The sequence below is a fragment of the Marmota flaviventris genome, chromosome 7, assembly GCF_047511675.1.
Source record: "Marmota flaviventris isolate mMarFla1 chromosome 7, mMarFla1.hap1, whole genome shotgun sequence".
Classification (NCBI taxonomy): domain Eukaryota; kingdom Metazoa; phylum Chordata; class Mammalia; order Rodentia; family Sciuridae; genus Marmota; species Marmota flaviventris.
This window is the reverse complement of record NC_092504.1, coordinates 34,221,687-34,365,865: the sequence shown is the minus strand read 5'-3', so window position 1 is coordinate 34,365,865 and position 144,179 is coordinate 34,221,687.

The window sequence follows — 144,179 nt, the reverse complement described above, 5'->3', positions numbered from 1 at the left end:
ATACACTTTTAGACAGTGTGAACATCCTGAAGAATTTTCAAGTCTTTGAGATCAAATGGAAATACTTTCAGAAAGTACCCTGCAAAAATTTTTTCTCGGTCATTAATTTTAAATTGATGAAAATGAATGCCAAGGAAAACATGTAAAGCTCACTGAAAAATACAGAATAGAATAATCCCTAACCTCATACAGGCTTCTTATCTTATAGCTGTGGCTGAATGTTTTTATAAGATGACTGAAATTTTAACATACATTATGTTTTACCAGTAACTGCAATAAATTTAAAATGAGTAGTACTGTATCTTTAAAGTATTACAAATTACATTTCACAACCGTGTTGTTTTCTTTTCTCTGAAGAGCGTGATGCTAGAATGGCGCCCTGGGACATTCTAATTCTATTATCCTATCATCGTTGCCAGGGTAACAGGGGACTGTCGATTCTGCTGTCTGAGATGAAGGTTAAAACTGGCAAAGAAAAGGAAAATAGGGAACCAGTAAGCCAAGAAAACCTGTGTTCATTTAGAGATATGGAGATGTTTTACTTTTTCCAGTGGAACTGTAGTTTTGCACCCACAAATAAACTAGGAAGTTTTTTTTTAAGAGAACAGAGAAGAAGCCTCTAAGAGTCCCCAGAAGAGAGCAGTCTGAGAGGAAAGTTCCCTGGAAGAGAAAGGATGATGAAATATAAATAGTGAGCTTTTCTGGCAGGGAAAAGCACATCACCCCAGAAACCATGGAGTTTAGTCAATTTTCCCCAAAATGCCAATTACACATTGAAGGGGAGAACTTGCAGAACACTAATAGATATCTTTGTACCCTGTAGCATCTCTTGCAAAATGAGTTAACACCATTTCCAAAGATTTTGCATATGTAAATTTGAAACTCTAATACAATGAGTCTGGTTTGATTTTGATATTTTCTGTCTGCAAATAGAACCTTTTTCCCATTATGAATAGATAAGACATATTAGAAACTAAAAAAAAAAAAAAAAAAAAAAAAAACATTGATCATTTCCATTGACTACCCACCATTAGAAAATATTCAAAAAGAATGTTTGAGACAATGCTTGCACTTGAAGTGTTTATAATCTCAAATCTATTATGAAGAAGTGAATATTAAATGAAAGATCACTCTTGCTGGGCTAAAACTAGCATGATCGAATATGGATCATTATGCCTTGTATCCCTCTTTGTTTTGAATAAATTACCAAGTACAAGGATCACTCCTGGGTTGCAGCTTTAAAGAAGTTTCAGGGAGGGGAGGGCAGAAGCAGTAAATATTATTTGTTGTATTTTGTCAAGGTAAGGAAAGTCAAGAGAGTTTAGTGGTGGGGACACACAGGAATAGTGGAGGTGATATCTTAGCATCTGTCTCTATCTTGCAGCTCTGGAATTGTTTGAAGCCTTATAGTTGCAGGGGTGACAGCCAGAAAGTGGGAGTCTCTTGGAAAATTCCATGGATTCTAGGTATCGGTCTTCCTGCTTTGGAAATCAGAGAATGAAATGAGACAAGGAGTTGAAAAGAAAACCACTATCTTCACTTTTGCCTGCAAACTCCTACATGTCTGGCACCCCTGGGAATTAGCAGTCCCTGGGAACATGAGATAACAGAATCCTTGCCATGGACATCATGGTTTCACAAGGGGAGAGGCAACAATTGATGTCCATGGCCACGTGTCTAGGCAGCTTCGGGTGAGTATTAATAAGCACAAGTATAGGGGCATTATCATGCCATAAGAGACAGGCTCACAGATTTCCACGTGGTTTAACACATGAGGTTCACTATCCCTCTTTCTTGAAATAATTAGGGAGGCTTTGGAGCTGGAGAATCTAAGATCCTGCCATTCGTCAGTTGAAGGTTCAGAGTCATTGTCATTTAAGAATCCTTTGTTTCCCAAGATCATGAAAGTGTGGAACATGTTCTCCAGAGCATCAAAGTGAAAGGCTCAGCCTAGACTGTTCTCTAGGTAAAGGAGAAGCCTGAGACCTCAGGACTGCTGAGTATTTACTGCCATATTTTACTACATCTAAGGCACATATTATTTTTTTCATAATTAACATCTCTGAAATTGCTGTGCTTCTCACCTTGGGATCAACCTGTGACAATCATGACGTAGTTGCCATTGCCTGCACACATGCAACAAAACTCACACTCTGGCCAGGTGCAGTGGCTCACATCTGTAATCCCAGGGGCTTGGGAGGCTGAGGCAGAAGGATTGTGACTTCAAAGTCAACCTTCAGCAACTCAGCCAGATCCTGTCTCTAAATAAAATATAGAAAAGGGGTGAGGATGTTTCTCAGTGGTTAAACCCCACTGAGTTTAATCCCTGGTTAAAAACACACGCACATTAAAAAAAAAAAAAACTCACAGTCTGCATGTCACTGGCTTGGAAGAAAATCCCAGAGACAGTAGCAAAGCACAATTTTTAGAAATGAGGTATCATCCATGTCCTTGATTGCAGAAAGGACCAAATGTATTATGTAAGAAAGCACATACAGCAATGATGCTGAGCTGAAAGGCAGTTCAGAAAACTAAGTATGAGCACAAGTACATCATACAAATTCATTTAACATTTATTAGACTATACTTATGCTCAAGAGTGATATACAAGATAAGGTTATGTATAAATACATCCAGGAGTGTTTTTTTTTTCATTTATATATAAGACGAAAATTTCAAGTGATATATATTACCATGTTGTGGTTAAATTAGCAGGGTTTTTTTTAACTGAAGTTAAAGTGATTTATAAAATTAAAATGCATCTTTCAGCTGATGGAACTACTTGTAACCTTAGATTCAATGAAATATGGGCATATGCTACAATATTCTTACACATGCAAACTTTAATCTTGTGCAACACCCAAGGGAACAGGCAAGAAAGAACTTCAGTATCAGAAAAGACGTATACTTGCTATCAACCTCTCAGGAACACACTGCAATCCAGAGCATCAGCCATTTATTTCTTGCTGTCTCCCGGGGGTCACCTTTCTATCCAATAAAGTCAGCCTCAGAGAACATCCAGGAGTTTCTTCTTCCCACTTCGCTCTTCCGCACCCTCTACTTTGCCTACCACCCTGTCCTCCTTACAGGGTCCCAGCTCTGTGTAGTCAAAGCAGCTGAATTGAGTCCTCTCACTCCTCTATGAGAACAGGCACAGGTCTTTTGGTTACTTCAGAATGGAGCATCTCTGAAACCACCAAGACAATACGATTGCATCTCATAGCATAAAAGCAATGGGTTGTTGTAGAAGGAATTTTCCAGCAGGGGTGAGGATGGGAAGGAATGAATGGGTGCAACAGATAGAGAACACCTGTTACTTTATCTCATAACATTCTTGAAACAGGGAATTATGAAGTACCATTTTACAGATGGGAAAACTGGGACTAAATGAGTTATGCACTCACTAACAAGAACAGGTAGAATAATGAACTAGGGAGCACAGTGGCTGCAACTGACATTGGAGGAAAATTGTCATATTTTGTTTAAAAGTAGGAATAATCCGATTGAGTGTTAACAATGACTCTTCACATGTATTTACAAATGTTTATGAAGAGTTTATTAAGACTTATTTATAGAGAATTCAATTTGACTTAAAACAAAGATAGCTATTATTTTCTATTTTTATATTTATGCCATCCGATTCTTATTCTGATAGGATTAAGAGAAGACTACAAAAAATACATACACAGTAGTTAATATAGCAAATAAAATACATTTATGTTATAAAACAGATCAGAAGAAAGAGGCATAGAAAAAAATAAAGATTGGAGGTAAATATTAATATATTCATTTTTCAGGTTGAAGAAAGTGAGGGATAAAGAGAAAAAATATTCCTATTATTTAATACCACTATTATGTCTTAAATAAATGAAATATTTGAATCAAAGTTGAATGCAAATTACCTTTCAGAAAGTCAGAAATCAATCCCCATCTTTATTCTCTCACTTTCCCCATACAAATACAATTGCTTAGGTTCTCAACCAATTTATTTATTTTACAGACAATTTTCAAGCATATTTCATGGAACAAGTATTGCTCTTGACCCAGAACGTGCAAATATGAACAAGACCAGTCCTCACCCATGCAGAAAGTGGCTTTCTCTATTCCTTCTTCTTCAAGCTACATTTCAAGTACCAACACATGGCCATCTGAACATGAATATTTAATTTCCACCTGCAAAAGTTTCCAAGATACCTGCCATCATTTGTGTTTGAAATGGTAGTACTCCAAAACTGTGTTTCTTTGAGAAACATAATTCTTTGTTCCAAGTAAGTACACAGGAAAAGATGGAAGTATTTCTGAGTTTATAGTCCACTTTGAGCTCTCTTATTAAGAAATATATTTGTCTTTCATGAATAACTTAAATTATTTTATCCTGAAGCAACCCACAGTGCATTGCAAGTAATATCCCATTATTGAAAAAGAGTACTTTCATGGAAAGTTATTTTATCTATCTCAGAAGTTTCCCACATTTAAGACAAACGCAGTTTTATTTCAGAAAAACAACCTAGTCAGTGCTTTATCTTCCTCTTGCACTTGGGTTTCTATAATCATTTTTAGGTGCATAACTTTGTATTCTATACACATAGAAAATCTTTTTTTATGCTAAAGGTTAAGGGCTCAAAGAACTCTTAATCTAAGTCTATGTATCTATTTAATTTTTGTGTGATGAATGCTAATTGCCTTTCAAAAGGTCAGAAAATCAATCCCCATCTTTTTACTTTTTTCCTTCCATAGTTGCTTAATGTCTTAACCCATTCATTTATTCAGCAAAAGCATTTGTCTTCAGATCAGATGTCTTGCACAATAGATTAGTATTGAATCCTCTAAAGCTAATTTTTAGCAACTCACTGACATGAAAGTATCATCCTACCACTCAAAGAGTTTCAGCAAAGATGGAGTAAGGGAATAGATGAATAATTATATGCACACCAGACAGCTGAAAATCGTGAATAACTATCAAAGATCATATAAACATTGGCTTAATGTACTTAAACTGTATGAGAAAACTGTAAGGAGGTTTAACATGTGAAAAGTAGCATACTGATAAAGGAGAATTCTATATATCTTAATTACATTTTCTTCTGACATATTTCTGATCACTGAGCCTAGGTATTTATATTTGGTCTCCATCTACATAAGAGACATTATATTTTTATGGCTGTTTTCTATTTCCATTGACTAAATGTATGCACGACCACATAAGATTGTCAGAGTTTATAATAAAAAGAAATTCTCTGGAAGTCAAGTTTCCTTTTCTTTCCAGTTTATCTTTTTATTTATCAAATCACGTGTTTTAATGTGTTCAACATTTCATAGTCTCCCCTAACCAAATAGTGATACCTAGACATATACCCAAGATAAATGAGAAGTAGATCCTTAGCGACACACAGATATCATTAGGTGCCTTAACTTATTAATTTGATAATTATGCTACCTTAACTGTAGGCTTGTTTATATCCTAGTTTAAAAGGTATTCTACCTAAATGTCACATAAAGAATATTTTTAAAAATGATAGTCAAATAATTAATGTTTAGTCTTAAGTATAAAGATGAGAGTACTATTTTAAAGAAAATTATTGGTTACAGTATTGAAAATAAGTTATATAACAAGAGAATTTCTGTTCTTTAATACAGAAAGGTAATTAATACACAAATGTTGTAGGATGTATATAAAGTTGAGAGCCTCCCCAAATGACTGGTGGGTGTGCACATTCTTGCACACATTCTGGATCTCAGGACCCAGCACTTCCCCCAGAGAAGTTGTCTCAGATCCATCAGGGAACATTATGAGGATACTTATTTCAATATTGTGTGGAGCTATTGAGAATTGGAGAAAATGGCCCTGCCAGATGCTATGTAGAAAATGAAATCAATACATGAATAAATAAATTGACATAAATAAATACATGAGATACATTTACAAATAACCCAATTATATCTTTAATGCAGAATATCAGTACTGGATAAAATGATGTATAAATAGAATAGACTGTACAGGTGATAACATTTATGTGGAATAAAAGCTAATGCATGCACAAAGCAACTTTAAATATTTTACAAGTGCAACATAAAACAACATATATGCAGTAAGTACACGTTAAATAGAGGAGCAAAGCTGGGCATGGTGGTGCACGCCTCTAAACCCCAGCAGCTGAGGAGGCTGAGATAGGAGTATCATGAGTTTAAAGCCCTCAGCAATGGTAAGGCTCTTAGCAGCTCAGTGAGACCCTAAATAAAATACAAATTAGGGCTGGGAATGTGGCTCAGTGGTCGAGTGCCCCTAAGTTCAATCCCCAGTACCAAAAAATAAAATAAAATATAGGAGCAAAATAGGAATGGGAATAGGGAATGCAGAGGGGAAGGGAGGCTGTGGGCATAGACCAGTAATGACAGAGCTTCATGAACAAAAGAGTGAAATTATCTCCTTCCACTCTACACAGAAATATATATGTGACTATCTTGTGGTTGAAATATAATGGCTAGTTTTACTTTTGTGAATTGTTTTTTTTTATATTTTCAGATGAGCACATGCTACTTTCATAATTAATAGATAAAGCATAGTTATTCCTTAGATTTTTCAAATCAAATTCATAGAGGTAAAGTTACATACACTAAAATTTACCCTTTGAATGCTACAGATTAATAAGTTTTAATAAACATGTTCAGGATTCCTTAGATTTTTAAGTGACTTGCTTCAACAAGATATCTACAAAAATCCAGTGCTTCTTCCACTTTATCAAAATAATTTTAAAAGACTTCTGAAAGTTTTCCATTCATTTTTGCTTATATTTTATAACACTTTATCCCATTTTTTTGCCTTGAAAAATTAATTACTATAATAAAGGCCTCCATAGAATTATAAGTGGGACGACATCATTAGACATGTCCTTTGTTATGTGAAACAATGGCACTGAAGGCAAATTATTCTTGGCAGTCAAAGAGCAGAAGACCAGACAGGAAAACGGAGCACCACCCTCCTAAGAGTTTCTTTGGTGAATTTTAATGTCTAGGTTTTGGTTTTTTTTCAGGGTGATGTTTCAGCCATCTTAACAGCATAAGAAACAAAGATTTCCTGTGCTTATAATCAGGCCATTCTAGCCAGAGTAACATCTACCAATTCATTCATAGTTTCCATCTTTTCACCTGCCATGGATAGTTTTGAGGTTCCAGGAGAGTTTTTGGAGAAGCTGAGAGTAAAGACAAGCAACTAGACAGGAACGCACAATAAGAGAAATGTTGAAAGGCAAGAAAAATGAACTGCTGGTGTCTACCCAACACAACACAGTCTGGATGCAGGGAGATGGATAAGATATAAGGTCAGCCACCCAGGCAAGCGATGCATGATATTCCTGCAGCTGTTAGGACATTGTCCCTTACTACGCTGACAACAGCTTGTAGTCTAGCCTAGAAATCAGATCTCCCTCACCCAAAATAAATTAATTAACACCCACCCCTTTGAATTACACAGCCTTGTCTGCCTGCCCAGCTTCTGTCAGCGTTCTTTCTTCCCTAATGCTTTTCTGAGCTCCCCGGTGGAGCCGTGGAGCTGCCAAGCAGGCAGTTCCTGTTCTTTAATTCAGTTCTATCATGTCAGGAGATTGCAATCAAGCCTTAATAACATTCTGCAGGCTGTGAGGACATTAGCTGTGAACCGAGCTAACTTTTTGTTAGAAGCATCCACTCAAAATGGATCAAAGTCTGCCCAGCCGCCTGCACAGCACGCACACTCCAGAAGAGCCTCAGCTAGAAGTCTCTGAAAATGGACCGTTGCCTTACGTTTATTCATTTGTGGGTTTCCAATTCCTATTAGAAATCTGCAAAGATCATCAAGTGATGTTCTGCAATCTAAAAGATGACTGATGACAGCTCCAACTACAATCTAGAGAGGCACTTTCTGCTAAACTATTCAGGTAGCACTCATTCATTATGAAAACGTGATAGTAAGATTTCTGCAGTCCTTTCATGCTTGAGTTGCCAAGCAGCTCTCACATGCTGTGTCTTACACATCAGGTGATAAAAATAAGATACAATGAAGCTGGTTTTGCAAAACGATTATCCAAAAAGCTTCTAAGTGAGAGAAAATTTTAATTTTCAATCAGGTGATAATGTTGGCAGCAAAAAGATTGCATATTCCATCAGTAATTATTTGCAAACTCAGCCATCTGTTACCTGCAGCACAGCTGGTTCTGTATGTATAGCAAAGCAAATTTAAGCTGAATAAAAGTAAAACAATTGATTTGTTGGAAACAAGTTTAAATTTGATGCAGAGAAAGATACATTTGTATTGCAGGAAAACTTACAATGACTCCAGTCTCTCTTTTATTCTCACTACTTTGGGAAACTGTAAGCAAGACCCACCCATTCATTTTTCCAATCACCAATTGAGACCTCATTCTTATATGATTCTAGAAAGGCACACCTTAAAATGATACTCTAATTCAAGTTTTCACTGGTCAAGTATGGAGTTTCTAAGCAATGGATTGTATAATATAAAATCTTCCTAGTCACAGTGTGGTGTTCATAATGTAGCTTGAGAGGATGCTAGAAATGTAGACCCTCATATACCACCAAGATCTATTAAATCAGAGTCTGCCTTTATCATGCTCCCCAGAGGATTCCTAAGCACATGAAAGTGTGAGAAGAGCAAGTTTCACAATGACATATTTCTTCTACATAAGCACTCTGGAGTTAATTCATACCTGCCACTGTGGGATGCTTATTGAATCTCAGTTCAAAAAAAAAGTACAAAATATTTAGCATGTATAGATTTGCAGGGATAAACAATGTGGATTAACTGAATTACTTTATGAGAAGGAGAAGGAAAACAGGCTTCTTTACCCTCGATAACTAATCCAAAGAGCTAAACAAGGCATTCATTGGAAAATATTCAGGTGAACAATAGTCCTGATTTGCCCTAGACTGGGGATTTCTGGGGACTAGGTATTTTTAATACTACAACAGGCACATTTCTAGACAGTCAAGGATCGCTGACTCTATAATGACTCTTGCAAGTCTTAAAGGACTTATAAAATGTTTATGCCTATAGTCCTTTTGGAAATCTTACTGATTATAACCATTCCTACTCAGATTATATAAGATCAGAACAGGTTTTATTCCAGAACCACTATCCTCTGGGGTATCATGGAAACAGCGCCACAGCTTCCTGTGATATGGGAAAGCTTGGGAGGAGGGAAGATAGACCTTAATATAGTATTGCTAAGACTGTGAAGAATCCTGAGCAGTGTCATACCAGAAGAAAAGAGAAGCATGAAAATAAACATCTCTAGCTTTATGATTTGGCTTAGATGCCAAGTAAAGCAAACATGTCAACTTGTCCGCTTCCCCATGTCACTCCTCAGAGTGTGTGTATTTCATCTGAGATGTAGCTGCAGATAACAGGTTCTATCCTGGCCTTGGGAGACCTCTTCTTAACACTGACCAATTGGCTTCTCTCTCCAGGGAATTTATAACTGGGATGACAATCATGCCACCAGTCTTCATGGGCAACAGACTTTAAGGAAAATCTTGGAGTGATAATTTTCCACCATATACATGGGAAAACTGATAAATCTGTAAAGCGAAGAGAAAAGGAGATATCGATGTGCAGAGAAAACAGAAGCAGGGACAGGACAAAGAGGCAGAGAGATATTTCATGGTTCCTGGTCTTTTTCCTATTACTGGTTCCTGTTCCATTGCAGTAAAATTCAGCTTCCCAGCCTACGTGACTCCTGACATAAATGACTTGGGGTTTAAGAAAGCTCCATTGAAAATTGGTGCCCAGCTTCCAGCAAGGTCCTGTCTCACATCCAGACTACAGCAATGTCCTCACAGATCCCTTTATCCAGACTCATTGCTAACTGACTATTTGACTCATTTCCCTTTCAGATTTCAGACTCCACCGTGCCTTCTTGGTGTTCACAGCTGAGATATTAGGGTCTCTCTCATGCTTTGTTCCAGATATCTCAGCACTAGGTCAGTGTTTTACAGGATTATGGGATTTTGTAGACTCTACAAATCCCTCTGCATCTGTGCATTCTAGCCTGAAAGCTCTTCAAAGAAAGAACCAATGAATCTAATTTAAATGGCATAGTGGCAGCACCATGGCCTCTGGAGCCAAATGCCTTGCATTCAAATACTGGCTCTGAGTCAAGGTGTATGACCGTGCAAGTTTTCCCTTGAACTTCCCTTTCTTTTCCTACATGTTTTAATTCTAACTATATGAAATAGTTATTCCTGCAGGTCAAAATCATAAAGCATAAGTAACTTCACATAGACCCATCAAACAATATTATACCCATGTCACAGCGGGGTGAGAAACAAAGTAATGTTTTAAGGCTCTGTCAAAAGTAGACCCCAGTGAGCAATGACTTCAGCTTCTTGTGTCATTGCTATTGTTTTCCAGCATAATATCTTTGTGCTCGTAGGTACTTTGTGATGAGAAGGAAGAGGTAGAGTTACAGAAGTATAAATGGCCCAACCATTCTGCTAGGCTTCCAGCTGCCTAACCCTAGAGTAGGTTTCTTGACAGAATACCATCCAAGCTGAGTAGGACACACATAGAACATGTGGCAAAAGGACAGCTGCTGCAGAGTGATCCCTGATCTGAACCATGATGGCCATCCGTCTCAGGGTGAGCATTTCAAGCTCTCTGAGAACCCCTAGAAGCAGAAGCTCCTGTAGGAGAGAAAGGGCACACCCAGAAAAGAGGCACGGGCATTACCTCATAGGTTGCAGTCATCAGATTTTGGGGGACCCAAATCTCCAGCTAGAAAGTGCTTCTCAAAACGGAGCCACAATTGAAGCTTTTGCAGAATGGCCTCACTGGAACCATCCGTCTCTGTGCACACAGGTTGGAGAAAGCTGTCAAATGACCAGCAATGCTTCAGTATGGGGGACATGTAGTCCCCCATATCAGTGTCAGGCTCTGGCAGAGCAGGCTAAACAGTCCTCATAAGCTACTCCCTGAAGTGGCATTCCTTGGAAAATCAATACCATGGGGGTATTCTCTCCCTGTCTATAAAATACTAAAATTAAAAATGCCCAATACCCAGACCAATATCAATGCAGAATGATTCAAGATTTCCTTCTTCTTAGACCATAATAGATAATAGACTATCTGCTCCCCATTTTCTCCTAATCTCTGTTCCAAGGTCACGCTATCTATACGGTGGCCATACCTTCTCAGTTGCCTGGGACATTCCAAGTTTATGCCTGTTATCTTAGAAAAATAACTAAATAATGCATGTTTTCATATCAAAGTATCCCCATTTAGACAATCAATCATTCTACCTATCACTGCTGCCTTCCCTAACAACTTAGACAAAATCACATCCTTCTGCCACTATTTCCCTTAAACTGCTTTACTATTCTTCATGTTTATTTGTTTCTTATGGTCCATTTTCTCCTACTAGAAGGTGAGCGCAATAGAGCAAATACTTAAACAATTTTGGTAAATGTTACATCCCAGCAATCAAAACAATGACTGGCACTTTAAGAACTTAAAAAAAAAAGTTAGTTGAATGAATTTAAAACTGAAGAAATAAGACAAATTCCATATATTTCATATTCATTTAATTATACAGTGAAATAATAAATTTAATCAACTTAGCTCCTATCCAGTCTTTGCTTAAAATGCTTGAACATTCTAGCAAAGCAATATACGTTTGCAAATTTGTTATCTGGGTGTAATTACACCAACTTGCTCTAGACACACCTCCCACCAAATAATCAGTAAAGAACTGCACCAATGACATTAAGAAGATATATTTTCAAGTCTCTTGTCTTTCACTTTGCCTCTTCACAGTGCCAATTCTAACAGCTCTACATAGTGGGCAATGGGTCATATAATCCTATTCCTTAGATGCCCAAGATTAGATTACTCAGAATTAGGACACAGCAATTCTATGAGCTGCAAAAAGCAAATAAGATGGAGAAAGAAGCTCCCTTTATTCCTAGTGATTGCCAGTTCTTGACTTATCTCAAGACTAGCATTATTTCCTCCCCAGTATACCTCTAGTTAAACTCCTATAAGTTGACTTGAGTAGCCTTCTGTTGCTTACACCCAACAATCCCTGAAAAGTCACCAAAAGTGTTATTCCTTCCTGTTACCTCACTTCCCTGAAAACCAAAATTCCAAATGCAACTTTTACCTGTCTGGAGTTAATAAGTATAAGAGATTGGACTTTTAATGAAAATACATTGATAGTTCAAAGCTATTTCTACATACCTACTTAAGTAGTGTGATTCTGCCACCTAAATAAAATATCTAAAGTAGAACTTCATCCTTCTTTATTCTCCTCTTAATCATCTCCACTGCTGCCAATATCACTCCTCTTTTTTAGCAGATTTAGAATTTCCGTCTCCAACCCTTCCCTTTTTCTTGGTCTCTATATATGGTTCCAAAAAACACAAGCAATACCTGTGCTTCCCTGTAAACAATGTGTGTCTTTTCCCCACATTTTCAGGCTCCACTTGAGCCCAACCTCTTAGTGTGAGGTGTGGTTTTATTCCAAACTTCCTATTAACTGACTTTGAGTCCTATATTTTTAAATATAAGCTAAAGAATTTGAATGAATGGATCCCTAGCAGCAAGCCCAACTAAAATAATTAGGTGAATTAATGATCATTTCTTGTCTAATAAATTCACTCTATTGAATAAAATTCTATGTGCAATTTACCCCACCAAAGTGTTTCCATATGGCTGTTTTCCCTTTCCACCTTTCATTTACCTCTTTCCCTATTCCCATTTCCTCTGTTTGTGAAATATCTTGTTTCCATTTTCTCCACTTTTGATTTTTATGCCCTGGCACCTGGTGAGCACATGAATTGGTTCCAATTTTAGAAGGTGGCACAGCTGGGCTTTTACGGGAAATGGAAAAGGACAAAAACTCTTTTTGACAATCTGGAGAGCTCATCCAGCTTTTTTTATTCTTATTTTATGTTTCATTTTCTAAAAGCCTAAATAACATTCTCATATCAACAAAGCACTAGTGGCCCCAAGAGCAATCCCTTGTTGTAAAAGCAAGTGGAGATGAATAATCTGGCTTGTACATTTCAATATTTTATGAATGGACTCTAGCCTCAGAGAACCATTTCACATGGTAAGTCTGGGTTGTAATTCAGTCAGTGATTTCCTGAATATGGTTAATTAAAAATACTTAAAAATCTGAGTTTCTTCAACTCTATCAATGGACCTCAACTGTATCATGGCCAAAACTCCCTTCTGTGTAAAATATTTGAATACCCCTTTTACTGGTCTGAAATAAAATGTATAGATATAAACACTTTATTCCATCCACACAGAGATAATGCATTCATTCCATAGTTTATTCTCTAAAATTCTAAAACCCAACAAGTTCTGAAAACTTAAAATTTTTATCAAACTTGATGCCAAAACTCACATGAAAGCATCTCCTGACTTAAACTGATGCGTGCAACTTATTTCACTGATCCCACCTACTTGTGAATATTTGCTCTAGCAAAATCAATGCATTTGGATATAGGGGACACCTCATATTTTACTGGGAATGTTATGTTCTATCAGATATTTGCATTTAACTACCTTTTCAAAATCTGAAAAAGACTGAAAAGACTTCTAACTAAAAGATTCTGAAAAGGAATTTTGAACATACATACCTACCTTCACACAAATACACAATATAATACCTTAATTCTAGCATGAAGAAGGAAAAAAGGATACTAATTCATAAAAAATCATATGCTATGGGTGCATTATGTCCCCCAAAAGTACATATGTTGACGCTCTAACCTTCAGTAGCTCAGACTGTGACTGTACTTGGAAATAGGACCATTACAGGGGTGGTTAAGCTAGAATGGGGCTTTTAGGGTGGGTTCTAAACCAATATGCTTGATGTCCTTATAAGAGGAGATTAGGTCTCAGAGAGAAACAAGACACATTCACACCAAGAAAAAAACCACAGTGAGAAGGTGTCCATCTACAAGTCAAAGAGACAATCCTTCTGAGAAATGAACCCTACCTGTACCTTGATCATGAAATTCCAGGCTATAGAACTGTGAGAAAATTAATTCCTATTATTTAAGTCATGCAGTCAGTAGAATTTTGTCACAGCAGCCCTAGCAAACTACTATGCAAAACATGTTGCATTATGTAACACTTGGACCTGACCTACAGTAGATATATTGAAGTTATTGTGAACCAGTACATAGAAGCACCCCTCACCACATAGGACAGTCAAACTGTCTTGGTTTGCACATTATTACACATGCAAATGGACATGGATATGTCCCAGCAACTACTCATTTCCATGATTAACACTACAGTTAATGGTATGATTTTCTGAAATGACGAATTTGAAAATTTTCCAAACAAAATAAAATACTGCACTCTTCCTTCATTCAATAGGCATTTCATTTCCTAGAAAATAAACAGTACATTACAGCTTTATAAAAAGCCATTTGTGTTTCTATGATAGATAGAGTTCATGTTTTGGCTAAGGTAACATGGAAAATAGTGCAAGATATAAGATATCTATTTCCTCTGTTGGACTCTCCTATGCATGGCAAGATAGTGAAATCCCTGAATATGACTTTAGTAAATGATAGCAGAGACACACCCTTCCCAAAACTACCTACCCAATCATTTAACTGAAAAATATCCTCATGCTTCCTGAATGTCCCCCAGGGGGAATGTGCTTCCCTTATAGAAAACCACTGAACTAATTTAACTTCAATTTCTCCCTGAATCTTCATAGGACTTAAAAAAGGTTAACTTGGGCCTAAACCCTACCCCAAGCTATTTCTGATACTTTAGGATTCTCAGAGCATATATCATGCAGAACAGTAAGATTCAAAACTCCTGAAGCTCCTGCCCCCCAGGAAATTTGTAGCACAGTTTGACAACAGGGTGACAGAGATAAATTAAGTAGAGGGAATATGGAAGCAGGTGGGGGTGATTTCTAACACAGACACAGAAAGTATCTACAAGAAGTTAATAATAATCAGTGCTATTATCACTCCTAAGAACGTTGAAGAAAAGCCATTACCCAATAAAAGCAAATAGAAATCTCATTAGCACATTTAAAGGAAAACAAACAATTCCTTTGCTTAATATCATCAGCAATGGAAAGAAAACTGGATAGCAGTCTATTTATTCAAAACATAGTACTTAGCAATAAATACAGGTTATTGAACATCCATAAATACTTCTAAGACATCATATAATTTTAAGTCATTGCATTCACTTTTCTCCTCTCACCTCCCCAGACATGACTCTGAGTTAGAAAATCTGCCCAAGTATTTTGTTCTTGAGAATTCTTAATATGCTACATATATCACCTGGTTTTTCTCACTTTCTTTATAAAAATGATACACACTTTACAGCTACAGTTTACAACAGGCATAGCCCAAAGCTCTATTTGCCCTAAGACAAGTTTTTACCATTTCTATTAATTATCTACTCAGTTTACTAGTAAAACAAGGGGAGAAGACAAATAAAATGTTCAGTGGTACCTTGTTCAATACCTAGGATAAGTTCTTTGAAAAGAAATATTCCTGCAACTTGTTGGTGATATTTTACAAGTAATACCATAGCTGAGACATGGACTGAAAAGTTGTTTATTTAAATGGTTTATGTAGTTATTTAAATGGTTTGAATGTTGGCTGCTTTGGATGCTGAAATACTCTTGTTCTTTCTTCTCAATTATGAATTATATTTTCCCTAATTTTTTAGCTCAAATTTCATATTAAATTGAGATGTAATTAAAAACAAGATGTTGGATACTTTTGTAATTTGAAGTGAGAAATTCACTCTAGCCTATGTAGGGATTACTACTAGTTGAACAGTCTTCATTTTGTATGCTTTGTAAATAATAAATAATAAATATCAATGATAAAAGTGACAATTATAATTTCTTATGAACCAAAACTATGTTCCATATGCTACTTCTTTTACTCCTTAAAAAAGTCTTTATAGTATGTAATACTGTCCCCATTCTACATATGAGAAAAACCAAGATTCAGAGACATTAAATACTTTACACAAAATCATTAAAACGTGGAATTCAAACGCAACTCTGCTTGAATCTTGCATTCTAAAAGACACTGTGGTATCAGAACTGAAAGACCAAGTTCTTGATGCTCCTTTCTTTCTCCCACATTTCTGACTGAAACAAAGTTCCTACTTCTGTTTCTAGAAACATATAAAAGTCTTCTTATCCTTATTGTTACTTTATTCTATTAAGAAGGCTCCCCCACAGCCTCTGTACAGTAAAAAGTTTTCACTCAAATATCACTTAAGAATATTTTGGAAGCCCAACATGGTGGCACACATCTACAGAAGGATCACATTGGAGGCCAGCCTGAGCAACTTAGGGACCCTGTCTTAAAATAAAAACTAAAAAGGGGTGGGGATGTAGCTCAGTGGTGAAGTGCTCCTTGTTCAATCTCCAGTACCAAAGAGGGATAAAAAGGACCCTTTGGGAAGAATCATGCTGAAAAAAATTAAATTGCCCAAAGGAAAAAAAAAAGGCGGTAAAAATTCCTTGTAGTAGCAGATCTTTCATTAAGCCAAATATCCAAATGTTCTGATCTGTGTAAAATCAGTAATTAAATGCTGTAGAATAATAACTAGGGTTTCAGAATTATGAACTTGCTTTATAAACCATCCTCTCCCAACAACTATAATTTTTCTACCATTCCTGGGGATTGTATATCTCTAAAGAGCCTGAGAACAGCAGTTTGCTGAATTCATAATGTATGGGTCCAGTGGTGAAGGTGAGCCAGCAAAACACACACACACACACACACACACACACACACACACACATAACAGCCAAAACTAGAAAGGAACGTATAAATAAAATTCAGTTCCATCTATTTTCAAAGGTGAAAATCAGAGAGGTCACATGGATAGTTAAGGACATCTCCCAAACTAAGATTGGCTTCCAATGGAGACATTGTTCCATTATCACTGTTCCACACTACCAAGCTTCAAGAATACCTATGAGATCATATTTACAAAATTCTCTTTGTTTATTGCCATGCTCTGTATATTGTTGAATATATTTTTCTCCTGAGGCCATATTGTTGGGGATCCTCTTTCCTATCAGTTTCTTCTGATACATGCTGGTCACCTGCTTCTCTATTATGTCCCCCTTTTATTCCACACCTGCTGGGCTCCACAGCACCTGGCTTTACAAATTTACTTAGGTATTTATCTTTCTCCCCTCTCAAATTTCAATGCAAACCTTTTATGTGCTTTTATTTAGAAGGACAATAATAAAGGTAAAGGTATATAGAGACCAAGGAAAAGGTTAAGTCTGAAGAGTAACCTCATTCAGGCTGGCTTAAACAAGAGAGGAAGGGATGGGAGGAAAAGAAAAGAAAACTAGGAATGAACAGCATTGGGTGGGGAAAAGCAGACCAAAGAGGGTAATCAGTCTCCAGAGAGTGGCAAATTCAAATCTGACATTCAAAGGAACACCTACTGTAGCAGGTGGCCCATGGCCTCAGAAGAGCCAGTCAGGAGTCAATTCAATGCATGGCTGGACTGACGGGGAGGACAGATCATGATTTTGAGTTTTCACTCTTTAGGAACAAATTTGATTCTGTGCCTAGGTAAATGGGAAATAGATTTCAGCCATGTGTGGTGAGGAGGGAGCAAGTAAAAGCTAGGCCAGAACTAGGCAGGCTTTGAGACCACCAAAGTGTGTCAGGGTCCAGCATCAGGTCCAAGGTCAATCTCCAGTACCAGCAGGGACAGACTCAATGAACTCGATACAGGTAGAAACCCAGTAGCACAGACAAGGCCAACAATTTGGAAATTAGGATAATTCTTCAGTTCAGTGCTCAGTGAAGGCTGGCACTTCTTCTATGGTTTGGGGGAGCAAAACTGTCTAGTTTTCTGCAACCTAATGAACTAGAGTCTCCTACTGTACTCTCTACTATGTCATGTGACCCCAGGAAATAAGAGGGAACTCAGTACTCAAAGGCAAGCTAGGGAAGGCAAAGGCCACCCCATTCATGTGTAGCATGCAGACCAAAATCAGAGGGGACAAAGAAACTGATGAGCAAGGGAAACAAGAGACCTGAATGAATATCATGGCATAAACATAAAACAGTACCTAGCCCACACAGCATCAGGAATGAACTGAGGCAAAGCCTGTTTTGAGAAGCTTCTAATCCCTTTCTATGGAACAGCACCAAAATCTAGCTTCCTAGAATCCAACCATGCTGGGACCCAAGTACTCCAAGATTGTAAAATGTGACTCCCTGTGGTATCCAGCAAAGCTTGACATCCTGAAAGGAAGAGCCCATGCTGTTCACTTTGGAATTACTTCCTTCATGTACATAAATCTAAGACCTTAGTCTTAAGAACTCTACAATGAATACTTGATAGCTTTGAGGAGCAGCAGGCTTCTTACCGCATAAACTGCAGATCATAAACAAAGTCAAATTATTTTTTATTATTAGTTGTTCAAAACATTACATAGTTCTTGACATATCATATTTCATACATTTGATTCAAGTGGGTTATGAACTCCCATTTTTACCCTGTATACAGATTGCAGAATCACATCGGTTACACATCCACGTTTTTATATATTGCCATACTAGTGTCTGTTGTATTCTGTTGCCTTTCCTATCCTCTGCTATCCCCCCTCCCCTCCCCTCCCCTCCCATCTTCTCTCTCTACCCCATCTACTGTCAAATTTTAAGTAGTGAGAATCATTCTGTGCCAGGTTCATCTTCACTATATTTCCACATAGTGTGCATGCGTGTGCAGACACACACACACACACACACACACACACACACGTAACTTTCCTTAGGAAAAGCCATTAAAGTAGAAATAAAGTTAAAGTGTGTTTTTTAAATCTTCCCCCTTTGTGTAGATAAACACAGGAATGAAAGGCAGCTTGCTTTAGTAAAGAAAAAAAAGGATATTATCACTAAGGAATTCATTTAGTTTATAAGAACTTTAAACAATAAATGTTAAAATCCTTGTGTCTTATACCTATTCCAATGTAGCACAGTTTTCTACACTATCTGAAAAGACTGCATTTATAACTTCTAAGAGAATAGAAACATTTTACCATCCTGATTCTGAAAAACAAGTTGATGATAAATATCCTATTCCATTGTTGCTAAAAGATCTGAAGTTTTCAGGATTTTTTTTTTTCAATCTTTACTTCTTGTTGTGTGTGGATTCATTCATCCAGGGAGGGTTAGTAAAGTTCCAGTCAGAAAAATGGAAGTTACCCTAGGTATTTGTTATGGTTTGGATCGTAAATGTTCCTTAAAGTCCATGTGTTGAAGGCTTGACCCCCACAAGCTGATGGGAAGTGGTGGACTCTTCAGGAGGTGGGGGATAGTATAAAGAAGTTGGGCCTTTGTGGGCAAGTACTGGAGGGGACATTGGGACTTTGACCCCTTCCTTTCTTTCTTTCACTTCCTGAGCACCATGAGATGAACAGATGTCCTCGGCCATGCATTTCCACCATGATGTGCTTCCTCACCATGGAACCAAACCTATAGGGTCAAGCAACCACAGACTAAAGCTTCTGAAGCCATGAATCACAAAATAAGTTTTTCTTCTTTTTAACTTGGTTTTTCCAGATAGTTTTTCATAATGATAAAACTAAAACAGTATTTCAAAGAGGAAATGGTTAACCTGGGGTATTAGATAAACTAAGATAGAAAATCAAGGGTGCTGGAGTAACTCAGAAATTAGTAGCTGAATGTTTCATTTCTCTTATTTTTGTATAACAGATTATCTCAAAAGTTAGGGGCTCAAAGCAACATCATTAACTTGATCATTAACTTTCACAGTTCTGAGAATTTAGCAGTTAGGTGGCTCCCACTCTGGTGTTCCCAGGCTGCTGTAGTCAGATGGTGGTGGAGATTAGAGCCATCTCAAAAGTTTACTTCCTCCTATGTGAAATACTAGGTGCTAACTATTGATGATTGGGACCTTACTCAGGCATTTTGTCTAAATCTCCACACATGCTCCTCCACAGGGTTGGACTTCATTAAAACATGACAGTCTCAGACTTATCACATGAAGTACAGGCTTCAGAGACAAGTGACCCAAGTGAACAAGTCAGAAGATCTATTACCTTTTTTGACATAGCCTCAATTACTGCACACTGTTCAGTTTTCTGGTTAGTCAATGATAACAAACCAACTATGAAGGATATATTTTATCCAATTTTGGAAATTTAAATATGATCTCTGTATTATATGAGATAAACATTTACTGAACTGAAAGGTGTGGATCATTGACTAAGAAAAGAAGCTTACAAAGCAGGCCAGAGAAAATTAATATGTACTAAGGTATTAACAATGATGATCCCCAGGAGTGGGAATGAGATGCTTTTGAGGGGTTTTAATTTTACTTATTTTATATTCAGACTTTTCTAAATTATGTATGCATTGCTTATGTAACTACAAAAAAGGTATTTAATTTAAATTTTTTATTATGATAGACACACAATCATCTAGTATCTGTACATCAGATTTGCAATTTCAGAAATACAAATTTAGGATAAGGAACAAATCCAATTTTTAGTGAACTCTTAGTCCATGTAAAAGTCAGAGACAAAATTTATGACCTCCAGTAGGAAACAATATGCTTTCTCTTGGATTCAATAGATAATACTAATTCTGAACAAAGTGCTATTGCAAAGGAAATTGAAATCTTCCTCTAAACTAATTTCTTCTCTTTGCTCTTAGCCCATGAAAATATCCAAATCTTTCTATTCTAAATTAAACATAATGCTCCCCAGAGTTCTATTCTTGACTATATTCTTTTTTCTATTTTGCTTTATATATTTCTACAAAGTAGACCCTCATCTAAGGTGATGACTCTCAAATAGATACCTTCATTCCTGACAGATCCCTAGAACAGGGATCCAATTGTCTGCTACATCTACATTTGTTTTCTCGTGGGGACCTATAGAATTCAACATATTCAGCACGAAATTTAATCACATTTCTATTTGCAAAATATATTCTTAATTTTACACTTCTAAACTATAACACCACAATCAATTAAACAATCCGAATCAGAAGAATGTAAGAATAGTAGTCACTCAAAATTCCCCTCATCTCACCCATAGACATACCTTGCTATTTGCAGATGCCTAGACAATATATCTATGAAAATCTATGTGGCTACTAGATCCAAGTGAGTTTTTAAGATTGCAGAATAAATTACTAATACTCAAAACATCATCTAAATTTCTATAATCTAACAATTTTTAAAATACAATTTATCATAGCATAAAAATATAAACTATTTAGCGATGAATCTGTTAAAACATGTGCAAGACTTAACACTGAAAACTACCAGGTACTGAAAAAATAAAGAAGACCTAACCAAATGCAGAGACATGGCATACCTGAGGGTTGGAAGGCACAATTTAGTTAAGGTGACTTTCTTCCAAAATTGATGTATAGATTCAACATAATTGCAATCAAAATGTCAGACGCTCTTTTCTAAAAATTGTCAGGAAATTTAAAAATTCACTTAGAAATGCAAAGTACCCCCCAAACAACCAAAATAACTCTGAAGAAACAAAATTCTATCTCACTTCAAGATTTTTTATAAAAATCACAGTAAACAAGACAAAATTTTAATAAGAATTGCATTAAACCTGAATAGCACTTTTGATAGTGTGGCCATTTTTACGATATTAATTCTGCCTATGCAAGAACATGGGAGATCTCCCATCTTCTAAGATCTTCTTCAATTTCTTTCTTTAATATTATGTAGTTTTCATCATATAGGTCTTTCACCTCTTTTGTTAGATTGATTCTAAAATATTTATTTTTTCTGAGGGTAGTAGAAAGAAAACTCAAATTACTAAAATTTTGTGAATGGGGTAGTTTTCATAATTTTTCTTTCAGTTGATTCATCACTGATATATTGGAACACAATTGATTTATAGGTGTTAATTTTATATCCTGCCACTTTGCTGAATTCATTTATGAGTTCTAGAAGTTTTCTGGTGGAGTATTATGGGTCTTATAGATATAGAATCATGTCATCAGCAAATAGTGATAGTTTGAGTTCTTCTTTTCCTATTCGTATCCCTTTAATTTCTTTCTCCAGCCTAACTGCTCTGCCTAGACTTTGAAGGACTATGTTGAATAGGAGAGGTGAAAGAGGGCATCCCTGACTTGTTCCAGTTTTTAGAGGGAATGCTTTCAATTTTTCTTCACTTAGAATAATGTTGGCCTTGGGTTTAGTGTATAAGCTTTTACAATGTTGAGGTATGTTCCTACAATTCTTAATATTTCTAGTGTTTTGAACATGAATGGATGGTGAATTTTGTCAAATGATTTTTCTGCATCTATTGAGACAATCATGTGGTTCTTCTCTTTAAGTCTATTGATATTATGAGTCACATTTATTGATTTTAATATGTTGAAACAACCTTGTATCCCTGAGATAAACCCCACTTGCTCATGGAGCACTATCATTTTAATATGTTTTTGTATGAAATTTGCCAGAATTTTATTAAGAATATTTGCATCTGTGATCATCAGGGTTATTGGTCTGAAGTTTTCTTTCCTTGATGTGTCTCTGTCTGGTTTTGGTATCAAGATGATACTAGCTTCATAGAATGAGTTTGGAAGGTTTTTTTCCTTTTCTAATTCATGGAATAATTTGAGAAGGATTGGTGTTAATTCTTCTTTGAAGGCCTTAGAGAACTCATCTGAGAATCCATCTGGTCTTGTGCTTTTCTTTCTTGGTAGGCTTATGATGGCATCTTCAATTTCATTGTTAGAAATTGATCATCTTAAATTTTCTATATCCTCCTTATTCAATTTGGGTAGGTCATATGTCTCTAGACATTTGTCAATATCTTCAAAATTTTCTATATTATTAGAGTATAAGTTTTCAAAATAGCTTCTGATTATTATCTGTGTTTCAGTAGTGTCTGTCATGATATTTTCTTTTTATCATAAATTTTAGTAATTTGAGTTTTCTATTTCTCTTCATTAGTGTGGCTAAGTTTTTATCAATTTAATTTATTTTTTCAAAAAATCAATTTTGTTTCATTGATTTTTTTTCAATTGAGTTTTTTTGTTGTTGTTATTTTTTCAGTTTCATTGATTTTAGTTCTGATTTTAATTATCTCATGTCTTCTACTGCTTATGGTGTTAGTTTGTTCTTCTTTTTCTAGGGCTTTGAGTTGTAATATTAGGATATTTATTTGGTGACTTTCTATCCTTTTAATGAATCAGCTCAATGCTTAAGGGAATTATACATCAACATGAACTTTCCTCTTAGAACTGCCTTCATAGTGTCCCAGATATTTGATATGTTGTATCATTATTCTCATTTCTGAGTATGTTTTTATTTCATCTCTGATTTCTACTGCTATCCATTGGTCATTAAATAGCATATTATTTAGTCTCTAGGTGTTAAAATAGCTACTATTTTTTTTATTTTAGCATTGATTTCTAATTTCATTCCATTATGATCTGATAGTTTTTGATCAGATAATCTATCCAGTTGTGAGAGAGGTGTGTTAAAGTTATCCAGTATTATTGTGTTGTGGTCTATTTGATTCTTAAAATTGAGAAAGGTTTGCTTGATGTATATATATATATATATATATATATATATATATATATATATATATATATATATATATATATACATACTCCATTTGGGGGGCATAAATATTTGTGATTGTTATGTTTTATTGATGTATAATCCCCTTAAGCAGTAGGAAATATCCTTCTTCACCCCTTCTAACTTTGGTTTAAAGTCCACTTCATCTGATAAAGGATGGAAATCCTTACTTGTTTATGAGATCCATGTGAATGATGTTTTTCCATCATTTTACCTTCAGTCTGTGAATGTCTTTGCCTATGATGTGAGTCTCTTGGAGATAGCATAGTGTTGGTTCTTGTTTTTAATCCAGTCTTCCTGTCTTTGCCTTTTGGTTGATGAATTTAGATCATTTAAATTCAATATTATTTTGAGAAATGATTTTTATTCCCTGTCATTTTTACTTATTTCTGGTTTTTACTTTGAATTGGTTTCTCATTTGATTGACTATTCTTTAATGTTGTGCCTCCCTTTGCTGGTTTTAACTATTGTTTATCGTGGAAGGTTTTTAATTCATCATCAATTCTGAAGCTTAATTTTGCTGGGTATGGTGTTCTTGGCTAGCATCCACTTTCTTTCAGAGCTTGATATATATTATCTCAGAACCTCCTAGCTTTGAGGTCTGGGTTGAGGAATCAGCTGAGACCTGAATTGGTTTCACTCTAAATATGACCTGTCCTTTTTCTCTGGTAACCTTTAAAATTCTATTATTCTGTATATTAGGCATTTCCATAGCAATATGCCTTGGTGCAGGTTTGTTTTAATTTTGTATATTTGGAGTACTGTAAGCCTCCTGTATCTGATTTTCCATTTAATTCTTTATGTTTGGAAAATTTTCTGACATTATTTCATTGAAAATACCAAACATTCCTTTGATTTATATCTCTGAGCCTTCATCTATCCCAATAAATCTTAAATTTGATCTTTTCAGGTTATCCCATATTTCTTAGAAGTTCTGTTCATGGTCTCTTAATATCTCTTCTCCATAGTCAACTTTATTTTCAAGATTATAAATTTTGTCTTCATGGCCTGAAACTGTCTTCCAAGTGGTCTAGTATTTTGAAGATGGTTTCCATTAAATTTCTAATTTTGTTTATTGATTCATTCATTTTGAGGATTTCTGCTTGTTTTTTTTTTCAGAAACTCTGTCTCATTATTGAAAAAATTTTTCACTTTCTGTATTTTCTCTCTGATTTCACTCCTTTCATCATCCTTTACATCACAGATTAGTTTAAGAATGAATCTTCAAATTCCTTCTCTGACATTTTTCCACTGTGGTATTGATGAATTACACCATTGAAGTATCTTGTTTTGTTTGGGGTGATTTGTTCCCTTGTTTTCATGTTGTTTACATGCCTTCCCATCTAATAGTATGGATCTGACGCAGTAGAATTTCTATCCTGTAGATTTATTGTGTCTCTGAAGTTTTCTAGTATCTCACAATTTAGGGAGAGACAAATAAGAACAACCACCAATGCAAACAATATACACCATTAAAACAAATAGTTCTTGCTGTGACATCTACAATGTGTCAAAACAAGCAGAAATTATATGATTAGTTATTGCCTAAAATAAAAACAGTAATTTTGCAAAAGGTTTACAATTTTGAATGGTGGACAGCGAGAGAACAGAAGAGATGTATGGTGTGATGATTATGAGGGAGGAGGAGAGCATGTAGAAGAAAAAAAAATAAGGAAGAATGAAAGAGAGAAGAACAGAGATTGGCTGTTAGCAGAAGAAAAGATAGAGAATCAAGGGAAATGGGTAAGTGAGATAAATATATATGTGGTGTCTGTCTGTGTGTCTGTGTGTGTATAATAAAATTTTAAAAATAAAAAGAATACAAAACAAAATTGAACTACACTAATCAAACATCCTAGTTTTCAAAAAAAAAAAAAACTGATCCAAGAAAAATAAATGGTTTTAAAATGCTAGAAATGAGGAAAAAATATATGAATATGTATACATATCCATGTCACAATTAAACAGAGAACAGAAAAATATCATTGAAAATTAAAGAATTGTCTTCATTGGAGTTCAAAACATTCTCAGCTTCCTTACAGCAGTGTTAGGTGGGGTTGTCTAGAATATGAGGCTTGCTCCAACTTCCGCATGGTGTTGCTAGAGTGAGACAGGTAATTCCCATGGGTATAACTCCTGAAGGTAGGGTTGAAGCTTAGGTAGGCTCCAGACTCTTTGCTGAATGCCAGTTGGTCTGGAGATTTTAAATCAGTGCACCTCCAGAGCTCAGCAGCTGCTGGTCCATGCTAGAAGTCTGCCCCTCTTTAGTATTTTCTGAGTTCCACTCATATGGTAGAGAAGCTAATGCTTAGTCTACTAAATCATCTTCAGACCCCTTGTTTCCTGGTCTCATGTTCAGTTTCCAAACTCAATCTCTGCCACCACCACGCTTTCAAATTGTCTGCCAGGCACATCTCTCCCAGCTGGTCCTGCAAGCAGCCTATTAGAGAGAGCCAAGTGGGTTTCCACAATCAGTTCTCCCCTATGCAAACCTCTCTCCATGTTTGATTTTTTTCTCCTGGTTACATAGACACACTCTATGTTGTGCAGTGTGGGTTTGCCAGGCCCGTATTTCAGTCCAGACTCAGGTTTGCCAAGACTCAGCTCCCACAGCTGCTAGCCCCTGCTCCATGGCTGCAAAATGGTTCCTTCCTCTGACCTCTGCACACAGCCAGGAGAGAAGCAGCTTCTTTCCTGTACAAGGCTATTGTGCAATGCACCTTTCAATTTAGTGTAGCAGTGTCTTTGCTCCCTAAACTCTCAGTACTCAAACATGTTTCAGGCCTCCTAAAAATGTGGGTTCCTTTAATTCCCTTACACCTCCACTTTGCTCAGGGAGAGACAGCTCTGGCTAGTGGCTCCAGCTACAGCATCATCTGTGGCACTGGGAATTTCTTTCTTATTTTATTATATCCAACCTTCTGATCTTTGATCTTCTTTTAGTGTCTAGCATTAAATTCCAGTAAAGTCCCCTCTGTTTTTTCATTCACCCACCTTGCGGAGAAGCTGCCTATCTGCTTTCTGTTTCATGCCATGGAGCAGCCAGGAAAGCCACCTTCTCTATTCCATCATCTTGAAAAACTAGTTTGATAGTTTCTTAAATTAAACATATGCATACCATATAACTCAAATATTCTAATCCTAGGTACCTAACCAAAAAAAAAAGAGAATGTATGCATACAAATACTTGTATATGGATGCTTACAGAAACTTTTTTTTACAAGAGCAACAACCCAAATGTCCTTCAACAGGTGCATGACTCATTTGTTCTTCATGAAATCTCTGTATGTATGATAAAGGAATAAGATATTAATACAATGACTTACAGTAAATATTCCTCAATGATAGTTTGCTACTACTACCTATTTTTATACAAATACTTAATTCTAACCTCTGGGTGAGAGTTCCCCAATGGCCCTTATATTAAAGACTCAGTACGCAATCTATGGCACTGTTGAGAGATGGTGGCACCTTTAACAGACAGGGCCTTATGGAAAGAAGTTAGGTCATTGGGGGTGTGTCATTAAACGGCATAGTTGGAGTCTGTCCATTCTTCTCTCTTCCTTTTGCTTCCCAGCTAACAGGAGGTGAGCAGCTTCCTACACCATGTGCTCCTTAAGGCAGTGCCATGAGACACTGCCTTACTACCAGCCCAAAAGCAATGGGATCAATTGACTGTGAACTGAAATCTCCATAACTGTGAGCCCAAATAAACCTTTTATCTTTTTTTAATTGATATATTTCAAGTATCTTCTGACAGTAATGGAAAGGTAATGACTAACAAAAATTACAGCTCAAAAGTTATTTTTGAGATCCAGTTCAAATTAATTCCAGAATTCCTAGAAGCTTTCTTGGACTTACACCAAGATCATCTTCATATTGTTCTCTGTATACCAATTTCCTACTTAGACATAAGATAAGCCTTTACTGACTACACTAAAATGGTAATTTTGGGTAGCATATAAACTCCCAAGAGAGGCAAAAATATAGTTACGATTTTCTTGTGTGAAAAGAAGATTTAAAGTACTTTCTTATTTCTGAAATTGTCCTTTACTTATAAAACATGCACAGTAGTAAAAAAATGAAAAATATATTTCACACACACATACACACATACACATGCACATACATATACCAAAATTCTTCAGTAGAGTAGGTATAGCTGAAGAAAAAATTAAGTTTTTTTTAAACAACTATTCACACTATTTAGTTTAACTGTTGGAAGTTTATAAATTAATAAGCATGCTTTCTTTTATATTGAAAATTCAATGCCCTGGATTTATTACAAAATATTTTTATTTACAAGCAATGTTTTATTTCTACTTGGAAGCAGACCCACATTTTCACATGAAAATGTGTTGAATCCAAGTTCATTGTAGACACTACTCTCAAGTTGATCATATTTTTATTATGTTATCACAGGGGATAATTTAGGTCAGATATGAAGCAATATGCCCAATATACACTTTTTTGAAATGACTTGAACCTTCTACTTCTGCTTGTCTTCCTTTACTGCCTCATATTCTCCTGATGAAGTTTGCTTCCAAATGTTTCTTTTCTAATCAAAATGTTTCATGTCACTCCTAAGAGACTAAATATCTTTTTTATTATCATTAAAACTAGTTTATAACATTATAAAACTTTTACAGATGGTTTAGTCACATTGAGATTTGCAAAGTTTCCACCATCTGGAAAGTTGATATCTAACTGAGTGGTCCCTGACTATATGTATAGCATACATAATGGCATTGTATTCATTCTCTAAATTTTTACTTTATCAATTCAGTAATCTTTGCATGTTCTTTAAAAGTTTTATATTTAGTGTTAATCTGTGAAGTTTTTGTAGCAAAATATCACAAATGGGTGGCATGAACAATAGCACTGTGTTGTCTCACAGTTCTGAAGTTTGGGAGTCTGAGATCCAAGTGTCAGCAACATTAACTCCCTTGAAGACTATGAGAATCTGTCCCAGGCCTCTGCCCTAGTCTTTGCCAATTTGTAGATGCGGGACCCCAGTTTGTAGATGCGGGACCCCAGTTTCGACCTGATCATCACATGGAGTTCTCCCTGTGTGTATACCTGTGTCCAAATTTTGCCTTACCCTGAGGACACTAGCCATATTAGATTAGGGCTCACCCTAATGTTCTCAGCTTAGCTAATTATATCTGCAACAACTTTATTTCTGAATAAGTGCAGCCACTGAGGGTTAGGACTTCAATATGTAAATTTAGGGGAGAGAGAATTCAATCCATTGCATACATATTCTACATCATTGGTGAACTCACACTGGCTTTCTTCATTCCTTTTTTCAGGAGATGAATGTTTAAGCTTCTAAAGATTTTCAACACTGTAAAATGATAAGATAGTAGATAGAAGTACTAATGTTAAGATCAGTCAGTGGGACTAACAATTCAGCCAATTCTTGTTAAACCACTCTGCCTATTGAAGTAGACTGTCTAACCACTCTAATCACAGGCAGTTTATGTCCAGCATCCTCCCCTAGTATCTCTTGTTTGCTTTTTCTTTTCTAGCTATAACCATGTACAAATAGCCATTGCCTCCTAAAATGGAATAGCATTAACAGTCCACTGTTCTGTGTGCAGCCCACAGTTTCAGTCATCAAATTTTTTAAACAATAGCAGCTCTATGATACACAACAATGGCATTATTTAAGTTTGCTTCACAAGTATTGGCAAGCGGTGCAGCAAATAGGTTTTATTACTTTCTGAGTACCAACTCCTGTCAATTAGTGATGTGAATTTGGAAAGAGATTAACTAAAGATTCATAGGCCAAGGGAATTGACCTAAGAATTCTCAATATTCAACATTAATTGGGATAAATGAAGTGATTTAGTCATGTCATGTCCCATCATATTGGTCCTAAATCATCTAAAACACTTTAAAATAATTTTTAGGACATCCAAAGATAATTGCTACCTAGATTAGCATTATGATCATCTGCCCTCAGATCCTGTATTCCCTAATGTCTTCAGTCTATAAATGTATCCTCCTGTTCCACCTGAACCTTACTTCCCTTTCCCTATTTCCCATGTCAGTTCTCTGCTTCATTTGATTACCTCTCTCAACTTTTGCACCATTTATTTTTTAGGTGCCATAACCTGGAAGCCAAGTAGGTTAAAATGGAGACACAGTAAGCACTAGGTTCTTATGCCCCTTGACTCTTGATACTGTTGAGTAAGGTCATGCAAATACAAGATCTTCCTACTTCAACATTCCAGTGACCATTCATGGACTCCATGGGTTTAGAGGCAGGTCCTATTACAGTGGAGGCTTCTTGCTTCCAGCAAGGCTACAATGGAGGTTGCACCTGGTGGGATAACTATGCATTCTTCCTCAAGACATTCCTACAAGCCCAGGCAAGACCTCTTCCTTCATTCTCTCCAATTATTTTCTAAGCGCCCAAATTACAATCTCTCTTCAGGAGAAAGAGTTCAGATCTTCAGCCCAGGTCAACAGCAAGACCCAGAACTGAGAGTCTGCCCAAGCTTACAACATGGCAGAAAGACTCATCACACAAACCCTCCAGTCTGAGCACTTGTTCTCCAAGGAGATGTGGTTGGTGGCTGCATTAGAGGTGGGGAGGTTGTCATAGGAATAGGGAGGTATATTTAGGCTACCATCTCATCAGAATCCCAATAATGGTAGGGTAGGTGAAAGAGATGAAAACACAAGTGAAAGGCAAAATGAATTGAAACAGCTAGTATTATTTGTTTTACACCTTATCACTTTCCATGAAAGATTCAATATGATTTGCAACAGCACACATGCAATAAAACATCAAATTATAAACAGAGGTTAAAAATCAGAACCAAGCAAAATGTAATTTAGAAGAAGAGACCTAGGAAACAAGGAAACAGATGAAATAAGTAACTTTTATCTAGATAGGGATTCATGGACAGACAAGCCAGGTAGTTTTCAGGAACCCTTGATTTCCCATGGATAATAAAGCTTCACTGGAATCAATTCTCTCATTAAAGTAAACAGAGTCAAATCAAGATTCAAACTTTCCCTTACTGCCCTATTCTATCTTTTTATTATTTCGCTACCCTTATATAAGGGACTTACATGTCAACAAAGTCTGCTGAGGCTCTAAAATTAAACAAAACCAGACATAGTTCTATTTATAGGGAATAAATAATTTAGTTCACTAAACCTGAAAATTTACACTATGGCTTCTAAGAAGTTGTCTTGGAATTTTATAATTTCATAATGTCTATAAATCATAAAATATTAAAGAAAATAGAAAAATAAGAAATGGAGAAAATAGAACATTGACAAATGCTTTGGCTAGTATTAATGAATGAATATGTCATTCTTAGCTATAATTTCTTAGAAAAAAATTCTTCCAGCCCAACCACATTAGTTTGTAAATTATATCTGTATTTTTTAATTTCAATTTGAAATATCAACATTAACCTGCCTATGAAGTGCTATACTTCCAACTGGCCTCCCAGGTAGTACAGTCAGAAAGAAGCCTGTTAAAGCTACTCTTCTCCCTCAGACTGACCATTTCCAGAATATCGATCATAAAAATTAGATATGATTCCACCTATGAAAACTAGAAGTCGTTCTCAATTCGTATTATTTAAAGTTAAAAAAAAAAAAGGTTTGCTAGGGTATGACAAATAACATAGTCAGAAATGGAAAAAAAATACATACTACTATGCTAAAACATTCATTAACATACACAGCAAATAATCCTGCAATTTCATTCTGGCATGAACTACAAATTCCTTCTCAATAAGGAATTAATGTTCCTTACCCAGTTTGGCCAACAGTATAGACTTGGTTTTGGTCCAGTTTGGATTTGTCTTCTTCCAAATTCTTGTAGTAACATTCTATTTGAACTTCTAATATTTCTAATGTATTATTCTGAGACTCTGTACAACTTTTTGTATTTGAATCATAGGTCAGTAAAGTAGTAATAATTAAATTGATTGATTGATTTAGAGAAGGAAAAATGGTACTGTTAAATAAACAAAATGAGGTTGATTTAAATGACCAAAACTTTAATAACTTTTTCAATGAAGATGACTTCCTACAATATGCTCTATAGAAAATGTCATTTCTTTCTTCAAACTCAGCTCTAAACTAACTTGGTAACTTTTCACCAAAGAAACTATCATTCTGAACCTCTGTTCTTTGCTCTGGTGTGGAGCCCGGAAATGCTAAGGTTTTTTTTTTTTTTTTAAAGCCACATCCCTATTAGGACCCAAACAGGACACAACTAACCCCAATGGACTCAGAAAAGAATGCCATGTCATCACCATCTGTGAAAAGAATGAAATATAAGTATTTGCTGCAATATCTCAGAGCTATTAATGTTAAGTAATTCAATGCCCAAAATTGTGTGGACTGCATACAGGTTGCCAAAAACAAATGTTATTTTATATTTATAGAATAATATGTAAAGTTTTTATAAATAATATATAGATAATACATGGAATAATATGTAAATAAGTATATTTATAGAATAATATGTAAAGTATTTCAGATTTGTAGAATAATATTTGATATGGGCACAACCTTAGGAGGCAGGTAAAAAAGACATGTAATTATTCTCATTTTACAGTTGAGGAACCTTGGAGTCTCCCATCTGTATGTCATGGTAAAAATCATCATCATAAAGTTAGATGGATCTAGGTAGGTTCTAAGTCCAGGGCACTCACTTGGTGCTGAGAGCCATTATTTGTACCCGATGACGGGTAAGAACCATATGTTGAATTGGACAACCTACCAGGCACGGTCCTTAAGCCACATTAACCTCACTCCCCCACTGGCACCAAGGCCAAATTTGGGGGCCAACAGAGGTGAGGCAAAGAACCTCACCCCCCCCCACTGGTGCATAGACCTATCCACAAGTATGGCTGTATGCTGGACCGGTAGTCAGTGACGGGTATGATTCAATTGCAGTGGTATCAACCTAAGACAGGAGGCTGACGCCTAAAGGTCAGTTTTCCGATGACAGGTAAGAACCATATGTTGAATTGGACAACCTACCAGGCACTGTCCTTAAGCCACATTGCTTGTTGTTTAATTAATCAGAAGGGGGGAGATGCTGGGAGCCATTAGCCAAGTAGGTATGACAATTTCTTTGCCAGCGTACCCCATGTTGCAGTGACATTGAATGTAGGTGACCTTGCTCAAGGACCAGGGCGGATTAGGGTGTTCCCGGTTTAGGATAATCGGGTTTAGGGCGTTCCAGGTTTAAGATTATTCCTGCTGGGAATAGGGCGTATCCTGCTGCCTGAGTTCCCCTTGAGTTCTCACGGGATTCAGACAGTATTTTTTGGGAGATAGAAGCCCAGTGGAGGTGGATTTGGGCAGAGAATGTGGATTTCCCCAGAACGTGATTGTAGACGGCTGGTGTGAGTTCGGGAATAAAGAGTTGCTGTTTGAATCTACAAGCTGTGTGGTGGCTCGTGATTGTGTGCCCAGCCAGATTGCGGCATTTGTGCCCAGCCAGACTGCGGCAACTTGGTGTAGGTTCTTATCTCTATTCATCTTCACTTCCTCCAACCTCATAAACCTGTTGTGAGGATTACATAAGATAATGTAGACGAACACTGATGCTGGCATTTTACTACTGTTCATCCAATAAATAGTTTATGCTTCCCCCTTTCCATCCTTCAGGCTGCTGGGTCAAAAAATGGCAGCGTTTAGAAGAGAACCTGACTTTTCTGACTTCTAAGAGTCAGCCAAGGGGCTACAATTCCCTTGGTTCTTACACTCCATGCTTTCTCAGACCTTGTGAATATTTCTCCAGCAAAGATACAGAGACAAATCCAGAATTTTTACATTCTGATGCACAATTTGGAAGCTCCCTCTTTATGAAAAGAATACAAAACTAAAGCTGCAAGATGAATTACAAAAGTCCTGTATATTTAGAGTAAGAGAATAAATCACAACAAATGATTAATTTTAAAAGAACTAAAAACCACAGCATTGCAAAATCCATAAAAATAATATAGCGATTATTTATTGACTACCAGGAATACTTCTACAATACTTTTTCCCTACATCTTTGGCTTCATTCTCTTCATTTGAAAATTTTGAAACATTTCAAAATACAGAATTAGAATAGTTCTGTCTTTCCTCTAGTATAGTTGATTATTTCATTTTATTGAAGGCAGTGTGTGTGTGTGTGTATGTGTGTGTGTGTGTGTGTGTGTGTGTGTGTTTCTTGGTTTGGAGCTACAAAACTTTGCTAAGGTCTGATATGTCAGATACTTTGGTGTGCTATGTGATGGGTTAGAATGCATAAAATAAACAATTTTACCAGTTTGTCATGATGCTATAGATTTGTGTCTTATGAAACAGACATTCCAATAAATTCTATTTAATGTAATATTTAACCATAAAAAGATGGAATACCACTTATTAGAAAGAATTTCTACTTTACATTTCTTTACATATCAATACAAAATGGATCTTTCACATTCAATTTTACATGTCTGACAATTGGGAGAATTTTCTGTAGGGTAGTTTCTGTCTCCGTGCATGTCAAGCTTTGCTTAACCTCTCTTACCACCATACTTCTGGAGCTAGGTTTATGTCATCATACTGAAGCCTTAGGTCATGAGACTCTGTAGTGAAAATAGGTATTTTCCTTTAAGCTTTATTTTTTATATACTAGAATAACTAACAATCAATTAAGTGTACTCTTAAGTGACTGCAAACTATGCAAATTATTCCTAAATCCTTTAGACAGATCCCAGAATTGCATGCAGACCCTATAATACCATGCACCATGACAGGAAGTTACATCCAATGAAAATTTAGTGTGAAGAGAGAAGTCTTAACTGATTGCTGCTAAAGAATCTTTTTTGTTCATTCAATTTTACAAAAGGTATGACCAAGGTTAGCTCAAGTGAGCAGCCCTGAAACTTCAGCTCCACCAACTTCACAGAAAACCCATCCCAGTGAGATACCCAGGTCCCATCCATACCAAGGAGCCAATGTTATCAGAGGCCTCAACTTTTTCTTCTGCAGGAGAAATATTTTTGGAATTCTCAAGCAGTTTAAAAAGTTAACTCCTTACAAAAACAACCTTTACCTCCTTTCAGTTGCCTTCTTTGGCCAGTCTCTTATTGCTTTCAAAAACTGGAGAAGCATCTAGACAAAGAAAAACAAAGAATTGATAGCTGGGAGGAAAAAATGTCTACATATTAGTTGCTCGTTCCATGACATTTTCACTTAAAAAAATATTTTTAATATTTGAGATATAACTGCATTTTTGTTTTTCTCATGCTGTACTAATATTTCAGATTTCACTTTAATGCTGAAAATACAAAGCTAAACACTTCTGCCACACATTGTAACTATTCCGACTTGTTTTCATTCCACCACAGCTCTTTGAGCATTCACTGAGCTAATTCAATTTTCAGGCCCATTAATCTGGAACTTCAAATCAAAGGACAGACCATGCATCTCCCAGATGGGTGTGCAGAGCAGCAACAACTGTAGCAGAAGCACCTTAAAATGCGTTTCCAAGCCCACAGAACAGTGTGCAGCCATTTCCGAGGGCCCTAACCCATGTATTAATGGCTCCTTAAAGGCCGGAGGAATGGAGGGGAGGAAGGGGATGCTACAACTTGTAGTTTCCTCATCGTTTGTCATTAATACTAACAAGGTCCAGCCTTTCTACAATGTGAGCTAAATAAGGCTTGTTTCTAGAATCCCCTTGTCTCCTGCTCTGAATCCCTCCCACTGGTTTGATCACTCACTTACCTCTCACCCCTCTGTTCATCTGTTGTTCAGGGTGATATAAAATATAAAAGCAACAGAAACTAGATGCCCTTGTTCAGGTATTTCTGGTGCAAATGAATAGCTAAGCATATGCTATGGTTTGGACATGATTTGAGGGTGTCCCCCAAATGTTCATATGCTGGAAGTTTGGTCCCCAGTGTACAGTATGATAGGTAGTGGAGGGGCCTGGTGTGTGGGGTCTATGTCTTGACCACTGTGAAGGAATTGATGCTGGTCTCATGGAATGAGTTAAATCCTGCAGCAGTGGACTAGTTCCTATTAGCTGGCCTGGCCCCTCTTGCTTCCTTTTCTGCCATCCAAGCTCTTCTGCCTGGGCCACCCTTTTATGCATTCCTGCCATACTGTGATGGGCCAGAGGGCCATGGTGTTTGGACTTTCCAGCCGAATCATGAGCCAAATAAACCTCATATCTTTATATATTACCTAGTGTCAAGTATTCTGTTAAAGTAACATAAAATGGATTAAGGCAGTGTCCCATTAACATAATGTTCATCAACATTATCTGCATAATAAATTGTCTAGGAATTTTTTTTTAAATACTAATACTTGAGACTCATCCAGACTAACAGAGCAGATGCTTTGATGGTAGGGTTCCAGCATGGGGATTTTTCTAATAGCTTCCCAAGTAAATCTATTTTGTTATTTTATTTTTAAGGAGAAAGGAAGGGAAAAAAATCTAGAGCTCACATTTTAGAATTTCAAGCTCCAGAAAGCAAGAGAGATATATTAAGGGACCCAGTGGAAGATGGCTTTCCTAGCAGCATTAAAAATCCTGTAAAAAGTCAATTTACTTCTCCTATTCACAGATAGATTCTTCTCTGAAGACTCTTCCCCTATGCCACCAAATTAGAATTAAACAAACTGAAAGGCCAAAATTCTATAGCAATCCAGACCCATAACATCTGTAAAAATCCTTTTCATTTTCAGCTACCACATTCAACTACTGCATTCTGTGCATGTCACAAATAATGACAGCAGATGTCATTATAGGACTGAAATTTTTATTTCCCTGTCAATGTTGTTTATTAACCAGAACTACATGAGCACCCATCTTAGACAACATGTACTGGAAAACATTTGAATATTAAGAAGTGATTACAAAGATAACCCTTCCTAATCTATAAAAATCCTATGTTTCTGTGTAGATCTCCTCTCTAAATGATGAACACTTTACAGAGATGAGATCAGATGAGATGTTGGGTGCAATAAAAACCAGATAATTTCCCCAATTGTTCCTTTTTCTGATCTACCTGAAATTTTTATTTCCTCAAGATGAGTCAGTATGTTTCATGGTCTCAACTTGGAATAGGTGACACCTTGTCCTGTAGCAATTACTAAACTGCTTCTGTTCGTCTGGACTGAGTCCCCAGTATTGGTATTTAAAAAAAATCCTGGACAATTTATTATGCAGATAATGTAGATAAACACTATGTTAGTGGGACACTGCTTTAATCCATTTAATGTTGCTATAACAGAATACCTAACACTAGGTAATATAGAAAGAAATGGTGTTTATATTTGGCACATACTGGCCACCAGATCACCTAGAAAAAATTTTCCCAAGATTTAGGAACCTGGACAGAAAGTTCTATAGGAAAAGAAGAGACAAGGAAATCCAAGCCTCAGAGAGGCTGGGATAACTGCCAACCTGGAAAGGACACAGATGCCCCATAGAGAAGAGGAGACCTAAAAAAGGATGGTCTCAGAGAGGACAAGAGACAAAGGTCAAAAGGAATGGACATCATAGCCTCTGCCTGCTCCTCTTGTATGGCTTTAAGCAGGTTGGCCTCTGTTATTCTAGACAGGTTGTTGCTGGTTCGAACAAATTTGGCTTTATGACTCTTTACCTGGACCATTCTCCAGTGTTTACCTGGCCTCTGGCAACCTGCCCAAACTTATCTTTCACCAGCTGCTGCCACCACCACTGACTACCCCCATGTGTGAAGCAGTATGGTGTCCTTTTGAAAGAAAGTCTAAAAGATAACTGCAAGTCATTGTTAGCAAAGGAGAAGAAAAACATGAGGAGTGATGGTATTATTGAGAATTGCATGTTTGATAACAAACAGGCACTTTTGCATCATGCAACAATGTCCACACAGATCAGGAAGTACTCCATTCCTAGGAACACATTCCTCCCTGTCCTCCTTCCCCTTTGAGACATTCTTGTACTGTTTCTTTTCTAGAAGGTGAGTACCTGGAACACATGTGAGATACTCAGCTAACCTGTCCAGAGGGCAAAGATCTGAATGTGATCATCTTGCTACCTAAGTGAGTGACACTTAAGTCCAAAAGAATGTTATGATAGGACTTTGTTTAATGTATAAATTCTGAGGTTGATGTAATCTGCAGAATTACAGGACATCCATTTATAAGGTTATTTTTTATGACATTGTTTTTATATTCTACTTCCTTTAAGGAATTTTTGCATTTGATACATCAATGACCTTTATATATTAAGATATGTCTTAATCTGTTTGAGCTGCTATAACAAAAATGCCATGAACTGGATGGCTTATAAAGAACAGAAATCTATGTTTTACAGTTCCAGAGGCTGAGAAGTCCAAGATCAAGGTCTGTCAAGTACAATGTCCGATGAGGACACATCTTCTAGTTCATAGGTGGCACCTTTTCACTCTAACATCACATGATAGGAAAAAGCCAGCTAGTTCTCTATGACCTCTTGTATAAGAGAACTAGATCCATTCATGACTCTGCCCTCATGGCCTAATCCCTCCCCAAAGGCCCCACCCACATTCTAGTCCTATTACCAAGAGGAAATGTGGGGAGTGGGGAACAAGTATTCAGAACATAGCAGATATCATAATCAGACATTCAGAAAACCTACTTGTGTTCTAAAATGCTCTCTACCCCATACTGAAAACATTAAATCATGCTTGCTTTTAGTCACATGTAATGTGTACAAAATAAAGTTATTCTGAATGCATTACAATGTAGAACTGGATAGGTAAAAGGAGCTGACTTCAGAAATTCCTAATCAATGATAAATGATGTCGAGACAGGTTCTAAAATGAAAAATTGAACACATGCCCTAGATGTTAGGAAGGCATATATGAGTATATTCCAAATGAGTCAGACCCAAATTACTGGCTTTTAATTTTCAAATTAATTTGTAAATTCAAATGTGTTATGCACTCTAATAAAGATACATGCTCTAGCTTTAAAAAATTACACCATAAAAATGTTAGTTTTGTTTTCAGCAATAGCTCACTAAAAAAACAATAATTGTAATCACATAAGAAAGAGAAAGATTTGGGGGCTGGGGTTGTGGCTCAGTGGTAGAGCACTCATCTAGCATGTGCGAGGCCCTGGGTTCAATCCTCAGCACCACATAAAAAAATTAATTAATTAAATAAAGGTATTTAAAAAAAAAAAAGACAGAGAAAGATTTTAACGTTGTGGATTTTCTTTTTAAGTGGCTATCTGAATTACCCATATAAGATATTGACACAATAAGAATTTATTTGCAGGTATTTATTGTAAAATAATTCCTAGCATATCATCTGAATACATTTGGACTGTAGCACAGATATTTTAGTGGGCAGTCTACTCTTGGAGACTTTCTCTAAACTCATTTAGACCATTAATTAAGGCCAGGGGTGGTTCTATCATTTTGTTTAAATATGGGGCTCATCAATAAAAAGGTAAACCAACAGTAGAATTATGACAGGATCTGTCAAAAAAAAGAAAAAAGAAAAAAATTGGGATTAAGAGGAGTTAGTGAATGGAGCTTTTAATCAGACATCAGATTTGATCCAGGAAATTCAGCTGAAGTACAAGCAACATCAGCAATGGATCCATCTCATTCCTTCATTTAATGAAAGTTCTTTGAGGACTTATCTATGGGTCCAGAAGGTGTTGAGTTCAGAGGACTTGCTGGTGGCCACAACAGTCTTCACTGAGTTTACCTCTAGAGGGCAGTCTTCAGCCTAGCACATCATACCTCTGAACCGGCAGGATCACTTTTCAATGGGTACAAGAGTGGTCGGTTTGTCCTTAGACTATCAATTTCTTTCTTCCTTTTTCCCCCCATCTCTACTTCACAGTTGTCCTGAGAATATAACTGCGATCCATTCATCATTCAGGCTCTCTTTTCCCACACCTTGTTTCATAAATATCTATTTTAATCTTAGTCTGTTCTCTGTTGCTTCACAGAATAGCTGAGACTGGGTAATTTTTAAGAGAAAGAGGAGTACTTGGTTCATGGTACAAAAGCATGGTACCAGAATCTAATCAGCTTCTGCCAGGGCCTTATGGTAGATAATGGCAGGGCATGTGTGGGGAACTCACATGGCAAGAAGGAAGCAAGAGAGAGCCAAGAAGCCAAACTGCTAGTAACAACTCGTTCTCATAATGACTGACCCAGTTCCACAGCAGGGGAACTGTCATTCCCACTGGACAACATTCATGTGTTCACAAAAGCTCTGCCCCCATGATCTTTACATTCCCCATTAGGTCCCATCTCCCAACACTGCCACTTTGAGGAATTATGCCTCTGTGAGAGTTTTGGTGGGGACAACTCATATCTAAACCATAGCACATCTTCCTTCTCCCATATAAAAAGAAGCTCTGACTCTCTCCTACATCAAATTGTACTTTGAATGTCTGGAGTAAGACTGTTGAGAGAATTGTGGAATAGAATGTGAATGTGTGAGAATTCATTCACATCTTTAGTTTTTTTTTTAAATTTTTTATTGTTGGCTGTTCAAAACATTACATAGTTCTTGATATATCATATTTCACAATTTGATTCAAGTGGGTTATGAGCTCCCATTTTTACCCCATATACAGATTGCAGAATCACATCAGTTACACATCCATTGATTTACATATTGCCATACTAGTGTCTGTTGTATTCTGCTGCCTTTCCTATCCTCTACTATCACCCCTCCCCTCCCCTCCCCTCTCCTCTTCTCTCTCTGCCCCCTCTACAGACATTCGTTTGTCCCCCTTGTATTATTTTTCCCCTTCCCCTCACTTCCTCTTGTATGTACTTTTGTATAACTCTGAGGGTCTCCTTCCATTTCCATGCATTTTCCCTTCTCTCTCCCTTTCCCTCCCACCTCTCATCCCTGTTTAATGTTAATCTTCTTCTCATGCTCTTCGACCCTACTCTGTTCTTAGTTACTCTCCTTATATCAAAGAAGACATTTGGCATTTGTTTTTTAGGGATTGGCTAGCTTCACTTAGCATAATCTGCTCTAATGCCATCCATTTCCCTGTAAATTCTATGATTTTGTCATTTTTTAATGCAGAGTAATACTCCATTGTGTATAAATGCCACATTTTTTTATCCATTCATCCATTGAAGGGCATCTAGGTTGGTTCCACAGTCTAGCTATTGTGAATTGTGCTGCTATGAACATCGATGTAGCAGTGTCCCTGTAGCATGCTCTTTTTAGGTCTTTAGGGAATAGACCGAGAAGGGGAATAGCTGGGTCAAATGGTGGCTCCATTCCCAGCTTTCCAAGAAATCTCCATACTGCTTTCCAAATTGGCTGCACCAATTTGCAGTCCCACCAGCAATGTACAAGTGTACCCTTTTCCCCACATCCTCGCCAGCATTTGTTGTTGTTTGACTTCATAATGGCTGCCAATCTAACTGGAGTGAGATGGTATCTTAGGGTGGTTTTGATTTGCATTTCTCTGACTGCTAGAGATGGTGAGCATTTTTTCATGTACTTGTTGATTGATTGTATGTCCTCCTCTGAGAAGTGTCTGTTCAGGTCCTTGGCCCATTTGTTGATTGGGTTGTTTGTTCTCTTATTGTCTAATTTTTTGAGTTCTTTGTATACTCTGGATATTAGGGCTCTATCTGAAGTGTGAGGAGTAAAGATTTGTTCCCAGGATGTAGGCTCTCTATTTACCTCTCTTATTGTATCTTTTGCTGAGAAAAAACTTTTTAGTTTGAGTAAGTCCCATTTGTTGATTCTAGTTATTAACTTTTGTGCTATGGGTGTCCTATTGAGGAATTTGGAGCCCGACCCCACAGTATGTAGATCGTAGCCAACTTTTTCTTCTATCAGACGGCGCGTCTCTGATTTGATATCAAGCTCCTTGATCCATTTTGAATTAACTTTTGTGCATGGCGAGAGAAAGGGTTTCAGTTTCATTTTGTTGCATATGGATTTCCAGTTTTCCCAGCACCATTTATTGAAGATGCTATCCTTCCTCCATTGCATGCTTTTAGCCCCTTTATCAAATATAAGGTAGTTGTAGTTTTGTGGATTGGTTTCTGTGTCCTCTATTCTGTACCATTGGTCCACCCGCCTGTTTTGGTACCAGTACCATGCTGTTTTTGTTACTATTGCTCTGTAGTATAGTTTGAAGTCTGGTATCGCTATACCGCCTGATTCACACTTCCTGCTTAGCATTGTTTTTGCTATTCTGGGTCTTTTATTTTTCCATATGAATTTCATGATTGCTTTCTCTATTTCTACAAGAAATGCCGTTGGGATTTTGATTGGCATTGCATTAAACCTATAGAGAACTTTTGGTAATATCGCCATTTTGATGATGTTAGTTCTGCCTATCCATGAACAGGGTATATTTTTCCATCTTCTAAGATCTTCTTCTATTTCTCTCTTTAGGGTTCTGTAGTTTTCATTGTATAAGTCTTTCACCTCTTTTGTTAGGTTGATTCCCAAGTATTTTATTTTTTTTGAAGATATTGTGAATGGAGTGGTTGTCCTCATTTCCATTTCAGAGGATTTGTCGCTGATATACAGGAATGCCTTTGATTTATGCGTGTTGATTTTATATCCTGCCACTTTGCTGAATTCATTTATTAGCTCTAATAGTTTCTTTGTAGACCTTTTTGGGTCTGCTAGGTATAGAATCATGTCATCTGCAAATAGTGATAATTTAAGTTCTTCTTTTCCTATTTTGATGCCTTTAATTTCTTTCGTCTGTCTAATTGCTCTGGCCAGTGTTTCGAGAACTATGTTGAACAGAAGTGGTGAGAGAGGGCATCTCTGTCTTGTTCCAGATTTTAGAGGGAATGCCTTCAATTTTCTCCATTCAGAATGATGCTAGCCTGAGGCTTAGCATAGATTGCTTTTACAATATTGAGGTATGTTCCTGTTATCCCTAGTTTTTCTAGAGTTTTGAACATAAAGGGATGCTGTACTTCGTCGAATGCTTTTTCTGCATCTATCGAGATGATCATATGGTTCTTATTTTTAAGTCTATTGATGTGGTGAATAACATTTATTGATTTCCGTATATTGAACCAGCCTTGCATCCCAGGGATGAATCCTACTTGATCATGGTGTACAATTTTTTTGATATGTTTTTGTATCCGAGTGGCCAGAATTTTATTGAGGATTTTTGCATCTAGGTTCATTAGAGATATTGGTCTGTAGTTTTCTTTCTTTGAAGTGTCTTTGTCTGGTTTAGGTATCAGGGTGATGTTGGCCTCGTAGAATGAATTTGGAAGTTCTCCCTCTTTTTCTATTTCCCGAAGTAGCTTGAAAAGTATTGGTATTAGTTCCTCTTTAAAGGTTTTGTAAAACTCTGCTGTATACCCATCCGGTCCTGGGCTTTTCTTAGTTGGTAGTCTTTTGATGGTTTCTTCTATTTCCTCAATTGATATTGGTCTGTTTAGGTTGTCTATATCCTCCTGACTCAATCTGGGCAGATCATATGACTTAAGAAATTTATCTATGCCTTCACTATCTTCTAATTTATTGGAGTATAAGGATTCAAAATAATTTTTGATTATCTTCTGTATTTCTGAAGTGTCTGTTGTGATATTGCCTCTTTCATCCCGTATGTTAGTAATTTGAGTTCTCTCTCTTCTTCTCTTTGCTAGCATGGCTAAGGGTCTGTCAATTTTGTTTATTTTTTCAAAGAACCAACTTTTAGTTTTGTCAATTTTTTCAGTTATTTCTTTTGTTTCGATTTCATTAATTTCAGCTCTGATTTTAATTATTTCTTGCCTTCTACTTCTTTTGCTGTTGTTTTGTTCTTCTTTTTCTAGGATTTTGAGATGAAGTATGAGATCATTTATTTGTTGTTTTTTTCTTTTTTTAAGGAATGAACTCCAAGCAATGAATTTTCCTCTTAGAACTGCTTTCAATGTGTCCCATAGATTCCGATATGTTGTGTCTGTGTTTTCATTAATCTCTAAGAATTTTTTAATTTCCTCCTTGATGTCTTCTATAACCCATTGATCATTCAGTAACCTATTGTTCATTCTCCAAGTGATGTATTCTTTTTCCTTCCTTCTTTTATCGTTGATTTTCAGTTCCATTCCATTATGATCAGATAGGATGCATGGTATTATCTCTACTCCTTTATATTGTCTAAGAGTTGCCCTGTGACATAATATATGACCTATTTTTGAGAAGGATCCATGTGCTGCTGAGAAAAAAGTGTAACTGCTTGATGTTGGGTGGTATATTCTATATATGTCAATTAAGTCTAGGTTATTAATTGTGTTATTGAGTTCTATAGTTTCCTTATTCAACTTTTGTTTGGAAGATCTGTCCAGTGGTGATAGAGGTGTGTTGAAGTCTCCCATGATTATTGTATGGTGGTCTATTAGACTCTTGAACTTGAGAAGAGTTTGTTTGATGAACATAGCTGCACCATTGTTTGGGGCATATATATTTATGATTGTTATGTCTTGTTGGTGTATGGTTCCCTTGAGCAGTATGTAGTGTCCCTCTTTATCTCTTTTGATTAACTTTGGCTTGAAATCTATTTTATTTGATATGAGTATGGATACTCCTGCTTGTTTCCGAAGTCCATATGAGTGATATGATTTTTCCCAACCTTTCACCTTCAGCCTATGTATGTCTTTTCCTATCAAATGCGTCTCCTGTAGGCAGCATATTGTTGGGTCTTGTTTTGTGATCCATTCTACTAGCCTGTGTCTCTTGATTGGTGAGTTTAAGCCATTAACATTTAGGGTTATTATTGAGATATGGGTTGTTCTTCCAGCCATATTTGTTTATTTATGTTACTAAACATGGTTTGTTTTCCTCTTTGATTATTTTCCCCCCTTTAGTGTCCTACCTCCCACTGTTGGTTTTCATTGTTATTTTCCATTTCCTCTTCCTGTAATGTTTTGCCAAGGATGTTTTGAAGAGATGGTTTTCTAGCTGCAAATTCTTTTAACTTTTGTTTATCGTGGAAGGTTTTAATTTCATCTTCCATCCTGAAGCTTAATTTCGCTGGAAACACAATTCTTGGTTGGAACCCATTTTCTTTCAGTGTTTGAAATATGTTATTCCAGGATCTTCTAGCTTTCAGAGTCTGTGTTGAAAGATCAGCTGTTATCCTGATTGGCTTACCCCTAAATGTGATCTGCTTCCTTTCTCTTGTAGCTTTTAAAATTCTCTCCTTATTCTGTATGTTGGGCATCTTCATTATAATGTGTCTAGGTGTGGGTCTCTTATGATTTTGCACATTCGGCGTCCTGTAGGCTTCTAGGATTTGGGGTTCTGTCTCATTCTTCAAGTCTGGGAAGTTTTCTCGTATTATTACATTGAATAGATTGCTCATTCCTTTGGTTTGAAACTCTGTCCCTTCCTGTATCCCAATGACTCTTAAATTTGGTCTCTTGATGTTATCCCATATTTCTTGGATGTTCTGCTCATGGTTTCTTAACAGTCTTGCTGAGCTGTCTATGTTCTTTTCAAGTTGAAATACTTTATCTTCATTGTCTGATGTTCTGTCTTCTAAGTGTTCTACTCTGCTGGTAGTATTCTCAATTGAGTTTTTAAGTTGGCTTATTGCTTCCTGCATTTCTAGGATTTCTGTTTGTTTGTTTTTTATAACCTCTATTTCCCTGTATAGCTGATCTTTTGCTTCTTGGATTTGTTTATGTAATTCATTGTTGAAGTGATCTTTCATTGTCTGATTTTGCTGTCTGATGTCTTCCTTGAGACTCCAGATCATCTGAAGCATGTATATCCTGAATTCTTTATCTGACATTCCATCTGCTGCAGCTATTACCTCTTCTAACGTTGAGTTGACCTGCATTGCTTGTGGTCCTTTCTTTCCTTGTCTCTTCATACTGTTCGCGTTCCTTTCTACTTGGTGAAACTGTTGTGCTATTGAATTTTCCCCCTATATATTTATATTGGTCTTGTATAGTTGCAAAGTCTCCCTCGCAGGCGTGGGCGGCGGCTCTGCCCCTCCTCCAATTGGGGCAATGTGCCTACCACGCCGGCAGGCCGCTGGGCCTGTTCTGCCGGTCGGTAGCAGGTCCGCTGACCTTGCAGGCGTGGGCGGCAGCTCTGTCCCTCTGCGGGCCGCTAGGCTTGTTCTGTCGGTGGTCGCAGTTCTGCCTACTTTGCAGGCGCAGGCAGCAGCACTGCCCCTCTGCAGGCCTCTGGGGCTGTACTGCCAGTGGGTCGCAGGTCCGCCTACCTTGCAGGCGCGGGGGGGGGTGCGGCTCTACCCTTCCTCAGGCCACTGGGCCTGTTCTGTCTCTCGGTTGCAGGTCTGGCCTGTTCTGATGGTGGTCACAGTTCCGTCTACCTTGCAGGCGCGGGGGGGAGGGGGCGGCTCTGCCTCTCAGCAGGCCGCTGCTCCTCTTCTGCTGGTGGGTCGCAGGCCCGCCTACCTTGCAGGAGTGATTGGAAGCTCTGTCCCACCGCGGGCCACTGGGCCTTTTCTGTCGGTGGTCACAGTTCCCCTACCTACATCTTTAGTTTTTTCAGCAAGTGTTTAAAAAGTGTTTTTATCTTTCGAGCACTGTGACAGAACCCAGCAATGTTCAAATAATTAGACTATGTTCAGTTTCCTGGAATAAAAGGCAAATTGTTGGGAAAGACAAATCAGCTAAAGTTACTAAAATAAAATCGGACAAAAACTAGAGTAAGAAGACTATTTTAAACAATTTATAATGACACAGAAATAACTGCTGATTTCTTGTTGTGTCCCCCAGGGTTTAAATTATATCGATAATTGCATTGTTTATTTATGTCTATTAGTGGATTTCAATTTTTAAAAATAACAAAGACATTTGGACAATGGAATCTTCATTGACTTCTATAACTTCATTTATACAACTGAATTCCTTAAGTGGAAGTTACCCTGAAGTCAAGTGCTGTCTGTAATAAATTTATCTTAAAATAAATAAACCTCTTATTCAGTTCTACCTCACAGGTTGACAAACAAAAAGACTGCTCAGTGGCTAATAAAAATGAGAACCTTCTATAAAATTTTCTGGTTGGGGCTGACTTAACTTTCTGAATTTGAAAAAATTATAAGTGGAATAAAAATGTAAAACCAAGAAGATGAGAAAATGTCTGCTTCCCTTAATGTAATCATCTTTAAATGGTTGCCTAGTTTTCTGGAACCTACAAAGATAACCTTTTATTCATTCATTAAGAAATAAATATGAGATGCTTAATATATGCTAGGCATTATTCTAGATATAAAAGTAAAGAAAATGAATAAAACCCTAGGGAAAAGACAAATCAGTTAAAGTTATTAAAATAAATGTCTCCTACATCTTTGTGGGGAAAGAAAAAATTAAGGATGTTAAAAGTGATTAAATACATAGTGTAAAAGAGAGATGAGTGCTAAGGAGAAACATAAAAAAGCAAAAGACTATTATTTTGGTGAACAGAGAATTCAATGTTAACTAAGGTGGTTAGGGCAGACCTTCCTGAGAAGGTAATATTTGAACAAAGACATGAAGGAGGTGCAGGAGGAGAGTGAGCCATACAGGTAATTGAGAGAAAAGGAAACAGCAGTCCAAAGCCCCTGGCAAGTAAGTATGGCTAGTATGTTCAAGGAGATCAGTGATACTAGAGTGAGGTGACCTACAAAAACTTTAGAAGTGGAGAAGATCATATGATTTGAGGAAGGCCAGGGTGACCTATGCCTGCGAAGGCATTATAGCACTATTCCGCTTTTACTCAGCGTAAGATGGGAAGTAACTCAGGCTTTAAGCAGACGAGTGGGGTGATGGACCTATGTTTTAAAAGGAAGCACCTTAACTTTTCATTTAAGAATAAACTGTGGAACAAGAATGGAAGAAGATCAATTAGAAGGTATCTCAGCCTGGGTTTTCCCAAAAGCAGTGCTTGAGACAATGACTTGGCCACAAGTGGCTCATTTTGTAAAATGATCACCAGGATGAGAACTGGGAATCTAAAAATGAGAAAAAGGAAATGGAGTCCTATTGTGAAGCTAGCTGCTGTGACAGTTGGGACTCTACATAGGAAAGCCTCTGAGAGAGGACAGAGATTGCTCCCCAGAACTGTACACCCAAATAGATAAAAGGGAGACTTTTTTCCACCAACTCTCATCCCCCTTGGTTGTGTGTTGCCCCATGGAGTTAATTATCTTGAACTTCCAGTTTTGATAGATGGCTGAGCAGTTTCCCATAGGCATCAGCATCACACTCAGTAATGGCAAAGAAACCCTGGAGGGAAACAAGAGATAAATTGGGGGGAGGTGCTATCAAGGTGCACTTGCAAGCAGCCTGTTGCTGAAACAGGCTGGAATAAAAAGATAGGAAGAGATAACATGAGGTGGGCACAAGATAGTCACATACAGGCTGCCTCTGCGAAAATCCACAATGAAGCTGTGGGCAAGAGAGGTAATGCTGCAGTAAGGGCAGATTGTCAGAGTCGGATCAGTATTTGAACATAGGGCCAAAAAGACTTGGGACTGATTTACTGAAGAATGTAATAAAAGATTTTTAAGGTTAAAACCAAGTCATAAAACACTGAAATGATGTGTCTCTTACTCAAGTAGATGAAAACTGCAAGAAAATGAGGTTTGGGAGAAAGATCAAGATCTTTGGCTTTTTATATGTTAATGTTGATATTCCCATTAGGAAGGAAAATGTAGATCTTCTGGAGTTGTAGTTCAGCAGAGTGATCCAAGCCAGAGATCTATATTTTGGGGATCTTTGCATATGCTCACTGCCTCAAAGTTGCATAAGATCACCAAGGGAGTGAGTGCGGATAGAAAGGGAAGTGATTCAGAAACTGAGCTCTGCAGCACACCATCATTCAGATATAAAGTAGAAGAAGAAAAACTAGCAAACAAAATTGAGAAGAGAGCAACCACCCACGTAGGATTAAAATCAGAACCCCAGCGGCCAAGTTCAGACAATGTTTCAAGGAGGAATGGGTGGCTGAGCCTTTCCAATGCTGCTGAAAGTCCAAGAAGAGACTGTTGAATTTAGCAGTAAAGATGTTATTGATGACCCTGTTTGAGGGAAACAAAGCCCAACTGGTTAGTGTTCAAAAGACAGAGGAGTTGGAGTTTGTGAGTGCTACAGGGGGAGCAGGTATCCAGAAGACAGGTGAGGCAAAGAAAGCTCTTTTTTCAAATGGGAGAAATGATGGCAATATTTATACATTGATGGGAGGGATCTAGTAGAGGGGGAAACTGATGAACCAGAAGATAGCTGGGAAGAATTGCCCTAGCCTTGTCCTTGAATAAGAGGAGTGAGTTTAACATTCAAGTTCAACTTAGCATACAAACTTCCATCACTCCAAGGAGAGAGGAGGCAGAATCTGTAGGTACATGGGCTGGTCCTAGAATTTGTAGAATTTCTTTACTGGTTGCCTCTATTTGAACACTAAGTAGAGTGGGGTGGAGGGAGGATGAACAACACACAGGGCACAGGCACATTTTGGGGTAGTAAAACTACTTCATGCAGCGCTAGAATGGTGGGTGCATGTCATTATACATACATGTGTCCAAATCCATAAAATGTACATCATTACAAAGTAAGACCTAATGTAAACTGTGGACTCTGGATGATGACGATGTGTTAAAGTAGGTTTATCAGTTGTAATAAATGTATCACTGTGGTGGGGATATTAGTAATGGGGAAGCTATGTGTGTGTGGGGGAGTGGGGTATCACTGTGCCTTCCTCTTTATTTTCCTATAAACCCATAATTACTCTAAAAAAAGTCTATTAGGGGAAAAAGTGAAGATTGAAGATGGGAAAAGAGGTTTTGAGGAAAGAGGTCATGGTATATATCTGGGATCAGAAAAGTGGGAAAGAAGAAGTAAGTGCAGAATAATTGCCTAGTCTCATTAATGGACCATTAGAACGTCAGGATCGTGAGTCTGAAGCGACACCATTAATCTGGATGTGTGCTTTTCTCCAGCAAAATCCAGTTGTCCAGATGAAGACACGGGATTTATCTAGGGCTGTGGTTTAGACAATAAATACAAGGAAGTTGAAGAGAGACAAAGCCGGAAATGTGTTCAAGAGTGGGATTTAACAATTGCCCTGGAATTAGGCTTGATACGGGGACATGAGGCATGAGGTGAATATAAAACAGCGAAAATCTTTTGTGGAAATGGCAAGATCAGCCACACTCTGTTTGACTCTTTACAAATGCAGGCCACAGTTCAGAACTTTAGACAACAAGACCACCTATTTATTTTTCAATGCTATGAAGGGGCAATTTTTAAATTTTTTAAATTTTGAAACAGCTATTGACTCACAAGAAGTTACAAAAATAGCATAGAAAGGTCCCGTGTTACAATTCACCCAGCTTTCCCCAGTGGTGTCATCTTATATAAATGTATTATAATGCCCATGAGCACATTTAGGATGTCAGGTGCCTTAGGACAAGAGTAAATTCAATGAAGCAGAGAAGGATGACAAAGAAGCAGCACATACTCAGCAGTATTCACAAACTTGATCCTTTCCTTCATTTGCATTCAGGGCATGAAATTTGAGCCAGATGAACAGACTTTAGGCAGACATACTCAAGTACGAATCAAGCTCTGCTTCTCATTGTGTAGGTGCCTTGGGCAGGTAACACCCTGGTCTAAGGCCAGATATTAAAGACTTGCTATCATTTGCTGTTTCTATTTATATATTGGGTAAAATTGGGAGGGTCTTAAAAGGTCTCAACCGCATGTTCCCCTCCTTTGTCTGCCCCCTCCCCTTTGAGTATAAAATCTCCTAGCCAAACAACCCTCCTTGACATCCGGTTTCTGCTTGGCCCTGAATAGTAAGTTTCTGTTCCTGGCAAGTCTGAGAAATTATCCAAACAAATCAAGTCACATCCTCTCTTGAGAACTGCAGCACTTGACCTTCCTGATTTTGCAAAGCTTGCCTTTCACAGCCTCTAGTTGTTTCCTCTTTCCCTGAGGGGAAACCTGACTTCTGTGCCCTGCAGCATTCTCCTCCCCTGGATTTGGAGTGTATGTGACTAATAAGCAGCTCTGGATCACGTCTGTTCACTGTGAGATGCCATGTGCCCAGCCATCCTGTAACTCAAGGTCAGGAATAAGGTCTTCACCAATAGGAAGAATAAAAGATGACCAGAACCAAAATATATATCATCTCTGTTGTCTCAATGTATAAAATGGGAATTAAAAATATAACTCCCCCCCAAAAAAATCAGATAAACTATCTTGCACAGTCTCTCATCAATAAATCTTCCCACTCTCTCCATAAGCATGAGCCTCAAAGGCAACTCAAAAGCCACCCTCCCCACAGTGACTTACCTCAAAAGGGTATCTTATATCTCTTTTCTATTTCTTAAAACACTTTACACAGTTTGGGAGCCATAATAAAATGTTTGATAAATAAAAATAATAGCTAACATTTATTGAGAAATTACTAGAAGTGAGGCCCTGAGCTAAGTCTTCACAATAATCTTCATAGGTATGAAATAATGTTTTCATTATCTTTTGATGCATAGCAAATTATTCCCAACTGTGGTAGCTTTAAACAGCATTTTATTATATTCCTTGATATTTTTGGATCAGAACTGCAGGCAAGAATTAAATGGGTGAAACTTCCACTTGACATCAATGAAGGTCACTGAATTGTATTTGGCTAACAGATGGGCTTGTCCAGAGGGCCTTAGATGGTCTCACCTGCATCTCTAACACTTTGATGGAAATGCCTGGAAGGCTGGGCTAATCTGAGATTGTCAGAGTGCTTCAGGTATTAAGACTTCTTTCATGGATGTACAGGGTTCCAAGAAGTGTTCCAATTAACAAGCTAGTAGCTGCATGACCTTTATGATCTAGTCTTGGAAGTCCATAGTGGCACCTCACCACACTCTATTGGTTCAGCAGTCACAAGCCCATACCCTTAAAGAAAAGGGGATATAATATGACTTAGCTCAGGGCCTCACTTCTATTAATTTCTCAATAAATGTTAGCTATTATTTTTATTTATCAAACATTTTATTATGGCTCCCAAACTGTGTAAAGTGTTTTGAGAAAAAGAAAAGGGATATAAATATAAAAGGGGACCAAATCTCTTGATGGGATGTCTATCATAGATGCCACATTTTAAAGTCACTGTCAATATATCCTGACTTTAAGAATGTGTCAACTAAGGCTTACAGAGGAATTGTGTAATGGCTCAGTTTATTTGGGCTGCTATAAAAAAAAGACTACCGATTGGGTGGCTTAAACAAAACATTTATTTCTCATTGTTCTAGAATCTGGGAAATTCAGATCCAGTAACTGGTGAGGATCCATTTCCTGGCTTGTAGACAACCAACCTTCTTCTCTCTGAATCCTCACAGAGCCAATATAGAGAAAGGACAGAGGTAGGGGCGGGGAGAGGAGAACACTTCCCTATTTCATAAGGTCACTAACCCAATTCACCAGGCCTCCACTTCATGTATGATTTGAATACTTAATTACTCCCAAAGACCGCACCTGCAAATATCATCACTTTGGGAAACAGTATTCCAACATATGAGTTTGATGAGAATACATTACAGTACATAAAATAACTTCTTATGTTACACAGTAGGCCAATTATATTGCCTGGCATGGATGTTAGCCAAGTACACTCCCAAATAGAGACCTTTAAGGTACCTGTATTACTTGTTTAATCAAAACATTATGTGTGGAATTTTTTTAAATGCTCTTCAGAGAACTCACAGTATACAAGGAGAGAACAGCTCCCTATAGCCCATGTATTCCTTAGACAGACATACCTACAAATCTGAGCACAACGTTTACAGTAGAGGAGATATTTATCAATTTGCCAGAGCTAGCATATGGTTATGACACATTTATAGGAGTGATTGAAATGATTTGGGAAGATGTGTCTTAGTTGTGTCACATCACCAAAGATTATGAGGCATCCTAAAAGAAGACTGATTTATAGGCAATATGGCTAATGCTGTTGCAATTGAAAATTGCTTCATATTTGCATATACGTGCCCTGAAAAACAAAAAGCTACTCTCATCTGAATTTTCCTGAAGCTATTTAACTATTATGTTGAATATTAATTCAATTAGCGCATGTTGCTAAGGCCAATGTGTGTGTGTGTGTGTGTGTTGTGTGTGTGTGTGTGTGTCTGAGGGAGGCGAGGGTAAGAGCGATTAGAGACAGTATTAGCATATCGGTTCACTTTTTACAGAAGTGGGCCTATCTTTGTAAAAGGCAGACTTCAGCCAGGGGAGTGACCTAGAAGCAGAGCAGCAATACAGCAGTGCCAAAAAATGCAGAGGAAGGTCACATGGGGACTTCGAGATGATGAGATTTCTCTGATGATAAATCCATTGAAGAATTCAGGGGCACAGTAATGAGCAGCATGGTGTGGTAATGAGGCAGTGGAACATCCTGCAGGCCAAGGCTGGAATCTTAGATCACACACTTCACGACTGATTAATATTTGAATAAATTATGAAATGTGTTTGAGCCTCTGTTTCCTTATATGCAAGTACAGGGGATAAATACCATAATAAAGGGTTGTTACAAAAAATTTAGAGAGGGCTGGGGATGTGGCTCAAGCGGTAGCGCGCTCGCCTGGCATGCGTGCGGCCCAGGTTCGATCCTCAGCACCACATACAAACAAAGATGTTGTGCCCGCCGATAACTAAAAAAGTAAACAAATATTAAAATTCACTCTCTCTTTTAAAAAGAAAAAAAAATTAGAGAGATCCTATACAGAAAGTGCCTAGAAATGGGGCTGGCATTTTCCAGGTAATTAATAAATACTGTTTGACAATAGTTATTATTACTTTTGTAATTTTTTCAGTCTCTTCAGACCAATTGTAAGTTCCATGAATGGAAGAAACGTGTGTATCAATTTTTTGCTATCTTAATGACATATAGCAGAAAGCATGGCACACATGAAAAGCCAATAACTGTTTTGATATAAAATGAATGAATGAAGGAATAATAGAATGAATGGGACAGAAGTGAGCAATGGCAAACAATAATGGGGTTAGGAAAGGCTGTGACAGCATCTCTAAGTGGATAAGAACATGGGCTTTGGAAAGAGGCCTGGCTTTGAATATCGACTGTACCTCTCAACGGCTGCAGGCTGCTATAATTGCCATAATGCTTCCTCCCCAATGGGATGCTGTGGTTATTGAGTGAAATGTAGCATGTAAAGTGCCCTGCACAGCACACGGCCAGAGGACACTCTCAAGCATTGCCTACTCCTATTGTCAGTGCTGTCTACCTCAGTGGACCCTTTCCCATTCCCTGGGTTTCTTCTTCACTAATTGAATTCAACAACTCTGTGCGTAAACCCAATTAGAACAAGAATTTGGTGAGCTGGTTAGCTTTCATACACATTCTGCAGACATATAAATCTGTGTCCTTTTTTCTGATTTAAACATTTTATCCCTAGGTTCATGCTAATTCTGCTGACTTCTTTAAAGTCATTAAAAATGTTTCTTTAACTTAGTGAAGATGCTTAGCACCTTGGTAGACTGGGTATAAAGTGTCACACTACAATTATCCACGCAAGCTATTTTAATCCAAAATAAAGTGATTCACACTTTATTCTACCTCTTTTACCAAGCAGTTGACATGCACACTTATTTGACTGAATTTTATTTTTTGTTCTCTGTAATGGCTTGTCTCTATTAATTACACACTAAGCATGTTTTCCCCAAACTAGTAACCAGCTGTAGCCCTTCTGTGTTTTTATGACAAAATGTCAAATTCACTATTAATTCTGTAATTCAAAGAAATGGTTGCATAATCCTCTGAGCTCTTTAATGAAATGTATTTGTTATATTTCTCATTACACCAAAAAATAACTTTTCCTTCATCTTGCTTTTCAAATTATAAAATCAATACCTGCTCTGCTCTGCACATTGATGCTGAAGCAAGGAAAGGCATTCTCTAGAGTATAGCATTCTTTTTCCTACATGCAGTCTGTAGATTTTAAGAGCTTCATTCAAATGCTAGTCCAAGTCAACCAATCACCAGTCTCTTCTTTCCTTAATAAACATAACATACTGCAGTACTATCATAAAGGAATGGTATAGATTATCTTTTATCAATGAATTTCTAAAAATAAGTACATGAACCAGACATTTACAAAAGAAAAATACAAGTGGCCAACAAACATGAGTAACAATGTTTACCTTAAATAACAAATAAATAACACCCCAGAATCCACCTAATACTTTCTACTGTTAAAACAATTAATTGGGAGGTCATTACACTGAGTAAGGTTCAGTGTCCTGAATTCCTACTCAAGCAAATTGAAAATCTACTCACTGGAAAGGATCTTGACCAATCAGAAACCACTAACTAACCCTGACTAGAGACTTCCAACTCGAGTGATCCAAATTCAGTCAATGATCCATTTTAATCAATAAATATTTTCATTATCTTGCTTGAAGTTCATCCTATTCGAGCCTATCCTGATGCTCCTTTGGTAGAACTCTAAACCACCAACTCACAATTCCCTGTCAGCTCAAAGATCTCTAATATTTTAACATGACTCAGCTTGTGTTTTAACACTATAAAGAAAACCTGTCCTAGATGATTTGCATATATTGATTCATTTAACTCCCACAACATACTATAATTAGACACTGCTGGGATTCAATACAGGTTAACTAAAGCCCATGTTGTAGTCTAAAGTATTAAGATCAGAAAAAGTGCAAGTCCAAGCAATATGAAATACAAATTTCACCGACCAGTTTAACCAAAAATATCGCTTATGCTATTACTTGACTAAAATGTTAAACAAGCTTCCCTATAAAGTGATATGAGAGTATAGATTGGTACATATTTGCCATAAATGAATTAAGAGTTTCAATAAGTTCATACACTTAAACTGATTAATTATATTTCTAGGAATCTATTCTTAAGAAATTTTTAAGAAAGGCAGCGGAGCACAACAGACACTAGTATGGCAATTTGTAAATCAATGGATGTGTAACTGATGTGATTCTGCAATCTGGGTATGGGGTGAAGGTGGGAGTTCATAACCCACTTGAATCAAAGTGTGGAATATGATATGTCAAGAAATTTGTAATGTTTTGAACAACCCACAATAAAAAATTAAAAATAAAAAAAAAGAAAAAAAAAAGAAATTTTTAAGAGATAAAATGAAATTCTATAGTGACTCTGAGGGCCTCTGAGGTGGACTACTTGGGTTGGACTCTAGTTCTATCAATGACCAGGTGTGTGGTCTTGGGCAAATTCGCTAGTTTCTGTGCCTCAGTTTCTTCAACTATAAAGTGAATATCATAAGGGTCAATCCTGAAAGTCTAATGAATGGAACATTCATATGCTTAATAAATGTCACATGGCTAAAAAATGAGCCTGGCACATAGTTGGTACTTTATAAATGCTAGTTATTATGAACCAAGGTATACATGGTACAGTATTATTTATAATGAAAAAGGTGAATGCCTACATGCCCTAAAATTTATAAATAATAAAATACATTGATTTATCCTTAAATTTTATACCATATCTTATACTTACATATGAAAACATTTCCAAATGTTTATTTATAAAATTATAAAATTTTATTAAATAGTTTTACATGAAAAGAGAAGAAAAATTTTATAGGGTAGTATCTCAATTATGTACATATATATTTGTGTACTTACATGCATAAAATAATTTGAAATAAACTACACTAAAATATTTAAATTAAGAATATTCTCTGGTAGAGTATTATGAATATATTCTCATTTCTCTTTTTTATTATATTTTTGATATTATAAACTTAATGCATATAATCAAGAGCTCATTTTTTTTTACCTGTATACTTTAAAGTGAATGTAGATCAGCTTTGAGCTGAACACTGAGCTAAACTGTCTGAGACCTGTCACCCATACATCCTCACACCACCATCTTTGCAGGAGAGCTTGCAGGCTTTCCCTTCTTTGAAAGGGCAAAAAATACAGCTTCACCTTTGAGGCAAGCTGGCCAATCAGGTGTCTTAGACAGAACCAACTTTTAGGTTTCCCAGCTTACCATTTCCTATTGAGAATGTCTTAGACATAAAATCTTGGAGAGACTGAAAAAGATTAGCACTCCTCCCCATATGGCTCAGGAAGCTCTTTGTTGCACTACATTTCCAAATGGGAAGAGAAAAGCAGTTTTATGACCAAAAATTATCCATGCATTTATAAGGAATAATAAGCAATGTGTCAGTGAAGCTTGAATTTAACTTCAAAATAATTATGTGTAAACATAGAGATTTAATAAAGTAGAACAAATCTGAAGAACAAATGGCAGCTAAGAGCACTGTCATTCATTAAATATCCAACTTATGTCTCAGATTTCAGGACACATCATGAAATTTTAATGTCTTCCCATAACACAATTAGTCATTAGAATTTGACAGTATTTCAGCTCTTATCACAAGATAGATTGTCATTTCCTGGCTGAAATACTTATTAAATTATAAGTTTTTCTTTTAAATCCTTTGAAAAGGTATTTCAATTTCAATCCAGCCACTTGTGCTTTACAAAATTATGAATGGCATTCTGTAAATATCTTTCAAAGTTTTTATGTAATAGAACAGTACAGAAGTTGTAGGTTTTATAGGCATAAAAACTTTCGAAATATAATTAGGTTGTCAGAAAAAAAGAAAAAAGAAACTGTTAGTAACATATGCAGGAAATTCATTTTGCAATCAACCTGGGTCTTATCAAGGTTCTGTTTGCTATTTAAACACTGACAAAGTAGAAACCTAACAGGTGATTGGGGTTATTTGCTAAGTAATCATCCAATGTTCTGCGGTTGGTGTGTGGCATTAGCTATAGCTCATAGATGAGGAATTCCTACTACCCAACACACATGCCTGTTTTATCTACAGAAGATGAAAAAGGAAATTCTTGCTTTTGCTTATTTAATGTACCAATCAATCCAACACAAAACAAATAATTGGGCAATAGGTTTCTGTTTGTCTGTAGGACATTTTTAAGAGCAAAGGGGAAAGAACTTTAGATTGGAAAAGCAAACTATCTACTTTTTTTCCTCTGCTTTTGGACCACTAATCACACAATAGATTTCTGTATCCCTACAAGGTGTGGGTTTTTCTCCCCATCAGAAAGCAGGCAACTAATTCTGCAACAGACAACAACTGGGCATCCTCCAACCCAATTTTGTCTACACCATCCACCTGGAGATAGTGTCAGCTCCAACAGGTTGGGGCTGAGTCCTCAAGACGGCCCGCCCCCAATTTCACATGCCAGTTGCAAGCACCAGGGTATTTTACCTGTGCTTCTAACCAACCTGCTATAAACCTGGGTTCCCATGACCTCCTTGCGCTCAATGAATGTGCTTGAGGCAACTCACAGAACTCAGGGAAACTAATTTACCAATTTGTTTTAAAGGACACAAATAAAGAGATGCACAGGAGTAGGCATGGGAGAAGGGGCATGAAGCTCCTATGCCCTTTGGAGGTATGCCACCGGCCAGGAACCTCCACTTGTTTAGCTATTCAGAAACTTTCTGAATCCAGTCCTTTGCAGAATTTATGAAGACTTCATTGAATATTCATGACTGACAACATACCTAACAGGAAAACCAAGTAAAGACTGTCAGATTATTCAGCATTCTTTCCTATAAGGTATGGGCCAAGACCCTTCTGGGATGAGGAGTGTCTTATGGCCTACTATCATACAAAGGTAGGTCTGATAATTTCTTTATGACTGTAAAAGGTGGGGGAAGATTTGAATTTCCATGACCTACCTTGAGAAAGTAAAATTCTGGTTTCTGTGTCCTGCCTTGGAGATGAAGTGATAAGACAGGAGCCAAGCACAGAAACCAAAATATACCATGATATCTCAGCATGAAAAATTGATTTACTCAGTCTTGTCCATGGAGATGGAAAGAACATGCTCAAGAAAGAAGAAGTCTTACATATAAATAATGAGCAGAAAGAGAAGTGGAAGTAAATGTCTCCTCAGCTGGAGCAGCAAAGAAAGCTCTACCAGAGGACACAAAGGAAGGGGTGACTGACCAATGGGCCAAGTGGCTTGTGGAGAAGTAGTCCTAAGTTATCCTAATAAATTCATTCAGCACCTATAGACTGTAGATATGCCATGAGAACCTGGTCTTTTAAAAAATGTCACATAAAAGTTTTTCTTTTGGGGCTGGGGTTATAGCTAAGTTGGTCAAGTGCTTGCCTCAAAAGCACAAGGCCCTGGGTTCAATCCCCTACACCACACAAAAAATTTTTTTTTCTTTTAATTATAGCAATATATTAAAGAGAGTAAAAATTTACCATAATTCCCAACAGAGGAAAAAAAATTCAACTAGTATACTTCCTTCCAGGCTTGTTTCCCTACACAAACCCCTTGGTAGACAATACCCTATCAGTTGTTCTAGATGGGTTTATGCAAATTTTAGATAACATGGAATATATTTATTTGATAGCAAAGAGTATGGCCTTTGGAATCAGAGAGACATATTAAAAACCAGTTGTATGAAGTAAAGTGTTTAAACTTTCCAAGATTAAGTTTCTTCAAACATAAAATGCAGAAAATAATCTTTATGGCTCAAGATTCAGTGAGGATTAGGTGAAACACTGTGCTTGATGAACTACATACAGAATGAATTATGTACTAAACCCATATTAACAATAGCTATTATTTTTATTTCATAAGTGCATTAACATTAGCAATGTATACAACTGGATCATTATTTGTACCAAGTTAATCTTGACAAACCTGAATTCTGGTGCCTCCAGACGAGAACATTTTCATTCAACATCTATACTGACCAAGGATTCTGACACAATTATCCTCAGCACTCCAAGATGCAATTGGATTGGAGTTGGCAGAAGGAGAAACAGCCCCAAACAGTTATCACTCTTGGAAAATAATCTAAAATGACCCATTAATTTTATTACAGATATAAAATAAACATACTCGCATATTTGCATATTTAATGTGATCTGATTATTATAACCCACAGAAAAGCAATGTTAACATGACATCTAGATTATCTGGTTTGAATCCCTACTACTAACTATATGCTCCTAAGCAAATCACTTTAATTCATTTGGCCTCAGTTTTCTCATCTGTAAAATAGTAAGTAAAGCTTAGAAAAATGTCTGGCAATAGGTAATTTATAATAGCAGCAGCCTTAAGAATCTTGTGGGATTCATATCCAGAGACACATTGGTTCAAAGGTTATGTCTTAATACCTCAATGAGACTGAGATCTGAGTCTCCGGACATGGCTTTCTGTGTTTCCATTCTACCATCCACAACTTCTAAATGGAAGTTGCTCTCCCCATCATGTACTGATGCCTGCAGAAATTCCAGATATCCCAAACAGATGTGCTAAAGTCAGTGAATGGAAGCAGCATTTCTTTCCAAGAATAACCTTCTAATAACAAGGAAAACCCTTTCCCAGAAACCTTCTAGAGATTTCCCTAGACTCCATTGTCCAGGATTGGTCACATGTCTGTGCCTGGCAAGGCATACAAGACCACTAGAGTGACCTCGACTTATCTCTAGGCATGTGGAAGATGGAAAACTTGAAGAAATTTAGGGAGGGAAGAGACTGCCAAGAGGGAGTAGAGGAAGGCGACCAGGAACAAGAATGGCTGCCAAAGGCAACCCACCAAATCTGCCTTCAAATTATTATTTCTGAGAAGTAGCTACCAAACATTAAGCACGTACTGTGTTCCAGACACTCGTGTGGGTTGGAATTCTCACAACAATCTACTCCAGTCTGGCTTTTTGTCCCCAGACTAAAGGGCCCTTGGAAATGTTCTTGTTTTGAGTCACTTGATAAATTCTAAAAGTCTACTTCTCTATCCTCAATAGATACTACTTCTTTACCTCTCAATAGTAACAAATATAATTAGCCCCTCTCTAGACATACAAACATATTTTGTGTGTTTTTCCATGCCCTAGCAACTCCTTTTCCAATCCTTCACCTAAATCCTTATTTTTAATATGTCATCTAAATGTTGAAGTGCCCCAGGATAGTCCTAGATTCTCTTATGTTCTCTATTTCTTCTTTTTCTGAGTCATATTTTCCAGCCCCTTGAATCTAAAAAGTTAATGATTTCCAAATTTATCTGTAGCCCAGAGCTCTGCCCCAAGGTGCAGCTTACATACACTTCTTAACTTCCCATTTGTAGATAACTATGTGATATCACTACTTGGATCCAAAATACAATTGAACACATCCAAATGGAACTTTCAGTTTCTTTGTCCCACTAGTTTCTTCCCAATCCTTCCCCATCAAACAAACGAACAAAAAAAGAAAACTAAGATCTATCCTAGATTATTTCCCCTTTTCTTGCATGCCTCACATGCAACTCATCAGTAAGTCTTGACTTTTCTGCCTTCAAAATATGTCCCAAATCCATCTATTTCTCTCCATCTCTGTTTTTACTTGGCTGGTCCTCACTGCCATCATCTCTTACCTAGAGTATAGCCATTGCCTCCTGACTCTTCTTCTGTTTGCCATTCTTAACCCCATCCTGTAATGTTTTCTATATAGCAAAGTTAAATTTCCAAATACAAATCAAAAAAACTATATCATTGTATTTTTTTAATTACAATTTCTTCCATTGTATTTAGAGAATATCCAAATCCCTACTATGGCTGAATGTACCCCATGGGGCCCCTGCCTTTCTCTAGGTCCAGGCTTCTTTCTGTGTTTAAACACTCCAAGATTCTTCCCACTTAAGAGTCTTTATTTGCTAATCCTTCTATTTTTAATCTTTTTGCCCTGATCCCTCCCAAGGCTAGTGATATTCAGGTAATCCTCCATGCCTTATCACCATCTCAACTGGAGGGCTGCTCCTATCATCCAAGGCTTTCTTGCCACCTAATCCTGTCATTATATCCTCCATACAATGGCCTAACACTATCAGAACTAGCCTTTTTTTTTGTTTTTATTTTATTTGTTTTGTGTTTTCAGTACTGGGAATCAAAGCAGGGCTTTGTATATGCTAGGCAAGTGCTCTACCACTGACCTACATCACCAGTTCAAAACTAGCTTACTTAATAACATATTAACTGTTCTTCCCCAGCTTAAAAAAAAAATAAACATACAAGCTCCATGAGGATAGGGACTCTTTGCCTATCTTATTCAACATTTTATCCCAACATTTAGAATACTGCCTGGTACAGAGTAGCTAGCTAGTCAGTCTGTCTTTCTGGAGTGAATAAATGATACTCTAGAAAGTAAATGTTTTTATCCACATACATAAGTCATTGAAATGTAGAATGAAAGAGGTGAAAATTTTCTCCCTAGATCACCCTGCTTGTTGCAGGCAAATCCATATTTTAACACTGAGTGAGGAACTCTGTAGCTAGTGGTCTTTCTACTACATTACTGAGGATTTCAACTACTTACACAGAACCAGCATTAACATTCTTTTCAAACTACTTTATGTTTTCTAATGTGATCAAAATTTGACTATTGCCCAATTGGCAGCATCAGTTCATTATGTGAACAGATAAGACTTAGAACCTGAAAAGTTGAAGTTAATGAACTTGCTGAGACAAGGACTCCAGACGACAATCAAATGTTATCACTGAGTAAATAGAGATTGAATGTGATGGTATTGTCTGAGGATCAGAAAAGATGTGTGAAATTTTTACAAAAAGACTATAACATAACCAACACAGTATCAGTTTGAACTCAAATTATTGGAATGTTTTCTTTTTTGTAAATTGTATTTTGATTTTATAAAGCAAATGTCTAAAGTCCTTTTATTCCATCCAAAATTAGAGGGCTAGTCACAAAAGTCTGCTTCTTCAAAATGCACATTTACTGAGCACATTTACCACAGCTGAAGGCTGCCACTGCTCTGGGACCAAAAAGCCTATTGTAATTGATGATCCTTTAAAGTCTCAAAAAGAAATGTCAGTTGAATTCAGTGCAAATCTGAGAGTCAGGAAGCTTGTTAACAGCCCCATTCAGTGCTTCCTCCAAGATCAGAAAGAATCTTTGGAAAAACTAAAATTCACCAGTAGCTCTGACATGTCAGAAGAAAGCTAATGATGTGGGGATATCCTGCTGGTCAAGAGTCCTCTGGTTTCTCTTAAATCATTCAAACAATATCGTTCTCAGTAACTTGACCAGCCATAGAGAGCCTCATGAAAGAACTGGCTTTTCTCCTAATTATTGATTCCAACATTGGTTTTATGAATAAGCAAAGTGCTTGCAATGGTGTGAAGTTCTGGTTCAAAGTCAAGGTCAGCTTTTTATTAGTAGCTGTGCTCCATTCATTGTCCTGGTATCTCCAAACATTTGACATGGCAAGGCTGAATTTTCTAAACATCCAGTGTTGTAAACTTCTTGCATCTTGTTTTGTGTGTCCTGAGGTTTTGACCCCCATGTGAAAAAATGTTTTCCCCTGGGACGTCAAATTTTCACACCCTAATCCTCCCTGTGCTGGTTTCCAGAGTGCTGCAGTACTCATGAGCTGCCACCAGAGGGGACAAGCCTGCCCTGTTATAGGGCCCTGTGAAAGGGAAAGTAAAGCCCTCCAAGCAGATCATTTCCAATTTAATATTGTATATTAAAAACAAATGTAGCAATAAACCTGCAAAGTCCAAAGGCTGTGTGTGTGATACATGTAAATGCATATTTATGTGTAGATGCCTTTCAGCCAACAAGAAGTAAGAACCCTCTAGCCTACCCACCCCATAAATTTTGAATACTTCTCCCATTTTACCTCTCCCTTTTACAATCTAGAATTTAGAGTTGCTTCCAGGGAATTCAAAACAAAGGAGGAGACTGCCCTTTGAAGGACCACAGCTGTGTTTTACTAGTGTTTTTGAACTGGGGATGCTCAAAAGCTGGGGATCTTGCAGAAGATGGTTCACAAAGATACTGCTGACTCAAGTGCCTCTGCATGCTAAGCACAGGAGCCACATGGTGGTTTTTCACAGGTTCGCATGGTGGTTTTTCACAGGATCCTTTTGAGGCATGTTTTCTTTCTCAGTCTTTATTTCTTTTGTCTTCTTTTTGTTGCTTAGCTCACATTTAAAGAAGTGTGTTTTCAGGTCTAGATAAATTGCACAGTACATTTCCTATTTCTCTGCTCCTTCTGGGTTCCTGCCTCCTCTTCATTCACCTTGACATGAGAACGTTTATTCTTACCAAAAGAGACAGTTGAGGTGGAAAAGCTAATTTATTTGTGTGTCATCACCCTGAAAACTAAAAAAGGAACCAAATTATCCAAGGAACACTGTAAAGATAAAAGGGGAGATGCTATAAATTTCCCTGCCCAGATAAAACTTTGAACTCTTGGGTTTTTTGTTTGATTTTGTTTATTTCTTTGCTTTGGTTGGTCGGTTGGTTGTTGTTGTTGTTTTGCCTCTTTACAGAAAATAGTCAAAATACAACTATTTTATTACAGGGCTTAGATGTCAAAAAGGCACCCTTAAATTACATACACAAACACACCCTTACAGATTGACAAATTCATATTCTCTCTCTCTCTCTCTCTCTCTCTCTCTCTCTCTCTCTCTCTCTCTCTCTCTCCCTCCCTCCCTCCCTCCCTCCCTTCTTTCTTTCTTCATGAGAAAATTAAAAAGAAAAACAAGAGTTGAAATGGGTCAGGTTCTGGTCAATATCATAGTCAAGGATTGTTAGACCAGAATCATCACCAGGGTTTAGGAATGAAGCTAGAATCATAAACAGAAGGAGGCAAGATAGTGGCATTTTCTTCTCTCTCAACCATCAGCCAATCTGGAGCACCTGGTAAAACAACCTTTGGAAGGCTATAATCAGCATTCAGAATGCAGAGCAGGAAACACATTGGCTTCAGGTCCAGAAAATGGTTCTTGAGGAGACAATTGCAGTCCAAAAGTTAAGCATCCCTGGTAGCTCTTTCTACCCAAAGATCAGCCTATCCTCTCTGAACCTAGACCAACTCCCTGTTAGTCTATGAAATTTCTCTAAATAAATAAATACTCAAAAATAAGTGGTGAAGGAAAGCCAGTCATCATTTCAGCATGGCCAAGCATAGGAAACCGTGGAAGGTAACCTTTCAAGTCAAGTTGACCCTAGAACTTTAAGATAATAGCCAGAGCTCATGTATTTTGGGGGCTTAGTTGGTATGATACTTTTTTCTACTTCTGTGAGCAGCTCTGGAAAGTGGCTTAACAGTGTTTCTAGAGGGGGTTCTATTGTATCCTAACTCTGCTACTTGAATCTGGCTAACTCTGATTTCTTATCTCTCCAGTGGGTAGAGTAATAAGATTTATTTCACAAGTTTATTGAGGGGATTAAGTAAGATAAATCATCTGAGAGGTCTGCCACATAATAAGCCCTTAATAAATGTCAGCTATCATCATTACTACCATCATCATCATTAATAATATAGCCATTCTCGGTTTGCAGTGAAGAAAGGATTTTTCTCCCTGATGAAGAAGCAAAGTGGCACACACATCAGAGAACCTCGGTGGATCTATTATGATGCTCTCTTCTGTATCTTCAATCCATTCCTTAGTTGTATCCTTTTCTAGCAGTATTTAATCACGTTTTACTCTTTTTCTTCTTTTACAAAGGCCCCTCCAATTTCACAACTTCTAGTTCACTTCCCCCGCCCCCTTGGTTGAAAAAAAAAATCTTGAAAATAATCATCTACACATGTGACCTTCCAGCTCCTATTTTCATTTCAACTTACCCCATTATGGCTTCAGCACCTACTGCTCCACTACAACTCTAGCCTCCAGCTAATTTGTAGTTACTTCAATTTTTGTAAACTCTAGAAGACAATTTTCTGTCCTCAGATAACTTGAACTTTTAGCCACATTTAATTTCTTTTTAACTATCCCTTCCTTGGAAGTTTTTTTTTTTTTTTTTTTTTTTTTTTTTTTTTTATCCTTTCCATGAGATACTCTCCTGGGTCTTGCATACTAGATTTCTCTCTGTGCAGTCCTTCTGTTCTCATTTGCATTCTCCCCTTCAGTGATCAGATCCCAACTCCATGGTTCTTCACATTCCCAGCCATGGTCTCTTGGTGAACACAAGCAACTGCCTCCTTGACGACTCTTCTTGATGTCTACCAGGCACATTATCATGCCTTGGAATTCACACACAAACTTCAAATATTCTTTCCTCCTCAAGTCTTTGCATTTTCATAAATCACATATCCATCTACTCTCCTGTTCAAATCATGTTCTGCATGACACCTCCCATCCCCTCTCCCTCACCTCTAATCCATTGTTCATTGCTGTGAATTGTCTCTCAAACACAGTGATTCACAACTGAAGGCAATTTTACCACCTAAGGAATACTTGGCAATGACATTTGGGGTTTTCAAAACTTGGTGAAGAGAGGGAAAGTATAGGATGGTGTATGCTACTGTCAGAGGAAGAGGCCAAGATATTACCGACTATTCCATAGTGAACAGGGCAAACACACACACACACAGATAGGGAGAGGAGAGAGAGAAGGAGGGAGACAGAGGGAGGGAGAAGAGGGTAGGGGAGGAAAGGAGAGGAGAAGAGAGAATTATCTGCCCCCAAATGGCAAGAAGGCCAAGAATGAAAAATTCTACTCTAAAATATGACATAAATATGTACAGTGCTCTCGTTCTCGCTCACTCGCTCTCTCTCCTCTCCCTCTCTCTCTCCCTCTCTCCTCTCCTCTATCCTCCTCTCCTCTCCTCTTCTCCTGCCCCCTTCTCTCTCTGTCTCTCCATTGCCTGCACCCAGGGTGAACTAATGGCCTCCTAAGTCTCCTAAATTCCCCCTCATCATCTTCACCCTTACCCTCTGCCCCCTTGTCCTCTTCCCACAGCAACCACAGTCATCTTTATCAAATGGAAACTCAGTCCTGTTAGAACCACAGGAATACCCTTTGGTGATTTCCCCTCTCAACTCAGAATAATCCTGGAACCTTCACATCCTCTCCAACTCCATCTCTCACATTATTTAATGGGCTGGAAGCAAACTATCTGTTTTCCCCTTCCTTAAAACACCAAGCCTCTGGTTCCTCAAGACCTCTGCCTAGAACTCTCTTCCTCCCACTCTATTTGCTCATGTCTAATGCAACTTTCCTGGGCTACATAGCAACTTAGCTTTCCGCCTCCCCTCTGAAGCTCCAAGATACTCCCTGACAAAGTACTCTTTTAATTCAGAACTCTTGAAATAACTTATCATTATGTTTTTGTATATCTATTGTTTAGTGCCTGTCTCTCCAAATAGACAGGAAGTGCATTTGTGTGTGGGGGCGGGGGGACTGGGTGTTTGTCTGATTGTTTTTTGATGCTCAGGGTCTCCAACATGCTCAGCAAGTGTTCTACCTCTGAGCTACATCCAGCTGCCAGACTATAAGTGCTTTAAAGTCAAACAGCAAGGGAATGAGAGGAATTGTAAAAATTCTGGGAATGTGGGACCACTAGCAATTCAAACCTAAGCAAGGAGGGATTCTAAGACTCTTCACTACTTTCTTCAAGGTTTTGTCCAGGTCTCCTGCCAAGTTCAATGAGTTCACAAATGAGCCTTCCTGCACTTTAGCCCAGGAAAGGAACATGTGGACCACTGCCTCTGGCAGGAGCTGGTCATAAGGGGTGTATTGACCTCATCCACATCTTCCTATCTCTCCTCATTCTCCTTCCAGTGATGGTTGTCTTTGAGCAATGTCAGGATACTTCAGTAAGGACACAAACATAGTTTCATTGCTTTCCCTGTGTAATACTTTAAGATGAAACATTACATTTTATGCTTTTCAGAAAACACATGATATATCAATCTTTCCAGAGATAGAAACTTGAGGAGTCAGAATTTTTATAACAAGAAAGCAAAGAGAAACAAACAATCTTCAGGGTATTTTTAACTTAAAAAGAAAAAATTAGGCCTGAAATCCTCATCAGAAGCAGTATCTTTGAAAGTCAAAAACATTGATTTGCAAGAGTTTTATTTGATCGAGACCAAAACACAAAAAAAAGGCTTTTGAGCTTCAAAAGGGAAGGTCCTAGGGGAAGTGATGTATCGTTTATGCTGGAATAGAGCAGGACTTCAAATTATGCAAGCACTGGGGATACTGGAATAGTTCTTTTGGGCTGAGAAACGATAGCAAGGCCAAACAGAACAGGGTATGCCCCTGGAAAATGTCAACTGGTAATGAAACCTAACCAAACCTGGTGGGACCATGTAGACAGGCACAGAGTCACCACTGATTGAGAAGTAAACCGAAATGGACTTCAGTACCAGGAAGCTGCTTGGGAAAAGAGTCCAGTCCATAGATACACATTTTCCAAAATGATGACCGTTAGACACATGCAGCTACTAAAATTTAAATTAGTGTTAAATAAAATTAAGAGTTAATTTCTATAGTCTCATTAATTACATTTCAAGGGTTTAATAACCACATGTGGCTAGAGGTTCCTGTATTAGAACCTATACAGTATTTCTATGAAACATTTCTATGATTAGACGAGGTTCTATTAGATGACATGGCTCGGTATCTCTGGTCATGATCAGATGCACCTCTAACATTATAGAGACTGGGGCAAGAAAAGGGGTACACAACATATTTGAATATTTTCTAAACATATAGCTCAAGCTAACAAACTGTTAAATACAGTTAGGTTCTGTCTTACTTTTCTTACCAGGTTTTGACACCAAGTTGGGTCCTTTTGCCCTCTTGGAATTGTGGAACCAATAATAAGACTGAGTGCTGGTAATCAATGAAGGAAGGTTATATTTGGTCAAGAACAGGAGAAGTGGGAGATAAACTGACAAATGAAATTCTCAACCCATTGGGAGTCCAGAGGTTATATATATATATATATATATATATATATATATATAGAGAGAGAGAGAGAGAGAGAGAGAGAGAGAGAGAGAGAGTCAAAAATGAATGGAAGGATAGGCTAATAAAACAGAAGAATATTCATGTCTTTTCTGCAAATAGGTGAAGAGTTCTGAGAATTCAGGAACCACCTCTTTTTGCTCCTTCTATGGTTCTTTCCAGTCATTTCCATGGCAACTGGCAACTGGCATGATTCTGGGAATGTGTCATGTAGCATGTTGATGGGATTATATAGAAGCTAGAGGTTGCCTGGCAATTACTTGGGCAGCCATCATAGTTCCAACCAGTTTCAGCTAGTTCACTTCAGGAGGAACTTATGGTCAATAGGCATCGAAGATAAACTAGATTAAGATGAGGTAGAAATTCAGGTAGGTCACCTAGGCAGTATAAAATTAGTGTGGGGTAACACTTTGACAAATATACCCAAATATATTCCTGGAAGTCCAAGTGCAATGTTGGAATTCTCAGAATTCTTCAAGTTCCACACTGATTAAAATATGATGAAACAGAGGATACAGGCCCTAGCCCTCTACCCACAGCCCAGACCTTTCTCATCTCACTCACAAGATGCACATAACACTGCTAGGAGCCTTCCACACACATGCGGATATGCACATCTGTATATTCAAGTTCCATCACATCCCTTCAAGCAGGAGCCTAGGAGTACAAATACCTATAGTTGAGTCCATGCTAAGGAAGGACTCATAAAAAGTATCCTTCATGGATGCTGGAAATAGGATCTTGTCATGTGGATTCCAGGATCTTAAGTGGACAGAACATAATCTAGACAGGGAAGGAAAGAATGAGAATTCCTCTGGGCCATGTCCCCTCTAGATCATAGACTCTGTTTCATGAAGGGTCATAGTCAGAAAGGGCCAGAACAGGACCCTGCCTCTAAGGAGTAGAGACTAAAGTCTTCTCTAGTCTGACTGGTGGTTATGGCCCTGTTGGATGATCCCATGTAAGAGTCAAGTACCACTGATCTCTACACTGTCTGAAAATCCTATACATTCCCCCAAATGTTCACTCCCCTACTTCCCAAGATAATTATTTCAGACCTCTCCTCTTCTCCAACCTCCAAGACAATTTTCCCCTCCTCATTCTCAGCCTGCTTCCTATTTCATGGAGAATGAGAACACCACCAAAGGGAAATTCCATTAATTTTCCAACAAATCTTATTGCTATGTGTATCCCTATCTACCCTACTTTCTCTTTTGTTACAGTGAACAACCTCTTTCTGCCAAGGCCACGGTCAACTTTATTAAATCCAATCTCCTTTTGCTTTCTCAAAGATCCTGTTCCTTATGTTACTACTCTCTCTGTGGAGTCATTCTCAACCATATTCCAGTATCCCCTTCCTTTAAAGGAAAAAATAATTAAGCAAGCCAAAAATACTCCTCGCCTGAACTTACATTCCCTTTATAGAGAAGTCTTCATGAAATATCTCTATAACAACTAACACTTTTCTTATTTTTTATGTTTTGTTTTGTTGTTGTTGTTGTTGTTGTTGAGCCAAATCCCTGGGCCCTAGTGCCTCTTTGTCAACTTGCATCCTGTCTTCCAGTCACTCTCACCAAAGACAATAATACTTTCCATTTTGCCAAATCCAACAACCACCTTAAGGTCTTCACTTATTCTCAGGAGACTGTGCATAGTTGGCTATTCTCTTCTTAAATCTCTTTCCTTTCTTAGCGTCGGGAAAATAACATTTTTCAGGTTTTTATTACCTCACCAGATTATCCTCAGTTTCTTCTACAAGATCCCTTTCCTCTGCCCAACCTCTAAATGTTGGCCTTCCCTGGGGTTTGATTCCCAGGCCCTCTTTCATGTATCTACAGCTTCTCCCTGAGTTATATAATTCATTCAGATGGATTTAAGTATCATATAGATGTGGTCAATTCACTGCAGATCAGATTTATGTGTCCAGCTGCTTATTCAACAACACAACTTGAATATTTAATATACATCACATAAATAAACTTGGTCTCTTCACTCTAAACCTAGTCATACCTCTTTCTCACATTAGTAAATGGTGTCATCATTTTCCTACTGATTTCAAAACCTGAAAGTAACCTTTTATTCCCTTTTCCACTCATTTCTCATATCCAATGCAGTAGATAAGTCCTATCACCTACCCCTTCAAAATACACCTCAAAATGTCCCCACTTGTCACCATCTCCACTACTGCCACCCTAATTCACATTAATGTTGTCTTCCACCTGGGCCAAAACTAACCTTCAGACATCACTGTTTCTACACTTGCCTCTTCACAATCTATTCAGCATACTGCAGTCAGAGTTATGAGTTTTCTTCTTTTTTAAAAAAATTAATGTCATCTGATCATTAACCTGATTAAAATGATGCTAGGAATGGTCCTGCAGAAGTAGTGGTAACAACAGGAAGAGGGTCGACAAGAAGTAAAAGTTTTGGTGTGATAGTAAGAATGACCACATTTTAAAAACATTTTAAGAGGACACATATAAAGATTGCCCTTGGATTGGATGTGCTTCATCTTACCCTTGGAATATTGTCCAAGCTCCTTGTGTGGGTCCGCAAGCCCAGGGTGAACTGACTCTTACCTACCTCTTCAATCTTATTTCATACCATTTTCCCTTTCCACCACCTTGTTCAGACCACAGTCATCCCATTTCCCTTCATGAAAACACTAAGACTCTAGGACTTTTGATTTATTCTTCCCTCAACCTAGGATACTCTAGATTTGTTTCATTATTCTGGTATCATCTTAGACATCGTCCTTACAATAAGAACTCCCTTGTTGGTTAAGCTAAACATTGCTTCCAGTCACTCTCAGTTACTCCCACTCTGTTTTATTATGCTTTAGAATTTATTACTACTGCATACTTTCTTCATTTTTCTCTGCTTGTCAATGAAAGAACTTAATCTGTTCACTGTGGTATTCATTAAGTTTTAGAAAAGTGCTTAGCAAATAGCAGTGGCTCAATGAACAGTTGTTGCATTATTAAATTAGTATATTTAAGAGACTATTTTAATGTCACCTTTGTTGAAAAGTCATGTTGCTAGCTTTCTTGTCATCTGGTGAGGGTATTCACTGCTAAGAATAATTAATTAGCAATTGCATTCAGATTACCAATTGTGATGTTCATCTGTAGCTGAGACTTGACTAAACCTACTCTGAACTGCCTTGGTTTCCCTGGTCTGAACTGATATACTGGCTTTCACAATTGTTCAAAAGAAGATCATAAATCTGCCCCCCACACACACACAGGGAGTGAAGTACTTCATACTTAAAGGAATGGTGGTGAAGGAAAAATCCTAATATTTGTACCTGAGAAGGATTAAACCAGGTTGAAATGAAAATAATCACACATCTTGCTTTATACTCCCCCATGCACCCCAAATAAAGGTGTAGTACCCTCTGAAAAATCATGCATTGGTTTTATTTGATAACTATCAGGGGCCATGATTACCAATATTTTATACATAGTCATCAAATCTAAATGAAGTAAAACAGAATGAAGAAACTTCAAAGGATATTTTAATATAATTTGAAGACTGGTTGCTTTAATATAATTTGAAGACCTCTTACATAACTAACATTATAACTGATAATAGCTTACTGGGTACATCGGGGTTCAGCTAAAAATTTTAGTAAACTCTATTCCTAGCATTAACAATAAATATAAAATGTCAGCTTTTCTTTTGCCAAAACATGTTGATGCAGCCCTGAACAATCCAGAGTACTTCGTGTTCTCTGTCAAGTGAAAGGACAAGTATATAGCACTTCCTATAGCACAATTTATTAAATGCCAGTGTGAAAAATATCCTTTTCTTTTAAAATTTTATTTGAGGCTAGTTAATAACAAGGCCCGGTCAAATCTCAGCAAGCAGTCGGCTGTGACTGTGTCCTTTGTCACAGCATTGGGAATGTGCCAACTGCAGAAAGTTCCTCTCTGTGTCTAAATGCTCCCAGGGCATGTCATTACTGCTAAGCTCAATCAGCATATTACCGGAGAGAAAGCACAGTCGTGGTCTCCTAACTCCAGAGCAGATGGTAAAATAGTTTGGGCTGCTTGGGTTCCTTGACCGAAGCATAGAAAAACACAAATGCAAAAGGGGAGTATGGATTACAGGGACTAGCGCACACAAAAAACCCCACAGACTCACAAAAGCCCTGGGGTCCAAAAGCTTTTTTATTAACTGGAGTAGGTTTGGAGGTAGATGATGCAGCCTGAGACCAATTAAAGCCAAAGTGAGTTGTAAGAGGAGAAGAAAATCTGAATTGTCTCTTGCCTTTCTCCCAAGTTAGTCTGAGATAATTGTAGCCTGGCCTTTATTATCAAAATCAATATCAGTTGAAGTCATCCTTCGAAGTTGAAAAATAGATGAAAATATGTGAGCTACTCGGCCAAATGGGGAAAATGTCTTTTCTAATCCCCTTTCCCTCATGTGCCAACACGGTAGCTTACAACCGAAAGATACTGCATTGCTAAACTGCTTCCCCTTGTGAAACTCTTGAGTTGCTTGGTGGAGAGAAAGTAAATAGAAGTGCTACCCACAGTAGTTTTTTTTTTTTTAATGTTTTATTTTTTTTAAATTGACAGAAATATACACATTTACTGTGCTCAACATGGTGTTTTGATACATAGATATTGATAGATGTATTACTTGTTAATAGTTGTTGTTTTTACAGTAAGAACATTTAAAATATTTTAGCATATTTCAAGAACATACTATATTATTACTCACTATACTCACTTTGTTATACAGAAGATCTCTACAACTTATTCCTTTAACTGAAGTTTTGTATCCTTTGATCAACATCTCAATATCCCTTAGCCCCATCAGACTCTGGGACCCACCATTCTACTCTTTACTTCTTTAAGTTCAACATTTTTGGATTCCACATTTGTGAAGTCATGTAGTATCTGTTTTTCCATGCATGGTTTATTTTACTTAGAATAATGTCTGCCATTTCATTCATGTTCTGCACATAACAGGATTTGCTTCCTTTATAAAGCTGAAGAGTATTCCATTGCATATGTATACATTGATATTGTTCATCCACACGTACACTGGTGGACACTCGGGTTGAATAGTGCTGCAATAAATGTGGATCTTTGATATATTGATTTTATTTTCTTTAGTTCTGTACCCAGTAGTGAGACTATTGAAACTCTGATATTGTTTTATTTAAGGTACAAGTTGTACTGATGAAATTTTCTTGAGATTTGGAATAATTTTATGATACTTTTTATGCTACCTTTATTTAAAATGTTTTTATTAGTGCATTATAGTTATACAAAATAGTGGAGTATATTTTGACATAATTATACATACATGGTATACAAAATGCTCCATTTCAGTCTCCAGTGTTTCTTCTTTACCTCCCTTCCCTCCCTCCCCCATTCCACTTCCTCTACTGTACTGGACTTCCCTTTATTTATTTATTGTTTTTTAATTGGTGCTTTATAGATATACGTACAAATAGAATTCACTCTGTTATATTCATATATGTACATTGTATTTTGTCAAATTAATTCCCTATTTTCTCCCTTTTCCCATCCCTCCTCCCTCCCCTTAAATCCCCTTTCTTGCTTTATTCTTTTCAAGGAATTGATCTTCTTTTTTCCCCTCCTTTTACTTTGTTCTAGTTTCTGCATGTGAGAGAAAACACCATACCCTTGATTTTCAGAGTCTGGTTTATTTTGCTTAACATGATGTTCTCCAGTTCCATCCATTAATCAGCAAATGCCATAATTTCATTCTTCTTTATTGTTGAGTAAATCTCCATTGTACACACACACCACAATTTTTTAATCCATTCTTTTGTTGATAGAAACCTGGGCTGGTTCCATAACTTGACTATTGTGAATTGCACTGCTATAAACATTGCTGTGCCTGTATCACTATAGTATGTTGATTTTAGTTCTTTTGTATAAATTCCAAGGGGTAGGATGGCTGAGCCTTTTAAGGAATCTCCATACCACTTTCCAAAGTGGTTGTACTAATTTGCAGTTCCAAAATATATATGCACCTTTTCCACACATCCTCTCAGCATTTATTATTATTTGTACTCTTTTTAAAAATTAATTTATTTATTTTAATTAGGTATATATGACAGCAGAATGCATTTTGATTCATTATGCACAATTTCAGCACAACTTTTCATTTCTCTGGTTGTACAAGATGTAGTGTCACACCCTATGTGCAGTCATACATGTACCTAGGGTAATAATGTCCATCTCATTCCACCATCTTTCCTGCCCCCATTCACCCTTCCAACCCCTCACTCCCCTTTTCTCAATCCATTTTTCCCACACACACCCCATTATGGATCAGCATCCACTTATCAGAGAGAACATTCTGCCTTTGATTTTTTGGGATTGGCTTACTTTTCTTTGCATAATAGTCTCCAACTCCATCCATTTACTTGCAAATACCATAATTTTATTCTCTTTTAATGCTGAGTAATATTCCATTGTGTATATATATACCACACTTTCTTTTTCCATTCTATTGAAGGGTATCTAAGTTGGCTCCACAGTTTAGCTATTGTGAATTGAACTGCTATGAACATTGATGTGGCTGTGTTACTACAGTATACTGATTTTAATTCCTTTGGGTAAAGATTGAGGAGTGGGATAGCTGGGTCAAAGTGTAGTTCCATTCCAGGTTTTCTAAGGAATCTCCATACTGCTTTCCATATTGGCTACACCAATTTGTAGTCCCACTAACAATATATGAGTGTGCCTTTTCCCCCACATCCTCACCAACACTTATTGTTGTCTGTGTTCTTGACAACTGCCATTCTGGCTGGCATAAGATGAAATATTAGAGTAATTTTTATTTGCATTTCTCTGATTACTAGAGATGTTTAACTTTTTTTTCCATATATTTGTTGGTCAAATGTATATCTTCTTATTTGTGTTCTTGATGATTGCCACTCTAATTGGAGTGAGTTGAAATCTCAACGTAGTTTTGATTTGCATCTTTCTCATTGCCAGAGATGTTGAAATTTTTTTCATATATTTGCTGACCTTTTGTGTTTCTTCTTAGTATTGCACTGGCTATTTTGAGTCCTTTATTCTTCCAAAGAATTTCAGGACTTTTTAAAATTTTTCTGTAAATATCATTGGTATTTTAATGGGGAATCTGATAACACTTTTGATAGTATGGTCATTTTGACAGTATTAATTCTACCTATCAAGAATATGGAAGAGCATTTCATCTTCTATTTTTTGTCTTCTTCAGTTTCATTTTAGAGCTCTTTCACTTCCTTTGTTAGATTTATTCCAAAGTATTTTTGTTTGTTTGTTGTTTTGAGGTTTGGGGGGCTGTTTTTGTTATTGTTTAAGTTATTGTTACCAAGGTAGTTTTCCTGATTTCTTTCTCAGCAGATTTATTATTATTATATAGGAAGGATATTGATTTAGGAATGTTGATCTTGTATTCTGCTACTATGTTGAATTTGTTTATCAGTTCTAGAAGTCTTCTAGGGATTATTTGACTTCTTATTCTTCCTTTTTAAAAAAATTGAGACAGGGTCTCACTAAGTTGCATAGAGCCTTGCTAAGTTGCTGAGGTTGGCCTTTAACTTGAGATCCTCTTGCCTCAGCCTCCCAAGCTCCTCGAATTACAAGTGTGTGCCACCATGCCCAGCAACTTCTTTTCCTTTTGACCTTCCTTAAACTTCTTTCTCTCATCTTGATTGCTACAGCCAGAATTTCAATAATTATAGTGAACATGAATGGTGATAGTGGATATGCTTGTCTTTTTCCTGATTTAGAGGAAACGCTTTCCATTTTCTCCATTGGGCCTGATGTTGGCTTTGGATTTGTCATTTAAAATATGTAAAGAAAGAGTGAATCCTCTGTAAGAGAAAGATTAGACTGGCATCTTACTTATCAACATAACACTGATGCAAAAATCAGCACAAAAACTTCAGATGAAATAAATCTAAGAAGAACTAAATGATAGAGACAGATTGAATATTCATGGATAGGAAGACTCAATAGTGTCAAGATATCAGTTTTCCTCAACTTGATCTTCAGATTTTAAACATTGCCAATCAAATATCAGCAAATTATTTTATGGGTTTTGACAAAGTGATTCTAAAGTTTATATGGAGATCTGGGCATGGTGGCATATGCTTGTAATCCCAACAATTCAGGAGGCTGAGGCAGGAGGATTACAAGATCAAGGCCAGCCTCAGCAATGCTGGGTTCAATCCTTAATATAAATCTATCTATCTATCTATCTATCTATCTATTTATATGGAGAAGCAAAATGCCAACAATAAGCTGGAAAATATTGAAGGAAAAGAACAATCTTGAAAGAATGCTAAGCAGAACAATGTAACATTAGCAAAAAATAAAATAGAGAACTAAATCAATGGAAGAGAATAGATGGCCTAAATAAAGACCCTCATCAATATAGTCAGTGGATCTTTGGAAAATGACCAAAGGCAATGCAATGAAGAAAATATGGTCTTTTCAACAAGTAGCTGGAACAATTAAAAATTTACAGGCAAAAAATAATTAAATCTATACAGGTACACACTTCACAAAATTTAATTCAAAATGGTTCCAAACCTAAATGTAAAATGATAATCCATTATCCTAGACGATAACATAAGGAAAAAATCTAGATGACTTAGAATTTTGGTGATAATTTTTTCATATAGCACTAAATTTACAATCTATAAAAAGAATTCATTATGAATTCATTAAAATTAAGCTTTTTTTAAGTACTGGAGATAGAACCCAGGGTTAAACTCCAGTACTTCGGAGTTTAAATGGTTCGGATCTTAAATGCCCCTGAAAATTTCATGTGTTGAAGGCTCAATTCCCAGATGATGATGATGCTATTGGAAAGAATTATGGTTTGGATGTGAGTTGTCCCCCAAAAGTTTCTGTTAATGCTCAGAAATAAAGTGATTGGATCATTTCAAGTTGTAATTAGTCCATCCTCGTTTGAATGGACTAACTGGATGGTAACTCTAAGAGGTGGGGCCTGACTGGAGGACATGGGTCACTGGGAGTGTGCCCTAGACAGTTGCCCCTTCCCTGTGGTCCCTTCTTTCATCTCTCTCTACTTCCTAACTTCTCTGTGAGCTAAGCAGTTTTCCTCCTCTGTTGGGCTCTTCCCCCATGATGTTCTGCCTTCATTTGGGTACAGAGCAATGGAATCAATCATCTATGAAGGGAGACCTCTGAAATCATGAGCCCCAAATAAAAGTGCCCTCCTCAAACTTGTTCTTGGCAGGTGTTTTGGTCACACTGATGAAAAAGCTAACTAAAACAGAAAGTGATAAAAATTGTCAAAGGTGGGGCCTAGGTGGTGGAAGCAGGTTACCTGAGGGGGTGCCTTTGAAAACTGTACTTGGACTCTGGCCCCTTCTCTCCTTCTGTCTGTTTCTGTTTGCCATGAAGGGAGCAGCTTTGCTCTTCCATGCTTTTCTGCCATGATGCATTACCTCACTACAGACCCAGAAACAGTGAATCCAGTCAACCATGGATGGGAACCTCTGAAACCATGAGCCAAAATAAATCTTTCCCCCATTAAGTTGCTTTTCTTACGTATTTTATCACAGCAACAGAAACTTTACTAACAAAGACTATAATCCAAATATGCAAAGAACTTAAACTCAGAAAAAATACAACTAAGAAATGAATCAAAGACCTAAATGGACACCTCAAAAAATAACATATACAGATGCCAAATAATCATGTGAAAAGATATTCTACAGCATATGTCATCAGAGAATTGAAAAATTAAAACAGCAATGAAATACCATGGGGTTTTTTGGATATGACCTTCTTCTCCCCAAAGACTCATGTGTTGAAAGGCTGGCCCCAAAACAGCAATGTTCAGAGCTGAGGTTTTTGAGGGATGGTTGGATCATGAGGGCTCTGACCTAATCCATTGATAGGTGAATAAAGTGCTGGGAGGTGGTGGAAACTCTAGGCAGGTGGAGCATGGTTGGAGGAACTAGGTCACTGGGAGTATGCCTTTGGGGACTATATTTGTCCCTGTCCCTTCTTTTTCTCTGCTTCCTGACTGCCATAAACTGAGCAGCTTTCTTCTGCAGTTCCAGAATCATCATGACTATTATAGTATTAGATGTTTTATCAATTCTAAAAGGAAAAAAATAATTAAGAAGAAAACAATGATCATTTTTCATATAATATTATCATCTCCTATTAAAATTACAGAATTATTACCTGAGAAAGCAATAAAAAATAAGGAAGAAATTTAAAAGTTCAGGAATTTAGTTGGGCATAAAAATCAAGTGTTAATTTAATCCATCAATAACTAATAAGGAAATTAAAAAGTAATATATATATAATATATAATATCTATAAATTAAGAATACAGAATAATTTACTGAGAAAACATAAAATCTATACTAAAGGTCATACCAGATGATTATAATATTCTGTTCTCTTCAATAATTTGACTTAACACTACAAAGATATTAATTCTTCTTAATTATTCTACAAATTCAATACACGTCCAATTGTAATGATTTGGGCTGGAGACTTTTCAATAAAGTAGTTTGAAAAGCAAAGGAAAGATGTCCCGGATATGAATAGTTCATCAATTATGTCCCATTGTCCTATGTATGGGACACCTATAAAAATTTCTCAAGTTTTTCCAGGTGTCCTATGTTCTTGACCATGGGAGATAATGGGTTAATATCCAGAAAAATTGCTTCTCCAATGCACATTTACAATTTGACAATATATCAATAACTATCAGTTATTTTATTTGTTTTGCCTTTAAAGAGAATTCCTCCATTATAAAGGAAACTTTGCATATTGCAGCCAGAGTCCTTAAAAGCAAGCCTGGATATGAAATTCTATTTCACTTCCTCATTTTACTAATGAAGCTGATTGCTGTTTTATTATTATACTGTTGCACAGTTTTATATTAGGGAAAGAAATGGCATTTAAGGAATTAATTGAGTTCAAGGCAAGAGATATTTTACATTTGGTGTTGCTAAAAGCCTGAGTATAAATAAAATGTCAAAAAACACTTCTGAATTTTATAAGATCATGATTACACATGTGTTTAATAACCCTATTAGGCAGGATGCTTTAGAAAACATTGAAGACTTATATCATTATGATTAGCATAATAACTAGGTCATTTATCAGGAAAAACTATGAATAATTTATTCTAATTAAGTAACTGAAAGAACAGTAAATCAACCATGATGTGCTGGGGCCTAGTAAGTTATGGACCCTAGTAAATTCTGTAAAACTAACCTCTGGGCACACCACAATAAATTAAAATGTGACTAAATGTTTGTCCCAATACTAGAAAAGCCATCAAAAATTTTCTTGGATTTCATACTTTTGTCATTCTGTACATTTTCCCAGATATATGACTCATTTTTCTGCAGCACTATTTGAAGAATAATAAAAGTTACACATTAGAGACCCAAGAAGAAAAGCTGTCTCTTTTCTAGACATTAACTGTAGCCATTGTATGACTTTCCATTCGGCTATGCTAAGTAACACATTTGCAGTGAGGTACAAGGAAATGCATTATGCAGGGAAGAATAGCTCTTGTTGGGGGGGGGGGGGTAGAGGTGGCTAAAGTGAAAGCCTCAAGTCGATTAATGAAGGTGCAAATGATTCTGGAAGCACAAAACATCTTGTCTCCACATGTGTTCAACACTGTAAAACCGATGTCAGTCCTCACCATGAAGGCAGAGAGCATGCTTGTAAATCTTGGGGAGATCCTGGGCCTCAGGAAAATCCACTATTTAAACAGTCTGCTACTTCTGGTTTAGCCAGAAGGAAAATATCTCAAGAGTTATTTTATTTTCCAAGCAATCAATAAAGACAATTTTGAAGATTTTAATAAATGATCAGTATTGGGATACAAGGAAAGCCAGAACACAAAGTCATAGCTAACTTAGAAAAGTATTCATTTGAAGTTGAAGACGAAGTAGTCTTAAATGGAAGTGTGTTTGATTTCTTTATTATAATCTGTAAGATTATAGATGTCAAGTACACTCTAGAATTTGGAAAGACCAAATAGAACATTATTGCAGTGTGATAGTAACTAAAAAATAAAACATCAGAAAATATAAAGAATTTTAATTAAATACAGGGACTTAGGGAATTATTTCCTGTGGAGAGGGAAGGACACATTCTTGGGTAAATGAACATTTAGCTCCAACACCAGACTGCCTGAACCACTTCTCAATTAACTGGCCAAAGCCTTTGGAAACGCTACTGTTGCAATTCTTGGAAGTTTAGAATAGCAGTGGTTTCTTGCTAGTAATCTAGTAGAGTTTGCACATCGACTAAGAACATTACAGTAGGAAATCTCACCATCATTCTCCAAGACTATCAAACCACAAACATGAGAACCATTTTTAACTCCTTCCTCTCAACTTCCAATCTAACTGTCCTCCCAATACCGTGGATTCAATCCGCAAACACCTTCTCTAATGTTCACAGTCATGTTCCTCATCAACACTCTGAGTTTATGGCTGGCATCTCTAGCTCCTGTTGACATATACTCTCCTACCAGCCTTTGTGACCCCTCCATGCCTCACTCAGTAGCAATCTATTACATGAATACGTCAATACTTTAACCCAATTCCTTTGCTTACAATGCCTACTATCTTCTTCAGCACCCCCTCCCCTTACCAACCTTACAGTTTACTATGATCCTTGTAGATCTCAAAACATGCCAAGCTCTCGAGTCTTCAAGACGTTGCACAGTATTCTGGGGCCAGTCAAATGGGACTTCAAACCTTACTGTAGTTACTACATTGTAGCCAGATTGGTTTGATTTAAAATTCATGCTTAAATAGAAACAGAAGACACTGTGGTACCAGGTCTACATGGCTAATTCTCTCTCTTGCTCTCATTTTTTTTTTTGAAATGTTGTTTATTACACACAAGAAATATATGCTCATTTTAGGAAACTTAGAAGGTAAGAAAGATGAACCCCTACATATCCAGGAATTCTATATATCCTTTCTCTTTTATTTCTCATTATTTACCATGCTGGCTGTTAAAAGCACTGAAACTTGTATTTCTGCTGAAAGGAAGGTGAGCTTCATCCACCCAGGTCAGCCCAGAACTATAAGCTAGTATAAGATATCACTTACATTAAGGGCTAACCTAGAGAGATTGCCTGAAATCGCCAAATTTTTCTTTTGTCTTCTTGTTTTTGTGGGGTTTTTTATTTTGTTTTGTTTTTTTTGCATTTCTCTGATGATTAGCAATGTTGAGTTTTAGGGGTTTTTCCCACAAACCAATTGGCCACTCTTATGTCTTCTTTGGATAAAAAAAAAAAAAAAAAGTAATCCTTGGTAAAGTCAGAACTGCCTCAGGCAAAGAGGGAGAAACCAAATTGCAGATCTATTTATTAATCCTTTCACACTGATTAAGGTTTCACTTTTTTATTTTAGTACATTCTTATAGCATGCATGTTGTTTTGTGATCATATATGCACACACATTTGCATTCAATTTTTTCTTAAGTTCTGCATATTTACATCAATATTCTGTTTCTTATCGATTTTTTTTCAGTCCTGTGTTTTTTAAACATTTTTATTTTTTAGTTGTAGGTGGACACAATACCTTTATTTTATTCTTATGTGGTGCTGAGGATGGAATTCAGTGCCTCACCTATGCTAGTGAGGACTCTTCCTCTGAGTCACAAACCCAGCCCAGTGTTCTTAAGACCCATACGTATTATTGTGAGAGTATGGCATTGCTTCCAACTGCTGAATACTATTCCATTTTATTTATGTTCTTTGATAATAATAGACAGCCAGTTGGCCTCACTTACCTGCTTCCAGAAACAACATTGCAATCAACATTTTTAGATATGAGAATTTCATTTGGATATGTAATCAAAAATCATTGTTCTTAGGCTGAGACAGAAGGATAGCCAGTATGAGGCCAGTCTCCGCAATTTGTGAGTCCCCCATCTCAAAGTAAAAAAAAAAAATTAAAATACTGGGGATGTAGCTTAGTGGTAGAGTGCCCTTGGGTTCAATCTTTAGTAAGACACACACACAAACACACACACAATTATTCTTGGGCTATATGAAACAAGTACCCTTAATTTTGTTAAATATCATCTCCAAAAATGAATATACAGACTATACTCCCATTGGGGCATAAGGATCCCTAAACCCCCACATTCCTGCCAACATTTGTCATTATCCAACTGGCAAGGTGTGGGAGGCCATCCTCGCACGTGATTTGAGTTCCCTCCCTGGCTGTGCGAGAGGCGCTTACACACATCTTTGTGTACAGAGCTTTCCCCACCCTTCTCGGTCCAAGGGCTTGTCCATGTGGAGGTGTGCCTAGCCACAACCCATGAAGACCCAATCGTCTCACCTGATCTTGGGACATTGCCCCCCTTAATCTTCATTGGATGGGATTTTCCCCAGAATTTTTGTTCCCCAATAAAAGTCCACTCCCTGGCGTGTTCTTGCTCTCTCTCTCTCTCTCTCTGGCCTCTACAGTAAACCTCGCTACTCCAACAGGTAGCTTGGGGCTGGGGGTATGGGAAGCTGTCCTGGAGCTGGTTTAAAGGTAATTAGAGTGTGTCTCTTTAACCCCTTTTGGATTACTCACGTAGCCGAACCTTCACTTATGAAGCCTGTGCTGGCCGCGGGCTAAAGCAAGGGGTAATCATTATAACAGAGATGTCACATTAATTTTTGATCCTCTAATTACCAGTTATTTGAGTATTTTGACATGATTGTTATCTTTTTAATTTTTTTCCTTCTCAACAAAATGCACAAATTCTTTGTGCATTTCCCAAATTTCAGTTAAAATGACACATTGCCAACTCAATTTTCTGCTAGTTGAATTCCATAATTGTCCATGGCTACTCCAATACCAAGAAACAAAAGGGAAGAGCAATTGGGGATAGAGGGTCAGAGTAGTAAGAGCTAGTGTGAGTTCCCCATCTAAAAAAAAAATTAAAATATTGGGGATGTAGCTTAGTGGTAGAGTGCCCTTGGGTTCAATCTTTAGTAAGACACACACACACACATACACAAAGACAATTATTCTTGGGCTATATGAAATAATGACCCTTAATTTTATTGAATATCATCTCCAAAAATGAATACACAGACTATACTCCCACTGGGTCATAAGGATCCCTAAACCCCCACATTCCTGCCAACATTTGTCATTATCCAACTGGCAAGGTGTGGGAGGCCATCCTCACACGTGATTTGAGTTCCCTCCCTGGCTGGGCGAGAGGCGCTTAGACACTTCTTTGTGTCCAGAGCTTTCCCCACCCTTACAGTAAGAAATCTCACCATCTTAACTAATGATAACAAAAATATCTTACTTTTGAGAATTTCAATAAATTGTATGATCATGTGAATATCTTGGAAGAGCTCTTCTACAGGTAAATAAGGGGCCCTGAAGCCTGTTTCTTAACTCCAAAGTAAAGCCACCGAAGATGGCATGTACACATGAGCCAAATCTGAGCCTTCTTTTTGATTCTAATAACCTATTATTCTATTCTTAAACCAAACTTTACCATACAAGGTTTATTACCACGTATCTATAGTTTTTGGAGTTTATCAATAAGCATGTATTAACTTATTTATATAATTTTCAAAACACCACCACAGAATTAGCATTATTATTTTATATTTTATTTTCAATTCAAATTTTATGCACAACCCCCTTGCTTTGCCTAATAGAAAATAAGTTCTCTGGCCAATAGGAGATCATTTTAGAAGATGGCTCTCATCTCCATACCTCTAAGGGCATTATTACCTGTAGTTTTCAGTAATTTTATCAATGATGAAATCTACTGAATAATACGTTGCTAAGAAAACCAGTTTAACCAGCTGCAGATTAATGAAATAGTTCATACATTTATTTCTTCAACAAGTAGTTCTTGAGTCCTTCCTATGTGTTTAAATGTTTGGAATTCAATAAGAAAAAAAAAAAACAACATGTGTTCACCTTCATGCAGTTTAATTCTTAGTATAAATTATTTCCTTTGCCAAGAAAAAAGGAGAGGGCATTACAGGGGATACACAAGCACTTTATTTCTTCCTCTCATGATGTAATAAACAGCAGTAATATACCTTCTTCTGATATCTACTGCTGTAACAATGCAATGAATTCTTAGTAGTTTCTGCATAGCAACACTGCTTGTTTCCTTTTTCATAGGTCAGCTGACCACTTACACCATTATAGTCATGAATGTCTGAGTCATAGTGATCCACACAAAATAATGCCCATCCATCCATAAATATAGTGTTGGTTCAGATGCTATCTAATTGGATTACATCTTGCCCACAATGCCCAAGTCTCTTTGCCCAGCACACTGGAACACAGTATACCTCTACAAGCCATCCCTCCGTTAAGGAACCTCAACACATTCTAATGAGAAAGAACAAATATCAAAATAAGTTTGAAAATGAATGCATTTTTCTTTTAAGCCAATGAAATTTGGTTTCTAATGTGCAATTCATGGTACCATTTGTCTATAGATAATTTAAGCATAGTGAGTTTCAGTTATTTCCCAGAGACTTTCCTATTGAAATTCCAGCTTTTCTGTCCACTTTCATTGTCTGCACTCCTACATTATCATTTGCTTTGTGGCAAAGTTCCCAAACAGACCATGCTGCTTCACACCATCCATAAGCACTTTTAGTTCCGCTATGTCTTCTACTTAAAAAGTGTTTCTAGCACCTATTTCTTTCCTTAACAAGCACTGCTCATTCAAAACACAGTTCAAGGATTACCTCCCAAGGGGAGATTTTCCTAACCCTTCTCCAATTATAAAATGCCTCTCTTGGACCCACAGAGTATCCAGAATATTCTTCTATCATGACAATTATTCTCCTGAAATGGTCTGCTTATGTGCCTATCTAGCTCACTGATCCACAAGTTCCTTGAGAGCACTAAATGGGTCAAACTCACCTTTCTGTGCCCAGCTCCTACTACAGTGCTTGCTATCAAAGATTGAACAGAATTCAACCCAACTAAAATAAGTTCTCGAAACAAAACTTTGAGTTCATAAAATCAGAACCTCACCAGAATGAACCCTGCAGGAAAACAAAATAGTCAGCCTCCTACATAAAAATTGGAGAAACAGAGAAAGGACCACTAGCAAAATTCAACTGTTAAAGTCACTTCCTTTTGTCCTATAATTAAATTTTTAATCCAATTATTATGCCATACCTAGAGGAAATTAACAGTGATTAATCCATTGCTTTGTGATAACATGCATGGCTTAGCAATGTGTTTTTAACTTTGTTTTGATATTTGGCTGAGATGGTTTTGCATGTATGTTTTGTTTATCGCTATAATTTGAATGTGTCCCCTCCAAAATCCAAGTGTTGAAAGAAACTTAATGATCAGTGTGATAGTAATAAGAGGTGAGCCTTTAAGAGGTGATTAGGTCTTGAAAACTCCTCCCCATGTGAATGGCATGAAGGTTCCCTAAGAGGAGAGTCTTCACAGTGTTCATTTCCTTTGCCTTTCCTCCTCCATAATGTGAGGGCACAGCCTTCCTCCCCTTCAGAGTATAAGATGTAACCAGATAGTCAAACTTGCTAGCACCTTGATCTTGGGCTTCCCATTCATGAAAACTATGAAAAACACATTTACATGTTTTATAAGTTACCCAGGCTTAGTATTTTTATAACAGCACATGAACTAAGACATGTATATATTCTGTGTTGTAAACTTTTTGGTAAATAAAGCATGAACAAAAACTTGATTCATGAAACAAATAAAAGTGAATGAGCTAGTTGAGGTAGGAGGGAGAGCTGAGGTGACCTGAGCTGGTGCCTTAGAACTCCTACTTCTCCTTGAAGCTCATCATGATAATCATAAACCTGAACTTGATGTTCAGTAACTCTTTCCCCATCCCACCCCACTAATTGATGACTTATTTAAATTTAATTTTTCCCAAGTCGAGCAAGTAAATTCTGAAATGGTCGATTTTATCTATCTCTAGAAATACAAGGTTTGCATTGATTCTTGGATTCTGAGTTTATCAGAGAGTGTTGGGGGGAGGGAGGAATGGCAGAGGAGAAGATTCCATAGATAATTATCTACTTCACATGCTTTATTATGCTTTACTATCTTCATTACTATCTAACATGTACCATGTGAAGAGTGCTGGAGAGCAGTATTACTTAATTTTAGGTGTGTCCACAGAGCACCTATGGATCTTATTAAGAAGTTTATCCTGAATCATGAATTCTGACATTCTACACCTGACAAAGTCACTGGTGATGTTCTTGGTCCATAGGTTGCACTTTGAAAAGCACTGCAGATGTAAAAAATAGATGCAACATAATTTGTAACTCTCCCTGAAGCCCACAGTCTCACAGGAAATAGACTTTAGCACTGAGAGTTCACATACAAGGCAGCAGAAATGTGTGCAGGGCCGGGGGTATAGCTCAGTTGGTAGAGTGCTTGTCTAGCTTGCATAAGACCCTGGGTTCAATCCCCAGCACCACATACACACACACACACACACACACACACACACACACACACACACACAAAATGTGTACAGAAGAGAATGCTGTAGAACCAAGCAGCCTGGAGGTCTTAACAGATATTTAGTTAGTAACATAGGCAGTTTTTAAAATCTCACTTCAGATGCTTTAAGAAAGAAACATAATGAATCATAAAGATCCACAAGAAATCAGTCAATAGGTCTCAAAGTAAATTAAATATGGTTTCTGGTCCTTCCTTTGCTTGTTTTCAGCAAGCAGTTGGAGAACACTGACTATTGACTATAAGAACTTCTGCTTCTCCATGAAGAGTGAAAAAAAAAATGTACCCAAGCAATGGGAAGCTGGACAATGCTAGCTTCCTACTGCTTTCTGAGAATAGCTTCAGCTTCCTAGACTGGGTAAGTGTTTACCATGGCAGAGATGTCACCTTGCAGAAACAGGAAAACCATCAGGCCAAAAAATTCATGCTTGTTATCAAACAGACTGGCCCACCCTTATGCGTAGGAGTGTAGGTGTCAAGCTGAGAGGGAAGACAAATGCAGGCCTGCCCACACACACAGTAGCGAATTGCTTTGGAAAATTCCATGGTGTAGGACAGGTTGCTTTTCTGTACTCTGACATTTTAGTAGCAGGTCAACTATATCAAAGCTATGTTTTCAAAACACAATTTTATAAATTTGAACATCTTTGCAACAAAACTATAAGATTACAGAACTGCACTCAATGTGGATGCCATCCTGTAAGTGTTCATCAGGACATCTGCTTCCGGCAAATATGTTCAAGAGTCACACTAACCTGCCGCCAAGCAGGGAGCCGATGTTCCTATTGCTATGAAAGTTTTCTCTCAATTTCATCTAGTTCTGTCTATTTATCATAAAAGAAAACTTTTTTCAATGTTGTTCCTTGTTTTTTGTTTTGTTTTTTATTTTTATTTTTTTCCTAAACTGATAATAATGCAGTGACAGGCTGCACTTTACAGAAGAAATCATGTGGGAATTGGAAAGACACCAGGCTTTGGCTTTTGGACAGTTCTCCTAAGTCCAGTTTTCTTACCGATAAAGCAAGGACACTAAAATATAATACTGTTACCTAATAGGATATTGTGAGGATGTAAAGAAGCAAATTCATGTTTAAAAAAAAAATCTAGAAATTAAATCACGTGTGGTGGCTCAGGCCTACAATCCCAGCTACTCTGGAGTGGGAACAGGAAGATTAAAAGTTCAAGGTCAGTGTCAGCAATTTAGCAACATCATCTCCAAAATAAAATAAAAAGGGCTGAGAGTGGAGAGCAGTTATAGAGTATTTGCCCAGTGATAGCTAATATTCATTATGCAATTGTTATATACCTAGAGTTGCTGTCTAATTTAACACTCACAGTAATCCAATGAAGTAAGAATAATTATTTGTCACCACTTTATATGAAAACTGAGTAATTCAACAGAAAAGTTGAGTAACTTGCCAATCGCCATACTGCTAGTAAGTAGCCAAACATAATGTATGTCTGTTGTTTCAACCTTCAACACCTTTTGTCCCTTCTTTGTAAAGTTTTTATTCATTTTTTAAATTAAATTCATTTTAATCTGATACATTAAAACACATAAATTGTGCATATTAATGAGGTATCATGTGAAACATCATGTGATGTTTCAATACACATATACATTGTATAATCAAGCTAAATATTTATTAGTTCTTCATGGTAAAAACATTCAAAAATCATTTATTCTACTCTTTGAGATCCACAAACACCATATATAGTTACCTTGCTATGCAAAGCACATTAAAAATTATTACTCCCATCTAATTGCAACAAAGTACCTTTTAATCAACATTTCTTCATCCCCTCCTATTCTCCTATTCCACTGATATCTGGTGACCACCATTCTACTCTCAATTTCTAGATCAACTTTTTTAGATTCCACATATGAATGAGATCATACAATACCTATCTTTCTGTGCCTGTCTTTTTTCACTTAACATAATGATCTCCAGTTCCATCCATGTTGTCCTAAGTGACAGGTTTTCACTCTTTTTATGGACAAATAGTATCCCATTGTGCATACAAACCACATTTTCTTTATCTATTCATCAGTTGAAGGACACCAGTTTTCCTTTTTGGCTATTATGAATAGAGCTACAATTAACATGGGAGTGCAGATGTCTCTTTGCTATACTGATTTTATTTAATTCACATATATACCCAGTAGTAGAATTGCTGGATCATATAGTAGTTCTTTTTTTTTTTTTATTAGCACTTTATAGTAGTAGTTGCGTTCATCCTGAAAAAATCATACATGTATGGAATTCAATTTCAGTTCACCATCTCCCATTTTCCCCTTGGCCATCCCTCCCCAGTCTTTTCCTCTACTCTGCTAGACTTTCCATCACTCATCTATTTCTTTATACTTGATTGGTTCTTTTTATTTATATGTAAAGATGTATGCACATAACAGGATTTTTAAAAATTCATTCCACATTGCCTCCACTTTCCTATCCCTCCATTATACCTCTGGATCTCCTTCTCCTACACTACTGATCTTCCTTCTTTATACTATCCTATCATTACCTGCTCCTTTCCTTCCTTTAATTATAGCTTCCACATATGAAAGGAAACATTTGACCTTTGAGTTTTTTTAGTCTGACATTTCATTTAGCATGATGTTCTCCATTTCCATCCATTTACCAGCAAAAATCATAATTTCATTCTTATTTATGGCTAAGTAGAACTCCATTGTGTATACATACCACAATTTCTTAATCTGTTCATCTATTGATAGATACCTGGGTTGATTTCATAATTTAGCTCTTGTGAATTGTGGTGCAATAAACATTGAGTTGGCTGTATCACTATAGCATGCTGATTTTAGTTCTTTGGGGAAAATACCAAGGAGTGGGAAATCTAGGCCATATGGTGGTTTCATTCTTAGTTTTCTGAGGAATCTTCAGACTGCTTTCCAGACTTGTTGTACTAGTCTACAATCCCATCAACAATGTACAAGTGTACCATTTTCCCCACAACCTCTCCAGCATTTATTATTGTTTGTATTCTTGAGCACTGCCATTCTGGATAGAATAAGATGAAATATTAGTGTGGTTTTGATTTGCATTTCCCTAGTCAATAGAGGTGGTGAACAAGTTTTCATATATTTCATATATGTTTCTTCCTTTGAGAAATGTTTATTTCTTTTGTCCATTTATTGGTTGGATTATTTGGCTTTTTGGTGTTTTTTTAGTTTGGTTTTTTTTTTTTTTTTTGGTATATTCTGGATATTAATCCTCTATTGGAGAAGTAGTTGGCAAAGATTTTCTCGCATGGTATTGGTTCTGTCTTCATACTCATCATCATTTCCTTTCTGAGCAAAAGCTTTTAATTTTATGCCACCCCACGTATTGATTCTTCGTCTTATTTCTTGTGCTTTGGAAGTCTTGTTAAGGAAGTCTGTGCCAGCACCAATATGATGGAGTGTTGACCTTATGTTTTCTTCTAGACCAGTTTCTGGTCTAATTCCTAAATTTTTGATCCATTTCAATTTGACTTTTATGCAGGGTGAAACATAGAAAACTAGTTTGATTTTTCTCCACTTAGTTTTTTTACAGTTTTTCCAGCACCATTTGTGAAAAAAGGTTGTCTTTTGTTCAAAGTACATTTTGGGCACCTTTGTCAAGTATCAGATGGCTGTAAGTATGTGGATTTGTTTCTGTGTCTTCTATTTTATTCCACTCATCTTCCTGTCTCTTTGATGTCAATACCATGCTATTTTTTAGAGAGAGAATCATCTAACATTTATTTTCAGTTTTCAGTGGACACAACATCTTTATTTTATTTTTTATGTGGTGCTGAGGATCTAACCCAGCGCCCCGTGCATGCCAGGCGAGCGTATTACCGCTTGAGCCACATCCCCAGCCCCGCTATTTTTGTTACTACAGTCCTGCAATATAATTTCAGATCAGGTATTGTGATGTTTCCACATTATTCTTCTTACTCAATATTACTTTTGCTATTCTGGGTCTCTTATTCTTCCAAATTAATTTAAGGATTGCTTTTTTCTAACTCTAAACACCAAAAAGCCAAATTGATTGGGATTACATTAAATCTGATAATACTTTTGGTAGTATGGTCATTTTGACAATTCTGTCTATGCAAGAACATGGGAAGTGTTTCCATTTTCTAAGGTCTTCTTCAATTTCTTTTCTGAGAAAGAAAATTCTATAATTTTAATTGTAGAGATATTTGTCCTCCTTGGCTAGATTGATCTTGTATCCTGCTACTTTGCTCTTTTCTGTAATAATTATAAGCTCTAGAAGTCTTCAGGTGGAGTAGTTTTTTTGGGGGGTGGGTAGTCTTCTAGATATAGGATCATGTCATCTGAAGAGATAGTTTGACTTCTTCTTTTCCTATTTGTACCTCTTTAATTTCCTCCTGTCATATTGCTATGACTGGAATTTAGAGAACTATAGTACATAAAAGTGGTAAGAGTGGACAACCTTATCTTGTCCCTAATTTTGGTTAGTTTGGCTAAGCATTTACCAATCTAATTCATCTTTTAAAAGAAAAAACTCTTCATTGTCTTGATCCTGTGTATTTTTTTATACTTAATTTCATTAATTTTGGCTTTCATCTTAATTATTTACTGTCTTCTACTGATTGTAGAATTACTTTGTCTTTTTTCTGAGGACTTGAGGTTGAGCATAAGCATTTCTCTAATTGCTAGAGATGATGAACATTTTTCCGTATTTGTTGTTCAGTTTTTCATGTAAAATATTTGAATTTCCATCCCTTTCATTTTAGGTATGTCATTGTAGGTATTTTTGTGCATTTCCCCTAAGTATTCCCTTTAATGTGAGCCAGAGCCAAACAATTCTGGTGTGAACCTATAGCAGCATAGCTTCAGTACCAGAAAATGCTATTCTTGCACTTCTCTATTTGTCCTCCTCAGTTACTGGTGTCATGATGTAACATGTATGCATTGTGTACAGGACTACATGGAGAAATCATGATAATCTTTAAGCCTCCTTTTTGTCCCCACAGGTGGGGCACTCTCTCATACTTTGCCCTCAAAATTATCCTGAGGCAAGCATATAAAGGGCTCACTGAACATCTGGAGCCTGGGTGTCATTCTGTATTTTATGCTGATATGGAGGTGCCCACTGTTAAGGAGATGCAGAGGCAGATTGTGCTTGGAACCTACCACATCCCTCCCTGTGTTTCTGTGGCAACACAAATACTCACCCACCAAATTGACCCTGGGCCCCAGGAAGCATCCTACAGCCAAGCACCATGACTGATGCAGGGCAAGCAGTATTTACCTCATGATTATAACGAGGCACTCCCCAAACATTCAGATCCAAAATTACTGAAAGGAGTGTTCAATATGGGTTATGATCTACACAAGACCTGTGTGTCTCTGGCCAAAAGAAAGTTCAGTGCATCCATGGCTACCTACCTTATGCTAGAGCACCAGAAAAGCCAGGGAACAGGCTTATATTCCAGGTGGGGCACCCCACCATATTCCAGGTGGGGCACTCTCTCATACTTTGCCCTCAAAATTATCCTGAGGCAAGCATATGAAGGGCTCAGGGCTGTTACTCAGAGGGTTAAGCCTCTCTCACATACCTTGGATCTTTCTAATTTCCTTGTCCTCCCAAAACGGTGTCCCTTCACCCCTACCCCCTTGTCCTGTGAGCCTCCACTGCCTGAGGAGGCCCAATAATCAGGGCAGAAGCATATCAGAAGGACAGCCAGGCTGCCATTCATTTCTCCTATCCATCTGCAAGGACCCCCACACCTGATAAAGCCTCCCAGACTGACTCTGGGCAACCCCATGCCAATGAAAAGTTCTGGAAGCAGGTGACTGGGAAGATTGCTACCTGTGTCAACAACTGTGCTATTGTGTGTCACGCATCAGTAGTAAGGTGGCTCCAATGTAAGAGGGCAGGAATCTGCAAGATTCAAAAAGTGTGGCTCCAATAAAGGGAAGAGGTGAGCAGACTCAAACAGTGCACAGCCAGAGAACCTGTGCTCTGTGGATCCTGATACCTTGCTTAGGCATCAGTGAACAGCTGCAGGAGCAACATGTGCTGACTACCTCAGGTTTCTCTGTGCAGGTTTCAGCCCAGAGCACTTCTGCGTCCACCTGGACATCAGGAGTCTCCTCTGCCCCAACCTGCAGAAGTCATCAGAGACTGTTCTCCTTGGGACACTCTCCCTGCCCTGCTCCTCTGTCATTACTCCAATTCTTCTGAGATGTTTCATAATAAATTTGTTTCAGACAAAAATAAATAAATAAAAGAGTATTGTTCAATCTCCATGTGTTTTCATGTTTTATTTTCCTACTGTTGATTTCTAGTTTCATTACATTATGAACTGATATGATGCATAGAATTATACCAATAATTTTGTATTTGCTAAGATTTACTTTGTGACCAAGAATATGATCTATTTTGAAAAAAGTTCCATGAACTGCTGAGAAGATAAATTCAGCTGTTTTGCAGTGAAATATCTATAGATGTCTGTTAGGTTCACTTAATTTATAATTTTATTTATGTTGGAAATATCTTTATTGATTTTATGTTATGATGACCTGTCTATTGATGATAAGGAAGTATTAAAATGACCATCACCCAGTATTATTGTGTTGTAGTCTATCTGAGATATAATGTCATGGAGTATTTTTTATATAATTGAGTGCACTGACATTTGGGGCATGTATACTATTGTTATATCTTGTTGTATTGTTCCATTTATGAAAATATAGTGATCTTCTTTGTCTCTTCTGATTAATTTTTGCTTGAAATCTTCTTTTCAGATATGAGAATAGCAACTCCTGCATTCTTTGGGACTCCATTTGCATGAAATACTTTTTCCATTATTTTACCTTCAGTTCAGGATGCCTTTACCTATGAGTCTTTATAAACAGCATATAGTTGGATATTGGGGGTTTTTATTATTATTCATTCTGATAATATATGTCTTTTAATTGGGGAGTTGAGACATTAACTTCAGTGTTAGTATGGATATGTGTTTGTGGATTCCTGCCATTTTGATTGTTTGCTATGTTTAATACTGTCTTGATTACTGTTTAGTATATTACTCTTCTATTGCTCTTTCTCTATTTGGAATCTCTAGGATTTGTTTCTGGGTTCCTCTGTGTGCAATTTATCTTTACATACTTTTTGTACTGCTGGCTTGGTGTTCATGAATTCTTTCAGTTTATTCTTATTATGGCAAGTTTTTATTTCCTCCTCAAATTTGAAACTGAGCTTTGCTGGGTATAATAACCTTGGTTGGCAGTTGTTTTCTTTCGGAACTTGGGATAACTCATCCCAGTCTCTCCTTAATTCTAGGGTCTGAATTGAGAAATCAGAAGTGATCCTTATTCATTAGCCTCTAAATGTGACCTGGTGTATTTCTTTTCCAGTTTTTAATATTCTTTGCTTATTTTCAGTTAGGTATTTTGATTACGATGTATTTTGAATGTGGATGTCTCTCATTTCTGATGTGGGAAAAGTTTATTTATAACTCTCTTTGAAAATGTTCTTAACACCTATAGCTTGTATCTCCATGTTCTCTTATATCCCAGTGATTCTCACGTTTGGCCTCTTGATGTTGTCCCAGAGTTCTTGTATATTCTGATCATGTTCAATAATTTTTCTCATTTATTGCACTGTGTACTGTGTACTCAAGTTCACAGATGCTGTCTTCAAGGCCCCATGTTCTCTCTTCAAGGGCTGAAATTCTATTATCTATGCAATCTAATCTGTTAGTGATGCTTTCAAGTGAATTTTTATTTGATTCATTGTGTCTTCCATTTCTATGAGTTCTGATTGGTTTCTTTTCAATGTTTCTATTCCTTTGTTGATCTGGTCTTTTGTCTTTTGTATCACTCTCTTAATTCATTACATCTCTTTAGTTCATTAGACATTTTAATAATCAGTTTTTGAATAATCCTTCTCTGCGATCTCATCCATTTCCATATCAGTGGGATTTTCTGTTGGGGAATTGTGAATTTAGATGGGAGATTTATTTGCCTGTTTCCTCATGTCTTCAAAAGTCTTTGACTTGTGCATGGAGTGTCCTTTTGTGCATAATTACCTTACTTGTTCTGGGGCTTCTGTCTGGTTTTATTACATGAGTAGTTGTCAAGGAGTGAAATCTGAAGTCCTTTCTCATTATTCCTCTTTTGGTCCTGGTTGTTGTTTTAAAGTTTTTGTCTCTTCAGTTCTTTGAGTTGGAGTAATGTTAAGGCTCAAGTGAGGCAAGATTATGTTCTGGGTGAGATTCACTGTTGCTTGATTGAGATGTATTTCTTAGCAGCAAGATCTCTATTTTGTGATCTTAAAGTGTTCTGACCTCTTTTCAGCCCCTCTTAGTGGGAGGGAGAACCAGGAATGGCACTAATGTCAGCAACAGATGTACAGATGTAAGGTAAATGTCTGGTGTCTACTTTGACATCTATAACACTAATTGCCACCTTTACAGGAATGGTAGGCTCCACAGAACCAACAATTAAAAATTTTGAACTAGATCTGGTGTTTGACAGCAGGTGTCTATTATGTTGTCCACTAATAGCAACTTGAATGGTGAGGAATTACGTAATTTATATAATTTCTGTTATTTAGTAGGATTACCATTTTTAAATAAGGGAAAATAGAGTAGGAAGGTGAAGGAAAGTTGGAAATGTTTGAAAAAGTGATTAGAGTAGAAGCAGGAGATAGGGAGCAGGTGTCAGATATAAAGAAAATTAATAAATTAACTGAAAGTAATAAAAAAGGAGGAGGGAACAGGAAATTTTGGCTGTTACTGGGGGAAGAGTGAAAAAGGGGAGATAAGAGGGTCCAGAATCTAGGTATGAATGAACCAGCAAATATAAGACTGAAGCAACTTGAACCCTTACATAACTGTACCCCTCTTAAGTCTAATCTGAGTTAAATAATGAAAACATGCAGGAGAGAGCTACTAATATGTAAGTAAAATTATATGAATATATATGTATATGTGTGTGTGTATATGTGTGTATATGTGTGTGTATGTGTGTGTGTGTGTGTGTATATATATATATATATAATTAAATCTATCCACGCAGTGAGAGCCTATGCAACTAATTATGCACAAAATTGTGCCTAATAAAAAAAATTGAAAAATAATATAATGAAATGTTTGAAAAAATAAAAAGTTAAAATTTCAAAAGAATTTTAAAATGGGAAAATGGAGGAAAAGAATTAAAAACACAAGAAAAAGAAATTCTCAATGACAGCAAGAGGGTTCATACCACTGTGGTGGTCAACTTTGTTGGCACCAATGGATTTTCATTTTTTTGTATTTATTTTTGGCTCTGCATTTTTTATCACTGTCCTTGTGTTCTTCGCCTAGCTGCTGATCAGGTATAACAGCTCCCAGCTTCCAACCTCCCAGTATTGCATGGATAGACTGGAGAGTGCTGATGGATTGTGTAGTTCTGTATTCAGGCTAATGCAGAGTTCTAGACTGAAGTTTCCAGTTGTTGGGGTTTGGACTTTGGCGGATTTTGAAGCTCCGTTGGTAGTTATTAGAGATTTGGTCCCTACTGGTGCGGCTCTTTCTATCTCTGCTGGGCTTCTGGATCTCTGGGGAATCTGGAAAAATCCTCTTTTAGAATTTACAGACTCAGCCTCCACAGGCTTCACCTTTTCATCTCTAGGGATGTGCATTACCACCTATCTGCCCTGGAGCGCAGATGCGCTTGCGTGGCTGCTGTGCGCATTTTGTGAGAGCTCTTATGGGATTTTTCTTCCTTGGAACTCAGAGGCTGAATAGTACAGGTAAAATCCTTTTTGTGCCTGTTTCAGCCTCTCTGGTTCAGGCACCCTCTGAGATTTTTTTCTTCAGGGCTGGTCACTGTCCTTTATGAATTCCACTCCTTTTCTGTTCAGGGTCACACAAGCTGTGCCCCCACGCTGTGCTGCGGGGACTCCCGAAACCATGAACCGCTCTCAACCCAACGGACCACTTGAATTTTTTTTCTCTGGGCTATTTACCAACCAAGTCTGCGCCCATTAAAATCAGCCTTGCTCTGTGAACCACTGTCTTCCCTAAATCGATTTTTAAAAACTTCTTTTCTCTGCCAGCCATGTATCTCTTGGCTGCGCTCCCTGCTCCACTCTGATGGCTGCTGGGGCTGGCGCCGCTCTAAGGTATTGTTTCTTGTACTCAAAGACACCCGACTTTTTATAGAACTATAATTTTTCTTTTTTACACTCTACCATTATGTTTCAGTGAGGTGTCTTTGTTACTCACCTCATTAAGGAGCCGTCTGTCTGTCTGCTTTGTAAGTCTGTTGCTCTGCAACTGTTGGGCCGCGCTTCCCTTGCCATCTTGTCCGCCACATAGTAGTTCTACTGTGGGTTTTTGTTTTATTTTAACTTTTAGTGGTTTTCTTGGGTTTTTATTATTTTGTTTTGTTTTTGTTTTTAGGAACCTCCATGATGTTTTCCATAAGGACCACACTAATATACATTCCCACCAAGTGTGTGCAAGACTTCCTTTTCCCTCCGTTTGCACACTTACCTTTCATCTTTTTGATGTTACAACCATTCTTACTGGAGTGAGGTGATACTTCACTGAGGTTTTGATTTGCCTTTCTCCAATGATTAGTGGTATTGAACATTTTTTCCACATACTAGTAGGCCATTTCTTTTTCAAATAAATGTCCGTTTAAATATGTTGCCCATTTCCCCCCGATTTGTATTCTTTTTTATTTTTTAATTAATTTTTTTATTTATATATAACAGCAGAATGCATTACAATTACACATACAGAGCATGATTTTTCATGTCTCTGGTTGTATATAAAGTATATGCACACCAATTTGTGTCTTCATACATGTACTTTGGAGTTGCAAGGAGGCAAAATTGTGAAGTCGTGGGAAGAAATAAAAGAATGTCCATAGGCTTCTGTCCTTTTCAATGCTTCATTCACTCAAATTACTCAATACAGTTTCACTCTATTGGTTCTTAATCAAGAAAACGACAATCCTTAATGCTAGGCACTGCAATAGACATAATCAATTCACAGCAAACAATTTTAGATTAATTCTAAGCACTGCAAACACACTTAATAATGACAGTCTAATGACAGACATTTTGTCTGCATGTTAAGTTCAGAAGTCTCAAGCCTTAGGCTTTATGTTCAGCAGATGCACACTCACTTAGACCCCTGTGACCAGGTCCGGAACCAACGTAGGCTTCTCCTGATGTGGAGTGGACGACCGGTTGAGGAGAGGGTCATAAGGAGGAGTTGCGACTCTCACCAGGGTCCAGAGGAGGTGATAGAGTTTGACAGCAGTGAGGATCACACAGAGGCTCAGGAATGATGACAAGTGATGGGATGTCAGGTCCTCATCAGGCTCTCCAGGTGGAGTGCATCCTTGTTTGGGCTGGCTGAACCCTGTTCATTAGCTCTATTATTTATACTAAATTTTGGGCTTTTGACCCCCTTTCAATCCTTTTTTGACCCCCCTTTCAATCCTTACCAGCTACCATTGGATTTACCTTGGGGTCAGAAACGTCTGGTGGTCTCCACCCTGATCTTCTCACCTTTCCCTCTTATCAAGCCAGGACAGCCTGCCAGAGGCTTCACTCTGTTTATCAGGGTGAGGAGAAGTGACTTGTCTGAGCTTACTGGAGGGCTCTGTAGGTGTGCCTACTGAAACTGCAGGTTTCAAACTGGAGTTTTTAAAATGGAGTTGCTTAGGATTAGGCCTAAGGCCATCCTCACATTTGAATAATAATGTCCATTACATTCCACCATCACTTCTAACCCCATGCCCATCCCTTCCCTTCCCACCCCTTTGCCCTATCTAGAGTTCCTCTATTCCTCCCATCCTCCTCCTCCCTACCCCACTAATGAATCAGCCTGCTTATATCAGAGAAAGCATTAGCATTTGGTTTGGGGGGATTGGCTAACTTAGCATTACCTTCTCTAAATCCATCCATTTTTAATAGATATTGTTTGCTTGCTTTACTATTGAGTTTTTTAAATTCCTTATCTATTCCAGATATCAAACCCTCCTCCTCGCTCAAATGTATAGCTTTGGAAGTATTTTCTGCCATTCTCTAAGATATCTCTCCACTCTGATGGTTGTTTCCTTTGCTGTGCAGATTTTTAGGTTGATATAATCCAATTAATTATGCTTTATTTCTTGTACTTCAGGGGTCTTGTCCAAAAAAAAACACTTGCTCATTCCAGTGTCCTGAAGCAATTCCCCTATGTATTTTTCTAGTAGTTTTAGGTCTTATATTTAAGGCTTTAATCCATTTTGAGATAATTTTTGTACCTGGTGAAAGGGGTCTATTTTCATTCTTGCATATAGACACCCAATTTTCCAAGCATCATTTATTGAAGATTTCCTTCTTTAAGCTCTCCAGTTTCCTTTAGGGGAATCATATCTCATTCATTAAGCAGTTTTAATAGGTGACAAAATAGATGGGTTCCATTATAAAGGCTGAAAGGCCAGCTCCTTCTTTCCACTAGACTATTGCTAGGATAAGAAATAAAAGAGTTGAGTACTCTTTTTTGGGACTTTGACCTTTGATCCCATAGTGCAGGTCTTTTTCAAAAAGTGGTGATACCATAGTTACTCAGAAGCAGCACCCTCATCATAATTCTATCTTGAGAAATTTCCTTTAGTTCTTGCTTTTTTGTTCTCAACTAAAACTAGTGGTTTCTGCCTATTTCAAGGCATGATGTTCCAACCTTCAAATATGTCATAACTTGAATAGTTGAGAGTAGATTTCCTTTCTGCTTAAGTTTTTATATTTATTTCTTTGCAGCCAGAGAAAGCTAACTATTATCCAAACCAGGCTCTCCTAAATCCAAAGCCCATGCACTACACCAGTTTATTAGACTCTTTCCTAGGAGGCCGTGTACTTTAAATATTAAAATGTACAGTGCTTTTCTTCTCCAACATAAGTTACATTAATCTTTTTTCCACCTATTTTTTCATATGACTACTGCTTTCTAAAAATAAAAATGAAATTATTTCTGAAGCAATAATTTAGAAATTCTTGTAAGTGCCATGGGTTTAAAGTGAAATAATTATGTCATTTGGGAAATTGAAGTGTAGAGTAGATAGAAATTTATGAGATTATTTTACCTATTTATAAATAAATGTATCATAATAAGTTAATTAAAACATCATCTGGCAGATTTTAACAGTCTTCTTTCTTATGGTGTTAGAAGCAACAGGGACAGTTTCTAGATTCAATGTATAATAGTTAAGTCCCACCAAATATAATTAAACCTGTAAAATAGGCTACAGAGACAAAATTTATCTTTCTGAGCTTTGCTTGTTTCAAAATTATACACAGTCTACTAAGGAAGGTTAGTAGTCCAGTGGTCCTGGAGTACTCATCTAAGTGATCATCATGAACATCAAACAATGGGGAGTTTCAGAAAAGGAAAATGGTTCAGCAGAAGTTTAAATTCCTCTACTTCCAAAATAATATATATTCATCTAGATGTTTTGGAAAATAACTTTCTTCCACTCTCCTGGCACTTTTTTGTTTGTGCTAAATTAAAAAGAGAAGGAACAAACTGATCTGGGTAGAGTCTTAACTTTCTGGAGAAGAGGTTGCAAGAATGGGCACAGGTTCCATGTGGGAGGGGAGGAAGGAAACCATAGCAATGGACTGATGCATTGCTGGAGCCCCAAAATATGACCAGTTTTCCTGAATAATACAAAATGAATACAAATGCATTGCACTAGAATGTGAATTATATTTTAAAGAACTGAATTATATTTTCAAAATTCCCTTCCATATGCAAAAAAAAAAAAATCATCAAAGAGCATTCTCATCACTCCAACACCAGGGTTGAAAGATTCTTTCATTCAATAGATATTTTTTGAGCACGTTGGGAGATATGCTATGCATTGACTAAAATCAATACTTCAATCTGAAGTTCCAAACTGGAGGACTATCTTATCAAACATTGTGGAGCCTTCTGGTACTGTTAGTAAACAAGTACTATTGAATATGCTGAAGTGGAAATCACAAAACACTAAATTTCATCACATATAAGATGCTATCAGAAAACATACTTTATTAAGTTAAAGCCTGGCAAAGTAAATATAAACAATCTGACCAAATAATTTGGTGATTATTTTTATCAAATGTATAAGTGGGCATGGGGGTGAAAAAGATGGTGGAATGTGATGGACATCATTACCCTATGTATGAAGACACAAATGGTGTCAAAATACTTTCTGTACAACCAGAGATATGAAAAATTGTGTTCTATATGTGTAATATGAATTGTAATGCATTCTTCTGTCATATGTAACACATTAGAATAAAATAAATTGAAAAAATTTTTAAAAATGAAAAAATGTGTTTTGAATAATTTAAGTATTAAAATGACATGAACTAATACAATAAATTCCTTCCAATTAGAAGTTTTGAATAAACATTTACTAAAAATATTAGAATGAAAATATTGGTATAAAATATCCTCAGTAACCTCAGATGGAATTATTAGATGGATTGGAATCATTATTAGAGAAATTTTTATTTAGTTCTTTGAAAATGTTCAGGAAGAAATTTAAGTCTCCATATATGAGATGGGATTCCTCTATGGGCAGAGTGATTTTAGTGTGTGTGTGTGTGTGTGTGTGTGTGTGTGTAAAATGAAACTTGAAAAATATTAAAATATTATTTTCTTCTGAAGAAATTAACCTGGCTATAGTGCCATTTATATGAAAGAAAACAAAGTTGTATTTTTTCTTATAAAAAATGGCTTCTTCTATATTCTGCTATTTTAATCAATCGCAATTTTTATTTTCTTTTTGTTTCTCAAATTGTCACAGCTTGGCCAGGGGGAGCTCTTTTTAAGTTGGCGTCTGAGTACTGTCAACGCTGCATCAGAACATTTCAAAATGTACTTGTTTTCTGGCAACAAAAGTTCCAACCTAATCTCGAAATATCTGTTCCCCAAGACACAGAATAAGCTCCTCCTAAAAGCATTGATATTTTTAGTTGAATCTTGCCATTTGTCTGTGATCTCCCTACTTGAAATTTTAACTTCTCACAAAATAACAATTAAACTCCTTTACATTTATAATTCAACAAACCAGATAATTTTACTAAAATTTTATTAAAATTTGTAAATCATTTGATTTTTAAAAAATCTGTCCATAAAAGTGAAGTATTACAGACAGCACTAATATTATGAGTGATTTGTAATATTTTTACCATTAGGATTTTATGTGCATTGGTCTCATCACTCAAGTCCTATTTGAGAGCAGTTTTTCTAATGATTTCAAAGAAGTTTTATAATCATTCTAATTTTTGTTGATTTTTATTTCTAAGAGTTGCTATTTTTTATGAAGTTTTATACATACTTTTCATTTAACTGTTAGTTTAAAAAGTTTGAAGTCAAATACTTAACAAATTCTTTTAAAATATACTTAACCTCTCTATACTCAAAAACTAAATCTTTGATAGTTCATTTTTTAAAAATCAACTACAAATTAATTATATCTGTAACTAATTAGACAAATTAAAACTGCAAAATATTTTTCAGCCTTCATTTACAAAGAAATAAGACTCCATTGTACTAGAAAAAGTCATTTCAGTTCAGTATCTAAGTATTCTCAGATCTCTTTGATGATATCTGTGGTCAGACTGTATCCTCTGGAACTAGACTAACTGAAACTGACTGACTATCTCACCTTTATGATTGCTCAAACTAGAAAAAGGGCCTCCAAGGACAGAGTAGCAATGCTCAATTAAAGGGCCTGATTGTTAGAGAAAATGATACTAATTATCTTGGCACTGAACCTTAAATTAATTATACAAGGTAATTCTCTACAATTCAAGACTGCCTCTATCATGTGATTTATTGGAACCACTAACTCCCCAGACATTTTAACATATGACTTTTCAAAAGTAATTGAGAAATGTGTTTCTTTTTCTGGCTGGAAGCTACTTAAGTGTAAGGACAATAACTTGCGACACAGGTTTCTTGACACATGAGTAATTATAACCTATGTTTAGTTTTGCCAAAACCAAGCTGCATTTAGAATTCAAATTCTTCACTGAGACATTCAGTGTTAGTTTAAAAACCAAAAGTTATTTTAGCTGAATATGAAACAATAAATTATTTATCCCAAACTCTTGCCATTAAGTTCCATGTTCATGAACCTGGGAAAGCAAAGTGAAAAGATTAAATCCATATTGAAAGGTAGGCTTTCCTGAGGCTGTTTTGTATTAGTGTTATCAGTCAATATATAATAAGATATTTTGTTACAGTAAAATACGTGATGTTCTGCTGAGTCAATGAAGAAATAGAAACTAGACTGTGTTGCATGTGTCAATTCTAATTGTCTGGCAATGAATGACTCTAAGATTGTGTTGAGACGGATTCTGAGGGAGAGTCTATAATTCAGTGATAAAGGATGCAATCTAATAATGTAAGACAAGAGTGGAGGACCACACATATATTTTTGGCTATCCTGACTTTACAAAAGAACTGAAAAGGATTCCTAAGGACCTTGTGTTTATCTTTTAAGGTTTAAAGATTATTCATATGTTTTAAACTGGGAATAAAACAGTGAACAAAAGAGACATAATCTTGCCCTCATAGAGCTTCAAATTAATAGGAAGTCAATCGCTTTAGTAATGGTAACATAAATGAACAATAGTAACATGCTTTATAATATTTTTTATGTTTTTGTTTTGTTTTGTTTTGGTATTGGGATTGAATCCAGAGGCACTTTACCACTGATTTACCACTGAGCCTCATTCCTAGCTTTTTGATTGATTGATTGATTTTTGAAATAAGATCTCACTAAGAGCCTCATTAAGTTGCTGAGGCTGGCTTTGAACTTATGATCATCCTGCCTCAGCTTCTCAAGTTGCTAGAATTATAGATGTGCACCGCCATGCACAATATATTTTTAATGTTAATCCTCCCTAGGATTTTTGGCATAAAGTCAATTTGTCTGTGACCTAATTTTTTATATACAGTGAGGTTTTGTTTGCTAATATTTAGTTTAGAAATTTTGCATCTATATTCCAAAGGGAAAATAATTTTCAATCATCAAAAAATCCTCATTGATTTTGACATCATGATAACATTAGCCTCCTTAAATTTGAGGGGGAAATGTTTCAACTCTCTGGAAGGGTTCATATGCATTGAAATTATGTGTTTCTTGGTAAGATGTTATATATAACTTGAATTTTAATTGATCAATCAGTTTTGTTTTTTCTACTTTGTTTTAAATCTTGATCCAATTTCTTAAATGTCTTTTAAGGCTCTCTGTTTCTACTTCTGCTTGATCTGATTTTGTTATTTTTTGTGTGAAGTTTTTCATCACAAGTACTTTTGACATCAGTTGTTCATTGTTCACCTCTTTTTAATCTTATTGTATATCTGTAGATACACAGTATCTATACAATATCTCTCTCCCTTTTCCCTGATTTCACCAGTGTATACGAATATCAATTTTCACTGAAATAGATTTTTTTACCACCTTATGTCAACCTGGCCAATTATGTTGACGTCACATAAAAAGGTTTAATACTGAGAGCAGGCCCAGCGGCCTGCTGAGGGGCAGAGCCGCCCCCCACCCCCCTCGCCTGCCAGGTAGGGGAAGGGTGACCACCGACAGAAAAGGCCCAGTGGCCCAGGGCGGGACAAAGCTTCCAATCACTCCTGCAAGGTAGGCGGGCCTGCGACCCACCGGCAGAAGAGAAGCAGTCGCCTGCTGAGAGGCTGAGCCGCCCCCTCCCCCTGCGCCGGCATAGTAGAGAGAACTGGGACCAAAGACAGAGCAGGCCCAGCAGCCTGCTGAGGGGCAGAGCCGCCCCCCACCCCCCTCGCCTGCCAGGTAGGGGAAGGGTGACCACCGACAGAAAAGGCCCAGTGGCCCAGGGCGGGACAGAGCTTCCAATCACTCCTGCAAGGTAGGCGGGCCTGCGACCCACTGGCAGAAGAGGAGCAGCCGCCTGCTGAGAGGCTGAGCCGCCCCCTCCCCCTGCGCTGGCATAGTAGACGGAACTGGGACCAATCACAGAGCAGGCCCAGCGGCCTGCTGAGGGGCAGAGCCGCCCCCCACCCCCCTCGCCTGCCAGGTAGGGGAAGGGTGACCACCGACAGAAAAGGCCCAGTGGCCCGCGGCGGGACAGAGCTTCCAATCACTCCTGCAAGGTAGGCGGGCCTGCGACCCACTGGCAGAAGAGGAGCAGCGGCCTGCTGAGAGGCAGAGCCGCCCCCTCCCCCCCGCGCCTGCAAGGTAATCGGAACTGAGACCACCATCAGAACAGGTCAGACCTGCAACCGAGAGACAGAACAGGCCCAGTGGCCTGAGGAAGGGTAGAGCCGCCCCCCCCCCCACGCCTGCAAAGTAGGCGGACCTGCGACCCACTGGCAGTACAGCCCCAGAGGCCTGCAGAAGGGCAGTGCCGCTGCCTGCGCCTGCAAAGTAGGCAGAACGGCGACCACCGACAGAACAAGCCTAGCGGCCCGCAGAGGGACAGAGCCGCCGCCCGCGCCTGCAAGGACGGCGGACCTGCTACCGACTGGCAGAGCAGGCCCAGCGGCCTGCCGGCGTGGTAGGCACATTGCCCCAATTGGCAGAGGGGCAGAGCCGCCGCCCGTGCCTGCGAGGGAGACTTTGCAACTATACAAGACCAATATAAATATATAGGGGGAAAATTCAATAGCACAACAGTTTCACCAAGAAGAAAGGAACGCGAACAGTATGAAGAGACAAGGAAAGAAAGGACCACAAGCATTGCAGGTCAACTCAACTTTAGAAGAGGTAATAGCTGCAGCTGATGGAATGTCAGATAAAGAATTCAGAATATACATGCTTCAGATGATCTGGAGTCTCAAGGAAGACATCAGACAGCAAAATCAGACAATGAAAGATCACTTCAACAATGAATTACATAAACAAATCCAAGAAGCAAAAGATCAACTATACAGGGAAATAGAGGTTATAAAAAACAAACAAACAGAAATCCTAGAAATGCAGGAAGCAATAAGCCAACTTAAAAACTCAATTGAGAATACTACCAGCAGAGTAGAACACTTAGAAGACAGAACATCAGACAATGAAGATAAAGTATTTCAACTTGAAAAGAACATAGACAGCTCAGCAAGACTGTTAAGAAACCATGAGCAGAACATCCAAGAAATATGGGATAACATCAAGAGACCAAATTTAAGAGTCATTGGGATACAGGAAGGAACAGAGTTTCAAACCAAAGGAATGAGCAATCTATTCAATGAAATAATTCGAGAAAACTTCCCAGACTTGAAGAATGAGACAGAACCCCAAATCCTAGAAGCCTACAGGACGCCGAATGTGCAAAATCATAAGAGACCCACACCTAGACACATTATAATGAAGATGCCCAACATACAGAACAAGGAGAGAATTTTAAAAGCTACAAGAGAAAGGAAGCAGATCACATTTAGGGGTAAGCCAATCAGGATAACAGCTGATCTTTCAACACAGACTCTGAAAGCTAGAAGATCCTGGAATAACATATTTCAAACACTGAAAGAAAATGGGTTCCAACCAAGAATTGTGTTTCCAGCGAAATTAAGCTTCAGGATGGAAGATGAAATTAAAACCTTCCACGATAAACAAAAGTTAAAAGAATTTGCAGCTAGAAAACCATCTCTTCAAAACATCCTTGGCAAAACATTACAGGAAGAGGAAATGGAAAATAACAATGAAAACCAACAGTGGGAGGTAGGACACTAAAGGGGGAAAAATAATCAAAGTGGAAAACAAACCATGTTTAGTAACATAAATAAACAAATATGGCTGGAAGAACAACCCATATCTCAATAATAACCCTAAATGTTAATGGCTTAAACTCACCAATCAAGAGACACAGGCTAGTAGAATGGATCACAAAACAAGACCCAACAATATGCTGCCTACAGGAGACGCATTTGATAGGAAAAGACATACATAGGCTGAAGGTGAAAGGTTGGGAAAAATCATATCACTCATATGGACTTCGGAAACAAGCAGGAGTATCCATACTCATATCAAATAAAATAGATTTTAAGCCAAAGTTAATCAAAAGGGATAAAGAGGGACACTACATACTGCTCAAGGGAACCATACACCAACAAGACATAACAATCATAAATATATATGCCCCAAACAATGGTGCAGCTATGTTCATCAAACAAACTCTTCTCAAGTTCAAGAGTCTAATAGACCACCATACAATAATCATGGGAGACTTCAACACACCTCTCTCACCACTGGACAGATCTTCCAAACAAAAGTTGAATAAGGAAACTATAGAACTCAATAACACAATTAATAACCTAGACTTAATTGACATATATAGAATATACCACCCAACATCAAACAGTTACACTTTTTTCTCAGCAGCACATGGATCCTTCTCAAAAATAGATCATATATTATGTCACAGGGAAACTCTTAGACAATACAAAGGAGTAGAGATAATACCATGCATCCTATCTGATCATAATGGAATGGAACTGAAAATCAACGATAAAAGAAGGAAGGAAAAAGAATATATCACTTGGAGAATGAACAATAGGTTACTGAATGATCAATGGGTTATAGAAGACATCAAGGAGGAAATTAAAAAATTCTTAGAGATTAATGAAAACACAGACACAACATATCGGAATCTATGGGACACATTGAAAGCAGTTCTAAGAGGAAAATTCATTGCTTGGAGTTCATTCCTTAAAAAAAGAAAAAACCAACAAATAAATGATCTCATACTTCATCTCAAAATCCTAGAAAAAGAAGAGCAAAACAACAGCAAAAGAAGTAGAAGGCAAGAAATAATTAAAATCAGAGCTGAAATCAATGAAATCGAAACAAAAGAAACAATTGAAAAAATTGACAAAACTAAAAGTTGGTTCTTTGAAAAAATAAACAAAATCGACAGACCCTTAGCCATGCTAGCGAAGAGAAGAAGAGAGAGAACTCAAATCACTAACATACGGGATGAAAGAGGCAATATCACAACAGACACTTCAGAAATACAGAAGATAATCAAAAATTATTTTGAATCCTTATACTCCAATAAATTAGAAGATAGTGAAGGCACAGATAAATTTCTTAAGTCATATGATCTGCCCAGATTGAGTCAGGAGGATATAGACAACCTAAACAGACCAATATCAATTGAGGAAATAGAAGAAACCATCAAAAGACTACCAACTAAGAAAAGCCCAGGACCGGATGGGTATACAGCAGAGTTTTACAAAACCTTTAAAGAGGAACTAATACCAATACTTTTCAAGCTACTTCGGGAAATAGAAAAAGAGGGAGAACTTCCAAATTCATTCTACGAGGCCAACATCACCCTGATACCTAAACCAGACAAAGACACTTCAAAGAAAGAAAACTACAGACCAATATCTCTAATGAACCTAGATGCAAAAATCCTCAATAAAATTCTGGCCACTCGGATACAAAGGCACATCAAAAAAATTGTGCACCATGATCAAGTAGGATTCATCCCTGGGATGCAAGGCTGGTTCAATATAAGGAAATCAATAAATGTTATTCACCACATCAATAGACTTAAAAATAAGAACCATATGATCATCTCGATAGATGCGGAAAAAGCATTCGACAAAGTACAGCATCCCTTTATGTTCAAAACTCTAGAAAAACTAGGGATAACAGGAACATACCTCAATATTGTAAAAGCAATCTATGCTAAGCCTCAGGCTAGCATCATTCTGAATGGAGAAAAATTGAAGGCATTCCCTCTAAAATCTGGAACAAGACAGGGATGCCCTCTCTCACCACTTCTGTTCAACATAGTTCTCGAAACACTGGCCAGAGCAATTAGACAGACGAAAGAAATTAAAGGCATCAAAATAGGAAAAGAAGAACTTAAATTATCACTATTTGCAGATGACATGATTCTATACCTAGCAGACCCAAAAGGGTCTACAAAGAAACTATTAGAGCTAATAAATGAATTCAGCAAAGTGGCAGGATATAAAATCAACACACATAAATCAAAGGCATTCCTGTATATCAGCGACAAATCCTCTGAAATGGAAATGAGGACAACCACTCCATTCACAATATCTTCAAAAAAAATAAAATACTTAGGAATCAACCTAACAAAAGAGGTGAAAGACTTATACAATGAAAACTACAGAACCCTAAAGAGAGAAATAGAAGAAGATCTTAGAAGATGGAAAAATATACCCTGTTCATGGATAGGCAGAACTAACATCATCAAAATGGCGATATTACCAAAAGTTCTCTATAGGTTTAATGCAATGCCAATCAAAATCCCAACAGCATTTCTTGTAGAAATAGAGAAAGCAATCATGAAATTCATATGGAAAAATAAAAGACCCAGAATAGCAAAAACAATGCTAAGCAGGAAGTGTGAATCAGGCGGTATAGCGATACCAGACTTCAAACTATATTACAGAGCAATAGTAACAAAAACAGCATGGTACTGGTACCAAAACAGGCGGGTGGACCAATGGTACAGAATAGAGGACACAGAAACCAATCCACAAAACTACAACTATCTTATATTTGATAAAGGGTCTAAAAGCATGCAATGGAGGAAGGATAGCATCTTCAACAAATGGTGCTGGGAAAACTGGAAATCCATATGCAACAAAATGAAACTGAATCCCTTTCTCTCGCCATGCACAAAAGTTAATTCAAAATGGATCAAGGAGCTTGATATCAAATCAGAGACACGCCGTCTGATAGAAGAAAAAGTTGGCTACGATCTACATACTGTGGGGTCGGGCTCCAAATTCCTCAATAGGACACCCATAGCACAAAAGTTAATAACTAGAATCAACAAATGGGACTTACTCAAACTAAAAAGTTTTTTCTCAGCAAAAGATACAATAAGAGAGGTAAATAGAGAGCCTACAACCTGGGAACAAATCTTTACTCCTCACACTTCAGATAGAGCCCTAATATCCAGAGTATACAAAGAACTAAAAAAATTAGACAATAAGAGAACAAACAACCCAATCAACAAATGGGCCAAGGACCTGAACAGACACTTCTCAGAGGAGGACATACAGTCAATCAACAAGTACATGAAAAAATGCTCACCATCTCTAGCAGTCAGAGAAATGCAAATCAAAACCACCCTAAGATACCATCTCACTCCAGTTAGATTGGCAGCCATTATGAAGTCAAACAACAACAAGTGCTGGAGAGGATGTGGGGAAAAGGGTACACTTGTACATTGCTGGTGGGACTGCAAATTGGTGCAGCCAATTTGGAAAGCAGTATGGAGATTTCTTGGAAAGCTGGGAATGGAGCCACCATTTGACCCAGCTATTCCCCTTCTCGGTCTATTCCCTAAAGACCTAAAAAGAGCATGCTACAGGGACACTGCTACATCGATGTTCATAGCAGCACAATTCACAATAGCTAGACTGTGGAACCAACCTAGATGCCCTTCAATGGATGAATGGATAAAAAAAATGTGGCATTTATACACAATGGAGTATTACTCTGCATTAAAAAATGACAAAATCATAGAATTTACAGGGAAATGGATGGCATTAGAGCAGATTATGCTAAGTGAAGCTAGCCAATCCCTAAAAAACAAATGTCAAATGTCTTCTTTGATATAAGGAGAGTAGCTAAGAACAGAGTAGGGTCGAAGAGCATGAGAAGAAGATTAACATTAAACAGGGATGAGAGGTGGGAGGGAAAGGGAGAGAGAAGGGAAAATGCATGGAAATGGAAGGAGACCCTCAGAGGTATACAAAAGTACATACAAGAGGAAGTGAGGGGAAGGGGAAAAATAATACAAGGGGGACAAACGAATGTCAGTAAAGGGGGCAGAGAGAGAAGAGGGGAGGGGAGGGGAGGGGAGGGGAGGGGAGGGGGGATAGTAGAGGATAGGAAAGACAGCAGAATACAACAGACACTAGTATGGCAATATGTAAATCAATGGATGTGTAACTGATGTGATTCTGCAATCTATATATGGGGTAAAAATGGGAGCTCATAACCCACTTGAATCAAATTGTGAAATATGATATATCAAGAACTATGTAATGTTTTGAACAGCCAACAATAAAAAAAAAAAAAAAAAAAAAAGGTTTAATACTTCCAAGAAGTGGAAAGATAATTCTTGTTAATCAGTTCTTTTGATATTAAACTTCTCAGTATTGAAGTATATTTGTAATTATTCTGTGCTCAGCACCCATGGAGAGCAACATCCTTTTTATTTTTATAAAACAAATTTTCCTATGTGCCTCGTGGCCAATGATACTATAGTTGCTTAATTTTATTCTCAAGGTCCTATATTTCTTTTTGACATATGACCTTGAACTCTTTCTAAAATATCTATATGTCTTTCAAATTTTGAAACCAAGAATTTAATTAGACTCTCAAACTACTTGGCCAATGGTTTATAAAATGAAGAATGGCCCTAAGAACTCAAACACCCAATTTAATGTCTTTCTTTAAAACTCTTTAAGAAATCTTGAATATGGACACTCTATAAAGTGGGTGAGTGGATAAAAAGGCCTCCCACACAAAGGAGATAACTTTGCCCCAAAGACGTTTCCTTCTCACCTTTATTCTTGTTAAGATCTCAGAGACAGTACCACCTAACCATCTACTTCTCTACCACCAGATACTTCCTCCAGAGTTTTTCATGACCCTAAACAACTCAAAGCTTTTTCACATTTTGTGAAGGTTTTTTACAGCTTTGTATTGTTGAGACAACAAGGAAACTGATTAAGATAACCTTAACTAATGAGAAGAGTTGATATTTTCAGTAAGTCTCTGAGCAAGCTGATGCCAATATCCACAGGACCAGAGAGGAAAACTATGCCTGAGAGCCCCTTGGCTTGCTGCCTTTTCATTCTCTTTGGTTCTGGTGATGCACCTGGACTGGCATCAGAAGAATATATTTTGATCCTAGGATAAAAAAGAGTTAATTGTATCATATTTATATGTACCTTCTTTGGAAGCAATAATGGAATACAGTTTGCATATGACTGTTCCAGAAGAAGCATGTGTTGGATGAATGAACTAATGGTAAACAAATTCAAAATGGCCTTGAGCTCCTGGAATCACCAAGAGGTAGTTTTCCAGACCAGAGGTAGGTTTCCTCGGCATTACAAGAATACAGACTTGTGTCCATTTCTCAGTTTTTACTTTTGCTCCATGAAAATAAATTATAATATTCTTAGTCATTCCCAGTCAAGGGAGGAGAATTTATTTTTCCCTCAAGGATCATTAACTCAAAAAGAGCAAAGAAAAAACCCAAAATATTAGACTAGTAGCTGGTTTGGTTTGTTTTGTTTTGTTTTGGGGGGAAAAATCAAAAATAATAGCAATACAGTTCCTTTTTTGAACAAGGTAGAATTATAACTCTGTACTTTAAAATATTCTACTCACCTATTTTTAATTAAACTAGAAAACAGAAGAAAAACTTATTCAGTGAATATAATAAGCATGGTGTTTGGGAACATCAAGAAAGGCTGATAGTAAAAGAGAAGGAAGCAACAGAATTCACAAAAATAGAAGGAGAAGAGGAATGTAGGAGAGAAAAAGAATGAAAGAAACAGAAAGAAATTCAAAGAAAACAGTGAGTCCTATTTAAAGGTTTTTAAGCAATTACTGCTATAAGCTGTTAAAGTTGGACTCTGTGTTGCCCCTATAGGATTAAACAGGAACTTGTAATTAAAATTAAATGGAATTTTGAATTTTCCTAAAGAGTGAAGAGACAATAAACTAGAAGACAGATATTTCCCACGTTTTAAAGGATTCAATGATGTTTAATGTTAATTTAGGAAGGGAAATCTGTATTTTCTACTCTGTTGGTTATAAATGAGTTTAGCTTTAAGTAAAGAAGATATGATTACCTATAGCTTAAGCAAAAGCTTCTCTTTAGAAATGAAATTATAGCATTTGCCAGTAAATGGATGGAACTGGAGACTATCATGCTAAGTGAAACAAGCCAATCCCAAAACAAGCAAAGGCTGAATGTTCTCTCTGATAACCTTACAATAAGGCAGTGGAGGCAGGTAGGTGGTGGGATAGGTAGGGAAGAAGAGAAGTACTTTGGATTAGACAAAGTGGAATGAAGGGAAGGGAGGAGGATGGGAATAGGAAAGATAGTAGAATGAACTGGATATTCTTTTCCTACGTTCATATATGAATACACGACCAATGTCATTCCACATCATGCACAACCAGAAGAATGGGAAGTTGTATTTCATGTATGTAATATGTCCAAATACATTCTACTGCCATGGATAACTAAAAAGAACAATGTTTTAAAAATGTTTTTTAAACATTTAAACAGAACAAGTCCAGGGGTGGCAGTAGTTGTCATTCATTCATTCCTCGGTGATATCACTGGAGATTCAGAAATTTTGTATTTTTTGCACCTATGTCTTTGCCATGCAGACCTTCTCTTCATCATTGTCACCTCATGGTCTCTAAATAGTTTCTGAACCTGTAATACAGAGAAAGATGAACAAGACTGGAAGAATATGAAGGGTCCTTCCAGCTGGGCCTGTCCTTCTTATCAGGAAAACCAGGGTTGGCTGGAAGCCTCATTCAGCCTCACATCTCCCTGGCCCTACCTGGTGGCATGGAGTGAAGGGTCATCTATGGACACTGAGTGGACAAACCACAGTGTTAGCCACACTTACTGTGTGTGAAGTCACATCTTCAGCTGCAGTCATTCTTTAATAAATAGGACAGCTATTTTTCCTTTGGCAATAATGTTCCTTAATCTGATGGCAGAGAGGAAAAAGAGCTTTTTCTCCATTTGAAATTTGGTTCCTGTGTAATTACACTTAGTCTTGCCATTATGCTCATTCACTCAAAGTTATATTCTGACTGACAGGAGAAGTGCATCATAATCAAATTAATAACAAACTTTTGAAATTCTACAATGAAAGTGTAATATATGAAACTTTGTCAAAACTTGCCAACTCCTTATCAGTTTAGAAATTAAAATACCAAGCAGCTTGCACCAAGTCAATATGATGCTTCATGAATTTAATTTGTCTCACAACAGATAATAAAATAGAAGTACTTGCCTTTATGTATACTGAACTGAACATGAATTTTCTCGTTTCCTCTTGTAAAGACTCAGGAAAACACATGGTTTGTTTAAATAAATTATGTATTCTCTTTCCAGATTCTTTGGATAATAAAATACAATCCAAATGAAGGATTCCTGATTAGTTTTTTTAATACTATAAATTGTCATACATAAGATTTTTCTGGGAAATAAAGTATTCATAAACTTATAGCACAGCATATATTTTAATAGTATTTAAGTTTTTAATTACACATACTTTTTAATTTTAAACACATATATACATATATATTGCACATTTATTCCTAAAGGGAAAATATTAATCTAAAAAAAATCTACTACATCTAGCAAATTGTTACTAGTCCTTTTTGCATATATTGGAATTAGAAATTTTTTATATGTAGCTATTTTAGTCAGGTTTTTCACCACTGTGACTAAGGACCCAACCAGAACAATGGTAGAGGAGGAAAAATTTATTTGTGGGCTCACACTTTCAGAAGTCTTAGTCCATAGAAGGCCAACTCCATTCCTCAGGGCTCAAGGTGAGGCAGAGCAGCATGGTGGAAGAGGGAAGCAGCTCACATTATGATCAGGAAGTAGAGAGACCCTGCACTAGCCAGAGACAAAATATATACCCCAAAGCCATGCCCCCAATTCCCACCTCCTCTAACCACACCCTACCATCCTTCAGTTACCACTCAGTTAATCCCTATCAAGAGATTAATTCACTGATTGGGTTAAGGATCTTACAACCCAATCATTTCTTCTCTGCCCTTCTTGCAATGTCTTACATGTGAGCTTTTGAGGGATACCTCACATCCAAAACACAACAGTGGCCATATGTGGCCATTGGCTTGCGCTGGGCACTCTACTATAATTGCATGCTTATTTTTGCCAAAATTCTTGTTACATTACTAGAAATGTTTACCTGTCAGTCGCTCCCATCAGCTGTAAGTTCTTCAGGTGTTAAAGGATATTGTTTTTTATTTCTATATCTTACATTCCAGAATAGTACCTGGAAATTAATAGGTACTTTATGGATTGAATTAATAGGAACAAAAATGGGTTTGATTTTGGACTTTTTATTCAGTTCAGTGGCCATTCATTTTTTTCAGTCACACTAACAAAGACCTCATAATACATAGATATTTTTTGTGGTTATACCTATACATTAGAGGTGCTTATGTATTTTTGAAAGAAGAAAATATCAAATCACCCAATATTCTTCAAGTGGCTATGATAATAAAATGACTTCACATTCTAACATTCCCTTAGTTCTCATGATTGTGAAGAAAATGATGTTGATGTTGGATACTGACTTATCACTATTACAGAATCCCATAAAAACATTATTTCAAAGTGGTGCTGCCCCATGCCATTATTGACCCAGACTATCATTATTTTAATTTCCCATTCACAAGAAAAGTGAAAATATATGAACATTTCTTACAATTATTTGAAAGCAAAAGAGACGCTTTAAAAATATAAAATGATCAGACCTTGATTGGATTTATAAGCTAATAGATTTGCTTGTTGTTCTTTTCTGAATGCTTGCCAAAGAGGAAAAGCTACTGAGTCAGACACAAAGGGTTTTATTCATCATGACACAGCAAGCAGCAGGAATATCAGCATATTTGCAATGGTTCCTCTTGCCTCTAAATCCCATGGGGGAGACATGGCCCCAAATGGACGCTTCACATGCAGAGAATTGGCATCCCAGCTAAGGAACACTGAGACTGAGGAATCCACTGCTTTTATAGAATGGAGAAAGAAAATTTCCTTTTTGTCTAAAGTAAAGAGAGACATCCCACCATCTTTCAAGATTATCAATTACATACAAAATCCTAAAATATGGCTGCAGGAAAGAGCAGGAAGATCCTTACAATCTTGACATATCCAGCAAGGCATGCAAGACAGTAAGTGGCTTACAAAGGACTCTTTATCCCAATAAAAACAATCGTTATATACATTTAAATCATTAAAAGCAAAAGATGCAAATATATATTTATTGGTTTTTACCACCACTTCCCCTTTGATTGATAATTTGTGTTCTTCACAGACAACAGGGCAAGCCTATTTCAATGTTTGGATCCCACCACCTTCTGTGGTGGGGACAAAGAGTAAGTGAATACAGTAGCAAGAAATGTGGGTTATGGCAAAAGATAGGATTGGAGGATGAAGGGCTTCATACACCATGATTAGAACTTTGGACTTATCCAAGGAAAAATAGGAGACCACAAAGTGTTTAGGATGAGTGAGCAAAACAACTAGATTTCATTTTAGATAAATGGCATGGAACAGGCAAAAGAAGAGATAAGACACTAGTTAGGAAGCAGTTGAATGACTGTGGCCTGTCCTAAAATGAAGGAGTTAGATGCAAACAAGAGCAGACTTGATAAATATTTAAAACATAGAATTGTCACAATTGAGAGTCTAACTGAATGTAAGAGATGAGGTAAGAGAATTCAAGAAAAACATCCAGGGTTCTGGCTTGAGCAACCAAATAATGATGGTGCTACTCACCAATGTAGGAAGCAGAGAAGATACAGGAAATGTGAGCATGGAAGTACTTAGTTCCTTTGAGACTCTGTGCAGCCTGAGATGTATTGGAACATCCCAGTTATCTAAAGGTAGTTGCATGTGCAGATTGGATGCATTGGAAATAAGAGCTAGATCTGTGCCACAGAGCTAAATGGTAAGTGAAATCATGCAAGAGAAAAGAATTGTATATGGAGTCAATGGAGATTTAGAAGGAAAAAAAGAATCAAGCAAGAGGTGCAACCACTCTTAAGAACAAGAAAAAGACTTAAAATTACAACCACAAAGGAAGAAAATCATGAATGCAGAATACCATGAGAGCAAAACAAAAACAATGCTTAAAGAGACCTGAGAGTCAAATGTTATGGTTTGCAGAAATAACTTCAGAACTTAAGGTGTTTATTAAATTGAATAAAAAAGTGTTTAATCGCCTTGACATCACCAGTTTCATTAGAATCGTGGAGGAAGAAATAATGTCAGTAGAAAGAGAAGTAAATGAGATGAAGAAATTAACAATGCATGTATCTGAAGGCAATTCTTTCAAGAAGTGTAAAGTCTATATGGAAATGAAGGAGGCTTTAGGAGTTGGATTGGATGTGTTGGTTGGTTTTTTAATGATATGAGAGATTTGAATATGCTTAAATGCATACTCAAATGAGAATAAGCCAATAGATAAAGAAAGAGTGAAGCTATGGGGATAAGAAAGGAGAGAGACTAAAAAGATATGCTAGTAGAAATTTCAAAAAGGTAAAATTGTGATTTTCAGGCAAGTATAAATGAACATGTATCCAAAATTACTGAATTCATATCATTCATTGAGTGAATTATAAGAATTCATTAATTAAATAAATAACCAGGAAGATATTAAGATAGGCTCAAAGTGACTTGAAAAGATGACTTTTTATAAGTAATTTATTTAAGGAACATGAAGAAAGATCACTATTTGGCAATAAATATATTAATAGCCTGCAAAGAAAAAAAAATCTGAGACCGTTTGAATTATCTTTCCATGGAAGCAGAAACTTGGACTGAGATTATGTGTATCACTACAGAAAAGAAATTCATAAATTAGCATGTAATTTTACTAAGTCTGGAATTTCTCCTCCATAATGAACAAAGTACATCCCCCTAGATAATTCCTGGGTAGACTAGTATAGCATTGATCTTATGTAAAAATAAATTTTAAAAAAAACATTTTGTTCACCATTTGGACTTATTCTCAAGTTGTAATTATTTTTTTCTTGACACAGAGTAGTTGCTAAGATGTAGGAGAAAAAAGAATGTCATCAGGAACTTGTCAAGTAGCAGAAATTCTAAAAAAGGGAAGGGACGTGACTCAAGGAACAATAAATTTACAAAAGTAGAATTAACAGAACAAAAACAAAGATGTTAAAGTACTTTTGAGATCAGCAACAGGTAGCTTCGCTAGGCCTGATGAGAAAAGGAATGACTATCAAAATAATTTGAGACCTGTAGCCACAGCAGCCAACTTCTCAATTTAGGTGCTATGGCCTTTGATAGAAGAACACAGCCACTACCAACCTGCCTAGAAAGAAGAATAATAGAAGGATAAATATCCTGGCCTCACCATCCTCCTTCTCTCTGACCAAATGCTGGTGCCCTCTCTGGGCACAGAGAGGGACAGAGAATACCCAGCCCAGGAAGAGACCTAGAGGATAGAGGGTAAGGTAAGACTTAGAGAGATGACTTTCAATTGTAGCAGGAGGAGAGAAGGGTAGATGAGTGTAGCCACAGGATAATCTGTATGTTAGACGGAATTTAAGGGGTTTCCCCTTTACAGAATTAAATTATCCTTACTATCTGTAAAATTAAGTCATTGTGTAAGAATAAGGGTAGGATTGGTAGAGATAGGGTTGATTGGTTTGGACTTTTGAGAAAATGAGAAAAAGTTTGGAATGGTTCTTGGAGAGAAATGTAGAGGAAACTGACCGATAAATCAGAGTAAGAGTTTTTGGGGACAGTGAAAGTAGAGAGAGTTGAGTGAAAAAGGCCATAAATTCATAGTGGAACCCGTTTTCCCAGCAGTTTGATTTATTTTCCCCCAGCATTGCTAAGTAAAATCGATGTCCTTCCCCTACCTTACTTATATTGCTTCCTTTAAGTGGTTATGTACTTGATGAAAATATTTTTCTAGGTCAACGAATTTAGGAAGTGACTTCCTGAAAAGTGGCCTCTGATCTCCTTAGCCATGCTTCCCTTTATTTATAAGATAGAGCTGTGTAATCTTTCCCGTAATAATGAACATCACAAGATCCAGATAAGGCTTCTTTAGCATCATTTTCTCCTATCATTTCTTTGCAGAAGTGCTCTCCAATTTCCTCTTAGCTAAGCTGATGTCTCTTTCAAGATTCAGCTATAGTCCTTTGTGACATCTTCTCTGACCTCTGCAATACAAGTAAAAAGGGTCAAGGGCTAATTGACTAGTACTATACCAAAAGAATACTTTAATAGAATCCAATATTTATGGATGCAATGTTTCAGAGCCTTCTGGTTACAAATGAATGCATTTTAATAATACTTCTCAGGGAAAAGAGTAGAGGCAGCAGCTATGATTGAATATGAATCAGCTTTGTAGGCTATGATATCTAAGATACTTCAAGTCAATATATTTCATCTTTGATACATGTATTTGTATTATTATTCAAAAATCAACTGCCTTAGTTTATCAAATGTTGTCATTAGTTATGAGTAAAGGGAACGAGGCATCCAGCAAAATCCCATGATAGTTACGACCTGAGAATATTTGTAAAATATCAACTAAACTATGATACATAATGAGTAAACAAAATAAATTTGTCTTATTATTTTATAATTTCAGATATTACATCCTTTATGATTTTTAGTTGAATTACAGAATGTTTTTGTAGAGTGATGGAAAAGACAATTGTTATTTCAAAAGGGTTACTGATGTGCAGGGCAAAAAAACGATCAAAATGGAGGGTGATTTACTTTGTGAGAATAAGGGTAGGATTGGTAGCAATCACATAGCTCAGGGTTTGAACTTATGTAACTAACTGCTACCAAGACTCTAGGTCTCTTTGGCAATTTTTATAAACCACTGTATTACATACCACCATATTGTAACATCTGTCAACAGCAACTGTCTCACAACTTAAATCCTTCCTTTACTATTTCCAAACTTGAATAAGTTCCTTTTTCTAGTTCATCTCAATAAATTCTCATTGGCATATAACAAGAATTTGTTGAGATAAACTAGGAAAACAACTTGTGGGAATACCATTGTGGGCTAAGAGCTGTAATCTCTGAAAGAGCTGAGATTATATCTGTGTCTCATCAAGTGACATTCTGACTTTCAATCATGTATTTGATTTGTATGCATGGCCTCTCTCTCTCTCTTCCACCAGAATATTCATTTCTTACATGCAAGTTCTTTCTTATTCACCATAGGTATCTTGTGGGAATAGCCCAGTATTGGCATTCGTAAGCATTTAGTAATTACTAAATGGGTGGATGGATGGATAAATAAATACAAAAGAAAATGAAAGGGTTTGTTAACCAACATTGAAAGAGCTCTCATCTATTTACCAACCAAAATTCAGAATTTAAATACACTATTTTTAAAAAGAAAGAAAAATATGTTATTGTTATTTTTTATATTCTTTAATATGTATCATAAATCAATAAGTATAAAATGCAAATTTCCTTAACTATATATATGCAATGTAAATTTATTGATAATAGATAAATAAAATGTGTCTCAATATAATGGAATATTATTTGACAATAAAAAGGATGAAGTATGGATACATGCTACAATGTGAATGAACCTTAAAAATATTGTGCTAAGTGAAAGAAGCAGTCACAAAAGGCCACATAATATATGGCTCCATTTATGTGAAATGTCTAGAATAGTCAAACCTGTAGAAATAGAATGCAGCTTAGTTGGTTGCCAGGGCTTGAGCAAACCTGGAGTGGCTGTTAATTGAAAGCTTCTTTTGGGAGTGACAGAATGCACTAAAATCAGATTGTGGTAATTTTTGTGCCATTCTGTTGATAATATTATAAAGCACGAAATTAGTATTTTAAATGGCTGAATGTTATGGAGTATGAAATAAATTTCAATAAAGCTATATTTAAAAAGTAAAGGGGCTAAGTAAAGCTATGTTTAAAAAGTTTAAGGGGCTGAGGTTGTGGCTTAGTGGTGAGAGTGCTTGTCTAGCATGTGTGAGGCACTGGGTTCAAACCTCAGCACCAGATAAAAACAAATAAATAAATAAAGGTATTATGTTCATCTACAACTAAAAAATAATTTTTAATAAATAAATAAAATTTTTTAAAAATTTTTAAAAAGTAAAGATTAAATGGCTTTTTCAAAATTACATGAAAATCAGAGAAGCCAGAACTGGAATCCACATTGTCCAACTAATAGTTATTTCTCCTTTCTTTGCTATTGTCTCATAGGTAAAACTGCTGGTTTTTTAATCCTTCATTTTTTGAAAATCTTCACTTGCTTTTCATCATTCAAGTGTTTGTGCTTAGTTCTCTTTCTTTCCTCCCATTTCTTAACTTCCTCAAGAACATTCATGCTGTCCTTTTGTCCAGCTGTCCAATGGTTTATACTTTAATGGTCACGACTAAGCTGAATTTTTTATTTGGCTGCAAATCAGGGTGACTTCTCATACTATTGATCTGTTTTGTCCAGTATGAGACTAAGCACGTGTAACTCATGTAACTTGATGGACAAGACTTTGGGGAAGAAGATGAGTTTAGCAGCCTGTGAGCAGCAGGTGGGAAAGCACTGAACAACAGGATGATCCTACTGCTGGAATCCAGTTACACTCAGAGAAAGGAGAGACAGGCAAGGGTTGTTTAATTTGATACTCCTGCCCAGGAGGTTGGCTTACACCAGCATGTGAGAAATACCATTTTCCAGATGACTTCCTCTCTTGTTACAAAGTCTGGCTCTGGCTCCCTGCTAAGAGCTGGATCTTCTCCACGTTTGGGTGTTTGGAACACTTATCTTTCCCCTCTATGATCTATTTTTCCACTCATCTTTTTTTAATCTTAAGTTTCCTATTGTAGGAAGATTAATTATTCTCCATTGAATTTCATGGGTTGTTTTTTTTTTTTTTTTTTTAATATATGTGCAGCCATTGTGATATTCCCAGCTGAGATGGAAAGGAGGCATAAGGCAAATGGCCATTCACACTATTAAAGAAAGTGGTAAGACAATGCATTTTCTCTCTGTGGGATATGATTGGATTAACGTACTCAAATTGCAGAAATAAAAATGGATATGTCCTTATCCACCATTGTCAGTCTCTAAGAACGTGATTAAATGTTATTAACAGGTGACCTTTTCTTTCCTTTTTTCCAAATGAAGATATCAAATGTCTTTTGCTGGTTTAATATATAAATCACAAAGATAGTTTTCCATTGTAAAAAACATTCTCTGGTGACATTAAGCAGATTTTATTCACCTATCTTCTCTAATTATTACTTATTGATTCCCAGTTATTTGGATAAATTGTGAAAACTTTTGTAAGAAAATTTTTTCAATATTGGTAGTTCATGTCACTCAACCTAACATATCATAGTAGTTACATAGTAGGACTTACTCAAATCTGCAGGGTGGGGATGGAGGTGTGTTATGAGAAGAGAAGAATAAATTATAGTGAGTCAAGGGGAAAGAAGGGAGAGGAAAGTGGACTCCTATAGATATAAAACTATAAGGTAGAGCCTTTCTGCTCAATTTCACAAAAAATAATTTTATATTTTCACATACAAAAAATAATGTAACAGTCAATATTGGTTGCTACCCCACACCCATTCTTTCCCTTCTCTCTTGCTAACAAAAGCCCAATTATGATAGCATATGCCCTACCCCAAGGACTAAAGCATGGCGAGTCTCTCCAATCATGATTTAATGCTTCCTTTTGATTTCTACTTAGGATGACATATTACAATGATGCTTGCAATATAACCTGTCATCTTGCCACCATGATGCACTAAAGAAGGACAAAATTTAAATGTGCTGAGGAATGGAAAAGTGTGAAGAAACTGGGACCTTGATGACATTAATGAGCTGATGAACTGGATCTACTACCTCCTCCAGATTCTTTGCAATGTAAGAGATTTAATTGTCTCCAGTGTTCAGTTGGCTGTTTATGATTCACAGACCTATCCTAACTGGAACATTCTCAGAGCATTTCCATTCCATCAAGAACATGCATAATTGATTCTAAGAAGGTAAGCCTGCTATCAGGTTTAGATAATGCAAGCTTTTCATCAACTTCATTCTCTAAGAGGATGAGGGAGTGTCCTCTCTCTTAAACATCCCTCTGGACAGGAACATGTGACTGAACTGAAAGGTACAATTACAGACGGTACCTTTCAGTGGCTATCACTCTGGGTTCCCTCTGAATCTTGAGATATCATTCCCAACAAGGACTATCCTTTACAGAAACACTGGATTCTTGTTAAGATTTTCCTCAAGAAGATAATTCTATTGGAATAGATGGTCTTACTTGATAATTTCCCTAGTGTTTTTTTAATCACAGTTATGGCTGCATAACAATGGCTTCACAAGATTATGATGGATTTGAAAATTCCCTGTTACATAGTGATGTCATAACAGTCATAACATCATGGCACGAGGCTTTGCTCACTTGTTTGTGGTGATGCTGGTGTAAACAAAACTACTGCCCTGCCAGTTTTATAAAAATATAGCATAGGAGCTGGAGTTTTGGGTCAGCAGTACAGTGCTCACCTAGCAGGTGCTAAGCCCTGGGGTCAATCCTCAGCACCACATAAAAATAAATAAATAAAATAAAGGTATTTTTTTAAAGTATAGCATATATGATTACATATAATATTTAATACTGTATAATGATAATAAACAACTGTTATTGGTTTGTGTATTTATTATACTGCACATTGTATTATTACATTAGAGCATACTCCTATTTATTAAAAATTATTACTGTATTATTTTATACTTTACTGTAAAACAGTATGCCTCATTACATAGGCAGCAACTTCACACATCTCTTGTTTACAATATCTCTCCATTGCATTATTGTCTCTTGTGCTTTATTTTAACTTCCTGTTGTTTTTTTCATTGTGGCCCTCTGAGAGACAGGTCATATCATCTGCTGTGTATATACCACATAGCCACATAGGTGTGTAGTAGGCTGTACTATCTAGATTTGTGTTCGTACACTCTGTGATGTTTGCACATGATAAAATTCTTAATGATGGCTTTCTCAGAATGCACCCTGGCTGTTAAGCAACACACAACTGTACATATGTATCTGAATATTACTGCCCATAACATAGGAGACATGCTTTTATAGTCTTTTATGCAGCTAAGAGTTATTGGGTGCCTGAGTGTAACAGCTATTGTAGTAAGCACTGAAACACAGACATGGAAGGCAGGATTCCTACCAGCACTTTCCACAAATGAAAGGAAATCTAGTTATGTAACCCCAAAATTGCACTACATTGTGATTAAGTGCTGTAACAACAGTTTAGGGTCAGAAAAGAAAGTTGCAAAACTCAGTGGAAACTTTCTGGAAAGGGTCTGGATAGCAGAACACTTGAACTGAATCTTGAAAGGCTAATTGAAATTTTCTAGATAAGGAGAGAAATTTATGTACCACATGGGACTATTCCAAAGCAATAGATATACAAGTAACTAATTATGTTAAGCATAAGGGATCTGAGTGAGGAAAAAGCAATACATGGGAATAGAGCAACTTCAGTGCTGCCTTGAAAAGCTTACCCCCAAAGGTTATAGGAAGACTCTGAGGGATTTTAGGCAGGGAATTAAAAGATCATCTGGCAGCTTAAGTTAGACCAATTGGCAATGGTAAGATCTTGAAGATAGAAAACAATTCCAATAAATTATTATGGCAATGAGCAAAATACAAATTGAGAAATATCAAGAGATAGGACTGAGGGGTTTAGAGATCAACTGAATGTCAGGATAATTACAAGGAGGGAGTTTTGAAGATGACTCGGATTCCTGACCACCAACTGGGATGAAACCCTTTAGGATAGGGAGTAAGGAGTTGGGTTGTATGGCAGGAGAAATAATAACACTTTTTTAAAAAATCAAATATTGCCTTTAATTAAAGATGCTTTAATTTTAAAACATTTAAATGAAAATTATATTACTTTTTAAAATTGATTATGATATTTATCATAGATCTTAGAAAGTAAAATGGTAGATGGTCACCTAAACGGTTATGAAGTACAGTTTCCAACTAAAGAGAACATTTAAAAATGAATGCTTAAACGCATACATTTGCTCATAGTTGAAACTGGTAATCAGTTGCTATTAATGCCACTAAGGATGTAAAATCAGTAACATTTGTTATAAAAATAGCTTCATATATTTCCTTCATTTGAATATGACTGTCCTGAGATAACAACTTAAGATTTTGCTTTCCTTGCAAGTGATACCAGAGTAGAAATACTTATAAATGTGAAATTAGAGATTTTGCTCCTTTTGATATGCTCCAATGTAACTCTATGATCCGTGCTTTCACATAATCACTCCCCTCGGTGCTCCACAAGTGAGAGATGAAGAATTGATTTCAGCCTACCAAACAGCACAAGTGTTCCCTCTTTTTTTTATTCACTCCAGTCAGAATAGAAATTATCAAGAATACAAGCAACAATAAATGTTGGTGAGGATGTGGGGACATGGTTCACTCATACGTCGCTGGTGGGGCTGAAAATTAGTGCAATCCCTCTCGAAAGCAGTATGGAGGTTCCTTAGAAAACTTGGAATGGGACCACCATTTAACTCAGTTATCCCAGTCCTCAGTGTATATCCAAAGAAGTTAAAATCAGCATACTACAGTGACACAGCCACATCAATGTTTATAGTAGCTCAATTCACAATAGCTAAACTGTGGAACCAACTTAGGCACCCCTCAATAGATGAATGGGTAAAAAATATATGGTACTTATGCACAATAGAATATTACTCAGCCATAATGACATTGGCCAGCAAACGAGCTGATCTGGAGACTATCATGCTAAGTGAAGTAAGCAAGTCCCAAAAACCCAAAGGTTGACTGTTTTCTCTGATAGTAGAAGCTAACCCACAATAAGGGGTGGGGTGAGGGGAAGAACAGAAGTGAAATAGATTAGACAATGGAGACTGGAAGGAAGAGAGAGGGGATAAGCAAAGGAAAGACAGTGGAATGAATCTGACATAGTTTTCCCATGTACATATATAAAAACAACACAGTGAATCATGCCACCATGTATATCCATAGAATGGGACTCTTACTAGCATAAGATATATGCTATGCTTATAGAATCATATCAAAATGAGTTCTGCTATCACATGTAACTAAAAAGAAACAATAAAATATTAATTTAAAAAGATAACACTTCTCACAATGTTCAGTTTGAGAAGCGCATGTTTAATTCAAGCAAAGCTGTCCAACATTTCTGAGGTTACCTTTCATGTTTCACATATAAGCAAAATTTCTAAATAAATTTTAGGAACCAATTTAATACGGAGAACTTTTTGTTCATATTTACTTTTTAGTTGTATTTGGGCAAAATACCTTTATTTTATTTATTTATTTTTATGTGGTGCTGAGGATCAAACTCAGGGACTTGCATGTGCTAGGCGAGCGCTCTACTGCTGAGTCGTAACCCCAGCCCAAGAGAACTTTTTATGTTGCTAAGTCACAATAAATATGAAAAAAACTTACATCTATTAATAACACTTTATTTTTATAAAAGGATATTTTAACACCAAAAATTAAAGAGTGAATCTTCATGAAAGGAAATTTATTAAGTTACTTTTTTTTTTAACACTCAAAGAAAGTGTCCTCATTTCTTTTTACAGTTTTTCTTGAGCCAACATAAAAGGATTCACTAACTAAAAACATACAAACCACAAATTGGCCTTTGGAAGCCACTAAAATTAACTGTTATATCTAGACATTTGGACAGCAATTGAGAAGATTCAGCTGAACATATAGAATCACAACCATATAATTTGCAGTTGCAAGATGAATTATTGTAAGAACTGTTTATTTGGCACCTTCTGTGTGTCAAGCACTCTAATAAGGGCTCTATGTAATATTTCAACATCTCTACAATTTTTGGAGTTGAGATGGTTGCTCATTTTTATGAACGAGGAAATTGAAGCTACTAAAGGGGATATCAAAGCCCAACACCACAAAACAGGAAGTGACAGAGGGGATATGCAGTATTTCTTTTACTTGAAGTTCTGTGTTTTTCAGTATGCAGATGTCCTGTCACTGTGGAAAGAATACATAGAATGAGAATGAAAATAGAGGACTGAATTCTGAGGTACACTGACACTGATGAACATGATCAGAAAGAAATGATCCCAGAAGAAGAAAACAAACAGGGCCATGTAAAACAAAGGAGAGTATGATTTTCAAAATAATTATATCATAACAATTCCAAATATCACAGAGAAGGTAAATATAAATTAAATAAATATAAAAATCTATACTTCACAAATCTAGGCAAAAAAAAATGATAACATTGCATCTACTTCTAAATAGAGTCCACTAATAATATACACCGGTCCCACTGACCCTTTCACATACACAGCAGTTACTTTGTTCCTGGGATCAGGCCCTTACTCTACAGCCCATGAATCTAACCCCTTTTGCAGTCTAGAACCAACCTGAGTTTCCTCTGGGTTACTCATGCATTGTAACAGCTTTAAATCTGATCACCTGGACCATTGAATTAAATAGCATTTGGCCTCCAGAACTTAATACTAAACTAAATCTTCCAGGATCAATATTTTTTTTTTTAAATCCCAATTTATACAATGATATCTCTGCTGCAATTCAGGAACCTCTAACTAGAATCAGGGCTTTTAAAAATGTAATGTGTAATTTAATAACTGTGGATAGAGTACTATATTTGCTACAAAGTCATAACCTACATCACACATTTTGACTTGTAAGATTTGAAATACAATTTAAATCATTGATATGGTTTGAATAATTAACCAATGCTACGCAAAGACTATCACTCAAGTTCCATCAAAGACTTTCAATCATGAATTCTCTGCTCCTATGTGTCAGTCATAGCTCTATTTATTGCCCCTAAACTCCAGATTTTTCCTTTTTTTGCCTGCTCTTTGAAAATAAATCAGGGCCCTTTAAATTTTTTTCCATTGCTAGCCTTTCAATTTCAAACTTGAGAGTACTTGAGAGGCATTGCAGGAGGAAAGGGTTTTGCTTCCTGGTTGTGATGGGTTTGAGTGGCAGATTCTGGCCATGTATGCCTATGGCTGCTGGCACAGGAGTCTTCAGGAGCATTCACATTTTCTCCAGCTCCAGGCTCCTGCTGTGCACAATGGCTCTCCCTGCTCTCAGGCAGTTTTGTAGCATTGCTTCAGCTGAGAAACCTCCTCATAAACAACTTTCCTTAGAAAGCCTACAAGTCGGATTTTTGGCAAGTCCTTGAGAGCAGATTTCCAGCAAATTCTCTCAGGGAAGCAAAGCAGTGACTTCTCTGACACCCCAAGAAGGCAGTGCCTTCTCCAATAGGACCATATCTAGGCCTGGAGGAGGAAGGTGGAGTGGGGCTCTTCCCTGGGTCTCTACCTCAGCCCTATAGGAAATGGCTGCTCTTTGCAACTGGTACACTGCCTTCTTTAGAGTTCTTGCTACTTCTTACCAGCCAAACTCTCTTTAATCCAATCTTCCATTCTAGTTAATAATTCTTTATGTTAAACTTTCTGTTTTCTAATTATGTGATCTCTCTCTTCTGATTTGACCCAAACTAATAAACTTTATTTACATGTATCTTAATTAAAAAACTAAATAGAAACTCTGCAAATTACAGAGAAGACAACATCACAACTTTAAAGGAAATGGATTCCACTGGTACCTTTCTCAGTAGGTATCTTTACTGAGCGTCTACCACGTGCTAGGTAGTGTAGCACTCTCGAGGATTTGCCAAAAATCTGACTTGTAGGCTCTCTAAGGAAAGTTGTTTATGAGGAGGTTTCTCATTTTGTTTGAATTGTCACAATGTCCCAAACTACTTAGCTAAGTATTATTATTCCAAATTTATCTGCGGAGGACCTGAGACCTAGAGAGCTTCCATAGTCATGCAAAACCACAAGTCTAGTAAACTGCAGAGATGTAGTTCGAAGCCACATATGCCTGATTCCAAACTCCACATAGTTCCCCAAGTCCTTGCTTCCCAAAATGGCCTTTAGCTTATATTTTCATCCTCCTTAGACTCAGCTGCTTCTTTGCTCTGCATGCCTAAAAAAAAAAAAAAGAAGAAGAAGAAGAAGAAAAGGAAAGAAAAGAAAACAAGAAACAGCCACCTAGTATTCATTTACTATTGAGAGAAGGCAGAAGAAAAGGCTTTCATGTGTATTTTCCCTCAATCCAAAAGAAATCTTTCTTGCCATATAACAGATGAAAGTTGTCCTTTCTCTTTTTCAATCTAAATGGGCTATTTAGGCAGCAATCATCATTTAACTTCAGCTCTGGAAAGTTACTCCCCTCAAAATGTTTAGGAGTATGGATTTCTATTAGCATATTTTTTGAGTGCTGAAATAAAAATCTAAAAATCAATGCCAAATTCTAAACCTGGCAAAAATATCTTTCATCATGAGGAGAAAACAAAGGCATCCTCAAATGAAGAGACTCGGTCACCAGCAGACTTATTCTTAAAACATACCAAAAGGAAATTTTCTAAGCAGAAAGGAAATGAGGGAGGACACCACAAGGGATAAAATCAAATAGACTACCCTTTTCCTTGTCTGCTTTTGAACCATGTTTGGTGACTGAGAAGCATAAGTTTTAATACTTTCTGATATGTGGCTCAATATGTGTAGAGGAAATAAATTTTTAAAGTGCAGAGAGTGGAGGGACCTAAATTAAAGTGAGATTTCTATACTGAAAATGTTAAAAGTTATTTCTAGTGCACTATTACCACAGTCTACATGTCCATTTGTAACACCTGTTGAAACACTAGCATCTATAGAATGTTTAAGTAAGTTGGAATATTCGTGTCACATGTTACTGTCTACTAAAAGACTCTACTCCCATAAGTAGGGGCATTCAACAACCCGGTGGACAGGAGAACTCTCTCACGCAGCCAAGGTCTTCAGCTTCTCTGGTGCTTGAAGAGAATAGCCATGAACTATAATAGCCACAGTGGTAGAAAGAGACCTGAGGAGAGCCCATCAGCAGGAGCTCTCTCTCATCAATGCTCATCTAGATGTCACTGTGGCCGAGCATTCAGCTTGCCACAGTAGGCCCTCATGGTACTATCTTTCATGAGGCCAACCAGACCCTTTTTGGAAAGGGCCATGTTCCAACTCTCTACTTGAAACACAGGAATGATTAAGCCTTTCCTGCTGCACACTTTTCAGCCAGAATCATGACCAATGACTCACAGAATGTCTAACATAGCATCATGGGATCCTGTGGGCATTACCATGAAGACAGGTACCTACTGTACAGCAAAAGAGTAGCATGGGACTACAGTGTCCACCGTTCCTTCCACATACTGCAACATCAAGCTTCAGGTCCCAAAGAATGCTGAAATGGTCCTTTGAAGTTATAGCCAAGATAATGGCTTGAGATAATACCTCGAAAGAACAGGGCCCTTTCTGTTAGCATGCAATGTGGATCCTAACCCAATGGCAATCATATAATGCCATATCCATAACAGGTAGAATAAATAGGTCCTTGAACAGAGGATGGTAGTGGAAGTGGCCCCACTCACCATCACTCCCAAGAACTTACGTGGGGAAATCTATATATCATTCCCACAATTTTAGGCTCTGAGGAATGTTTCCACCAAGGACACAGTATGAGTGCCACTCATCTTTAAGCTAAGGCTCCTTGCCTATGCACCCTAGGTTTCTTATGCCAGAAGATCATCGAGTAAAGAAAAGGGTTACTGTATGGACAGAGGTAACTGACCACAACCATCATGAGGAATGATAACTGCTGTGTCCCATGAGAAGCAGGGAGGAACATGTTGAACATTCAGGTGCTGCAGCTACTTCCCATTCCCAGTTGTAACCGGGAATGGGAAAGTACAGCAAACACAGCCTAATAAAGGCTCATACGCCTCAGAGATAGAGTAGGGCCTGGGTCACCCCACTAGGTAAACCACACTGGTTAGCAAAGTGCTAACCAGTGGGTAAAGGGAGTGAGAATGAGTGAGTGGTACAGGCAAGAAATGTTGGATATTAGTTATGGCCCTAGAACAAACTGTAGCAGTGGCTGCCAGAATTCATCCCAGTATCCTTCTTGTGAATTTTCCCATAATTTTCATAATTCTGACAAGCTATGCCCAGATACATGTGTGTTGGGGCTCCAAAGGGTGAACTATAAAGGATGCCTTTGATATCCCACCTGTATCATATAAACAGGGTGGTCATCCTGTTCCCCAGATACTGTGAGTATTGGTTGATAATAATTCATATCTCCTCTTGTCTCTGCCGAATGGCCCTTACACAAACAGCAACAGCCTCACCTGGGAGGCTGTGACTAATACCACCATCCACCTCGTCGGGGAAGATACTGCCAATGACTCACTCTCGTGGGGAGAGAGTGATTTTGTCGTGTAGTTTATCTTCTCAGCTTCCCTGTGGGATCAGATTGAAGTTTCTCTCCAACTGAGATCACTTTCTAGAACAGTGTTTTTCTTTTCTTTCTTTCTTTTTCTTCTCCTGTCTTATCATATTTTCCTCAATTCCCTATCACCTGCAGTGCTTTCTTGATCAATTGAATAAAAATCTTTATCCCATGCTCAACTTTCAGAAACCCCTTCTGAGATACCTGTGAATCTCACATCTTTGCTCTGCTACACACATCTTATAAAATTTGATAGATTTCTATCAAATCCGAAACTTGAAAGCAAACTTAAATTTAAAACTGTGGATAGCAGAAACAATATGTCACTGTACTTCATATTACTTGAATAAGGAAACAAGATTTTATGGTAAATGTAATAAAGTGCTATTAATTCAGATGAGGCAGCAGCTTTCTATTTCTGCTTCCATAATGTCTTTCCAAAATCATCACTGTCAAGGCAGGGAACATGCAATTGCGCAGGTAACTTGACTTTCAAACGAGTTGTTTCGAATGCCAAAAAACAATTGTAGCAGAAGCCACCTACAATGGAAAGAAATGACTTTTGAAATAATTTTCACTGTGTCATAAAATTTATTCCACTCATTATTAATCATCACTCAGGCAATTTTCTACAAAAGGCCAATGTTTAAAAATCTATTGCAAAACAGGTCACAATCCAGCAATGTATTATAGAAGAAAATTGTTGTAGAAATAATTCATAATTCAAAAGCAATAAAGGCAGAAAAAAATCACAGAGAATGTAAATCTTAATTAGTAATCAGTAACCTTAGGAGACCTGACTTTCTTCTATGCAGACCTCAGAACAAGTATATTATCTTTAATTTTGGGTCTCCTAGGCTATAAGATTAGAAATTTATCATCTAGGTGGCCAAACTAGAATTATGAGAAAGAGTGCTTCTATCACTATTAAGAAACTAATGTTATTAAAATTCATCATTCATCTTCTACAGGTCTAATATTTTTCTAAATTCATCTTCCATCAAAGAAAGCTTCCAATATTATGACAAACCATAATGATTAGCAATTAAATTAGCACTGGGTTTTATCACAGTTTGGGTACAGAAAATGATGGTGCACTATGTACTGAAATAGTGATTTCAGTATTGGTAAGGATGTGGGAGGAAAGGTACACTCATTCATTGCTGGTGGGACTGCAAATTGGTGCTACCAATCTAGAAAGCAGCCTAGAGATTTCTTAGAAAACTTGGAACGGAACCAGCCATCCCACTCCTCGATCTATATCCAAAGGACTTAAAATAGCATACTACAGTGACAAAGACACATCAATGTTTATAGCAGCTCAATTCACAATAGCTAAATTGTGGAGCCAACCTAAATGCCCTTCAAGAGATGAATGGATAAAGCAACTGTGGTATATATACACAATGGAATATCATTCAGCCTTAAAGAAGAATGAAATTATGTCATTTGCAGGTAAATGGATAGAGTTAGAGAAGATCATGCTAAGCAAAGTAAGCCAATCCCAAAAATCCAAAGGCCATATGTTTTCTGATCTCTAATGGAGGAGGGGCGAGGGAAGAATGGAGGAACTTTGTATTGGGCAGAGGGGAGTGAGGGGAGAGGAGGAGGCGTGGGGGAGAGATGGTGGAATGAGACAGAAATTATTACCCTACGCACGTGTGTGATTGCAAAAATGGTGTGACTCTGCATCATGTACAACTAGAGAAATGAAAAGTCACGCTCCATTTTGTGTACAATGAGTATAAAGGCATTCTGCTGTCATGTATAACTAATTACAACAAAATTTTAAAAAAAATAAATAGTGATTTCTATTCATGCTCTATAATTTACTTTCCAAGCCCTTCAATCTTTTATTCTAATCTACCTTTCTGAGTTTTCCTTGGACTAGCCCTCTATGGCTCCACAGACCAACAAAATTGAGCAACTCACTCTTCTGCAAAATACTTAATTTCTATGCATTTATTTCTTTACTGCAACAGGATAAGTTAATAATTGTCTCTGGAAGAAATTGTTTTTTCAAGTTTCTCAGCACTATTTGGAAGCAATCCTCAGATAACATATCAATTTATCCATAAATATTTCATTGTACATCTTTAAGCATAAGGACAATTTATTGAAACATAGCCATAACATCATTTCTTATCACATCTGAAAAATTTCCTCAATATCATCACTCAATGCTCAAATGTTCCTGATTATCTTATACATTAAAATATTTAATTTAAATCTTAATAAGAATTACATATTGCATGTAATCATTGTGTTTCTCAAATTTTTTCGGGGCGGGGGGGGGGTACCAGGGATTAAACTCCGGGACACCCAATCACTTAGCCACATCCCAAGCCCTATTTTGTATTTTATTTAGAGACAGGGTCTCACTGAGTTAACCATCTTTTAACTTAGCACCTCACTGTAGCTGAGGCTGGCTTTGAACTTGCAATCTTCCTGTCTCAGCCTCCCGAGCCACTGGGATCACAGGTGGTGCCACTGCACCCAGCTGTTTTTCTCAAATCTTAAGTTTTTCCATGACTGCTTTTCCCTTTTTCAGTTTATGTGTTTAAAAAGAAAAGAAATAAAATAATTTTTCTATAAAGTCTTCTATACTTTGTCTTTTTATGACTACTCCCTCATAGTGTCTTTTAACATGTTATTCTGTCACCCTGTATTTTCTGTAAACTGGTAGTTAAATCTCAGGGCCCAATTCTATTCAAGTTAAAATTTGGGACAAGAATACTTTAGAGATAGGTGATATATACTTCTTTTAAGATGTCTATTACGTCTAGTGGCTTCTTTTTTGTGTGTTGGTAACAATTAAAAGTGATCATTATCTTGATTAACTATATCATTAAGAATTAATAAAGTGGTATATTTGCATCTTATTGTTTCTTCCTCAATTGTTACCTGTAATACTTTCATAAAGTGAAATTTACACTCCTTAACAGTTTGACTACCCTGAGATATAGCTCATATAGGAAAACAGGTTAAATGTTTTTCTCGCAATAGAAGATAAGTTTTGAAGTTGATTTCTCAGGAAAGAACTCTGCTAATGAGTTATTACTAATGGGGAGGTATTGATATGAAAACTAGTTGGAGAAGCTCAGCAGCTCTAGCTAGAAATCTCACTTAATATGAGAACCCAGGGTGTGGAAAATCCAGTAGGCTGGAATCTGAGTTGCACCTGATAAATCTAAAGACCTAGAGGCAGGATGGTTAGCTGTTGACAAATGAATGAACGCAAGGATTGTGATCTCCACCTCCACTCACAGTTTATTATATCAAAGGATATGTGAAGGACTCCAGTGAATCAGATATGAGTCATGCGAGAAAAGGAGAACTTAGTAATGTTTATATTGTATCCTACCCAACAGGATCCACTGTAATGGGCAATGGGACTTACATATGTGGTCTGTTCGATTCTTGATAAATGGAGAAAGATTAAATAAGATAGAAGAGAATGCATTACTTATTTCAAGAGATTTATGGGTGAGAAGTTCCCAATTTGGGATGAAATATCTGAAAACCTCACTAGAGAAATATTCGTCTTTAATCACCTGCTGAATCCAGGAAAAACGAAATCATGTTAAGTCATAAGTTTATCTTAAACATAATCTGAGGAAGCACTGAACAATAAACTTGTAGGAAGGACAGGATGCCTCTTAGACATGGTTGGAAGCAGGGCCTGGAATGCCACAGAATTTCTCATTCCAACCCTTGCCTCTGCTTCCTGTTAAACATAAATTTCATTCTCATCTATCCCTGATGGGACTGTTTCTTCTATGTCTCAGTCCACACATTGCCCATATTGAAGGCTGCCAAGGATCTTAAAGGTTTACCCATCACAGCTTCTTCCCTCTGGAAAGAGTTTTGCCATTGCTCTGTTTGTCCCAAGTCCCTAGGTTCCAGGGTTGGAATTCACTGACTAGTTGGCCAAGGGTTAAAGTCAACTTCTAATGTGACTCCTTCACAGACACCCTGTAGATGGGGGAAAGAGACATTGTGATAGATAATTTTTAAAATGCAACTAATGTCATAGATACCTACTGCAATATCCTAGTGCAAGGATTGTGAATACTGCCGCTAAATGCCTATGAGACTAAGGTTGACTCCTTCAACCTCCCTGACACTGAATTTCCACATAAAAATATGGACAATGTTGTTCCTATTTCTCATCCAAATTTTCTCTGATAAACAATGGAGTGGAGAGTCTTAACAACCCTTTGTAAAGTAAAAAAAAATAAGATAAATATGAAAAAGAGGATCATAGGGAAAATGATAGAATACCCCATATGACAAGAAATTTTGCTGTCTCTGTATAATTTGAGCCATATAAATAGTGCCATATAGTTTATCATAGAATAATTCCTTGCCAGATATTTTGTTTCCCCAGTCACATAGTAACTCTATAAGGATATGAGGTATAGTCTAAGTAGGGATGGCAAACTGGTGATCCTAGACATCCTTTGTCTTAAACACCACTGACCATCACTCTCACATGAGCAAATCACTCCCTATAGACTTCCTGTCTTCTCAATCCTACCTTGCCACAGTAGTCATTTGAATTTGGGGCCCCCAGACAGGAAACAGCATAATATCTGGAGAAGGAAAACTATTACTTTAAATGCTGGTGGCAATAATCTTTTGAGAATTGTCCTTGGTTAACAAAATAGATTGTAGCCCATTATGATTAGGGATTTGTTTCTTTCCTCCACAGTGGCTATATATCAAAACATCAATGGTGATTGTGTCTGGGAAGTAGGATCTTTCTTCAACTGAAATAGTAAGATCTTTTTTCAACATTTCTACTAATTTTATATGAGAAAATATTGAAAATCTTAGTGACTTTTTGTTTAGGAATGAAAGGGTAAACTTGTCCAGGCAACTAAAAGTTACTGACTTGGCTTAAAATCATGTTTGTATTGATTTCCATGGCTCTCATCCCACTCTGCTTTAGACTATTTGAAAGACTGCAGCTAAAATCCATCCTCTGCTTTGACTATTTTCTGCCCAGTCATTTTGTGCTTCAACAAAATTCTTACTGTCTTCCTTAATGGACTTCTGGAGGTGGAAGAGCAACTTCAATAAAAGCACAGAGAATTAAATGAAGAGACCAAGTCATTAACAAAATTCTAAGCTTGTCCTAGATTCCTAGAACATATTACATTATCAGAGCCCCTGTAACTAACTTTTGGCATATTCCTATGCCTATTACTTAATTCATTTAACTAACAGATGTTTAAATTTATTAAATGCTTTTTCTACATCAACTGAAATAATCATTATTTTCTTTTTTTATTAATAAGGTAAATTTGATAGGGGATGCAACTCAACTCAGTATATGTAGCAAAAGGGACTTTATAGATATAATTAACTGAAATATATTGTCCCATCTTATCACAAGGGATCTTATAAGAAGAAGAAGTCAGGAAGTCAGAAAGGAGAGAAGATACACTGATGGCTTTGAAGATAGGGGGAGAAAGGGGCCGATAGCCAAAGACTGTCAGCTACCTCCAGAAACTGGCAACAACATGAAACTGATTCTCCCCTGAAGCCTTAGAAGCCAATCCCCCCAAAAAAAACAAAAGATGAATGTTCTCTCTGATATTCGGAGGCTGACTCAATATGGATGAGGAGGGGGTTTCACTGGATTGGACAGGAGGAAATGAGGGGAAGGGAGTGGGGGTGGGAATGGGAAAGACAGAAGAATGAACCAGACAAAACTTTCCTGTGTTCATATATGAATCCACAACCAATGCCTCCACATTTACAACCACAAGAATGGGAAATTGTATGTATGATATGTCAAAATACATTCTACTCTCATGTGTAACTAAAAAGAACAAATTAAAAACAGAAAGAAAGAACTAGGTGTCAATACCTGATTTTTGTGCCATAAGAATCATTTTGTACTTCTGACTTCTAGTGTTACAAGTAAATAAATATGTATTGCTTTAAGCCATCAAATTTGTGATAATTTGTTACAGCAGACCATGCGACCACTGTACTTACTGACTGCTTTGAAGATCTTTAGCATAATTTCTTTCAAATTCTTAACTCATTTGTTCCCATAGTTCAAGTCATGTGGTATGTAATGATCCATTATCTGTAGGTCATGAGACTTTCAGATTCTGATTATTTGGGCTTGTGAGCATGTCTTCCCCTGGTGCTATCAACAAACCTGTCTGGTTATAGGTACTGAAGCAGAGGAGGAGTACAGGCCACAAACGGTGTCACTCCAGGTGATATTGAAAAAGGGGGCAGAGGAGTTAACCCAAGAGTAGAGAGTCAGCACAACAGACACGCTGCAGACCTCTCCACCAGGAAATTCTCTTGTCCCAGGTCTAGCCTGGGAACTTAGAACAAAGCAACACTGGGGAGAGAGAGTCTTCTGATTGTGATCCTTCAGTCCTGGGGTTGTAAGTTGGTATACAGAGTAAAAGCACAAGGTCATCTGGTCTGTCCACGTCTGTTTGAATTAGCTCTTCCTCCCAAGACTTGCTGATATGAGCCCACCACTCCAGGGGGCCCCAAGTTGTTGCTGTGGCTATGGGGCAGGTAATGGCCATCAGGAGCCCACACTGGTAAAGGCAGATGAAAGACTCTCTTCACCGGTCTATGTTCCCATTTCTGCCGGTCGTCCTCACCCCAAACTTTTGGCATTCATAGTGGGTTTCCCCAGTTTGTTTGTTTTGGGTTTTTTTTTTTCTGGCATTTCCTTAGAAAAACTTTCTTGCCTTCTGTAGAAGGACCCAACAACCCATGTGAAATTACCATTTTGTCAACTTTCTTTTCTACCATGACTTACAAAACCAAAGTACAAAATAATGCTGTCTGTAACTCTGAAGGGAGTGGTTAATGTGAGAGTACAAGACAACTGGAAGAGAGAGGTTGAGTGGAGTGTGAACAGCACCTCACTTAGAAATCAGCACAGCCCAAGAAATTTATAGATGTCCAAATGGCTAGATCCCCTGATTTTGACACTAGTTATCAGTGTGTTAAGAAAATAAATGTTTTCATTAATCTAGTGGCCTTCAGGTTACCTCTGGACTCATGTTGTTGGTTCTTTTACTTCGTGTTTTTATGAGGACATATGGGGGTTTTGTTTGTTTGTTTGTTTTGGGTTTTTTGTTTGTTTTTTGTTTTTTATATCAGGGATTGAACTCAGGGACACTCAACCACTGAGCCACATCCCAATCCTATTTTCTATTTTATTTAGAGACAGGAACTCACTGAGTTGGTTAGCACCTCACTTTTGCTAAGGTTGGCTTTGAACTCAAAATCCTCCTTCCTCAGCCTCCCAAGCCACAGGGATTACAGGCATGTGCCACCACACCCGGTTTATGAGGAGACATTTTATGAACCAATTTCTTCCAGAACCCAACCCACTCCGCCCCTATACCTGTGCCTGTTATTTGAAAATCCTTCCCTGCCCTTTGAAATCTCTTGTTTATATTCTGTGAGTAATGCTGTATTCAAACCACTTTGAGGGTTCCAACATATCCATAAGAAACAATAAAATTGTTTTTAAAGAAATCTTCATAAAAGAAGAGTTCTGAGGGTGGGTGCGGGGAATAGAACAAAAAATTAAATGCAGTTTAAAGCTAACTTATGGAAAATACGGACAAACTCTATGAGACTTCTTTGTACATTTTTTGCAATTGTTCTATAACTTACCACAAACTACAAAGTTAAATAAATAATTTTTAAAAATGAAGATTTATGAGAGAAAAAAACAATGTGAATTGATATTTACCAGAATTTTCTTCAGATATTTTAACCTAGAAAAGGACAACTATACAATGAAAAACAAAATGTGAGAAATTCTTTATTGGATTCAAATAAAATATTTATAGTTTGATAGAATATTTATTATGCCAGGCCTACAAAATTAATGAGCATAATTACATACACACTCAAAGGACGAAATAATGAGACTTCCAAGAGTTAATAAAAGAAAGGCACATACACATGAATTAGAACTATTGGAACAAACAGGTCCAGAATTAAATAGAAGCAAATATTCTCAAAGATATAAGGAAGGAAAATATACCATATATGCTATGGTTTGGACATGAGGTGTCCCCCACCCCAAATCTGTTAATGCAGAAATAATCAGAGGTCAAATGATTAGATTATGAGGGCTATAACCTAATCAGTCCATCGTAGCTTGAATGGACTGGGTGGCTGGAGGAGGTGGATCACTGCAGGTGTGCCCTGAAAGCGTATATCTTCACTATGGCCCCTTCCCCCTACCCCTCTCTGCTTCTTGACACTGCCAGGAGCTGAGCAGCTTTCCTCTGCTGGGCCATTCCCCATGATGTGCTGCCCTACCATGGGCCCAGGGCAATGGTGTTGGCCATGTATGATCTGAGGACTCTGAGCCTTTGAGCCCCAAATAAACTTTTCCTCCTCTAACTTGTTATTGTCAGGTATGTTAGTCATAGCAATTTAAAAATCTGATTAAAACAATATGCAAATCACCTAAGATTTTCTTCATGTTCTCCCTCTCTCACCACCAACATAACTCATGCTCTCAGATGTACTTATATACACTGGCTCAATATTCCCATCAGTGCATTTTAAGGCAGGGCTACCATTTTATGCCCTCTGCATGTGATTACCAAACCCCAATCCCCCTCAAAGCCCAAGCTCACCAAAGAAAAATGTGTTGTTGCCCAACAGGAAGGCAGTAGAAAAGTAGGCAGTGGGAATCTTGGGGTCACCCTTCCTGGGTTCTTTAAGCTTTCTTGAGATACACATTCTGTCTTCCTCTGTGTTGAATGCTAAGCAATGTTGACCATGTGCTGGCCATTTTACAAGCATGGAATTTCCCCTTCCTTTCCATATGAAAGGTCATGACCTCTATGGCTCCTCAGAGAGGTAGCACAAAAGTAGCACGGATGTCCAGCTCACATGGGATTTTAGACATTAGATTAATTTGTCTATAAAATGGGGAAAGTAACACAGTAATCCCATAGTATCCATGAAGGATGGGTTCTATAACTCCTTGTGATATCAAAATACATGGATGCTCCAGTCCCTTATATAAAATGACATAGTATTTGCATATAACCTGTGCACCTCCTCCCACATAATTTAAATTACCTTTAGGTTACTTATATTTAATACAATGTGCTATGTAGATTGTTGTCATTCTGTACTATATAGGGAATAAAAATTTTAAAAGTCCATACATGTTCAGAACAAATGTGGTGTTTTTTTAATCTTTTAAATACTTTCAATCTGTAGGTGGTAGAATCTGTGGATGCAGAAAACTAATTATAATTTATTTCAAATACTTTAGTTTAGGATTGTTTTAAGGATCATTTGAGATCTTGTAAACTCTCAAAAAACATAAGGTCTATCAGTGAATTTTATGTAGTTTTGTAAATACATCATGGGAAGGAAAAAGTGTAATACTCCAGCTATTAAATGAAAAAATATTAGATCAGTATTTTTTCAAGCTCCTCATAAAATAATGCATTTAGACAATGCACGTCAATGGCAACTAATATCACATATACAGAAAAGAAAGAGAGATGAACAGACATTATCTAGATGTATGCTTTTAATTTTTTAAAAAAATCAAATTAAAGGCAAGTACAGTGGTTCACGCCTATAGTCCCAGCAGCTGAGGCTGGAGGATTGCAAGTTCAAGGCCAGCCTCAGAAATTTAGCAAGACCCTTGGCAATTTAGCAATACTCTGTCTCAAAATAAAAAATAGAAAGGGCTAGGGATGTAGCTCAGTGGCAACATACCCCTTGGTTCAAACCCAAGTACCCAAAAAGTAAGAAAATTAAAATTTTTAATTTAATTTAAAGTTATAAATTAGATCAAACCAAGTCTCTAGTTCTCACGATCAGTTTTCAGGAAAAGAAAGTATATGTTAAATGAAACCACAAGGAAGCAATTTTAAAAATCCACAACTCAGGAAACTTTACAAGTTAATTCTTTCAACAAATATGTTGCAAAGAAGTATAGAAAATCTATAGGTTAAAAGAGACTTAAGAAATATATGAGTGTTAGAGTCTGTAAACAAGTCAAAATAACACCTGGCATTTTGCCAGGAAAATGTTAGAGTCTGTAAACAAGTCTGGATGGTGCCTGGCAAAATGCCAGAGGGAGTGGTTTGTGAAGTAACAAAAGCGAGCCATTAAGTGTGGAGATTCCTTATTGGTTGACTGATGTATCTAGTTTATGCTAATTAGACAAGCTGTGTGGAATGTATAAATACTGCTCCTGTCCTGCAACAAAGGGCTTCCACTGCTGCTGTATCAATCTACACAAGTTGCTCCTCACTCCCCGGTTATTTTGCCCAGACAGCCGGGCTGCGACAGATGGTGGCCCGTTACGGGGAGCCCCAGGACACTCGGGGGTAAGTGACGAAAAAAAAATAAAGCTGCCCGTCCATAGATAGGATGTGAGCAAATCTGCTCGTCCCTAGACAGATAGGGCGAGAGGAAAAATGGCCATTTTAAGAAGATGGAGAAGATTGATACAGTATATTTGTGTCTTGTTTTGTCTCAGTGTATTGTATTGTCTTTATGATGAAAATATGGAAGGGGTGAGAAGTAAATTACTAAGGGAAGGAGGTACCCCAGTGGAACCAAGAATAGTTAGGGCATGTGTTGATAAGAGCCCAGGAACTCTAGTCAGAAAGAAAAAGAAATTTCAGAAGAAGAAGGATTATCAGGAAAAAAGTTGCAGCAAAAGGCTATTACTGAATACTTTTTGTTACCGGAGGGTGCGTGAAGCGGAGAGGCGGCTGCCGAGTGTGCAAGCAGGTCACAGCGCAGCAAGAATTTTCCAAGTGGCGACAGCTGGCTCTTCCACTGCCGCGAGCCCAAATCTAGACCTGACCTGGAGGCACAGTCTTGCAGGCTCTTGCTCCCTGTGCCCAGTAGCAGTTTGAGTCCAGGACACTCCCCAGGGCCATCTGGGGCTGCCCAGGATGCTATAGCCAGCAAAAGACACTACTGGTGTCCCTGATGTTTGGTCATTTTCAATGCCAATAACTAAGCTACAATGTTTCTCCCACACCTGGAAGCTAATGAGTAATGAGCACTATTAAGGCTTATTTCAAATGCAAAAAAACCTTGAGATAATGTACTAAATTGTTCAGAAGGTTGTTTTCTTAGTAGAATGCTACAGGATTTTCTTTAGCCATCCGGAGTTCCTGCCTTCATCCCAGTGCCGGTAAAGACCAAGGTGGAAGAATTTCCAGTGTTGCTGAGAACCGGAGGAGACTTCGGATTAAGCTAGCTGCCTGCAGAACTTACCTGGACTGTGATTTAAGCTAGCTGCTTGCAGAACTTACCTGGACTGTGATTTAAGCTAGCTGCCTGCAGAACTTACCTGGACTGTGAGTTAATCTATTGAGACACTGCTTTACCTGGACTGAGACAACAAACTGTAATCTATATCTTTGCTAACAGTGTCATTGCTGGTATAATTTTTCCAAGGGCTTCTTGCATGGAGCCATCAATTGGCTTGGTATTGTGGCATTTTGTATCCTCCCTTTCTGTTTGTAGCAGGTTATTTATGGTGTTTCTGTAAAAACCACTATGGTCGTTATTTAAATTAAACAAAAGGGGGAAATGTTAGAGTCTGTAAACAAGTCAAAATAACACCTGGCATTTTGCCAGGAAAATGTTAGAGTCTGTAAACAAGTCTGGATGGTGCCTGGCAAAATGCCAGAGGGAGTGGTTTGTGAAGTAACAAAAGTGAGCCATTAAGTGTGGAGATTCCTTATTGGTTGACTGATGTATCTAGTTTATGCTAATTAGATAAGCTGTGTGGAATGTATAAATACTGCTCCTGTCCTGCAACAAAGGGCTTCCACTGCTGCTGTATCAATCTACACAAGTTGCTTCTCACTCCCCGGTTATTTTGCTGCAGCCGGACTGCGGCATATGAGAACCAAAAGTATATGAGAATGTTGCTTGGAAAATAATTCAAACAAATTAAGACAAAAATTATTCTGCAAAAATTCAAACACTGACTGGATATTTGTTGATTTTAAGGAATCATTACCAATTTTTTTTAGGTGTAATAACAGTATTATGGCTATGTTTTTAAGCAATCTTTTTTTCTTTTAGAAATACAAACTGAATTAGTCATGGATGAAATGGTATGCTTAGAATTCTCCATAAAATAACCATGAGTGGAGAGAGAGTACCAGATGAGAGCACATGGGAACAAATATAAAATAAAACCAGAGTGACAGTGAACTGGGTGATCATTACAGGGAGGTCAGGGGTAGTGCAGGGACCCTGTGGATTGCACTATTCTTCTCAATTCATATATATTTTAAAACTAGTAAAAAGGTTTTTAAAGTGATAAGCACTTGTTTAAATACTTTTTACTTGTAACACATAATATCTTTAAATATTCTCCATGTTGGTAGTTTCTCACTTTGCGAAGATTTTTCCACCCAAAGCAGGACACAAACAAACAAAAATGTGTGTGTGTGTGTGTGTGTGTGTGCAATATACTTCACATACACTTGCAGCAATGTTGCTGGCATATGGTCTAGATTTGACTAATGCAAAGAGTACCAGCCTACGTGGTCCACAGCATCATCCGGAGTGGAAGTGGTGGTGGTGGTGATTTCATTAAACCAGCCCGTACAGAGGAGGTGGGCATTATTCCTGGCTACCCAGCTTCAGAGTTTAACTGTCTCCCCACCCCCATCCTGAGATTCACTGTGCTTACTTAATATTCTTTAATAAATTCCTTTTCTCCTTAGTGTGAATTCCTAAGAAGCATGACTCACATAACACCCTTGAAAGCTTCAATTGTTGTGAAAGTTCAGAAAAATTTTCTGTAAGAAAGTGATTTTTCAGCTGCTCTTAGAGAGGATGGATATAGGCTCCCTAAAAAAATATCAGGGTGACAAGTATGAAATGGAGAGGGTATCCTCGGAGGATGGACTATAAATAAAAGCAGAGAAGCCAAAATTATATGGCATGGGCCAAAAGAGAATTCAGCTTGCTCACACAGTATAAGCAGGATGAAGATGAGCAGAGAAACCACTATAAGAAAACAATGTTGGAGACACATCATAGTGGTCTAAACCAATGAAAATTTATTTAAAATAATGGTTCT